At 47.3% G+C, this 144179-nt stretch overlaps 1 protein-coding gene across 7 annotated transcripts; it reads right to left on the reverse strand.

Moving 5' to 3' along the window:
* Positions 1-17192: 17192 nt before the first annotated feature.
* TLE3 (TLE family member 3, transcriptional corepressor) lies at positions 17193-69023 on the reverse strand. 7 transcript variants are annotated; one of them, XM_035130880.3, is made up of 20 exons: positions 67962-69023; positions 67336-67436; positions 65984-66047; positions 63485-63529; positions 49156-49218; positions 47478-47582; positions 36963-37164; positions 35804-35820; positions 33131-33250; positions 32776-32826; positions 32120-32272; positions 30600-30732; positions 29077-29276; positions 27652-27728; positions 25221-25470; positions 24254-24501; positions 22619-22766; positions 20938-21088; positions 19493-19569; positions 17193-18762 (listed from the first exon to the last, which is right to left on the reverse strand). In XM_035130880.3, the coding sequence occupies exons 1-20, from the start codon at positions 67983-67985 to the stop codon at positions 18655-18657; spliced, it is 2337 nt and encodes a 778-aa protein (XP_034986771.1). In that variant the 5' UTR covers positions 67986-69023; the 3' UTR covers positions 17193-18654. The 7 variants fall into 7 exon arrangements, with proteins under 7 accessions (XP_034986771.1, XP_034986772.1, XP_034986770.1 ...); XM_035130881.3 differs by having other exon boundaries at positions 29092-29276; positions 36963-37167; XM_035130879.3 differs by having other exon boundaries at positions 36963-37167.
* Between the last annotated feature and the right edge of the window lie 75156 nt (positions 69024-144179).

The following is a 144179-nucleotide window of genomic DNA, read 5'->3' on the forward strand; positions in this document are numbered from 1 at the left end:
ACGTAGTACCCGGATGGCTGCCGCCGTAGAAGTGGACGGTACCAGTGCGACCTCCAGCCATTTGGTGTAGGAATCCACCACTATGAAGAATGTTTTTCCCTGGAAGGGGCCAGCGAAGTCCACGTGCAAGCGTGACCATGGATGTCGGGCGGACTCCCAGGGCTGGACTGGGGCCCTTGGGGGATCCGGGCGGGATTCTTGGCAGGTCTGGCAGTGTTGGACCCAGGCCTCTATCTCTCTGTCAATCCCCGGCCACCACACATAACTCCTGGCAAGGGCCTTCATCCTCACTACCCCTGGGTGTGTCTCGTGTAGGGCTGTGAGGACCCTTTTGCGGAGGGGCTGGGGAACAACAACCCTGCTTCCCCATAACAGGCACCCCTTGTGGGCCGACAGTTCATGTTTGCGGTTTGTGTAGCCAGCGAATTCTGGCCCGGGGCTGCTGCTGGGCCATCCTCGCCACACCCAGTCCAGGACCCGGGAGATGACCCTATCTTTTGTGGAATGGTGCGCAACTTCTTGTGCCTGAATGGGTCGGTCGGGAAGCAGCTCCAGGGTCATAACCTCTTGCGCAGGCGCTGGGTCGGGGCCTGTTTCTGGTAGTGGTAGCCTGCTGAGGGCGTCTGCGTGGCCCATCGCCTTCCCAGGGCGGTGGATTAGTGCATACTGGTAGCCGGCAAGGAAAATTGACCACCTGAGGACACGTGGAGACAACACTTGGGGGGTCTGCTTCTCGGGGGCAAACAGGCCAAGCAACGGCTTGTGGTCAGTCACTATGGTAAAGGGCCGCCCGTACAAGAAATCATGGAATTTTTTTACGCCCTTCACGATTGCCAGACCCTCCTTGTCAATCTGTGAGTAGTTTCGTTCGGCTGCAGCAAGCGTCTGGGAGAAGTATGCCACCGGCACCTCTCTTCCATCCGGGAGTTGGTGTCCCAGGACAGCGCCGATGCCATAGGGAGAGGCGTCGCATGCCAGCACCACTGGCAGCCTCTCGTCGAAGTGTGCCAAGACCGAGTTCGAGACGAGCAAGTCCTTGACTGCCTGGAATGCGGCCCTTTGTCGCTGGCCCCACACCCAAGGGGCCCTTTTATCTAGGAGTCTGTGTAGGGGCTCCGCTACCGCTGCCTTATGGGGAAGGAAGGCATGGTAAAAGTTCAATAGTCCCAAGAATGACTGAAGTTCGGGCTTGCTCTTGGGCGCTGGGGCCTCACAAATGGCCCATACCTTGTCACCGGTTGGATGGACCCCTTCTGCGTCCACCTTAAATCCCAGAAAGTCCACCTGCGGCACTCCCAGTAAACACTTTTCCCGCTTCACCTTGAGGCCCGCCGTCTGGAAACGGTGCAGGACGGAGCGGAGGCGGTCCTCAAATTCCTCTGGTGTGGGCCCGGCGATCAGTACATCATCGAAGAAAGGGGTGACGCCAGGAATCCCTTTAAGGAGAGAGTCCATTAGATTCTGGAATATGCCTGGTGCCACGCTAACGCCAAATTGCAGCCGCTTTACTCTGAATGCCCCTCTGTGCGTCACAATCGTCTGAGCCTCTGCTGTGGCTTCGTCCACAGGCAACTGTTGATACGCTTGGGCCAAGTCCAGTTTGCCAAAGATTTTTGACCCAGCCAGGGTGGCGAGGACATGGCTGACCACTGGCACTGGGTATGCATGGGCCGTGAGAGCCTTGTTTATGGTGCATTTGTAGTCTGCACAGATGCGGACCGAACCGTTAGGCTTGACGGGTGTGACAATTGGAGTTTTCCAGGGGGCGTTGGGCACCGGCTCCAGTACTCCTTGCTCCACGAGCCGGTCCAATTCCTCGTCTATGCGGGGTTTCAGGGCGAACGGGACCCGGCGGGCCTTGTGCCTGATGGGTCGTACAGCGGGGTCTAGCTGTAGGGCAATGGGGGGTCCTGTATATCGTCCCAATGCCCCATCGAAAACCCCTGGAAACTCTTTGCATATAGCGTCCACGTTCACTTGTAAGCTAGTGCGGTTCACCCCGGTAACGGCTAGCCCCAGAGGTCCAAACCATGCCAGTCCCAGTAAGCTAACGTAGGGGCCCTTAACTACCAGCAAGTCCAATTGTTGCTTTCGCCCTCGATATTGCACCCTGAAGGTCCCCACCCCCATTGTAGGGACCTTACGTTTCTGGAAGTCCCGGAGGGTGAATGGGGCCGGCCTTAGTTTGGGACCCCCATTAGGGCACAGTTCCCTTAATGTTCGGGCCGAGATTATGGATAGAGTTGAACCCGTGTCCAGCTCCATGCGGCATGGGGCTCCCTCTATCTGTACCTCTATATAAATTTTCTCTGTGCTGGGATGGGGCAACTGGAATACCTGGTAGTCCGTGATCTCCGTCGAGTTGCCTTGGTGCATGGTGCCGTGTGACCTGGGGCTCCTGGGTCGGTCATCTGATGCTTGTCGACGGGTGAGTCGAGCCCGACACACCCGGGCGATGTGTCCCAATTTTCTGCACTGCCTGCACTCTGCGTTGCGGAAACGACAGGTCCTCCTCTCGTGGTTCTCCCCGCAGCTTGCACAGTTCCCTCCTTCTCGTCGAGGCTGCTGTGGTGTGTGTGCTGCTTGAGCGCGCCGCTGTACTCGGTGTACTTCCTCCCTGTCAGATTCGGATTCGTCGGTGAGGTCTTCGTGGTAGACCCTCGGTTGGGATGGCGGGGCCGGTCGTGCCTCTTGCGTTGACCTCTCGGCGGCTTCGGTTGCCAGGGCTTCCTCCAGAGCAATCTGGAACGTGAGGTCTTTTTTGGCGTAGAGGCGTCGTTGCAACATCTCGTCCCTCAGGCCACCGACGAGGCGGTCACGAAGCATGTTCTCCAACTCTGAGAAGTTGCATAACCGGGCGGCTTGGCGGAGGGAGGTCACAAACCCAGTTATGGTTTCCCCCGGGGCTTGCCGCTTTGCGTAGAAGGCATTTCGGCAAGCTACCACCGAGGGCTGTGGTGAGAAGTGCTCCTTCAGCCGTTCCATTATTGTTTTGTAAGAGACGGTAGCGACATCTCTAGGTGCAAGGAGAGCCCGGGCGATTTCAAACGTCTCCTCTCCACAGACGCTGAAGAATGTCGCCCTCTTCATGGCATCGTTGGTGACTTCTTTCGCTTGCAGGAGGAAGTTGAAACGGGCGGCGTACCCTTCCCAGTCTCCTGATGCTGGTTTGAATGGCGAGAAGCTGCTGTCGGTTGCCATTCTGGGTTCCTTGGGTCCTGGAGCTGAAGCCTGGATGCACAGTGCGATGCAGCGGTGCAGCAGGTGGCGGTGCTGCGGTGCAGTGCGTGGTGGCGGTCAGCTCAGCAGGATCCCATCCTCGTCGCCAGTGAAATGTACTCGGAGTCGAGAGTGAATTTCATGCTCTTTATTCAGCTCATAGTCATCAAGGAGAAGAGGAGAAGAAGAATGGCTCTTTTCCCAAAACCATCTGCTTATATACATTATTTACACAATGGGCCTTGCGTGATTGGCTACTTCAGGGCTACACCTGTGGGCCAATTATATTGTGGATTGACTTCTGCCTGCAGCCTGATTGGCTGCTCCTACAGGCCAATCAGGTAGCAGATTCGCTTCTGCCAGCCGCCTGATTGGCTGCTCCAGCAGGCCAATCAGGTTGCGGATTCACTTCCACCTGGAGTTGGATTGGGTAGCTCCCGCTGATTCTGAATCCTATTGTTCTAGGATTCAGCTCAGTACATAACACCAGCCATGCTCACCCACCTCTCTCCCTTCCCTTTACCAAAGCAGAAAGCAATGGCCTTAAATGTAAGGACTCTGCCCCACGCCCCATCCTTCCCTCTAACAAATCCTACCACCACCACCACCACCTCTTGGAAGCCCCTACTTCTCTGCTGTTTCATTGTTGATCCAGATCTGCCCAGAGCTTATAATTGACATTTAAATTACTCCGCAGAACAACAAATCAATATTTATGGATTGCTGGGCCAATGTGTTGGCCAAATGAGTTGTTGTGGGATTCCGTCTCCCAGCAAAAGGGCCGACTAGGGTCAAGGTCAAGGCTTTGGCTAATGAGGAACAGAGGCCCCGTCAACAAACCACCAGACGGCATTTAGCAGGGATGGAGTTCCCGTTAGTCGTTTGGCATAACATATTACACTCTTTGTTCGTTTTCTGACTTATCACTTTTTGCATTGACAGCTGCTCAGCAGAGATACAAAGGCAGCGGCTGCTTTCTCCTCCCACAACAGACCACAAAAACTACTCACCTCAGCTAAGACCAAGGAACTAAAATACTGCTTTTATTCCCCCTTTCCCTCTCTGTTCACAAGATAGCATGTCTACCCACGTTGACATCTGGAATAACTGCTACACTTGGGTGTATTGATTGAATGTCTTCCTGTGTGTTCTTCATGGAGCTTAGAACAGCATCTTACAACAACCTTGGGAGGTAGGCTGAAAGATGAGGAAGTGGCCGTAGACAGAGTCAGGCCATTGGTCCATCTGGCTCAGAACCAAAATGGCCAAATGGGGATGATGGAGTGGCTCCCCTGTATAGGAAACGTTGCTGCATTCGGGACATTTTCGTTTAGAGAAAAGAGTCACATGGTGGAAGTTTATAAAATGATGTATGGCACTGAGAAATTTTCTCCCGGATAGAGGAATGCTTTTCTTCATCTCTCCTAACACTAGAAGTTGTGGGCATCCAATGAAGCTGAATGTTGGGAGATTCAGGGCAGATAAAAACAAAGTCCTCCGTGGCTACCAACTGGGATGGCATTAAAAGAGGATGGGACGAATTCATGAATGAGAGGGCTATTGATGGCTGCTAGCCATGACGTCTATGCTCTGGTTCCGCTTCCCACAGGCGTCTTAACCCTAAATCAGCCTTTGCCAACCTGGTGCCCTCCAGAGTTTTTTGGAAATGTGAGCTGTGACAACCCTCAGCCCCCGCTAGCACAGGAAGGTCAGCCCTAGGAGACCTCAGGCCTCAGTGAGTATGGATGAGTTACATGAGAATTGGCCTCTGCCTGTGAAGGACGGGTTAGTCCTCCTCCTCCTCTTGAAGAAGCCTTTGTCCCTGGAGAGCTGACAAGAAACATCAAAATACAGGCAGGGTTTAGGCCCTCTTTAATTCCCCATCATTTTATAATCGCCCCCCTGGTGGCATTGTCTGCTTCCAATTAACCCCAGAGATGCCCTTGACTTCTCTAAAAGTTTTTTATCAGCTGGTGCAGCCCGCACCCCCAGCGGCCAACCTCCGAGGAAAGGCCTCCAGGCAGGGAGACCCCGCAAAAAACATTCCCTGGGAATCCAAAACATGCACCCGCACTCACACCCCAGTCAAGTCATGCGGTGGAAAATTTCTTGAGGGTATTAAAAGGCAGGGAGGAGCGCTGCGGCTGCTTTTGAAGTCCTCTCTTCTCCCCGTTCCACGTTTTAGGAGACCAAACGGAGGATGAAACTCCAATGACATGGAGGAATAATCCCCTATTCAGCCCTGAAAGGATTATTCTAATTACTTTGATTATTAAAAGATCAGACGGGTCCCTTTCTGCAATCCTGCTTCTGCTCCCCGCACCCACCCACCGCACAGCCCGGGAGCATCAGCCAAGCCAGCTTTTTTTTTTTTTTTAAAGGGCTCCGCAGTGGGAATTGGAGAACGTCTTAAGTAAACAGAGAGAACAAATGGAGGCCGCCAGAGGCCCTGGGCAGCTCCTGTCTGCTCCATGAGCTGTCCGCCCAAGCGCTGCTTTGCTGGGGCCTGGGTCTTTTGTGAGCACCTCAATAGGTACTAAACAGGCCCTGAAATCAGAACTCTTTGGGGCTTCTCAAGTGTGCAGAGCGTGGCTGGCTGCCTCCTTTATCTCCATGGCGAGGTGGCGGTGTCAAGCAGAGCCGCCATGAATGAACCAGAGAATGGCGGCTTTCATGGCCGTCTATTTTCCTCCCCTCTCTCTCTGCTAAGCCTCCTCCTCCCTCCTCCCTTGGGAGTGGAGGGGAGAAGAGAAGCACAGATGGTCTCTCCTGACCTGCTATTTATCATCCTGGCAAAAGCTCTCCTGCCTTCAATGCAGCAGAGCAGCCCATGGAAGGGAGCCTGTTTGTTTCTGCTGATGAGGACCCTCAATTTGCACAGCCGTCTCATTAGGCCTAAACCGCCAATTAATTTCTTTTGTTCTCATTAAACCGGCTGATTCCTAAACATTTCGGGCCTGGCAGCAATGAGGGGCCCGGCTAAGAGCTTCAGTCCAGGAGGCAATAGCAGACACAAACTCCATACACTTGGCCAACCCTCTGGGCAGCTGCACGGAGGAGCTGGGGGTCCCCACCGAAAAATGCCTCTGGGGGTGTTGAAAGGGGGGAAAAGCCAAGAAAGTGTTTGTGCATCTTGGCCCAGAGAGCTAAGCAGCCCTCCTGAGTTGTAAGTTTATGGTTTCTGATTCACCTCTTTCCTCCCTGCTTCTGCTTCTGCTGCAGCCAGTAATGGCTGAGGTTGGTGGGTTTTTTGGTGGTGGAGGGAGTTATGGTTGAGGTTGTTAAGTAAAGGATCCAGTTTACAGTTTATAGCTGTGTCTGTCTTCCATGTAGCAAGTTTAAAAAATAAAAAAACTACTCTGCAGCATGAGTTTGGGAGCTATGTGGGAAAGCTGCCAAATGTGGGGAGATACCATATTTGGGGGTTTGTAACAACTTGGAACCAGTTTACCTATGAGATTCCTTACCCAATTTGATTGGAGGAACTGGCCCTGTTACAGCTGCCACATAATCTCTGTTCCACATTTGTAAGAACCCAGCCTTTTAGAGCAGGGGTAGGCAACCTAAGGCCCGTGGGCCGGATGCAGCCCAATCGCCTTCTCAATCCAGCCCGTGGATGGTCTGGGAATCAATGTGTTTTTACATGAGTAGAATGTGTGCTTTTATTTAAAATGCATTTCTGAGTTATTTGTGGGGCATAGGAATTCGTTCATATTTTTTCTCTCCAAAGTATAGTCCAGCCCACCACATGGCCCATGGCTGAAAAAGGTTGCTGACCCGTTTTAGAGTGACAAGATATACACTTTGGAACTCCCTGCCTATTGACATCAGGCAGGCGCTTTCATTTTCTTCGGCACCTACTCAAAAACTTTCTTGTTTAAACATGCCTACTCAGATATTTAGAAATTTGTTGCGTGTTTTAATCCATTATTAGTGTGCGTATTTTAACTTTTCAAACGTTTTAAATTTTCGCTGCGAATTCTTCTTGATAACATTACCGGTTTATCCTTTTTGCAAACCACAATTGTATGAATTAAAAAATAGTCCAACCTGCTCTGTTCTGGCTGAAAATGTGGCATTTGTAAACACACACACACACACACACACACACACACACACACACACCAGAAAAATCTCCACTCTTTCTCCTCCAAAGACAACTCGACCTCTATTTAGGGTTTTTAAAAATAAACGCTGCCTTTCCATAAACTATCACCATAGCAGATTCAGAGAAAAGGGAGTCGGTGGGGTGTCTGTTCTGTAGATTTCCAAACAGTGCCTGCCCCCCTTCCCGCAAGGCCTTTCCACACCTCAGCAGAAGGGTTCGTGGGCTGCTGCATCATATACAAGGTGTGCCTGCCTTTGTGACATGCTTACATTCCCGCTCTGGAAAATGGCCAAGCTCTCTGGGGGGGAAGCTGGTAACGTTAAGTGTCAGTTGCTTATTGTTTCCCCCTGGGTGGGTGAGATGATTTATGGTGTCACCATGGCATGGAAACCTGGGAAGGAGCGTCCCCAAGCAAATTGTCCCAAGTGGCCAAATTGATGGGCTCGTGTGCGCTGGGACTGAGCAGAAATGGGGCTGTAGTGACGATAAGAACCACTTTCTGCAGGACCTGGCAGAGCATGAGATGGGCCAGGTTGTTGCAAACAATAGAGGAGGGGGTGACCAACTGGACTCTTTGCACACAGCTGTTGGACACTGGAACGAAAGTGTCCTACAAACCTAGGAAAGTAATGGACTCTCGGTCATGGGAGGTTTTTAAGCAGAGGTTAGGTGGGTGGCCATCTGCTGAGGAATCTTTAGCTGCAATTCCTACATTGCAGGCAGGTTGGACTAGATGACCCTTGGAATCCCTTCCACCTCCAACATTCTACAATTTCATGATTCATATATGCTGGCCTGCACACAGAACACAGCCGGGAGACTGGAGGGCTCTAGCCTTGCCCCCCCCCCATCTCCCAACATGCTAGTTTTCTACATGTAGGAATTTGTCTGGAACGATGTTCCGTTTTCGAGAAGCCTGTATATAAAATCCTGAACAGACAATTTCATTTCCAGTAATGCCCAATTTGCCCCTATTTTCCCATGAAAATTGATGTGAGTTTTAATCTATTACAGGGTTTCCCAAACTTGGGTCACCAGCTATTTCTGGACTAGTTCCCATAATCCCGGACCACTGGTCCTGCTAGCTAGGTTCTCCTTCTGGTTCTCCATCCTTTGCCGCCCTGACCCCCGCCTCATCCTCCCGCAATGTTGGAGCCTGGCCATTTGCCTGTTCCTTTATCTTCTGAAGACCATTTGAGGAGGAGATCTGCTCTGTCCCCCCGCTTTCATCTTGCTCAAGGTGCTCTATTTTTGGCATCGACCTTCTCTGCTTTGATCTTTCTTTCCCTTTGAAATCTGGTGTCTTCAGAAACATATTGACTTCCTAAATTCCTCATCCTACCAGGGACCGATTTGAAAGTCAGTTGGTGCCTTGTCCCCATATAAATAATCCAAGCACAGCCTAACAGATAATCTAACAATGGGGGAGAACACATCTTAGATGCCTGCTTTGCAATAGCCCATGATGAATTTCATGAAACTAAACATTGCTTGCAACCTGAACCCCCTAACCCTTTATCCCTAACCTGAGCCACTTCATCCAGTGGTCATCTAGTCCAGCCCTGGCAATGCAGGCATCTCAGCTAATGATTCCTTTAGTTCTGCCATTACGGCATGCCAGCAACCCTCAACCCAGGAAATAGAACTGGATGTGTTTGTTAGATGGAGTGTGGAATGCATAGAAATTCCCCCTGCCATTGCAGACAATGGCACTGCGCAATCGTTCATTATAATTTAATTACAGTAATAAAAACGGGTGGGATGCAGCAGTGGAACAGATGAAGTGATTTGGGGGGGGGGGAGAAGACCAACAAAATTTTGCACGCTGCCATGTCAACTCAAGAGAGCAGCAGCTGACAGCGTACACCAAGCTGCCTCCTGCCATCTGCTCCAGGAGCCACCATGGCTGCAAGAGCGGCAGGGAGGTGATGCTGCCATTGTGCACTCCGCTGGGTTAATTTTCTTTGGGGGGGGAGGGGACAGGTGACATTAAAAGGCACAGAGGACTACTCTGCATAGAGATGCCATCGGGAGAGGCCGCAAATATCCATGCAGGCTGTGGATGGAGCAGACATTTCACCCAAAACGAAATGTGGGCCGGCCCATCTGTTAGGCAAGCAGTGCCTCAAGGGTGGGTGTCAAATCCTTGTGTGCTCTCAGCCCACCTGCCTGCCTGCAGAGCTGCCTTCCACCCATTTTGCTGACTGCCAGCAGCACTAGCCAAACGCAGAAGCTCCTCCCTGGGACCCCAAGAACCAAAGAAAAGGCCTGCAGAGTCCAACATCCTGTTTTTACAGCAGCCACAGATGCCCCCATGGGAAACCTGCAAGCAGGACCTGAGAGCAACATCACCTTGCTCACCTGAGATTCCCCGCAAGTGGTACTCAGGAACATCCCGATAGTGGAGGCAGAACCCAGCCACTGTGGCTAGGAGCCATTGATGGCCTTCTGCTCCACCAATTTGCCCAGCCCTCATTTAATTTGCCCCATCCCGCACCTCCTTGTGGGAGCAACCATTGCTTAACTATGCACTGTGTGAACCTTCCAGCATTCAGCTGCACGGGGTGCTCTCAGTTCTGGCATTAACAAGACTCTTCCCCATCCGTTTCTCCACCTCTTGTTGCAGCGAAGCGGCCACCATGAATTGCTCCTTGAGGCCTAGGCCCTGTGAAGTATATTACGCAGGTCACCCAGTGAGTAAGGGGATTTGAACCTTGTTTGCTCCCAGGTCCGCTACCGCACACCGGCTCTATTGAAGTCTCTCCAGGCCCATCTCTACAAGCACTTTCTGAACAAGATGGGATGAATGTCCATATTCCTTTTGCCTCCCACGAGCCCTGGAGATCTTTAAATCCATCCTCACCAACATGGTTCATTAGCCATGGAATGTGGCTTGTCCGGTGCTTAGCCACCCACCTTCTTTTGGGGGTCCATGCCTGGTTTGGTGAAGGTTTCAGCCTACCCGCAACGCCATCTGTTGACCTGCCCTCAGAACCGTTTCCTGGAATCGCTTGAGCGTCACAGATCTATTCCCCCACTGTTGCCTGACATAACAGCTTGTATCAAATGAAGCCACTGTCAGACCTTTTCCGGAAATGAATGTGAGCATTTTCACCCCTCCCATTCTGAAAATCTGGTGATATCTGCTGTTGGGAGGGAACAGTTAGGAATTGTTACTTTGTTGTTTTTCATTCCTGACTCTGCTCTCTGCTGTGTGCTGTGTGCAGTTTAATATCTTCTGTAGACAAGATGGCTAAGTGAGAGGCTGTAACACTCACAAAGCCAGATCTGTAAATATTCAGTAGTTAATAGAAATAAATGAGGAATGTTTTGAAACCTCTACAAATGCTTCTGCTGTTCACTGCTGATTTGGTGCTCATAAAGCCCAGTTATGAGTCCATGATTCCCGGGTGTATGCTGAAGGTGTTCCAGACGTCCTGCCCAGGCATAGGGGCCTAAGAAGACCTGGACAGATCCTGGCATTTACCCACATATGGTAGCAGGCGGATGGTTGCTGGTAGCAGACTGGTGGTTGCAGATGGCTATTGATGGTTGGATAATTGGATGTTTCTGATCCATTTCCATCTGATGCTGCACATCGGAGTTGAGCTGTGAGCTGAAGCTGTTTTTCAAGCTGCTGTTTGATTTACAGAAAGGTATGTTGCTGGCTGCCAAGAAGACAGCAGAGACGCTTTTCCAGTTTGCCTGTTAATTGTGCTGAGTGGGGAGAGAAGTTGCTGAGAGAGTCAAGAGTATTTGGGGTGCATGAAGGGAAGTGTCTTGCTGTTAACTAAACACAGGCATGGCTTCTGCACATTCTGGCCAGATGTCTCTATCTTTTCCTCTCCTTACACCAGAGACCTATCCTACATGGCAGGTCAAAATGAAAGCACTTTTACAAAGGGAAAAGCTTTACCATATTATAGAAGATGACCCCCCTAATGAGGATGATGATGGATGGCCAGCGTGGCATGAGGCAGACATGAGAGCCAGGGGGACAATTATTCTGAGTGTCCAGGACCAGTTGTTGGTCAACTTGGAGAACCAGCAGACTGCACGGGCTGTTTGGAATAAACTTCGAGATATGCATCTAAGACAAAATGCAGGATCCAGTGTGCTTTTCTTTAAAAAGCTGTGTAGGCTGGAATTGCAGAAAGATGGTGATTTGCCCAGCCATCTAGCCCAATTAAAACGTCTCAGACAGGATCTTGTCCAGCGAGACTTAAATATTTCAGAAGCTGTTTTTGCAATGCTTATCATAAACAGTTTGGATGAATCTTATGATGCTGTAGCTGCTCAATTGTCGTCTTTGCCCAATGACCGTCTAACAGAAGATTATGTGTCTAGCGTGCTCTTGAATGAGTGGGATCGCAGACAGACTGCTAGAGAAAGCAGGGACAAGGCTGTTGGAAATGCCTACAAGCCTTCAACAGGGGAAAGTGAAAGTGTTGCAAAAGCTCTTAAAATGCGCCGCTGTTTTTCTTGCGGAGAGGTCGGCCATTTTAAAAATCAGTGTAAAAACTCTTCAAAGAAGAAGGGCAACTTCAAAGGCAAAGGGGGAGGAGGCCGAAAACCCCAAGGGCCAGCTGCATCAAAGGCTTTGATTTCACGCAGTTCTAATCAACTCACACGTTCTGTTTTTGTTGTCGACTCAGGAGCCACAAGGCACGTGGCCAATGATAAAAATCTCTTTCTTCATCTTGAGAAACAGGGAGGAGCAATTCATCAAGCGGATGGAACGACTATTAAAAGTTTGGCTCAGGGAACGGTTTCTTTGCAGAGCCTTAATGCAACAGTTAAAAATGTTATGTATGCTCCTCATTTGCAGGATAATCTCTTGAGTGTTTCTCAGCTAGACGCTCAAGGATTTAAAGTGGTGTTTGCAAACTCTCGGTGTGAAATTCTTCGAGACAACAAACTCATTCTTTATGCTAAGTGTGTTGATGGTTTATATGTATTGCCTTTTGTTACAGGTACAGCTGCTGGAGCAACTAAAGAAACTGAAAAGGCGTGCTGTAATATATCAGTAGATAAGAATGAGAAATTGCATAACCATTGTATTCATGATTATCATCGTTTGTTTGGTCATTTGCATTTCCAGGCAGTAGGTAAAATGCAAAATATGGTTGAGGGCATGAAAGTTCAAAAGTGTCCTTATCATATGAAATGTGTCTCATGTGCAGAGAACAAAATTAAGCAAGCTCCCAAAGGTACAAAATCTGGGAGGGAGGTTAAGAAACCTTATGAGATTGTGCATGCAGACTTGGTTGGACCTCTAGCGCTCTCTAGAGGAAACTCATGTTATTTTTTGGTTCTGATAGATGCCTATTCTAGATATGTTTGGGTCTATATGTTACAAAAGAAGTCTGAAGCCTTCTCTAAGTTTCAAAAATTTTGTGCATGGCTCAGGAATGTTCACGATGAGCATGTACGTTGTCTTTTCACTGACAGGGGTGGAGAATTTTGTTCAGAACAGTTTGAAAACTTTACTGCAGAACAGGGCATAGAGCACATGACTGCCACGCCCAGATCTCCATGGCAGAATGGTTTATGTGAAAGAGTAAACCAGACCTTGCAACAAGGAATTAAAACTCTGTTGCATGATTCAGGCCTACCCAACCCCTTTTGGGCTGAAGCTCTATCGTGTTTCACCTATATTTACAACCGCAGATATCAATCAGCCATTGATTGCACCCCATACGAAATGCTGTTCAAAAGGAAACCGTTTGTAAAACATTTAAAAATTTTCGGTTCTGAAGTTTGGGTGCACACTCTGCAAGGTGACAAACTGAGCAAATCTGGTCAACATGGCATTTTTCTAGGTTATGAAAAAGGTTCTTATCGTGTGCTGATGACAGACACAAACACAATTAGGCTGACCAGAAGCATGGATTGTAATCCAAAATGGGACAAAGTTGGCATTTTTCAATGTCATCCCATTTCAGATGATGAGGTGGTGAAACCAATTAACAAAGAGGCAAAACCTGTAATTGATGCTGATGGTAGCACAGATTCTGACACTGATACAGATGATCAGAATGAAAAGACCTCTTTTAAGAAATCAGATGGGTCTGACACTGATCTAGAGGTAGAATCTTTGCCAGATACAGGTCACCATTCTCCCAAGGAGGAGGAACCAGACCCAGAGGATCCCAGAGTATTGCGTAGATCTGAGAGAACTACCAAGGGACAAGCACCTAAACGATTTTCTAAAGAATTTGCTAAAGCTGCTATTTCAGATATGGCTGCCACTAGCAATCCAAACTCAGTTTTTGAACCAACTAACTACAAAGAGGTTCAAAATTTACCTGAAAAAGATGCCGAACCTTGGCTTAATGCCATGAAAGCTGAATTGAATTCCCTAAAGCAAAATGACACGTGGGAATTGGTTCCAGTAGAACCAGGCATGAAACTTGTAGACAGCAGGTGGATTTACAAAACCAAGACTGATCAGACTGGTAAAGTGGTCAGATATAAAGCCAGATTAGTTGCACGTGGTTTTTCTCAAGTTCCTGATCAGGACTATCATGAGACATATTCACCGACAGTCAAATTTGAGACAGTTAGGCTGTTGATGAAAATTGCTGCAGAAGAGGGCATGACCATATCTCATCACGACGTAAATACTGCGTTTTTGTACGGAATTCTCAATGAGAGTATTTACATGTCACCGCCAGACGGAGTGCAGATAAAAAAGGGAATGGTGTGTAAATTAAAAAAATCCCTGTATGGTCTAAAACAAAGTGCTCGATGCTGGCACACTAAGCTGACAGAAGTGCTGTTTTCCTTAGGTTTCCAGCAAGGAAAGGCTGATTCTTGTGTTTTTGTTAAAGAATCTAACCAGCACAAATTGTACTGCATTTGTTTTGTGGATGATATTTTGTTTTTCTGGAAGGATGCAAATATTTACAAAACCACTCTTGCAAAACTGCAAAAGCATTTTGATATGAAAGACCTAGGGGAAGTCAGCAATTATCTCTCACTGGAAGTAGAGAGAAATAAGCAAGGTGATGTTTTGCTGCATCAATCACGTAAGATCAATGATGTGATTGAAAAATTAAATCTGACAGATGCCAATTCTGTAGACACCCCCATGGTCACAGGGTACCAACATGATACTAATGCTAATGTTTTTCCTGACACTACATTGTTCAGAAGTGTTTTGGGTAAACTTAGTTTTATAGCAAGGTGCACAAGACCAGACATTGCTGTTAGCGTAAATTTGCTCAGCAGATATGTAAATCAACCTACAGTGCAAGACTGGAAGGCACTGAAACGCATAGTTAGGTATTTAAAAGGCACTATGCATTACAGGTTGAAGCTTACTAGCCAAAAATCTGGAGGTCTTGAGATCTATGCCGATGCCAGTTTTGGTAGTGATACAACTGATGGCAAGAGCACCTCAGGTGTGTGTTATTTGTACAATCAGTGCCTATTTGATTGGTCTTGTAAGAAACAGGCAACAATAAGCATGAGTTCATGTGAAGCAGAACTCAACGCTTTAAATTTTTCCCTCATGAATGTAGAGTGGTTGTTGCAACTATGTGAGGATATGAGAGTAAAAATTTGTTGTCCAGTTCAAGTTTATCAGGACAACAAAGCCTGCATAGAACTAATCCATTCAGAAGGGTGCAAGCAAAGAACAAAACATTTGCTAATCAAATTGCACCGTGCCAGAGAATGCATTCAGAAAGGAGTTGTAAAAGTCTCATATATGCCAGGGAAAGAAATACCTGCTGATGCTTTGACTAAAGCTGTTAATAAGGAACAACTTGGTATATATGTAAAGAAATTGCTTTTGTGCTAGATTTTCATAATGGTCAGAATGAAAAGGGGGAGGTTGTGAGCATTTTCACCCCTCCCATTCTGAAAATCTGGTGATATCTGCTGTTGGGAGGGAACAGTTAGGAATTGTTACTTTGTTGTTTTTCATTCCTGACTCTGCTCTCTGCTGTGTGCTGTGTGCAGTTTAATATCTTCTGTAGACAAGATGGCTAAGTGAGAGGCTGTAACACTCACAAAGCCAGATCTGTAAATATTCAGTAGTTAATAGAAATAAATGAGGAATGTTTTGAAACCTCTACAAATGCTTCTGCTGTTCACTGCTGATTTGGTGCTCATAAAGCCCAGTTATGAGTCCATGATTCCCGGGTGTATGCTGAAGGTGTTCCAGACGTCCTGCCCAGGCATAGGGGCCTAAGAAGACCTGGACAGATCCTGGCATTTACCCACAATGAAGCCTTAACAAGCCACACAATTGACTGGGATATTAATGACCTGTTATTTTAGAGCTTCGTGTCTATTGGGGGAGAGGCTGGCTATGATGCTCAGAGTGTGTCAACGACTGCCAGAAATGGGTAGGGATCCTGAAATTTGGACCAAGGCACTGTTCTCAGCTCTCCTCCTCCTCTTTCTGTCCCTCTGGCCACATTCCCGCCATACATTTTTAGCACTAGAACTCCCCCATAGAATTATGGGAACTGTAGTTTGGGCAACGGTTCCAGGTGTTGTTGGGAGGCCTCCATGCCCTTCACAGCGCTACAATTTCCAAAATTCCCTGGGAAGAGGGTTTGACTGTTCAACCACTCTGGGAATTGTAGCTCAGTTTTGGAATACAGTACAGTTGTTATTTGAACTCTCTTTGTGAATCCTGATGACACCTTTCCACTCGTAACCAATGTCCAAGGCAGCTTACCATAGATTAATAAAATTAAAAACCAGGACTCTATCCTTCCTGATTCAGTTCATTAAAAGAGATAGATTATCCTACAACTCGCCTTCCAAGTTAAGTGTTGAAACTCTCAAGAGCCACGTGTTTTGCTCCATCCCATGTTATTTTAGAGTTGTATCACCCCACACAGAGCATCTTGAAGAGCTAAAAACATCCTTAAAAAACAAAACAAAACATGATAAAGAGGAATTAGTGCTCAGAGTTCTCAAAAGCTGCAATAAGACCCCAAAGAGACATAGGCAGAAAGGGCCTTTGAAATAATGGAAAATGGAAAATGGATTTAGGTTATCCATAAATATAACCTTTCCAAAAGTGCTGACTGAGCAAAGTTTATAGCAGTGATGAATCTGCTCATAAAGGGCAGAAGACTGGAGGGAACTGGCAGATCCAAAACCCTCTGCACAGACCGTGCCACTCCCAGCCCACAAATCCATCTTCATTCCTTGCTAAGGCTATTGGGGGATTTCTGGGTAGGGGCTTCTCCCTGGACATAGTTCCAGCCCCCTTGCTCCTTTCTCACCTACAACTCAGACTTCACCTTTCACTGCGGTATATTTTATTGGAAATGTGGGTGGTTGCTCTGCTCTTTCCTCTTCTAGCCGGGGAAAGTTTGGGAACCACTGCCATAGACTATTGAGCTAAATGGATCAATGGACTGCATAAGGCACCTTCCTGCGTGATCTCTAAAGCAGAGCTGGCTCTATTAGTAAGCAGAGGGAGGCAATGGCCTCAAGTGACAGATGGAGGGGGCACAGCAGTGGGAGCTTCCTTTAAAAAAAAAACACCCAGGTTCACAAAGACTCGAGTATGGAACAGAAGAGAAGGCACACAATGGTAAAGGGCCCCCTAAGTTATTTGCTGTTGCTGTTGAACTGACCTGCATTGCAGGGGGTTGGAATAGATGACCCTTGGGGTCCTCTACAATTCTGCTGGGATACCAGTTGCAATTTAAAAGCACCACCACAATCAAAGCACACCCTAACAATTTCTGCACCACTGCCAATTCAGAGACTTCCCTTCCACTCCATCCAGGTTCCAACCTAGAGCTAAGGAACACCCCCACCCCCCACCCTGAAAGGCACAGTCCACCAAAGAAAAGAACAAGCAGGAAAAGAAGCTCTCTCCACTCCATCGTCCTTTATGCACCGGCATGGCCTTTAATAAAAACAGGTAGTTTTTTTCATCTTTTAAGCCATAGTGTTTTGTATTTTTTTTCTTAAACCAGATCAAAATCAAAAATTAAAAAATAATCCATAAAAATGTGGTATAAAAATTCTCTTCCATATGCTACATTACAGGGCAAGATCTTCTGCTACACAAATACGTAGATTTTTTCCCGTGTTTAAATTTTATTTTCTCCTTTAGTACAAAAAACCTCAGGAGGGCGAGTCTCCCTCCTCCTCCCCTCCCACTTTCACTTGATCCAAGAGGCTGGGAGAGGGAAGATTTGCCAAAGCCACACGAAACCCCCACTAGATGCCAACGCCACCCCCAGTCCCCGTCGCACAGAAATCGCTTCGTGTTAGTAAACTTTTTAAAAACAACAACAACCTGCATTTAAACGTTACCATCTCTATCACTTTTACTTTCATTGGAGTGTTTAAAATAAAATAAAAAAGCCCACACAAGTTGCTATTATCTTTTTTCTTTCTTTCTCTCTGGCTCCCTGAGCATATTGTTGAACGTTGCTTTCTTGAAACCCCTTCCTCAGCATCTAGGCCTGAAGGCCGCATGTGACAGGCATGGTGGGGTCCAAAACCTATCCGGACACGGACCTCTCATTGCTTCGCTCCAAAGACGGAAGTGCTTTTAAAAAATAAAAAGAAGAATCCCTATAGAAGACGGTGGGGATTGTTCCGTTGCTGCCGCCCGTCAGCGGCTGAAGGTTGCAATCCGGACAAGGGCTCGGGTCTTGGAAAAAGAGACAGCGGATGCTTCACAGGTACGGCAATAGAAGATGGGGTGTTGGAGGGCAATTTCGCTCCCGCTGGGGGCAAGTGGTGGGTCAGCAGAGTCTCTCTACCAAATGAGGGTTTGGAAGGGGGGGGCAGGAGAAAGATGGCCACCAAAACCAAAAAGCAAAACCCCAGTGGAATACAGTTACAGCAGACCAAAGTAAGGAGAGAAAAAAAAATACAGAGCTGGCCCCCGAGGCCAGGAGGAGTCCCCCACCGTATTAAAACTCGTCCGCTATTTACATTTCCCACAAGTCTTACGGAGAGACAAAGGAGGAAGAGTCTCTGCCGGGAAGCAAATCTGGTCCAGAGTTTGCTTCCCGAGATCACAGGCATGAGAACCAAGAAGTTAAAAACCAGGAAAAACCACAAGCCAGCTGAGGTCTCCGGAGAAGACGTTTGCAAAATCCCGCACAGCTGGACCAAGCGCCAAGGTCTCAATCGCCACCAGAGCAGCAGCAACCCCAAGAGGGTGACGGAAGATCTCCCCCAGCCCCACAGCCAGGTGGCGCAGCTTCCACAACAGAGAGCATCATGGGAACGTGCTCAGGCACTCTCCATCTGCCTGCTGGAGTCCCGACCACCGCCTGGTCGGATCGCAGTCTGCTTGGAGTGTGGTGGCCCTGCAGAATCCCCTGGGCTCAGTAGATCACCTCGTAGACCGTGGCCTTCTTGTCCCCCGAGCCCGTGACGATGTACTGGTTGTCCGCCGAAATGTCGCAGCTCAAGACAGAAGAAGATTCTTTCGACTGGAGGCAGGAAAAGAAAGGGAAAGGGAAACACAGCAGGGCTTTAATCAGCTTCAGCAAACGCTTAGGGGTGTCACATGTCAAGATCTATCAATACTAAGAGACAATAAGGGTATAAGTGACGTATCAGAAACGTGGTGGAAACGTTGAGGATGGGGCTCAATGGGACACAAGAGCTAGAACTGGGGTCCCCAATAAGGTTTGGGTTCCCTGGGTTAGACCGTACTGGTGGTGGCTGTGTCGTTCTTGACAGTGCTGGTGGATGCAGATGATAGAACTGAGCAACTACAGACACATCTGTCAGTGCTGCTGCAATGGATCAAACACTCCCTTCACCTGCAGGGCTTGCCAAGGGCCTCAAGGAGGAGGAGGAGGAGGAGGAAGGGAAGTATCCTGCACCCTCTGGCTCTGTTGACAACCCTACTCCTTTCCGTCAGTCCTTCATCAACCCAGCCAATTTGCTTCAGCTCCACTTTGCCTTCCAAGGTCTGTAACAACTCACGCCCCACTCCACCCCTGATCTTGTTACTCAAGTTAACAGGGGGGAAAGCACTCTGCTCGTGCTCAGAGGTGCTGTTTCCTGTCCCATCAAGTCACACTTCCCAGCTGGCGTCTTGGCACCAAGATGGAGTGGTAGAATCTGATCTGTGCAGACACAGACACACACCCCTTTCAATTCAGATGGCATCCAAGGCAGGACTTGGATCCTGGTAGCAGGAATGACCCTTACCTGGAATATGCTTGCTCCATAGGGAGTCCTCCAAGCATTGAGGAGGTTATCTTTCCCGGTGCTCACAAACCACTTCCCTAAAGGCACACAAAGCAGAGTTTCAATTCTTCCAGGTCAGAAAGGAGGTCAGAATAGTGACAGAATCCAGTGACGTGATCCCTAGAAACCCTAGAAAAATCTCAACCAGGAAATTCAGCTCTCAGTAGGATTTAACATAGGAGAGGGAAGACTTGTGGGGTCTCTTTTTTTTTTAACTAGAACCACCAAGAGTCAATGTGGTATAGTGGTTAAGTGTGTCAGAATAGGGCCTAGGAGACCTGGGTTCAAATCCCCACTTAAGCCATGAAGCTCACTTAATGACTTTGAGCCAGTCACTTAACCTCCCTCACAGGGTTGTTGTAAAACAGCAAGGAGGAGAATTATGTATGTCACCTTGAGCTCCTTGGAGGAAAGGTAGGATAATAATGATATAAAGAAATAAAAAAGGTCTACCAACCAGGGCAAGGTACAAAAGGTGTAACACTTGGAATTAAATAATTATGGGCCCAAGATTTTGCTTTTGGGGACTAGAACTGAACTGGACCCACAAAAACCTTCACTCCTGCTTACCCCAAAGCTTCCTTCACTTCAGCAGTAGAATTTACTTCCAGGGAATTTGGGGGGGGGGGTCATTTACTTGTTGCCATTGTAAAACCATGGGAAATCCTTGCAGATCTACCACAAATCACCCAGAGATGGACTGGTTGACTCCGATTTACCACTTTGTCCACCACCCCAATCTAACTTTTGTAAATGGCAGTAAGGGGTTCATACTCTCCTACAACATAGGTATTCTATGACACCCTTCCCCAACCTGGTGCCCTCTAGACATTTTGGACCACAACTTGCATAAGCCCCAGCATCCTAGGGCTGGCTGGATCTGGTGGGAGTTGACGTCCCAAACATCTAGAGGTCCCTAGGTGGGAAGAGGCTGCTCTAAGTCACAACAGCAGCCACATCTCAGGTTCCACCATGGAAGAAAAGGAGGCAAATAAACAAAAAGCAAGCAACTCCATCAGGTCAAGACCTGTTCTGATGTTGCTCTCCCATACCTCCTGCCTGCCACCCAACTAGGAACCTCCCCAGAAATTAAGGTAAGGAGCAGACTAGCATTCACCCGTCCCTATGGGGTTCCCTACAACACACCTCCCATCATGATTAAATCGTCTCTTAGCAAGCAAGCGTCATTTGGGCAGCTGCTTTGCACCGAGTCTGTGGTTTATCAAACCCAGTCCCCTCTATTTGGACAGGGCAGAGGGCTCTCCAGAGTCTCAGAGAGAGAGAGAGAGAAGGGAGACCTTTCTTGGTGCAGCTACGCTGAGGATTGAATCTGGGACACCTCAGACTCTGCAGGCCCTTCCCCAAGAAAGAGGCAACTAACTCCGTTGATATTCTGGGCCCCTTACCGCAGTAGGCAAACTTCAGCGACAGGACGCAGCTCTCGTGAAGGTGGAGCTGGTATTTGTCCGGCTTGGTGTGGTGGAGAACTTCCACGTTGCTGCTCTCCATGCCCACAGCCAGCCATTCCCCTGTGGGGCAGTAGCCCAGCGAGAAGATCTGTGGGGAAGAAAGGAGAGCAGGTCTGAAAGGGGCGTCTCCTCCAGGAAGCAACCACACTGAAGTCTGCTTGGGAGGACACACACATACACGCAAGCTTTAAAATTCAATCCGATTGTATATGGCAAGTGGAAGGAAGAGAAGTTGTACACTGGTAAGAGTTGGGGACCTGGAGGAAGAGGGTTCTCCACTCAGGGCCCTGAGGCCGCTGCACATTCAAGACCCACCTCCTTCAACACACCCCATTGATAAGCAGGCAGCTCCTCTGGCTTGCAGATCAAACCATCTCCTAACCCAGTGGGTCCCAAACTTTTTGGGGGCCTCCACCCCCTTGGTTCTATAAACTCATCCCCAGTGCCCCCTACTCTACCAAAAGCATTATTCAGAATAGCGCTTTGCCCGACCCACTAAGGAAGGTACGTAATAGCACAATAAAATCCAAAACAATAATTGCACATTTATTCAAAATCCAATTCAAACTACTGAGTTTAAATTCAGTCGACAAAATTGATGGACTTGGTCCAGGGATACCAGCTACACCTCCAGTGTCATCTTGCCACCCCCTTGACTCTTAGCCCCCTCAGGGGGTGGTGCAGCCCCACTTTAGAACCGTTGTCCTAGATAGATTTCCAGAAGTGTTCCCCAACTATTTAAGGGCTCCTTCTCAAGCACGGAGTGCCCTCTCACCTCCAGCACTTAACTGGGTTGAGATCCCTGCCGTGGATCAAGCTGCTCAAAACCTCAGCTGTCCTACAAATGCGCTCCAAGTCAATTCTCACCAGCAACTGGAGCTGGGTGTGTGGGGTTATGTCTGCAACTTCAGCAGGAGAAGCAAATGTAGGGGTGCAAAGGCTCCCCTTTCTTGGCCTTCAGAATTTGAGCACAGCCTAGCATGGAGAGACTCCCAGCAGCAGAGAATATCCTTGTCAGGGTTGCACAGAAACTCCCCTGGCCCATCTGCTGGGGCCTCCTTTAGACATCAGAAAGATGCCATCGTTTCCAGCTCAGCAGCAAGTTCCCAAAGTGCCCCATGAAGGCTCATGTGTGAGGTCCAGCTGAGAGATAGGGATAGGAACTCACTCAGGTTGCCTGGACTGTTCATCCTGAGGCTTGCAGGTCCAAGAGATACCACTATGAAAGTTGGTAAGGAGTAACACTGCCAAGCTTTGCTAGTGAGCACACCAGATGCTCTGAGCTTTCTGTCCCCCTTGTCCAGGCTTTTTCTCTGCTCAAAGCCTCCCCTTGTCGGGAGGCCGAACGCCTCTGCATGCCGGTTTCAGAGCATCCCAAGTGGAGAGAGACACTGTTGCACTCGGGTCCTGCTTGCGGGTTTCCCATTGGGGCATCTGGTGGGCCACTGAGAGGGCAGGATGCTGGACTAGATGGGCCCCCTTTGGCCTGGGTCCAGCAGGGATCTTGGTATGGTCTTCAGAGTTGCTTCTTAAGGAAGCCCTCCATCCTGAGCAGGGCAGTTCCTGGAGGGTTGCTGCCTCTAGGAGAAAAGGCTGAGGGAGTCCCACACCGGCTTACCTGGGAGGTGAAGTCGTGCTGCTGCAGCTGCCTGCCTTCCCGGAGGTCCCAGGACCGCACTGTGTTGTCCAGGCCTCCCGTCCAGAGCTTGGTGCCGTCGTGGGAGATGTCGATGCAGCTGGCACCGTCTGTGTGGCCTTGGAATTGCCTGAGAAAGAAAACCAACATTCAGACCAACCAACATTTAGGAGAAGGGCTGTAAGTTCACCGGTGCAGGATCTGCCTTGCAAGCAGCAAGTCCTAGATTCAACCCCCAGAATCTCTAGGTAGGGAAGGGAGAGAATCTTGACTGAAAACCCTGGAGACCCACTGGCAGTCAGTGCAGACCAGGCATCCCTAAACTGCGGCCCTCCAGATGCTTTGGCCTACAACTCCCATGATCCCTAGCTAACAGGACCAGTGGTCAGGGAGGATGGGAATTGTAGTCCAAAACATCTGGAGGGCCGAAGTTTGGGGGTGCCTGGTGTAGACAATACTGAGTTAGATGGACCAATGGTTGGACTCAGTGTAAGGCAGCTTCCCATTTTATTGTGAGAGGGGGGAACTTAAACCTCTACTGTCTGGGTCCCAAAGGTCCTTATCTCCAGCTTCCAGTTATTTGGGAATGGAAGGCTTGATAGACACAGCTGCTGAGGAATCCTGCATTCGGGTTGCAGGTAAGGACCTGAGCTGAGCATATTGGGGTGCCAGGAAGCTTACCCGTATATTCCGGAGTATAAGACAACTGGGCGTATAAGACGACCCCCAACTTTTCCAGTTATAATATAGAGTTTGGGATATACTCGCCGCATAAGCCAGTGTTTCTCAACCACTGTTCCGTGGCACACTAGTGTGCCGCGAGATGTTGCCTGGTGTGCCGTGGGAGAATTACTTTATATATAGTCAATATAGGCACAGAGTTAATTTTTTTAACATTTTCTAATGGTGGTGTGCCTCGTGCTTTTTTTCATGAAACAAGTGTGCCTTTGCCCAAAAAAGGTTGAGAAACACTGGCATAAGCAATACGACCCGGTGTATAAGACAACCCCCGACTTTTGAGAAGATTTTTCTGGGTTAAAAAGTAGTCTTATACACAGGAATATACAGTAATAGTGGTCCCAGAACACAGGAAGTTCAGTCAGAGCACTGGGCCCAGCTAGCTTAGTGCAGTCTACATGACCTGGCAGCAGCTCCCCAGGGTCTCAGATGGGGGACATTCCCTGTAGGAAGGGCCTGCAGGATCAGGCCAAAGGGGGCCCATCAAGTCCAGCATTCTGCTCCCACAGTGGCCAACCAGTTGCCTCAATGGGACAGCAACAGACCCAAGCACAAGAGCCCTCTCTCCTCCTGTGGTCTCCACAACTGATATTCAGAAGCATTGCTGCCTCCAGCTGTGGAGGCAGAGCACAGATGCTGGGGACCTTCTGCATGTGAAGCAGGTGCTCTACCCCTGAGCTGTGACCCTTCCCCCTTAACAACAGGCGTCTGCTCTTCCAGAGCAAAGGGTGAACAGAACGTGGTGCAAGAATGCAGCTCTTTGAATCCCTTGGTTTCATTTGGACAGGTGCTTCCTGCAGAATCTCCTTCCCCATCTACCCAAGACTTATTTGAAAGCCCTTCCTTACCACCAGGACCCTGAATTTTGGAGCAGCTCACCTGACCAGTGTTTGGTTATGGAGATCCCAAACAGCAATGTTGCCGTCGCTGCAACAGGAGAAGCAGACTTTGGCGTCCGGGCTGATGGCCAAGGCATAGCAGGCGGGGGCGGAGGAGGTCAGCTCTGCCTTGATCCTGGGGGTGGGGGAGGCCAGGTCCCAGATGGTGAGGGTGCTGGCCTCGCCCCCCACAATCAGTGTGCGCCCGTCTGGGAGGAGCTTGCAGGAGCGGATATAGTTGTCCCTGTTCTGGGGGCAGGAAAACATAACGTCAATGACAGCCCAGCTCCTTACTCCATGCAAACAGAGTCCACATTGTTCAACTAGGTAACTTTGGAACATTTGACCATTCCAGATACATATAGGGGGAGGTTCTCTTAGCAATTTTTTTTTAAAAAAATTCCCCAGAGCAAAATGGACTCTGGGTGCTGAGTTAGGCAGCTTGAGCAAAATATTAATTCTATTACCATAATCTGATTTTTTTAATCGAGACATGATTAATCAGATGTGAGAATATTATTACATTTTCACTTTTTGCCAAATAATATTGATCAGTTTTCCAAATTTTTAACAAATCAGTGCCAAATTACATCAAGTTTAATACAGTTTTTCCAAAAAGTTGACTTCCCGCTCTTCGACTTAGAAAATTATTACATTCTTGAGATAAATAAGGAAGAGGTTGCATTGAGTATGGTAAATGTCCTCTGAAATATATGCCATTTCCAAATATAGCGAGCTTATATGTGACCCATGCAAATATTGCTATTGTTCGTGTGCATTTATAATGTTTATATATAAATCAATTATAATACATGGAGAAACAAATGAAGGCGCAAAGAACCCAGACTGAGTTCCCTAAGGCCGGCTGCTGACATGGAAAATCCTCAGTCGGTGGCTTTTGAGTCATGGACCCAAAGAACAAAGGCTCCTTGGACTTGAGAGGAGGGCCATCCGTTCCCGCCGCTTACCAAGCAATCCAGCTGGGAGATGGGGCTCTTGGTGCCAGGCTGGCTGATATCCCAAATCTTCACACATCCTTTCCCACCGGTGTACACGTGCCGGGTTGGGTTGCTGATGGTCACAGCACATACCACCTCGCCATGGCTCAGTGTGTTGATCTGACGGGCGTGCCGGGGGATGCCGGGGCCAGCCAGGGCGTCGTGAGGAAATGGGACGGGTTGCATCTGCCCATCGGCACTCACGTGGAAGGAGTAGGCTCTAGGGAGGAGACAAGAGAAGGGGCGCTGAGACTGGCTGCTGGTGGTGGGGAATGAGGGCTCTGAAGACCAGTTGCTGGGAAAGACAAGTGCGGAGGGCACTGAGTTTGCATCCATGGCCTGATTGTAGGCTTCCCATTGAGGCATCTGGTTGGCCATGGTGAGAACAGGATACTGAACCCGATGCTGGACCCTTTGGCCTGGTCTCAGAACCTAGTTTAGATTCCTTCTTTTCCAGCCTAAAAAAGCTGATAGTGACCGCGGCTTCCATGAAAGCTTATGCCTCTATTTTAAAGGGAGTGTGTAGTACAGAGTTCAGAGGCATCCAAGGCAGGAGGAAGTGTAAGAGAATTATTTTAATCCTCAGGCTTCTTTGCAGCCCTTCATTAAAGGGTCTTGCACCGTAGCAGTCTAGTCTTGAGAGGTGATGATAAGTCTAAATTCAACACTTATCTGCTGTATCATGCTGGCTTTTCTACAATGGTACCTCTGGTTAAGAACTTAATTCGTTCCGGAGGTCCGTGATTAACCTGAAACTGTTCTTAACCTGAAGCACCACTTTAGCTAATGGGGCCTCATGCTCCTGCCGTGCCGCCGGAGCACGATTCCTGTTCTCATCCTGAAGCAAAGTTCTTAACCTGAGATACTATTTCTGGGTTAGCGGAGTTTGTAACCTGAAGCGTTTGTAACCCAAGGTACCACTGTATTGTATAAGATACTGTTTTTTATGTTTGATGTTTTATTATGTTTTCACATATGCTGTAAGCCCCCCAGCCGGATGGGTGGATATACCGTGTTTCTCATATTATAAGACACGTCTTATATTTATTTTTTCCTCAAAAAAACACACTATGGCTTATTTTCAAGGGATGTCTTATTTTTTTCCTCCTCCTCCTGCCGCGGCCGGCATTGCTGCTGCTCCTATCACTATGTCTTATTTTTGGGGTATGGCTTATATTCCTTGAATGCTTAAAAATCCTGCTATGGCTTATTTTATGGGGATGACTTAAAATATGAGAAACAGGGTAAATAATAAAATATCATCATCATCATCACCCAGCAGCCAGGTTCTTGTCTGCTACACCCCCAACCGTCCCCTAGGCTGGTGTAGTCTACCCTTCCTAGCAGTTGCCAACTGATTTCCGGACCCAACTCAAAGTGTTCTCACTGGTGTTTAAAGCTCTAAACCAGGCATCCCCAAACTGCGGCCCTCCGGATGTTTTGGCCTACAACACCCATGATCCCTAGCTAACAGGACCAGTGGTCGGGGAAGATGGGAATTGTAATACAAAAAATCTGGAGGGCCAAAGTTTGGGGATGCCTGCTCTAAACAACTCAGGCCCCAAATATATGAAAGACCCCCTCCTTCCCTACGGGCCCTATTGGGAACTGAGATTGGCAGAAGGGGCCCTTCTTAGTTGTCTCCAGGAGATGACCTTCTTAGTAGTGGCCCCTATGCTGTGAAACTCGCTCCCCACACAGGTGGCCCCTGGCACCTTCATTCTGCCGCTTTCAGTGCACATTTTTAGCACCCTGCCTTACTTTCATGCTTGGAAGTTGTTTTTAAATTGTTTTCAATATTGTGTTTTAATGCTGTAACTCACCATCGGGACCTTAGGGTGAAGGGCAGGTAATAAACAAAAATTAGCAGCAGTCCCAGGGATTAATTAAGACATCACATCGCCTAACTGTCGCAATGCTATGCAAGTGTGGATGGTGCCAAAACAACCACGAGGAACATCCCACGGGAACACCAACACTTCTGTTCCCTTTTCAAACTCTGCTTACCTCTTCATTTGAGGAGAATAGGATTTCTGCAACCGGAAACCTCGTCGCTGTGCTTGCAGAATTTCTTTTAGACCAAGACAGCGCCGAAAACTTCCACCGGTGCCTCTAGCTGGCTCCCTTTCCCCAGCATGCTTATTTTAGACTTGGAGTTGGGAAGGAGGTTTTCCTTTTTGGTTTTCAGACTTTTTTTTCTTTTCTTTTATTAATTTTAATTATGACTCAGGCAGACGTATTAAGCTACCTAGATGAGCTCCTCCCTGCAGCCATATTTACATGGGCAAGGAAAGGGTCAAGGTCTTCCTCAGAGTAGGCCCCCTGTCTGGAGGTGGCGGCAATTGGTTTTCAGACTTGTGGACTGAACGCTTTGGGGGAGAAGGTCGAGGGTTTAACTTACGGCTTCCCGCCAGGGATGGACGCCAGGCTGGTGGACAGGACGGGGGTCCTCATCGGCGGATGCGGGTCGAAACCAACCTGGGAACCAAACAAAAGTGAAGGCATCAGGAGCCTGGGAGAAACAAAGATGTACTCTCACAGGCTCCCACAGAAACCACCCAGCAAAGTGCTGCTGACTGGAGCGGAAATTCAGTTCTCACAGAATTGCGGTCAGTTGGGTTTTTTTCAGGGGACGAGAGGAGATAGTTAGGGAAAGACCCCTCCTCCAAGGCTAGGAAAATGAGCATCCAATTCTTAAGTCGGGCTTCCCCCTTGTTCCACAAGCTAATAATAATAATAATAATAATAATAATAATAATAATAATAATAATTTATTATTTATACCCCACCCATCTGGCTGGGTCTCCCCAGCCACACTGGGCTGCTTCCAACAGATGATGATGATAATAATAATAATAATAATAATAATAATAATTTTTTATTTATACCCCGCCCTCCCCAGTCAAAACCGGGCTCAGGGCGGCTAACACCAATAAAATTACAATAAGACATAAAAGAAAAGAAAACAATTAATTAAAATACAGATTAAAATACAATATTAAAATTTAAAATGCAGCCTCATTTTAAGTAGTCCATAAATCCAAACCATAAATCTATTAAACATTAAAAGATTCCCTAAATAGGGCTGCCTTCAGATGTCTCCTAAAAGCCTGGTAGTTGTTTTTCTCTTTCACATCTGGTGGGAGGGCGTTCCACAGGGCGGGTGCCACTACCGAAAAGGCCCTCTGCCTGGTTCCCTGTAACTTGGCTTCTCGCAGCAAGGGAACCGCCAGAAGGCCCTCAGCACTGGACCTCAGTGTCCGGGCAGAATGATGGGGGTGGAGACACTCCTTCAGGTATACTGGACCAACATAGCATGGACTGAGTGGGACACAGAAAGCTGCCTTGTACTGAATTGGACCATTGGTCCATCTCACTCAGTACTGTCTGCATTGACTGGCAGCGGCTCCCCAGGGTCCCTACCTGGAGATGTTAGGAATTGAACCTGGAACCTTCTGCACGCAAGGCAGATGCTCTGACCACTGAGCTACAGGGGCCAGAAAGGGAAGAACTAGCAAAAGATAAACTGGGAAGGTCCTGCTAGGCAACAGGCCCAGAGGGGCATCAGAAACTGCCTCAGACCATTGGCCCATCTAGGGCAACTTTCACACTCTACATTTAAAGCACTCAAATACCACTTTATATACAGTCATGCCTTTCCCCCAAAGAATTCTGGGAGCTGTAGTTTGTTAAGGGTGCCGAGAGCGATCTCCCTCACAAAGCTACAGCTCCCAGAGTTCCCTTTGGAGAAGGACTGGCAGTTAACCCACCCCTCACCCACCGCCCCCCCCCCCATTGAAAAAGGAGCTAAAAGGGTTTTACGTACAGCTCCAAAGCTCACCATTGGCGACCGGCCATAGGCAGCGGCAGCAGCGGCGGCGGCAGCCGTCATCTGAGGCGGGATGTTGTGAAGGCTAGCGTAGGCCCCAGGGCTGGTGAGGGAGCCGTTCATCTCATGGTGCCCCATCATGGCAAAGGGGGTGGCATAGGAACCGGCGATGGAGATGGGTGTCCTCAGGGCAGATGCTGGAGAAGGAGAAAAAGGGAAAGGGTGTGTGTGTGAGAGTGAGTGGATCAATTACTCGGAGGCAGAAACGCTGACTGTGGTCACCAACTTGGATGGCTTTGAAAGAGGATTGGACAAATTCATTGGGGAGAGTTGTCAGTGGCCAGTAGCCATAATAAGTAACAACAACAGTTATTGTTGTTGTTGTTATTTTATTTATATGTCACTTATCTGACTGGGTTACTCCAGCCACCCTGGGCGGCTCCCAAAATATTAAAAACACACACAAAAAAATCAAACATTAAAAACTTCCCTGAACTGGGCTGCCTTCAGATTATCTTCTAAAAGTCAATTATTCATCTGTTTGACATCTGATGGGAGGGCGTTCCACAGGGAGGGTGCCACTACCGAGAAGGCCCTCTGCTTGGTTCCCTGTAGGTTCACATCTTGCCGTGAGGGAACTGCTCAAAGGCCCTTGGAGCTGGACCTTAGTATCTGGGCTGGGCAATGGAAGTGGAGATGCTTCTTCAGGCCGTTTAGGGCTTTAAAGGCCATGCTCTGCTTCCACAGCTGGACGCAGCAATGCTTCTGAGTACCAGTTGCTGGAAACCAAAGGAGGGGGGAGTCCTCTTGTGCTCTGGTCCTACTTGGGGTCTCCCCTCTGGGGTCTCTGGTTGTCCACTTTGAGAATAGGATGCTGAACTAGATGGGCCACTGGCCTGATCTAGAAGGCTTGGCTCGTTTATATCGCTCACCTTTCCAAGGGTTATGTACAGACTTCTCCTCTCTCCTCTTTTATCCTCGCAACAGCCCTGTGAGGTAGGAGAGGCTGAGAGGCAGTGACTGGCCTTTGGTCACCCAATTACATTCATGGCCGGGCGGTGATTTGAATCCTGGTCTCCTAGATCAGAGCTTTCCAAAGTTTTCATGTTGGTGACACACTTTTTAGACATGCGCCATTTCACGACACGGCAATTCAGTTTTACTAACAAACCAGAGGTTAAACTAAACCCTTTCCAGCCCCTGGAGGAGCGTGAGGGGCGTTTGTGCAACGCAGATGACACACTCATGTGCCGCGACACACAGTTTAGAAAGCTCTGTCCTAGTCCTACATTCTGACCACTGGCCTACACATTCTCTTGTGCGACAGGCTGCTCAGATTCGTAGAGGGAGGGGTGGAAAGGTGGGTCAGACAAGCAGGAAGCTGGGAGTTCCCTGTCCATTCCACGCAAACATTAAAAACCTAAGCCCTCTCCTTTTAGCACCAAACATTGCTTTGCCTTGGCAGAAGTGGCGAACGCCTGAACCACATGCTCAACAACCCTGTAATGGGAGCAACATACCTAAGGGATCCATTCCAGATGGCTTGCCTGGCATCGGCCGAAGGCCCGGGGTGGTGCTTGTCCCAGGCGTTGGGGCATCGTTCCTTGGAGTAGGGGTGTTGGACTTCAGCCCTGGGGTGGAAGATTTGTCGTTCTGGTGCAAAACAAGATGGGGAAGATGGGTTGGCATCAGCAAGATCGATTCCACAAGTGCTTGTGGGGTCTCTTAGCAAACAAAGAATTTGGGAGGTTTTGGCTCAGCTGGAGTGCATCTGCTTTGCATGCAGAAGGTCCCAGATTCAACCCCCAGCAGCATCTCTTGGTAGGGTTGGGTGAGACCCCCTCCCTGAAAAGCTGGAGGGCTGCTGCCAGTCAGTGCAGACAAGACTAAGTGAGCTGGACCAATGGTCTACCTCAGGAACCCAATTCTCCATTTGACATTTTAGAAGAGTTCAAAAACTGTGGCAAGTTTGTCTTTCTGCTTTCTTCCTACGAAGGATCCTGAAACAAAGCCAGTCTTCTGCATTTGCTGAGATTCCCAAAATGAAGAAAGCTCTCTGAGCAGAGCCACCAAATCTGAAACCTCAAATAACTCAAATGTATCACCAACCCCCCCTCCTCAGTTTACTCCAAGATGGAGTTTTGAATTCCTCTAGTCAAATGTGGACTCCTGTATTTATTCTTAGCAAACATGGAAAATGTTGAAGATTCGTTCTGGCTCTTGCTTCAATGCAGCTCTTCTCAAATGCCAAAGAGTTACCAAACATTACACATCAAAGCATGTTCCAATCAGTAAAGCATCCCCCTTGGATCCTTTGGGTGGGGGTTCTGTGCCCAGCGCCCCCAACTATTGCCCCAAGGCAGGCATGTTCTTTGCTTTTCCAACACACAGATGGGGAACAAAGGCCCAGACTGTTGACTTTAAACTGGCTCGAAACGAAAGCTGCTTTCTGGACCAATGATCTGCACAGCAAAAATGGTCCCATCCATAGCAATTATTACCAGGCCCTCTTCTGTGTGATCAGGTCTATTGGATCACTCCTGATCTCCACAGTCTGATTCATGCATTTATATGCCACCTTTTCCTCCAAGGAGCTCAAGGTGGCAAACGTGTTTAACCCCCTGAACAACCCTGCGAGGTGGGCTAGGCTGAGAGGCAGGGAATGGCCCAAGGTCACCCAGTGAGCTGCATGGCTGAGTGGGGTTTTGAACCCTGGTCTCTCCCAGTTCCTAGTTTCATAGAATTGTAGAAATAAAACGGATCCTGAGGCTCATCTAGTCCTGCAATGCAGGAATCTCAACACGTGGTCTCCCATCCAATTTGAAACCATGCCAGACCCTGCTTGGCTTTGCAAATGGGCTAGCAGCTTTATTGCTGTGCCACTAGGTTAAAGACTCTAATCACTCCGCCAACACTGCCTTTCTCTACATTCACTCATAAGCCAGACTTCTGCTCCTCCACGGAGAACCAACCCCACAGGTCCACCTTCAACAAGCATTCCCAAGAGGGCCGAGGCATCTTCTGCAAGGCCTTCACTTACATGGCCCAGGTCTTTAGTCTTGGAGGAAGGGGTGCTGCTGGATGAGGCCACCGAGGCAGGGCTGTTGGGGGCATCCTTCTTCAAGCCACGGGCTTTGTCGATCCCGTTCTCCGGAGGTGAGTGGACAGGGCTCACCCGAGGCGTAGCAGGATCCTGGGGAGCGGGGCACACAAGGAGGCTGTTAGCAACAGGGGCACCCTTTGCCAAAGTAGGGAGGAGGGGGGCTGCAAAACACCCTAACATAACACATTTACTTGGTATACTAAAACATATTTATGTGTGTGTGTGTGACTTGCAAACTTATGAGACTTTACAGACTTATTCTGAGGCACATAGCAGCATAAAACAAATTGCTACTGCTCTCACAGAAAAATTCACTCTCTACAGTTGATAACAGACCTAACGGGGGTGGGGAATTGCCTACTGTGGTGATATCCTAGGATTCTATACTGCATTCACTCTTTCCAGAGCATTTTGGATGCAGCACCCCCACAGTAAAGCCACTGGACGCCCACAACTTCTGCATCAAGAGAAAAATCTCTTTATTCTTTTTCTACAGATTATGCACTTAAAAGAAGCCAGGCAAATCTGCTCCATCTCCATATAAGGTTAATGTGGACTTCTTGTTTCAGACTGAGAGGGACCCTCTGTCGTACCTCATTGGAGACGTCCACCACCAAGTCATCACTCTTGTCACCGTCGCTGTCCTGAAACAAGAAGCAGTGACTCCGTTGAAAGACAGAAAACACCTCCTCCTTAAAGCCTGCAAGGTCTGCCTAGGATGACACTCCCTCTGCCTACTGCAAAGTAGTGGATGAGTCATTATTAGCCTGCCCCTTGGCAAGATGACATGTTTGTGCTTGGAAAAAAATATTATGTGACTTATATGTCACAGTTTGAGGTTTGTGCCGTGATCATATGTGTTCTGATGTTGTGAACCGCCCTGAGATCTATGGTCCTTGGCCAAAACCAGGTCAGATGGAGAGCACAACAGGGGCCTGCAAGACTTACATATCGGCTCATGCTGTCCTTCTCCTCCGCTTTCCGCTTCTTGGAATCGATGCTGTAGTCAGTGGGATTCCTGTGCTTCTCGCTGGCTCTCAAACTCTCTGATGGGGAGATGGAGTTATTCTAGAACAGGAGGAGAAAAAGAAGAGGGGGTTATGCTGCCCGCTTGCCTCTTAGTGCACCTCCTGGTTATTACCCCCCCCCCCCGCGCCGCCTTGAGGTGGTACCACCCATGTTGGGAACCACTGCCCTAAACCCTCCCAAGTCCAGCCTCCAAGGCAAAAGACCACAATACCACATAGCCAACTTGTGTGCCTGTTTCAGACACATGACTTAGAACCTGTGTACCAATCTTAAAAGGGAGAAGCGAGTTTGTTTCCATTTGTGGTCCCTCATCCCCTTTCTAGATCTAGGACTTCCTATTGCAGTTTTCCCCAGCCCAGTGGCACCTCCAGGTGTTCTGTACTACGAAACCCAACATCCCCATTCACAGCATGGAATGATCCCCATTCACAGCAAGGGCTGATGGGAGTTGTAGTTCCAAACACCTGGAGGGTCCCAGTTTGGCGAAGGACCCTCGCAGCCAAATAAATGTGCTTTTAAAAAGGTTTTGCAAGTATGTGATGGCTTTATATGTTTTTATTGCTCTGAACTGCTTTGCTGTATATCTTTATATTTTTTGCATAAATAAAATATTTTTATTAATTAATAATTAGGGATTGGGGGGGGGAGCAGCTCAGGCTTAAACTTTACCGCCACTGCATGTCCGTGCACAGAACACAATTCTGGCCTCTTGGCATCTCCTGCCTCTGTAGCCAAAATTACGGGCATTTTGTTTCTGCACAGAACTCAACCCTCACCCCCACCCCCACCCCGCAAAAGCCTTTTGCTAAAGATAAAGTGACTCTAAGCCAGCCCCCATCCTCCTTCTTTCTTTCTCCTCTGAATGGGAGAAGCCTAGCAGTTCATGTTTCCCTCCTCGCATCCCCAATAAGCTGCTTTGGGGATCAACCGGCCGCCTTTTCTTCTCAGCCAGTCATGCTGAAAAGGCTCACGGTTCCCGAGGAAGAATCGCATTAGGGCCTCTGGAGCCACTGAGGCAGGCCGCCAAGAAACTCCCCTTCTCAGAATACATCTATCTCAATATTTTTGCTGCTGCAGCAACCCAGTTAGGAAATGTGAACAAAGCAACCTGGAGATGGATCTATGAGTGATAAGGCTGTGCCCCCCCCACCCTAATTTGGCAAAAATGCTCCCCCAGAAACTCCCCACCAGCCCCCACCCAGCCCCTTCATGGGAGCTTTCGGGGGAGGGGCTGCTGAGGACCATCTCCCCAAGATGGCTCTGCCCTGTCATGGCGTCTGACACTCTGAGGGGCCGTTGGGGTCCTACTGGACAGCCCTCGGATGGCAGGAAATCAATAAAAAGGGGGGAACTTTGCGGCTCAGGGGCATCCCCTCCTCCAGTTAGAGCTGAGAGGTGGAGAATAGCTGAGGCAGAGTCTACAAAGACCCCTCCCTCATCCTTCCTCATTTTCAAAGGATGATGATAATGAGGGTCTGGACCACTTTGTCCCCGCTCTCCTCACAGCCTCTCTTTTTGTGTTGAAAGTCAGCGGAGCCCTCATAACTGTAGCTGGAAGCTGAGCTCCATCAAGGACCATTAATGTCCAGATGGATGGCGACTGGGGAGCAGGGGGGGGCGCCATCCTCGAGAAGCTTAGTTAACTGCCTGACCTTCCACGTCCCTGCCTCACACAATGTAATAACCCAAGTCCTTCCCAAAAGATTAGATGACCCAAGATAATGGAACAGCTACCAGCAATGAAATTGCTTCCTAATTGCTGAGGGAGGCTTCTCGCTTCACTCCACCCACCCAATCCCCCAGGTCATCAGCTCAGACTGAACCACTCTTGTTGACAACGGTCAAATGGATAGAAAAAAGCAGTAGAGAAGTCACCCTAAATCAGTGGTTTCCCTCCAGGGAATCCCCACCACTACCCAGGGGGAAATATTGCCCGCTATGGGCAACCTTTGCCAAACTGGTGCCCTCCAAGTGTTTTGGACCACAGCTTCCTCCAGTAGGGATCTTGGGATATTGGGGGTGATGGGAGCTGGGGTCATAACACCTAGAGGAAACCAAGTTGGCAAAAGCAGATGCCAACCAAGCTGAATCTAAGGATCTCAAGACCATCCAAGTGGCAGGGAAGGTCTAAGCCAGGCACCCCCAAACTTGGCCCTCCAGTTGTTTTGGGACTACAATTCCCATCATCCCTGACCACTGGTCCTGTTAGCTAGGGATCATGGGAGTTGTAGTCCCAAAACACCTGGAGGGCAGAGTTTGGGGGTGCTTGGTCTAAGCAGAGTAGAATCCAGGAAAAACAGTGACAGAACCAAAGCTCAGGGCTAGAGCAGCTGCCTTGCAAGCAGAAGGCATGAGGTTCAATGTTCAACGGTGTCTCTGAATAAGGCTGAAAATGTCCCCTGCCTGAATCCCAGGACAGCCCAGCCCAGACATTCCTGGACTCTGGAATGGAGAAACGTTTTTCTGGGGAGTTGAAGTTTCTAAACGTGACTTTCGATGGAAGGAGAGCCAGAGCCCAAGGAATGGCAAAACTCATCAAGCGTTCAATACAAAGATGGTGTGATGTTCAGAGGGGAAGAAAAGGGGACTTACTGCACTGGCGTCCCGATCTTCCAGGAATGAAGGCCGAGTTGGCATGGAGGTCAGAGGCAGCCGAGTTGAAAGGGAGCACGAAAAGAAGTGGGTGGGGAAGGCAGGGGAAAAGAGAGAAAGTCTTAAAATAGAACATCAATCCAACTGTTCCTTTGCACGTAGCGATCTCTGGTCTGGCTTGATAAAAAGCCCCGCTGGCCTTTTCATCTTTGTTCTCTGGAAGGAATCTTGGCCCACACGGCAGCAACCCCCCTCGCTCCTTTTATTTTATTTTTTGGCAAACAATTACTGGGCCAAACAAGCAGCAGCACACAAGGGGGAAAATGGAACAGACACACGAAGAGGGAAAAGGGCAACTAAAAAAATATAACTGCAAAATGGTTTGTTGACAGGTTTCTTTCCAAATCTGGAGACGGAGCCCATTTCCTTCCCATGTTGGTCCTTAGACAGAGAGAGAGGTTTCTCCAGCAACTAACTAGATGGCTGTTTTCTGTCAAGGGAAGAAGGCTGGAAAAGCCCTTTGGCTGGTGGAAGAGATCCACAGATCTTTTGGGGGGGGGCAGGAATTTCACTAGTCTGGGAATGGATTGAGACATGGGTGGAGAACTTCAGTCCCAGAGCGACCCTCAATGCATTTCTATCTGGCCCCCAGCCACGCTTTTCCCAGGCCCTCTCCTGTCCCCTCCCTCAAGTGCATTTTCCTGCCTCAAGAGGATGGAGCTGTGGGCATGTAGAAACACCTGCCTTTTGTTTGGTTGGGCCAAGGGCACAAAAAGAGCCTCACGCATCACTCTGCCCTCTCTTGCCTCTGGTTGCCTGCGAGAAGATGCTGCCCCTGAACTGATACAAGAGTCCCTCCCCCTGGATTAAGGCAAAAACATTTCGGGGAAACCACGTGCCTACATTAATGCCACCCCCCTGCATTTCCCATATGCCCACACAATACATTTAGAGCACATCGCTCCCCCTAAAGAATTCTGGGAACTGTAGTTCTCCAAGGGTGCTGGGAACTGTAGCTCTGTGAGGGTTAAACTACAGTTCCCAGGATTCTTTGGGGGGGGGCAGCTTTGAATGGATGGTGCATCCTTCCTAAATGGAAATTACATCCACAACCCACTTGAGAAGCAGGGCTTCAGAGGCCCGCCTGCCCTTTCCTCACCTCGGTGGTCCAGGTCGTGGTGGTTCTTCTCATCTTTCACCGTCAAGTGGGCTTGGCTCCCCAGCGCCCCGAGAGCCAGTAGCCCTGAGCTGCTCCCCGTGACCGGTGGGATCCCAGGTGGCGGCAGGCCCGAGGGGTGAGGCGGGAGCTGCACAGGGGGGCCGTGGGCCGCATGGGAGAGGTGCTGGGCCTGGAGCTGCTGCTGCTGCAAGAAAACCAATGGTAAGAAGCGCTGCGACGAAACCCGGTGCATCGCTCTCACAAAAATCAAATCAAATCCAGATGTTCCAATTACATTGACAAAAAGGAAGGAAGGAAAACTTGAGCTTGAAAGGACGGTGGCTGCAAGGCAAGGTTTCAAGCCTTCATGCAGGAAAAAAATAAATACAGTGGTACCTCGGTTTAAGTACACAATTGGTTCTGGAAGTCTGTACTTAACCTGAAGCGAACTTTCCCATTGAAAGTAATGGAAAGTGGATTAATCCGTTCCAGACGGGTCCGCAGAGTACTTAAACTGAAAGTACTCAAACCGAAGCGTACTTAAATCGAGGTATGACTGTACAAAGTTGTAAAAAGTTGCTTATGTACTTTTTGGCACCACACCCATAATTCTAGATACAACTGAGTTTACATTGTGTGTTTTTCTAAAGGTGAAACAGTATAAAGGTTATGCACTTCGATACGCTAAGGATAAGCATTCATTGCCTTGAGTTTTACTGACAGCACTTAAAAGTTCTGAAATCTGGAATTCTGAGATTTGAATGGCAAACCTGGGCCAGGTTTATTTTTGGCTTTAGGCCTGGGGAATCAAACCTGAAATGAAACATTAAGCAAGTCAAAGTGTAGGCTGCAGAGAAGGGAGGGAGAGGAGAAAGAGAAAGAGAGACTTTTGACAAGAACTGCAAGCCAATCATAAAAAGAAGAAAAAGATGCAGGCAAGATTAGGAACATAAGAGAAGACTGCTGGATCACTCCAGTGGCTCATCCAGTCCAGCTTTCTCTTCTCATGGTGGCCAACCTGTGCGAAACCCTCAAGCAGATCCCTCTCCCCTCCTATCCCTTCTATCCCTCCTATCCCTTCCTGCAACTGGTATTCAGAAGCATAGCACAGCCACAGATTTTTGTTTTGTTGCCAGCAACCTAGAAAGGATTTAGCATCCTGAAAGGCAGGGTGGTGGTGATGGTGGCAATAACAAGGTATACAAACTTTCCCGATCCTAGCCAAGGCCAAAACAGCACCGATAGCATTTGCCTTCTTGCCAGAGCATTGGAAAACCTGAAGCTTGCGCCTGTCCTTAGTTAATTGCGCCTGTCCTTAGTTAATTATCCCCTCCTTTCCTCTAAGAGAGTCTTTGTCAACTTGCTGCCTACCTCCAGGTGTTTTTCCACTGCCACTCCCATCAAACCCAGCCAGGCACTGGGGGAACAGGCCATGCTCAATGCTAGGTATTTAACCATACTCACTTGGGACTCACAATCAGGGTGGCAAAAAGGGGGAGCACTTTGCAGTGCTTCAGTGCAAGTTAGCAAGAGTGTGGGGAGGGGAGCTACTTCCATTTTAAAAAAATGAAGGGGTGATAGCCCCCCCCCATTAGTTGCACATAACAGTGTGGTCTTGTATGGCATTATTTATCAGTATGCATTTAATATTAAAATAAAAAAATTCCTTCAGTAGCACCTTAAAGACCAACTAAGTTTATATTTTGGTATGAGCTTTCGTGTGCATGCACACTTCTTCAGATTTAATATTAATTTACTTATGGACAGGTTATTTTTTGCTGGGGGTTGGGTTTATTAACTGTAGTGATATTAAACTTTCTCTCTTTTTTAGGAATCTAATCTTACTTTTAGGAATCTAATCTTACTTATTTCACAAAATCTATACACTGCTGGATTGCAAAAAAAATAAAACCCTCAAAGTGGTTTGCAAAAAAAGATAAACAGTGTTATCAATAAAAAGAATTAGCAACCATGATTTAAGATTTGTTGTTAAAATAACAACAAACTGAAAACAGATTAAAACTCGCATCAACTTTCTCAACATCTGGGTAGGCTTGCCTTTAAAAAAATGTTTTTAGGAGGTGCCCAAAACAGTACAGTGAAGGTGTTTGCCTGATATCAATCTCTTGTGTGTTTGGCAAACCTGCACAAGTTGAAACAAACAACACGGGCAAAAGTGTGATATGCGCACATGCATTTTCACCGGAGGTTTTTAATCAGAGGTTGGCTGGCCATCTGCCAGGGATTCTTTAGGTGTGATTCCTGCACTGCAAGGGGTTGGACTAGATGACCCTCGGGGTGTCCCTTCCAACTCTTACGATTTTTCAAAAATTGAAACAAACCAAGGAATAAGTATGCAAGTGATCTCATGACGGCTGCCTGAAGCTAGGAACCTCTTGGTGCCCTGTCCCCTCTCCCTCCCAAGTTCATCTCAGCGGATTACACAAGATCACTTAACAGGGATCAGTTACCTCTATAGCACAACACAGGCTCACCGGCAGGGCAAAGGGGAGAAGGAGAGGGGTGTGTGTTAAAGAGCATGTGCCAGATCCCTTTCATTTGCTGTGTGTCAAGGTGGGGTTCCTGGGAGCAAAGAGATTAAATGATGCAGGGCAAGTTGAAAGCCTGGAAATTCTCCCTCCCTCTCAGTTTTTGCCCCCATCTGGGTGGAAGGCCAGCTTCACGCCCATGGCTTGCAAGTTCGTAAAGCCACATATGGGGCGTGTGGTGGGTGGGGAGTACTTATCTCAATATAACTGTGATACAAAAAGATGCCGTAAGTTCAGTGTGCAAGGAAGAATTACTGTTAGGATATGAGAGGTTACGGCCACCATATAAGGACGTCTGGGCAGATGAATATCTTGGTATGTAGAGTGGTTTTAATTGGATTATGTACATCCTGCTTCCTGGCTTTGTTAACCGATTTAATGGTTCACCACTTGCATTAAATTTAGTCAAGTCTTCTAATCATTTCCAGAGCTACAAAGTGAATCCAGGGCTCGGTTTCAGAGGCTTGAAGCAAGGCAGGGGTGGGGAGGGACAAAGTCAACCGCTTTGAGGTTTCTCTATAATCAAGTGGTGTATAAATTTTATGGAACACACAGCAAACAAACAAAATAAATGACTGTGCCCTGGGTGCACAAGGCGACTGGGCGAGGGGGAGGGAGGAGGAGAGCCAAGCATGTGGTCATGTTGCGCATTACTCTGATGCTTCTGCCTGATGTGTTCTTTCTTCCAAAAAGGTGCACCACTCGACACAGAACCTGCACTTTCGGTATACAGGTGAAACTCGGAAAATTAGAATATCGTCAAAAAATGCATTTATTTCATTAATGCAACTTAAAAGGTGAAACCAATATATGAGATAGATGCATGACATGCAAAGCAAGATACAGCGGTACCTCTACTTACGAATAACTCTACTTACGAATGTTTCTACTTACGAATGGAGCTCTGTCCGCCATCTTGGATGCGGTTTAGATAGGATTTTTTCTACTTGCGAATTTTTAGATACGGTTGCTTCGACTCACGATTTTTTTCTCCCAATGCATTCCTATGGGATTCGACTTACAATTTTTTTCGACTTACGAATGTGTGTTCGGAACACATTAAATTCATAAGTAGGGGTACCACTGTATGTCAAGCCTTTATTTGTTGTAATCGTAATTATTTGTCGTTAGGTGGGTCAATTATAAATGGAATGTAATTAATGAAATGTAATTGCGATGTTTATTTTTGTATTATTGTAACTATTTGTTTTATTACTGTGGAATTTCCAAAATAAAGCATTTGTAAAAATTAAAAGAAAAAACAATAATTTGCATTACTGAAATAAATGCACGTTTCGACGATATTCTAATTTTCCGAGTTTCACCTGTAGCTCTGAGTGCAGTGCAGGGCCTGGCAAGGAGACACAGCACCCGCCTCTATTGTTCTCCCTTGGCTTGTTCCTTCCAGAAACATGGAAGTTGGGAGGTGGTGGTGGGATACATCTTTTCTTGGGTGCTGCAAGAGGGACACTCTCAGACTGATGCACCAGACAGGCCTCCATAGGAGATGTACCGCAAGCTAAGTGGCAGAACATGTGCCTGGCATGCAGAAAGCCCAAGGTTCAATCCCCGATGGCATCGCCAAGAAGGACTGGGAGTCTCCCTGAGTCGTGGCCAGTCAGCGCAGACAACACTAGGCCACATGGACCAAGGACCTGACTCGTTACATGGTAGCTCCCAATGTCCTCAAGAGAGCGCTGCTTCAGTCTGCAACAAGGGATAGGAGATAATCCAGGAAGTCTCTCTTGAGACTCCAAAAAGGCTCAGGGCATTTCAACCCTTATAACACGCACCCCCAAACTTCGGCCCTCCAGATGTTTTGGACTACAATTCCCATCTTCCCCGACCCTGGATCATGGGAGTTGTAGGCCAAAACATCTGGAGGGCCGCAGTTTGGGGGTGCCATAAAAAGAGCCTACTGGATCAGGGCATATGACCCATCTAGTCCAGCATCATCTTCTCACAGTGGCCAACCTGTAGGAAACTAGCAAGCAGGATTCGAGCATAGAGACCTCTCCCCTCCTGTGTTTTCCAGAAACTGGTATTCAGAAGCATTGCTTCCTCCAACTATGGCAGCAGAGCAGAGCCATCATGGCTGGTAGTAGGTTTGTCTGAACAAAAATGTCTTTGGCAGGCATCAAAAAGAGCACAGTGAAGGCACCTGTCGGATATCAATAAACAGGGAATAAGCATAAATCACTCCATGTATGAGATAAGCCAACAGGTGCAAGGTCAGCCAAGCCAATTGCTATGTTAATGGCCCAGGCCTAACTATAGGTGATAAAGGCATGTTAGCTCATGTGTCTTGTGCTGTGTGTCAAAGTCAGTCTTGAGAAGCGAGTTCGAGTCTGTGCAATGTCTTGAATTGTTGCAGCAACATAAATATTTAATCCTCTATATCTGCAAAGCCTACAAGTTACAGTATATGTATATATCAACGTCCAGAACTGTTACTGAAGCCTTGTCTTCTGCAGCAATACACTATTTTGGACTTTAAGCTGCCTCTGTGAACAATTGCCGCTACGTAAGATTCCCAACAGTTAAGGGCTTTATAATATAATAATAACACCCTGAACTTGGACAGTAGCATATTGGCAACCAATACAGATCTCTGAGCAGAAGTATAATATGCTGACAAGGCCCCACTCCTGTCAGCCATACATATATTTGAAATTTTGCCTTCTCCTTTCTTTCATATTCTCACCACCACCTCAACCTCCTGGGTAAGAGTCATTTCTTGGTTGGTCCTCAGAAAATGTGAAAGCAAGCTACATTTCCGCCTAAGCCTTCTGAGTCAGAGAAAGAGATCACACAGGAGCACAATAATTCCTGCTTTGGAGAAATCTGTCAGGTGGGCCATTATCCGCTCTCAGAGCTGAGAGAGGCTTACACTCCATCTCATCCAGGAAGCCATTACCTGCTGGAGGCGGGTGGGGGGGTTCAGAGGCCTCAATTGTTTACCTAAATTGAATTCCAATATCTGCCTCTGGCTGCTGTGACCTGCCTTGCAGCCTTTGAAAAGAGGAGCCCATTCAGGCACAGAGCAGTCTCCCCCACCCACCCACCTACCCCCATTTCACACTCTTCCCTCACACCAAGCAGCAAAGCGCCCCAAAGCATCATTCACACCATCCATTTAAAGCACTATGGGTATGCCTTCAAACACTCATGGCTCCCCCCCCCAATAATTACGGGAAATGCAGTTCATTAAGGGTGCTCAGAGTTGTTGTTGTTTAGTCGTGTCCAACTCGTCATGACCCCATGGACCAGAGCATGCCAGGCACTCCTGTCTTCCACTACCTCCCGCAGTTTGGTCAAACTCATGTTCGTAGCTTCGAGAACACTATCCAACCATCTCATCCTCTGTCGTCCCCTTCTCCTAGTGCCCTCCATCTTTCCCAACATCAGGGGCTTTTCCAGGGAGTCTTCTCTTCTCATGATGTGGCCAAAGTATTGGAGCCTCGGCTTCAGGATCTGTCCTTCCAGTGAGCACTCAGGGCTGATTTCCTTAAGAATGGAGATGTTTGATCTTCTTGCAGTCCATGGGACTCTCAAGAGTCTCCTCCAGCACCATAATTCAAAAGCATCAATCTTCGGCGATCAGCCTTCTTTATGGTCCAGCTCTCACTTCCATACATAGCTGGGAAAACCATAGCTTTATCTATACGGACCTTTGTCGGCAAGGTGATGTCTCTGCTTTTTAAGATGCTGTCTAGGTTTGTCATTGCTTTTCTCCCAAGAAGCAGGCGTCTTTTAATTTCGTGACTGCTGTCACCATCTGCAGTGTTGTTAGGAGACCCCTATTCCCTCCACAGAGCTACAATACCCAGAGTTCCCTGGAAGGAGGGATTGATTGTCAAAGCACATGGTAGCCCTGCAAGGAGCATGTCTGTCTCCGAACAATACTCAGCACCCTTAATGAACTACAACTCCCAGGATTTTGGAGGCAGGAAATGTTCCACAAACATGGGGATACCACTGAGAAGGGCCGTTCCATTCTCTCATTGCCACCCTTCGGGTATCTCAAGTGTGGTACCTGGAGATAAATCTCAGATTAAGACGATGAGATCTGGGAAAGCTCATACAGTCAAAGATCTATAAAAGCAGAGCTATTTTTCTAGAAAAAGAGGTGCTGGAACTCACTATAAGTGCCTCCCTAGTTCGTTTATAGAATCATAGAATAATAGAGCTGGAAGAGACCACAAGGGCCATCCAGTCCAACCCCCTGCCAAGCAGGAAACACCATCAAAGCATTCTTGACATATGCCTGTCAAGCCTCTGCTTAAAGACCTCCAAAGAAGGAGACTCCACCACACTCCTTGGTAGCAAATTCCACTGCCAAACAGCTCTTACTGTCAGGAAGTTCTTCCTAATGTTTAGGTGGAATCTTCTTTCTTGTAGTTTGAATCCATTGCTCCGTGTCCGCTTCTCTGGAGCAGCAGAAAACAATCTTTCTCCCTCCTCCATATGACATCCTTTCATATATTTGAACATGGCTATCATATCACCCCTTAACCTTCTCTTCTCCAGGCTAAACATACCCAGCTCCCTAAGCCGTTCCTCATAAGGCATCGTTTCCAGGCCTTTGACCATTTTGGTTGCCCTCCTCTGGACACATTCCAGCTTGTCAGTATCCTTCTTGAACTGTGGTGCCCAGAACTGGACACAGTACTCCAGGTGAGGTCTGACCAGAGCAGAATACAGTGGTACTATTACTTCCCTTGATCTAGATGCTATACTCCTATTGATGCAGCCCAGAATTGCATTGGCTTTTTTAGCTGCTGCATCACACTGCTGACTCATGTCAAGTTTGTGGTCTACCAAGACTCTAGATCCTTTTCACATATATTGCTCTCAAGCCAGGTGTCACCCATCCTGGTGCCCACCTGAGAGGTGCCTGTTCCGACAAGTTCTGACTGAAAAACTCCCCAATGTGGCTAAGGTATGAGGGTCCTAGACCCTCTTAAGACTTCATAGGTGTAAGAACAATCTGGCAGCCAGTACAGTCAGGACATAACTGGCAATGTATGTTTGGACTTTCTGGCCACCGTTGAGGATCTGCCTGCCAACAAGCACAAGCAGCTGTTTCCAAACAGTCTTCAAGGGCAGCCCAGCCTTTAATACAGGCACCCCCAAACTTCGGCCCTCCAGATGTTCTGGACTACAGTTCCCATCTTCCCTGACCACTGGTCCTGTTAGCTAGGGAGTTGCAGGCCAAAACATCTGGAGGGCCGCAGTTTGGAGATGCCCGATTTAATACTTTGCAGTAACCTAACCTAGACCTGCCGGGCCTCTCCGCATGAAGAGGTCTCAAGGTATTTGGAGACTAGGGCAGTTGCGCCAACCGCAGGGCACCCGAAGGGGTAGCGAAGTGGGCCCCACCCACCACGAATGAACAAGGCACATTCAAAATGTTTCCATATGTCATCACATTCCTTTGTCTGCAATGAATGGGGAAAGCTTTGATCTGCACATTAAAGTTCCTCCGCTCCAAAATACAGCCTTCCCCCCCCCCCCCAAAAATGAGTTATTTGCAGAGCAAAACAGTCTTGCCACTGTTGCAAGCAGTCTATTTCCATGGGCCATTATAACCATGCAGGAAGTTGAGAGACAGAGAAAGGAAAACTATGCCTAGGAAACAAGGAATTTGTTAAGGGGCAGCGGGATTGGGGGGGGGAATCTGGTGTCATAGCAAGGCTGCTTTTTGACCCAAGGGTTCATCTACCTTCATTTTTACAAGCAAGCATGAGAGAAAATAAACATGTAGAATTCCAAATTCACAATCAGAAGAACCACAGCAGAAAAACAAACAGGAAAGAGTTCCAGGTCATGTCATGTTAGCAACATGAAGTTAAGTAACTAAAACATCCATTATTGAGGGAGGGACTCGGCTGAACAAAGGCAAGGCCCTGGTTTCCCTGTGATCTAAACCCAAGGAGATTCTTCCTGCCCTGAATCCGCATCATCGGCAGCCAACATGGGACTCTATTTTGAACCACAACTCTCAGCAGGTGAGGCTGATGGGAGCTGCAGTCCAGCAACACCTGGAGGGACAAAGTGTTAGCCACACCTGTGCTGCCTCAATGCATTTGGGAGGCTGTTTACCAAAGAACCAGGAATAAGCTCAGAAGCGGCAGGTGTTTTGAGTCAGCAAATTAAACCCAGTTAGAGCCTGTAAGATCTGCAGCACCTCCCGGAGCAAGGCAAGGCAGTGGAAACACCAAACCGCCCCAGTTCAACATCACACATTGCACTACAACGGCGAAACAGAGACAGAACAGACCTCAGCGAAGCCAGGAGAAGGGCTAGCAATTGACGGACATTTTTAAAATGTGTGTGTGTGTGTGTCTCACACAAAGGAGAACCAACTCCAAAATTCTTCAGGAGTGTTTTGAAGCAAAGCTTCCCATGTTGCATCCTGCAGGATCTTCTGAGGAGCAAATACTCTGGGCTTAATTTCATAGTCTAGTTCTAGATTTGCCAGGCATGCAAGGAAGGTCATCTTGCAAATAATGTATATTTTTTAAAAAAACAACAACTAAATTCGCAGAGGGATTTAAGTAAGGAAATAATGCATTATATATTAGTGAATGTTTTTCACATTCCATTAATGCCCACAGCTACTCCCTGAGGGGCAGGTCCCTGTTTTGCATTAAGCCAGCCATTTTGCATTAAGCCAGCCAGCCCATCTACGTCTCAGCAGGTTTTCCCAACTGGGCCATGTCAGGTTTGGCTGCAATTCCTGCACTGCAGTGGGTTGGGGGGGGGCGCGGTGTCAAATTTAGGCCTCGCTTCCCCCACCCCTTGTGGGACAAGGCAGTGTGCAGCCAACAGACTCCATGTCAAAGCACTCGAGTCCCATGTGGACCGCCCTGGTGTAGATGGTGTTTAGCTACATTGGCAAAATGGCCTGACTCTGTATAAGGCACCTGCCTCATGCAGGTGATCTGCACATTGGAGGTGAAGTAGCTCCGGGACCGGAGGGGAAGCTGAGCTTGCTCCATCAGGCCCCCTTAACTGTCATCTGGGGGCAGTCATTGCCTCAGACTTCCGCCATGGGAGAGCTTTGCTAGAGGCCCAGCTCTATTGGGCATATTCTGCCCTTGAACTGCACCAGTAGGTCATTCTAGGAACAAGTGTTCAGAAATTGGAGATTTAATTTTCCTCTGTTCCCATTCCCTTGAATGCCGTGTCTTTTCTGTGCAGGCAGGGGCTGCCTTGTTCAGGTCAATTGTATGAATGGCCCTCCGGGAGCCTTTTTAGCTGAAGAGTGGGGTACAAATGCTCTGAAAGCAGTGGTTCTCAAAGGGGGCAGTATTGCCCTCTCGGGGGCAGTGGAATTACTGGGGGGGCACTAGGAGGCAAGGGGGCAGCAGAAGTTCACTAGAGGCATAAACAACTATGGGACTTTGAAAAGCTGGCATCACTGGATCATGTTCATCAATTGCATTGAATTAATTCAACTAAATAGTTTTAACCAACTTTTGAATCAATGCACAATTGTCACTGTTTTAACCCGATTGCGTTATTGCCTTCCTTAGTGGGCTGTGCAAACTGCTATTCTGAATAATGCTTTTTATATAGCAGGGGATGAGTTTATGGAACCGATGGTGGCCCCCAAAAATGTTTTGGGAAATAAATAAAGCACAGGATCACTCTTCAGGCTGCTCAAGAGCCCAGCAGCCAACTAACTGGGGGGGGGGGGCACTATAATTAAAACCATGTGTGAGCAAGAAACAAGACAGAAGCTCTTTCTGCCCCGGCTGCTGGGAGAAATTTAAACCAGGCATTTGGTCTCCAGTCCTCTCGAGACACAGCAGCAACGTGGGCCTTGCAGAAAGGCTGCTTTTAGCTCAGGGCAGCGGCAGTGTTGTTTGCAAACGCAGCCCTTCTCTGAAGCCACGGCAGGGAGGGTAGGGCTGTCTCTGTTTACGGTAAATGATAGGAATAAAGGGGTAATACACACGGTGAGAGGCAGATTGGGAACTCCACGTACCCCGATGATGGCGTTCAGCTCCGTCATCGTGACCTGCTTGGCACGCTCAACAGCCTGAGCCACTTGCTGTTGGTGCTGCGGGGACAGAGAGAGAGAAAGTCTTGAGGCATCCTGCGTCCAAGGAAAATGCCGACAATCAAAAGGTACACCAGTTTGGCTTTACAGTGGTACCTCTACTTACGAGCTCAAGGTGGTGTACACGGGTCTCCCTTGGCTTATTTAACCCCCACAACAACCCTGCGAGGTAGGTTAGGCTCAGAGAGGCTGGGGCTGGCCCCCCAAGGTCACATCCAATGAGCTTCATAGCAGAGTGCAAGGGGTGGAGATTTACCTTGGACCCTCCCAGGTCCTAGTTTGACACTCCCCACCAAGGGAATTCTGGGAACTACAAGTCTGTGGGGCACCCCAGAGAATTCCGATAGCAAATTATCAGCATCACCCCAATGCCAAGAACCCCGTGTGCAAGGAAGGCATGATGATTAAAGCCAGATTTGTGGCGTGGATGTGTCCCGAGGGACTCACAAAAACAGAGGGGAAGCGATGTACTCAAGAGATCAGAAGCTGCTTCTTAAAAACTTGGTCGTATATCAATATTTCCTGTCTTCTGGTACGTTTCTCTAAGGAAAGGGCTAAAGGCCACATTCCCTCTTCGAAAACTCTCTGAGGGTCATATGCCAACACTGGGTGTGGCCAAGCAGCCAAACACCCTCCCAGCCATTAGATTTTTCGGGGGTTAGAAAAAAGTATTTCATCCATTCCAAGCCTAATTAGGGTTAGGGCAGGAGGCTGTGACTGCCCTCCAAAGGTCACACTCAGTGAGCTTCATGGCTGAGTAGGAAGTTCAAACCCTCATCTCCCCCAGGTTCTAGTCTTCATGTAATCCCCAAAACAACCCCAAGAGGTAGGTTAGGCTGAGAGAGGCTGTGATTGGTCCAAAGTCATCCAGTGAGTTTCACAGCCAACTGGGGGATTTGAACCCTGCTCTCTCCCAGATCTTAGGCCGACACTCTAACAGCTACACCAGTGTTTCCCAACCTTGGGTCTCCAGCTGTTTTCAGACTACAATTCCCATCATCCCTGACCACTGGTCTTGCTAACTAGGGATGATGGGAGTTGTAGTCCAAAAACAGTTGGAGACGCAAGGTTGGGAAACACTGAGCTACACCACACTGGATCTCAAAACTGGCTGCTAACACTGCTGTGTGGACAAGTCCCAGAGATGCAAGTCCAACCTCTGGGGAACATGCAGGAAGCATTTATTGGCTAAGAAAGAAGTAGCTCAGGATGGTATTGAAGCAAAACGGTGGGTCAACAATTATCCCACACTTGACCAAATTAAAGTGGTGATTCTTCTGCATATCCATCGACTCATCACTGCATTGGTCCAGCCCTCCTGTCTGCAACCAGGTCTTTAAAATGAGAGGAACATTTGGTCTAAAGCAGGCACCCCCAAACTTCGGCCCTCCAGATGTTTTGGCCTACAATTCCCATCCCCCCCGACCACTGGTCCTGTTAGCTAGGGATCATGGGAGTTGTAGGCCAAAACATCTGGAGGGCCGCAGTTTGGGGGTGTCTGGTCTAAAGCCTGCAGGGCTCCTCCGTAGATCTTGCTTACTTCTCCCCCAGCAAAACCCCTTGGCATCCTTACCTCTTGTGACAAAAAAGGCATGATCTGGGCTAGAATGGTGTTCAGCCTTTTAGCGATCTCCGTCTAGAAAGAAGATAAGAAAGAGAGAGAGTCCATTTACTGTCATTCAGATACCATATTACAGGTGTGCGTGGTTTTTTTAGGGGGGGGGGGGTAAATGGAGGAGACATGATCCAGGGTTTAGAAGCAGCTAAACCCCCGGAACAGCATGCCCACATCTTTAGCTGAGATTCCTGCACTGCAGGGGGTTGGACTAGATAACCCCTGGGGTCACTTCCAACTCGACATTTAAATTATCCTATAATTAGTCAAGTTTCCAGTAACCCAAGGCCAAATGAAAAAGTCTTTGGCTCAGCTGCCATGCAGCAACTACAGATTCCATATGCATGTTTGTAACAGCATCACTATGACCACATTTAAACCATACATTTAAAGCACTATGATACTATTTTAAACAGTCAAGGCTTCCCCTAGAGAATGCTGGGAGCTGTAGTTTTTTTAAGGGTGCCCCCTATTCCCCTTCCAGAGCTACAGTTCCCAGAGTTCCCTGTGAAGAGGGATTGATTGTTAGACCACTCTCCTAACACCTATCAGGACCCTTAACTACAGTTCCCATGATTCTTTTGGGGACGCCAAAATTGGTATCATAGTGCTTTATGTTCCAGGTCTATGTTCCAGGCCTATTGCAGTATCCTGCAATACAGTGGTACCTCAGGCTACAGACGCTTCAGGTTACAGACTCCGCTAACCCAGAAATACCATAGTACCTCAGGTTAAGAACTTTGCTTCAGGATGAGAACAGAAATCGTGCTCCGGCAGCGTGGCGGCAGCAGGAGCCCCCATTAGCTAAAGTGGTACCTCAGGTTAAGAACAGTTTCAGGTTAAGAATGGACCTCCAGAACGAATTAGGTTCTTAACCCGAGGTACCACTGTACTGTAGTTGGGTGGGGCAGGGGGAACAGGGCACAAGCACACATCAAGTTTCTAATCCTCATGAACCCATAGATGAGCTTTGAAGTACACAGAGAGCATCTGGCGAAACTTCAGGACTTGGACATCCTTCACTGCTATCAACGGCAAATATGTGCAAAATATACAAGAACACTTCTTTATTTCAGGGGGTATTTGAGGATACATAGTACCAGCACCTTTTTTGTTGTGAAAAAGTGGCACTTTCTGTAACCACTTCATGGTGCGTACCAACATCTATTTTTCGGGGGGGGGAGGGGAGCACTGTAAAAGCGTGTCCATTTCATCCAGGATGTAGAACCCAGGTTATCCTAACACAGAGGAAGCCTCCGTATAAGGAAGGGTTAATAACAGACAGGCACTCCTGGACCAGGGCAGCTGTTAAAACAGTTCTGGGTTCCAAGGCAAACAAAATCTGATCACTGGCCAAGGAATCCACAAACAAGGCTAACAATGGAGGCTGGTGAAAAGCACACATTGGAATGGGATCAAATGATCCAAAATTCCTTTTCATAAGTCAGAGCAGCTTGTTTTCAATAAAGCATTTAATTTTTAAAAATGATTTAACAACTCAAGACACATCTCTTGAAAGCCAAAAAGGTCCTCTGTTCTTACAAGCTGCTGATTTTCCAGTGAAGGCTATCCAAACAATATCTCTTCTCCTTTGGACAGGAAAAGCTACAGCGAGCATGATGCATGTAGCAGAAACTATTTCTCCTCTAATGGACTTTGAAAACTGTAGAGGAAACCTCTTATTCCTGCATTCTACTACCGGTATTCTTCCCCCTTCACAGAACATCAGCTGCAGGAAACATTTATATGCAATGTTTTAACACTAGTTAGTTAATAATTGCTGCTCCCAGGATCAAAGGAGTGGGCACTATTTCCCCCCCCCTCCTCCATAATATTTATATACCACTTGATTGTAGAAAACCTCTAAGTGGTTTACAAATTAGAATAAAACAACAATTTTGTTACTAAGAATAAAACACCCACCCACCCAAATTTACAAACCAGCAATTAACTAAAACCACATCAGCATTCTGCATAAAACAAGAATGTTTTTAGCAGGTGCTGAAAAGAGTACCCCTGCCTGATGTCAAGAGGCAGTGAGTTCCAAAGTGTACGGTGCTGCCTACACTTCCAAATGCGGAATGTGTGTTATGCAACACCCGTAACAACGCCAGTTCTGCAGACTGAGGAGGTCGAGAGAGAATATAGGGGGTAAGGGAGATTAGTAGGCCTGTTGGCAGGAGAATAATCCTCTCTCTTCCACTGTCATGGCAGCAAAGGGTTAACCAACAATGGACTGAGCAGCAGATATACAGAAGCATTCCACCGAAATTTGATCTGCCATCTCCTCCTGCCCCCAATTAAAAAGTTCAGCTAGGAAGCAGCTCTGCATCTATCTGCAATCTCCGGAAACCCCTTTTCAAAAGCTTTCCTACTCTTTATTTCTTTGTCTTGGAGGGGGGCTGAAATTTAAAGAGCTACGACCATATTGCTTTTAAAAGAGCATCCTGGAACGGATATCAGAAGCAACCCTTCCCCACTCCAAGAACAGGCAATCAAAAGGAACAGCATCCTGGTTTGCCCAGAAAGAGAAGCTTTTGCCCCAGTGGTACAAACCCCCATGCACACACCCCTCACCCTACAGAGAGGCTCACGGGCAAAAGAAACAGGGGCTGCTCACTCCAGAAACCACCGCCAGCAAGACACCAGAGTCCCGTGGCCTCTGAAGACAGCCTCTGCCAACCTGGTGCCTTCTAGATGTTTTCGACTAAAAGGTAAAAGTTAAAGGACCCCTGGACGGTTAAGTCCAGTCAAAGGCGACTCTGGGGTTGCAGCGCTCATCTCGCTTTCAGGCCGAGGGAGCCAGCCTTTGTCCACAGACAGCTTTCCAGGTCGTGTGGCCAGCATGACTAAACCACTTCTGGCACATGGAGGACTGTGATGAGTGCCAGAGCGCATGGAAACACTGTTTACCTTCCCACCGCAGTGGTACTTATTTATCTACTTGCACTGGCGTGCTTTCGAACTGCTAGGTTGGCAGGAGCTGGGACAGAGCAATGGGAACTCACCCCGTTGACCTTTTCAATGGGCAAGCCCAAGAGGCTCAGTGGTTTAGACCACAGCGCTACCCGCGCTATCAATGCCTCTTAGCCATGATAGCTATTTTCTCCCTCCACGCTTGGAGGATTCTGGGAATCTCAAGTGGGGAGAATTGCTCTTGCACTCAAGGTCTTGTTTTGGGACTTCCATTTGGGGCATCTTGCTGGCCACTGTGAGAACAGGATGCTGGACTAGATGGTCTGATCCAGCAGGTTCTTACATTCTTATGAACAACAGCACTAGGACTGCTGAGAGCTGAAGTCCAAAATGTCTGGGGGGCACCAGTTGGCAAAGGCAGCCTTAAATACAGGTGGTTTTTTTTTGTGTGTGTGTGTGTGTGTGTGGTGGTGGATTCCACAGGTTAGAGGACATCCAGCCAATCAGGGGTGAAGAAAATTCTAGGAGGATTAAGGCAAGACTTGCTACATCCTCTCAGCAGCCTTAGAGTCACAGAATTGTAGAATTGGAAGGGACCCTGAACGCAGCAACCACACCTTGGCCGCTACTCTGGCTGGAAATTCCTCCTGCTAAATCTTGCTACCAAATGCATTCCCTTCATTCTGCTCCTCCCTTCAAGTCCCTCAAGGCAGCCCACAAGGATACGGAAGCCCGTTTAAAATCAACAAGCAGGCCACAAAAACTCACAAAATTAAGAGTTATCATTAGAGGCAGCCTAAAAACTAAACACTGAGGTACTCTGGGGTCCCAGACAGGACGCAGATGGCCCTTTTGTCACAAAGCCTGAGTTGTAAATATTTCTGCCGTTGGCAAGGATTTCAGAAGCAAACTTTTGTTAGGTTTGTGTGTGTGGCATGGGGGTGTGGAAACCTCCAAGTTCTGCGTTCCGAAACACGGCCTCATATCAAAGCTACACCTTCCTGCTTAACATCCAATTCAATAGCCCGTTTAAAAATATTTGTTCACTTTAGTTAAGTTTGACAAATGAAAAATTGAAAACTCACTTGTCCCTGGTTAAGGCTGAATGAAGGCCTGCCAGGAGAGAGGCGGGGGTCTTGGAAAATGCACCTTCCTCATAAATTCACCCCATTCATCGCAGCATCGCAGCCCCCTCGCCCCTCCCCACCAACCAACCTTAATTCATCACCCTCCCGTTTCCACAGCAACCCTAACCCCTCATTCCCCACTAGGACATTATGCAAATAGCTCCTTTGCCTGACCACAGCTCTCTGCAAAAATCACAATGCCTGTGCCAAGGCAGGTCCATTCTGCTGAGTGCAGGAGCCGCCAATCACGTTGGCTCCACAAATTAACACTGGATAAAAGCCACACTTGTGAGAGGAGCGGGCAGCTGCGGGTGCAGGCAGAGACACTGTCAAGTGAGTGATGGTGAACAAAGGCAACTTCAGCCCACTTAGGAAAAACAGATTCCATCAAGTGCAGTAAGTCCAGGACCAGAATTCTTACCATATGCACAGAATGCTTGCGAATGTAATTTTTGGCCAGGTCTGTGACATATCCCAAGAGATGGCAAGGTGGTGGCAGCAATCACTGGGCGTGATTTAGATAAAGTCAGCGCCAAGCAGGAAGGGTCATGACCCACTGAAAGGCAATTGAAAGCCTGTGTGGTGTTGGTGGTTATAGTGTTAGACTAGGACCCAAGAGACCAGGGTTCGAATCCCCACTTAGCCATTATGTAGTTCAGTGGGTAATCATGGGCCAGTCACTGCCTCTCAGCCTAACCTACCTCACAGGGTTGTTGCGGGGGACTAGGACCTGAGGAGACCAGGGTTTGAATCCCCACTTGGCCATGAAGCTCACCCTCTTTGTGCTGGGAGATGACACCCACAGGAAAAGTCAATTTTTAAAGAAGGAACCTCTCAAAGATTTAGCACAGGCATCCCCAAACTTCGGCCCTCCAGATGTTTTGGACTACAATTCCCATCTTCCCCGACCACTGGTCCCGTTAGCTAGGGATCATGGGAGTTGTAGGCCAAAACATCTGGAGGGCTGCAGTTTGGGGATGCCTGATTTAGCAGTTTTCTCGACTGAAGAACAAACTCGCTTTCTCTTCTGCCAAACATGAGGCCAAACTCACCAGGGAAGAACATTTTGGGGGGACAATCACATCACTCAAAAGCAAGTCTAGCTGACTGCTGACTTAAGTCCATCTTGAAGGAACACGACCCTGAAAATCTCCCAAAGAAATGGATTCTCCAGCCTCCCTGAGTTGCTGCCAACTGACCAGATGCCCACCAACTCCACCCCATGTCCGAATCTTCAACTCAACATCCCTGCCACCCAAGCCTGTTGCCCCTTCTCCTACCTGTGTGATCTACACAGACTTGCCACCCACCATATCAGGGGGTAGACAAATGTGGTGCCCGTGAAGGGCGATGGGAGCAGGAGGGCAAGACAGGCAGAGGGCACCCACTTGGCTGGCCCACAGTCCAGCAAGCTGTGAAAAGGGAAACCCAAACGATCGAGGGGAGGAAGCAACTATGAAGAAGAGGTTGCACTGTTTGGGGCTTTTTAGAGGAAAGGAGAGCAAGAAGTGACATGCTGGAATATTCAGGACAGATAAAAGGAAAGTCCTTCTTCACCCAGCACATAGCTAAACTATGGAACTGGGGTGGCTTTAAGAGAGTCCATGGAGAAAGGCTATCATTGGCTACTAGGTACGATGGCTGTGCTCTGCCTTCAGAGTTGGAGAAAGCAATGCTTCTGAATAGCAGGTGCTGGAAGCCAGAGAAGGGGATGTTCTTGTGCTCGAATCCTGCTTGCAGTTCTCCCAGAAGAGGCATCTGGTTGGCCACAGTAAGAACAGGATGCTGGACTAGATGGACCATTGGCCTGATCCAACAGGCTCTCCTTATGTTCCTATTTCTGCCCAGCCAAGAGGATAAACGGCTTGAATTCCTCCCTTCCCCTTTGGGAAAAAAACAACAACACAACCACCTATCTGCTTCTGCATACCACCCTCCAGTTTCCCAAGGAGTCTTTAAGGGCAGAGGCGGGCAGGGGAAAGGGATGGGGATGAGGCCATCCGCCCAAGTGCCTCCAGCATTTGTTGAAAGCAGAATATTGTCTCTCTAAGCAGATGAAAATAAGGTCCTTGAGCCTCCAAGCGGTTCTCACTCGGGGAGACAATTAGGGGCACTTCCAGCTGTCTAGCACTCGCTCAAGTGCACTCTTCAACCAGGCTCTCAATGGCGTGTTGAAAGCTATTTGCGGCAGCAAAGCGTTATTAGCCAGGATGGAGAGCGCCGCTGATGAGAATTAAATTCAGGGAGGAGTGTGGGCGCGCGTGGGCGCAAACGGTTATTACGGATTTGCCAATCGCACGAGGCAAACGAGGCCGATTCAGGAGATAAAAATAAGGACGCCCAGCCAGGAGATTGAACAGATATTTGGGGCGGCAGCAGGGTGGGTGGGGGTTGTAATGTGAATCCAGGCATCCCTGCCATTAACTAAAGGAGCCAGCTAAATGGGAGGGGGCTCCTGCAACTGGGGGGGGGGTCTTAAGCACTTGGCAGATTCCTAGAATTATCTCTTGAGGATATCACTAGCTGGAGCTGATGCAATGTTCATGGAACCTCAAAACAGAGAGGGCTGGGCTGGGCTGGGCCGGGGGGGGGGGGGTTGTGTGTCTCACCAGCAGGTTCCACCAGGCTGAAAAGGCACTCTGGTTTGGACAAACAGGTCAAACCCTACGCCAAAGGATAAATGGACATAAATCTGACATCAGGAATCACAAGACAGAGAAACCAGTAGGAGAACAGTTCACTCTCCCAGGACATTCTATACAAGATCTCAACGTAGCTGTCATGTTACAAAAGAATTTCAGAAATACACTGCAATGAGAAGTTGGGGAATTACAACTTATTACCAAACTTAAAACCATGGAGAGACCTGGTCTGAATAGAGACATTGGATTCTTATCTCATTATACATGATAAAGCTATTATTGGCCATCTCATCCCTGGCTTTTTCCTGTAAGACCAAGTGCAGTCGTCGTCAACAGGTTTACCACACGTCTCCCACCACCCTTCTGAGTAATACCCCTCCCCACCCTCTCACTATAAATAAAAAGGTCTGGTGACTTCTGTTTCAGTGTATCTGAAGAAGTGTATATGCACATGAAAGCTCATACCAAGGACAAACTTAGTTGGGTCTCTAAGGTGCTACCGGACAATTTTTAAAAATTTTGTATATATTTCTACTGTGTCAGACCAACACGGCTACCTACCTGGCTTCCCTCTGCTCACCCAACTAGGAAGATACTATCTTTTGGCGTTATTTTACCTATTTTAAAGCAAGAAGCTTGAACAGCCATTTGAACTGCTACAATGCAGCACAGTTAAAACTATGAAACTCACTCCCGCAAGGAAGCAGGGATGGCCACCCATCTAGACAGCTTTAAAGGATTACCAAAGAGTATCAATGGCGGCTAGCTATTATGGCTATGCTGCCCGCAGCTGGAAGCAGCAATGCTGCGGAAAACAGTTGCTGGAAACTGCAAGAGAGGAGAGGACTCTCATGCTCATTGGTTTGCCAGAGGCAGGAGTTCTTGTACCACACAAAGCACCACTCACAGGCAGCTTAAACCTGCTTTGAAATTTTGCTTTAAGAGCATCCTTCAATCTGTCTGGATGTATCCTAAGTGGCGACAAGTTGTACTTGATGCATTTTTAGGCCTTTTGGAGAAAGGCTCAGTGGCAGCACCTGCTCTGCAGGCAGAAGATCCCATGTTCAAACCCCAGCAGCATCTCCTGGTAGGGTTGAGAGAGTCTCTCTGCCGGAAACCCCCAAGAGTTTCCACTGCTACCGCCAGTGTTTCCCAACCTTGTGCCTCCAGATGTTTTGGGACTACAACTCCCATCATCCCCAGCTAGCAAGACCAGTGGTCAAGAATGATGGGAATTGTAGTCCGAAAACAGCTGGAGGCACAAGGTTGGGAAACACTGGTGTAGACAATGCTGAGCTCGATGGACCAATGTTATGTCAGCTTCCCGTTTTCCCAACTTCTCCTACCGTAGTTATCCACTACTCCTAGTTATCCACTGCTCATCAAAGCCTCCAGACAGCCGCTCCCGCTGCAATTTCCCCAAAAGAAATCTCCTCCCTTTTTTTATATACTCAAAGACAAACATCTACCAAGGAACCCTGCGCTTTGCTCTGCCATGCCAGTCTAGAGGGCACAAAGCAGCATGAATCATTCAAGCGTCTACCCGATGGTGTGCAGATAAAGCTAATGCAGGTCACCTGAGAAGTCTGTTAGCTCAGAACCTCCTTGCTCAGCATCCACACACACCACTCTTAGTGGCTGGGATTTACTTGCAGGAGTATCTAGGCCAGAGGAGCAGCAACAGGGGTCTTTTCATTCAGGCCTTCTATTTAACACCTCCTGGCTGGGTTTCTTCAGTGTGTGTGTGTGTGTGTGTACACACGCACACAAACACATAAGGCAGCTTGTGTGAACAGCTGTTCTCATCCAGCTGCTCAATATATTTTTTTATGAGATAGACCCCTTCTCTCTCCCCACTCAGGATTCACAAGTAGTAAAAGCCAATCAATGACTAATCCTTAAACAGAGGCCATTCAAAGGCAGCCTGCACAAACCCCGCCAATGTTTTCTCATTTGATAAAATTTATACACTGCTTGGTTGTTGTTTTTAAAAAGCTCAAATTAAGAGAAATTAACAATTTAATACATTCAAAAAGTTAGCATAACAATAGACTAAAAACAGGTAAGACTTGCATCCAATTTCTAAACATCTAGGTAGGCTCAGCTGAACAAAACTGTTCATAGCAGGTGCTGAAAAGAGTACAGCACCGCACCTGCCCGATATCAATAGGCAGGGAGTTCCAAAGCGCAGGTGCTGCTACACTAAAATATCAAGTTCTTCCTCGTCCTGGTGTCTGAACAGTTCCACACTGGATGGATTGTGATGAAACACTACAAATCCTTCAATGTCGGCTGTGTGATGATAGCCTTACATTTTTATGTATATAGGAAGATTACCCTAGAATTCCTTGACTGTTCCCCCAGGATATCATCCCAGAATTCATGACTTGCCAGATGGAATCCTTTGGGGATGGATTGAGCAAGTACTTGTATTACCAACAGACTAAAGCACACACCCTGAATCACCATGACTCTAGGAGCAGCTGAAACAAAGGAGATAGCAGTGTCCCTTCTAGGGCTTGAATGGGATGTCTGAAAGCTTTCCGTTTCTTATATGAATTGGGGATTGGTGACGGACTTTCCCCAGGCAAAAAGGAGCCAACAGGTGGTTTCCAAACAACCCTAAACCCTTTCAAAGCGCCATGGAAACACAGAGGAAGCAGAATTAAAAAAAAGTTCCCAGAGGCCACTTGAAGCAAGTAACTGCTTTTGAAAGAGTCATCCCACAGATTTCAAGGGGTTGTTTTTTTGTTTGGTTTTTTTTACAATCAAACAGTGTATAAAATTCATGAAATAAATAAATAAACAAATAAATCCTGCTCCAACTAAAAAGAGGGCAATCTCTAAAGCTTAAGGATGAAAAGAAAAAAAGTATTTCCCTGTTGCCTAAAGACAAATAAGATTGACAGCAAGGATGCTTCCCTGGGGACAGTCATCCCCAAACAGGGAGGGCCACCACCAAAAAGGCCGTGCTCATGAACCTCCCATGGAGGAGCAGGGGCACACGAATTCTAACACACCTTAGAATTAAACAGTTCTGACATGTTCAGCAACTATACAGAATGTCTTACATTCAAGGGGAAAATACATTTTTAACGAAGACTGGGTGAGGTTTTGTTCCCAGCCATCTCTAGACTTCTCAAGACACCCCAAATTGTCTTTCCCCTGCCCCACCACACCCATTGCAGGGAACCTCACCCAACTATGAACGTTGTTCCATGGGGTCCCAGATCAGGCCAGGTGAGCACATAATGGACAGCCCCACACTTCTCTCTGCCGTCATCAGGCAGACATTTGCCTTCAAATCAAACCCCACAAAAGCCATAGTCGCCCCAAACAAGTCCCATTAGACCAGCTTTCTTCACCCTGGCCACTTTGCCCTCCAGATGTTCTGGATGAGGACTGGGGAGTTGCCGTCCAAAACTGCTGGAGGACCCCAGGTTGGCAAAAGCAGCATCAATGTGAGTGGATGGGTGCGAAGGCAAGGTGAGAGGAGAGCAAAGCAAACTCCCTGCTACCAGCTGAGCCCGGCAAATCCTCTCCCAACCTGCTGGAAGAGGCAAGGCGAAGGAGGCAGATTAAAGGATTGGTTTTCCCTCCCCTCACAATCAAGGCAGCTCATTTCATTTTGTTCAATAATCCTTAAAATGCCATCTCCAACCAAAAACATCACACAGACACATCGACTACAAAGCTGCCCGCCCACCCCCTCGCAGAGATATAAATCTGACATAATTACCAGCCAGGGAACCCGGCATCAAAAGGAGCCGTCCCCCAAAGCAAGACATAGGTTGGGAGGGGTTTGCTTGCGGAGAGTGAATGCCCCCCCCAAAAGAAGAAAAACAACAACCACCCAGCCAAATTGCCAAGTCTGAAGAGTCCCTCTCTGGCACTTTCTTCGCCTCCACAGGCCTTTTCAAAGCTCGAAATCTACAGCCGCTAATTTACGACTCTCTTAGAGGGGCGAAGATATAAGGCAGCAAATGGAAACAGGCATTAAAATCAGGTTTGAGAGCAGAGTTCTGCGGGGGGGGGGGAGCAGCCACACAATAAGGGGAGGGGGGGAGACCGTCTCTCTCCACTGGGCCAGAAAGCTTTGTTAGGAAAAATATCAAAGTGTCTCTCAGTACCCCGGGTTCAGTTGCCTGGGACAGCCAACCGAGGTATCAATAGACTTTTTGGTATTTTCCCCAACAGCTTCTAAACTCTCCTTATTTCTTTATTGCATTGATTAGTTGCTCTTTGGGCTGTAAGTGACTTGTAGAGAGCGAGGCACACGCTGGAGCCCAGTTTAAAAAGCAGAAGAGTACAAAAACCTAAAAAGCGCGAGATCTCTTACACCTTGGTCAAAAAGCCCACCTGGAGTCCTGTCTCCAGTTCCGGGCATCACAGCTTTACGAAAGATGCTGATAAGTTAGGACATGTGCAGAGAGGAGGGTTTGTTTAGCAGAGATATGATAGCCATTCTCAAATAACTGGAGGGAAGATGGAGCGAGCTTGTTTTCTGCTGCTCCAGAGGGTAAGACCAGAACCAATGGGTTCAACTGACAAGAAAGGAGATTCTGGCTAATCCGTAGGAAGAATTTTCTGAGGGCAAGAGCAGAGGAATTGACTCCGCTGGAATGGTGTGGGCTCCTGTTGTTGGAGGTTTTTAAGCAGAGCTTGGATGGCCATCTGGCAGGGATTCCTTAGCTATGATTCCATCACAGCATGAGAAGAGCCACTGGATCAGGCCAGCATCCTCTCCTCACAGCAGCCAACAAGATAAGATGGCTGAGGGAAATCAGCAAGCAGGTTTCATGCACAAGAGCAATCTCCCCCTCCTGTGGTTTGCAGAAAGTGGTGTTCAGAAGCATTGTCTGCCTCAAACTATGAGCGTAGTCATCATGGCTGGTAGCCATCAATAAATAGCCTTTCCCTCCAAGAATTGGTCCAATTCTGTTTTGAAACCATCCAAGTTGCCTCCTGAGACTGTTTAACCATGTGGTGCACGAGGAAGCTATGGTTCGCTTTTAAGCTCTTCCCCTCTAAGGCATCGCAACTAATCAGGCCTGATCTCAATAACTTCATTCCTTGAAGTTTTGCTATCATGCGCCCAGGCCCTAGGCTCCTTAAGGTTTTAAGCTTATCAAGGAAGCAAATCGCATTCCCAAACAGCTCAGCTTGTTCTGCCCTGGGGGGGGGGGAGAGAAGGGGGCGGGAGCCATTAGAGTAAGACAGAAGTTGCCTCTTTGGCAGACAAACAGGTGGGGCTGCAATAGTCATTAGATGCTATCACCTGGAAGAGGAGTTTAACTCTTTGCAAGCCAGTCACTCTTGGGAAATGGTGGCAGTTCAATCTAATTTGACTATGGGGTCTGAACTTAGTCACAGAAAGCATTTCCAGGTCAACTATACAGAGAAAAGGGGAAGGGGATCTGCCAGAGATGGGAGATCTTTGACACTCTCAGCCAGGGGTCAGCAAACTTTTTCAGCAGGGGGCCGGTCCACGGTCCACTGTCCCTCAGACCTTGTGGGGGGCCAGACTATATTTTGAAAAATATATATATGAACGAATTCCTGTGCCCCACAAATAAACCAGAGATGCATTTTAAATAAAAGGACACATTCTACTCATGTAAAAACATCAGGCAGGCCCCACAAATAACCCAGAGATGCATTTTAAATAAATGGACACATTCTGCTCATGTAAAAACATGCTGATTCCCGGACCGTCCGCGGACCGGATTGAGAAGGCGATTGGGCCGCATATGGCCCCCGGGCCTTAGTTTGGGGGGACCCCTGCTCTCAGCTGTAGGGGGTTGGGAAAGGATTTCAAATTCCTAGTGGTCCAAGTTTTTGGGGGGGAGGGGGGATCTTTTACAGCACCCTTTGCCAACCCAGTGCCCTCCACTTGTTTTGGCCAACAACTCCATGCTGGCTGGGGCTAAGAATTGTTGTCCTAAAACATCTGGATGGCACCAAATTGGAAAAGGTCATCTTAAAAGCACTGAGCAGATTACTAGTTTTCTGCTGTTCCAGAGGGTAGGACCCGAACCAATGGATTCAAATAACAAGAAAGGAGATTCCAACTCAACATTAGGAACAGTGGGACTCCCTCAGAAGGAGGTGGACTCTCAGTCATTTGAGGTTTTAAAACAGGGGTTGGGTGATCATCTGTTAGAGAACCTTGCATTGCAGGGGGTGAGACTAGGTGAGCCGCAGGGTCCCTTCCAATTCTAGGATTCCATGACCACTTTCTCAGTCTCATCTGCCTTCTATCCATCCCTATGTATGTACCACAATCTACCCCCTTTTAGCTCTGCCCCTTCTTTAAAGAAGCAGGCATTCGGTGAGATTATGTAACAAAAAAGTGCGCCCTTGAACACATACAAAGCACATTTCTATCAACACTCATTTATTTAGAGGAATACTAATACACTGCCCTTCACAACATCATAACAGGGCTGTGTACACATATGAAACAAGGACAAACCTATACCAAATTAAACTTACAACAATAGAAAATCAACTTCCATAAGCCAATCTTTCTGAGGGCAGCAACCAAACACCCCCTGGACAATGTTGTGAGACAATTACAACTTTCGCTAAGACCTGGGTGCTTGACAACTTCATTAAGCATAAACTTCATTAAAACAACAAAAGTGACTTTAAACACAAAATGCTCCAGGTTTCTGCTAATTACTTTGCTGCTTTAAAAAATAAACACAACCTGGGCTATCCTAGAATTAAATAAAATTTAAGCAACACACAGTGAGGTTTCCAAAAAGAGAGAGGAGCAGGTAGGTTATTGAACTCTTCTTCTGTTTGGTTTCTACCCACCCAGGTACACCTATAGCCAGGCTACAGTTTTTATATATTTTAAATGAATTTTTAAAAAGAAATAAATCAAAACTACAGTAGCTATAAAAGTCAGTTGTGTTAAACAGGCCAATGCTTCCAATTTTTGACCACAGCCCAGTCACTCGCAGTCAACTGATGGACTTGCTGTGCTCTCCAACCCCACAGATCTCCTTATGCCAGGACCCCAGGTGAGCAGCACCCTATTGCCATGGTGCATTCCAAGGGGCCAGCAGACAAACTACCTGTGTGATCCTGGGATCTCCACAGCAGTGAGGTCACCAATGCATGCATTGCAACACATCATGTGACAGAGACAGGTGTTGCAAAAGAGGAAAGTGCAACTTTGCTGGAGAAGGGGCAGGATGCGGAGGTGCTGAGAGATGGGGGTGGATGGAGTAAGACTGCTCTGGTGCAACACAGCAACCGCAAAAACACAAGTATTTGCTCAAAACCACAATTGCGAAAGGGTCAGAGTTCCACAACCCCAAAGCCCAACGAAAACAAAGGAATTTGAAACGCCAAATAAACGCCACCTCCGTGCACACCTCTTCACCTCCACAAGTCATTCTGAATCGAGTCCAAAGGGGCAACATTTGCAGTGCCCTGATTTTCGCACAAATCTCCCTGGCAACAGCTTAATGCTCTCTATCCCCCCCCCCCCCAGCCTTGTTCCTGAAGTAGCCGAGGAGAGGGAGGGGAGAGGCAACAGACCACTGAACAGGGACACAGACTGAACATGCTGTTAGCAAAGACACTTACCTGCTTGTGCATTTCAATGTTCAAGCCATAAGACATTTCATAGTACTGAAAAAGAGAGAAAATGGGGGGGGAGGGGAGAGAGATCTTCATTAATCATGCAATAAATGCTTGGAAGCATCCTGAATATGGTAGCCAGTATCTCAAAGCGAAGGAGGGGGAGAAAAGAAAGGTTGGCTATCGCTTTGCAGGAGCCCAAGAAACTGCTGCAGCTGCAGAGTGTCCGCCCTGCTTGACATATCTTTAACAAGATGACAATGCTTTGACACGCCTGCCTCTTCTCCGAAAGCTGCTTAGGAGAGCTCTAGTCGTGAACTGCGTGCTCCTTGTCTCCTGGATGCAAGACAACCCACACAGGCTCTGGGGAGACATCTTGAGCTATTTCTGCGCTGCGCTCAACATCACAGCTCAAGGGTGTAACACACCACACATGCAGAAAGGCGCTTATTTGATAAGCAGCACCTGTCATTAAGGGATTTCAAAAAGCGGGATTGAGAAAACCCGCTACCTTTGACCAGGAAGGCCTACGTCCAAAAGTGCTCTGCCGGGATCAAAGTGTCCTACATTGATGAACGTGCTATTTTTCATTGTTAATTAAAGGTTGTGCTGCACAGCGGTGGGGATGGGGCAACACACCAGGAATTCACTGCATTGCTTTAGACATGCTCTCTCACCCACACCATGACACACACAGACAGTTTGACATAATGCCACTCAACTCCCTTCTCAGGTTGTCGTGAGGTTTGCAATTTATTGAGCTCCTTGCATTTATACCCCTTTTCCTCCAAAGAGCTCAAGGTTCTCCCTCTCAACAACAACAACCCTGCAAGGTAGGTTACCCTGAGGCCCATGACTGGCTTCAGAGCTGAGTGAGGAGTTGAACCCAGTCTCCCAGGTCTTATTCCAACACTCTAATCACTACACCACAGTGGCTCTCAAGCCCTTTCAATACTGCAGGGACTGGCTGCATGCATGCAAAGCCAGTGGCATGTATATCTGCATGTTATACACACAAAGGAGATAAGACCAATTGCACTCTGTGCTATGTGTAACTGATGAGAGCACAGCCAATCTTCAGATGTGTTGGTCCACAGCACAGCCAGTGAGTGGAGAGGGGTGATGGGAGTTGCTGCCCACATGGCAGACCTCCCCTGGAGCAAACTCCAGTGGACATTGTGGGTCTTATTTCTGAGTATAACCACCTGCATTTGTTACAGGGTGGCCACAATCTATCATTTGACGTGCGCCAGCCACAGGAGGAAAGGGGGAGATTTTGGAGGCTGCAGACACACCAGAAGTGGTCAACCTGTTTCAGGACTGTATCACTTTCCTCGGTGTGTGTGTGTGTGTGTGTCTCACAGGCTTAAAGGTGCAGCAAACAACCTCCTCCAAATAGGAAACCAGCAAGTCAAAGAGAAACTGAATCTAGACCCCTTTACCCTGGTGCTCTACATACGAGAACGTCTGCTGCTCTTTTAAAATGTGCAGGCCAGACCACCTCAGTGAGAACCCAGCTGAGAAAAGGAGATGCCCTTGATCCTAATCCCCTGCAGCCTTGCATTACAAACCCAATGGGTTTTGGGGGGGGGAGGCAGAAGGGGGGCAAAACCTCAATTGGGCGTTCAGTATCCTAATGAGGCTCCCAATGAGGTCAGACCCAACCATCGCTGGAAGGAGTAACATGGCGAATAGTCAGACTCAACTAAACTATTCTGCCATATAGCCAGCAAGAGCCAATCCATCACATTTACTGCAAAAAAGGACCCTTTAAATGCCTTTGAGCTGCGTACAGCCGATCAGTTTCTGACAGCCATTCCCCAATACCTGGTTCTGCCAGGGCTATTAACCTCTGGCATTCCCCAAACTGCCACAACCACAGGGATTATTAGCAACTGCAAAGACCACTTCCTAGGAAAGGCTTCCCTGTAGCAAAAGCAACAACTGACCACACACCGCAGCGATTAGGCATTTATACAGCTACAGGGACACTTGGGCCAGGAGGGACTTGCAAGGAGCTGAATCAAGGCACTTCCTGGGGTTGTGGGTTTTTTTTTCCTGGGAGTTTCCTGCGGCAAAGAAGCGAAAGCCCAGGTCAGGCACCCACCACACCACCAAGGGCTTATAAACACTGCGGTTGTTCACATATGCCCACAGGGAGCCAACAGCTATTATTTTTCAGATATGGAAAAACCTGTCATATTAGCGGCATATTCCATAGAAGAGCAGAAAGTGCTCAGGACTGCCTAAGAAAATCCTATTGACATGAGCCATTTAGCCAGGTGTGTTAAAGTGCTTCCCTGAAAGCACAAGGGCACACAAAGTTGGACAGGTAGAAAAGGGTTTGTGGAGCGGGATGGGACGGGAACCTCATACGAGACCCTGTGAGTTCCAAAAGAAGCCTTCTACCCAATGTTTTGGGTTACAACTCCAAGTGACTCAGCTTGGGTCAGAGAAGTCCGGTTTTCCCCAGACAAACAGTCACCATCAAAGAGTCTCTCTTACCATCACATAGTGGCGCTGCATCTCTGTCTTTTCATTCGCAAGCTTGTCGTACTCTACTTTAAGACTAGAAAAGAAAAAAAAGAGAGGGCACCCGTCACAACTCAGAAATCCCAGAAAAACTCAAGTTGCTAACAAGACGGGCAGGGTGGGATGTGGGCAGAGTCAAGGAAAGAGTACCTGAAAGTCACACCTTTTCACCCCAAAACCCTTCCTTCCCCATTAACTCTGCAGGCATGCAAACTATGAAAAAGGATGCACTCTGCATATGCTCCAAGGCACTTGATCCTTCACAGAGAAGATTCAAAACAGGGTCACAAGGCTACAGGTGAGTGAAACACAGCTCTTGTGAGGCAAGAGACTTACCAGATTTTTTTAAAAAATAAACAATGTGTCACTGGAAATTCAGCAGAGCCTGAATTATATACACTGCCAATGAGCAGCATTTTTTCATTGATTTACTGGAGATTGTGATAAAAAGTATTTTAAATCGGAGATACCCTCAGTGAAAAGGCAGCCTTTTTCTGACAGATGAGTTGCAAAAATGATCTGAAGAAATAGGCTTGAGGTTTTTTGCCTAACCCTCGGAGCTTCAATTACAGAAACTGAAAAAGGACCTGTCTTGAACCTCTTAATGATGTCAGCAAATTAAAAGCCAGAGAGTTGATATTGGGGTGGAAAGGTAGGGGGGGAATTACCATGAAAATTTCGGATCTTCTTAGCAAATCCTCCCAAAAATGCCTAGAAGCTGTGCAGATTAAAACTCTCAGCTCTGAAATAGCATGCCCAATTTACTTTTGGTATTAAACACACAGCCTCTGAATGTGTGCCAGCAGGCTTTCTATGGAAGCCTGCTTGGGACTGCCTCTTATCTGAGAGTAAATCCCCCTAAAATAAATGGGACTGACTCCCAAGAAAACCTAGAATGGGATTGGGCTGCAAGTAAGGAAACTTAAGAGTGCTTGATGGTACCACTTGGGGTGTTCGTTGCAATCAAAACAGCTTAGCAAGCAATGGGGAAGAGGAACACATTTGAAGGAATGGGGGGTTGTTTTCTTCAGCTAAACAGCTACTAACTAGCAAAGACAATGTGCAGGAAATAAATGGATGTTCCTAGCAGACAGGGCTGCAAAACTCCTTTATGGAAACTCCCCCAAATGTTCTTAAAGAAAGTGAAAGGGGGGTGAGCCCCAAGTTGACAGAGAGTGGAGAACAATAAGCAGTCTGGAAGTCAGCCAGCTCTGTGGTTTCTAAGGCACTCCAGACCGCCTGCTCTTTTAACCCTTCAGCGTCTGTCAGGATTAATAAGCCTTTCACCTTCGCAAGGTGGGAGGAAGGAGCCAGAGAAAGGTTACCTGTGGTACTGAGCCTGCAGGAACTGGAACTCGTCCTTAATCCTGTCGCAGGATTCGGCAACGGTGAATTTGAAGCCTGGCTGGCCAGGCTGGTGGGGTGCCTGGAAAGGGAAGAAGACAGCCCCCCACCAGGTTTATCAGTAAGTCCTCTGGGGCAGCCAGCCCATCCAAGCCCATCATCAACACCCCCCCAACTGTAGGCACCCAAAATGCCTCCCACAGGACTGGGAGAGAAGTGCAAGTTACATAGTAATCTCACCCAATTAAAAGGGGGTGCTGCACAATTATCCAAAAATATAAACAAGCCCCCCCCGCATTTTTAAAGCAGTAAGTCCTCTGTGACACCACTGGCAGAGGGCTCGGTGCTCCCATTCCCTCCCCACCCCCAGCCCCACATATGCACGCGGGCTTGCTGGAGGGAAAAGTGAAGAGGGGGAGGGGGGAAAAGAGCACCACGACAAACCTCACCCCACAAAAGGGCGAGTTCCCAAGCGGGCCCCAAGGGGCGCTGCTCAGTTTACACGCGGCTCAAGCCCCCAGGGCCGCGATCCGGATCAAAGGCCGCGGAAAGCCGAGCAGGGCGCCTCCCTCCCTCCTTCCCTCCCTCGACTCAGCCACCTACTCACCGGGTGCCTCCCTTGAGGATACATGGCCGGCCCCGCGATCGGAGCGACGGTCCCTCCGGAGCCTGGACAAAGGAGGCGAGCGCGGGCGCCTCAGCAGCCTCCGCCGCCACGGCCGAGAGCCTGACGCGCCTCCTCGTCGTCCGAGCTCAGCAGCAGCAGAGACGACGACGGCCGGGCTTCCCCCGGGTGGGCAGCGGCGATGGCGGGCGAGGGGGAGCCGCCGCCCCTTCCGGGCATCCTACCCCCCTCCCCGGGCTCGGAAAGGCTCCCCGCCGCCGCTCGAGGACGAAGGCAAGAGACGAACGCCTCCCTCTAACAACGGCGCCCCTCCGTTTGTGTACACCCAAGCGCGCGCGTTCACACGCACAATCCGCAGCTACTCCGAAGCCGGTGGACGGCTGGGCTTTTCTTTTTGTTAGCAGATCCACCAGAAAAGCTCCCTCGGGCAGAGCAGGAGACGAGACAAATGCCGCGGAGTGTTGGGGGGGGTACTTCCTTGCAAATCCACCCGGTTGCTCTTTCCCTGGCCGGGGCTGCAACGATTTCCTTCTCCTCGCTCGCAGGGAGACAAGAAAACCACACGAAGAAGAAAAACAAAGCCCGGATTGTTGTTTTTTTTCGGGGAGGAGGTCTTTCTCTCCTCCGCAGTAACTCCACCGAGATCCGATCCGCGCGCGCGGAGCCGAGTCAGGCGGGCTCCGTTCCTTGTTCTCCTTCCCACGGTCCTCCCCGTCGCAAGAAAGCGCAGCCGGATCCAGACGGGGTCGCCGCGGTCATGGAGGCGAAGAGAGCCGGGGGGGAGGGGAGGGGAGGGGTGATCGCTTCTTCAAAGGAGGCAAATCCTCAAAGGCTGTGGCCCCCACCCCGAACAAGCCGCGAGCAAACGTCGTTCGGCACCCCCCCTTCTCCAATCCGGCCTTGCAATGCCACCCACAGAAGGCGAGGCTCCTGCTGCTGCCGCCGCCGCTGCAACACGAGAACTCCGCGTCGCGCTCCAAATAGGGGGAGGACCGAGAAAGGCGAAGCAGCAGCAGCAGCAGCAAACACCGAGCAGAGAAGAAAGGAAGAAATGAATTGAAGGGCTGAGCGAGCTCTGCGCCAATCACAGAGCGGGGATCCCACGTGGGGGCCGTAGCCACTCGCCGCGTGATTGGTCGGCTCCCGGATCGAGTGCGGGAGGGGCCGGGGAGAGGAGGAGGTGGGAGGGAGGGAGGGAGGAAACCTCGGTGCCACCTGGCGTCCGAACGGGGGAAAGGGAGGCGAAGCGGAGCAGCGGACCCTCCCCCACCCTGCACCCCTATATACCCCCACCCCCAACGCTGGGCCGCTTCCTTCCTTCCTCGCTGCAGGCCCCCCCCTCCCAGCAAGTCTGCCCCCTCCCTTTTCCTTTTTTTCCCACGGCTCCTGCCCAGGCGGGGAAGGGGGGGGGCTTCTCCTTCTCTGTCCGGGGATCATTTGGTTGCGGTTTGGGCTGATGATATAATCCGACGTGAAATGCCACTGCGCCCGGTGGGGGGGGCGCTTCTGATGATGAGTTAGGAAGTTGTGTATGTTTGTCTGTACACTTCCGGGGGCGGGGGGGGGGTGAGGAGGCAATAGCAACTAGAGAAGCACCCCGCCCCGCTCATCCAGGCTTTGGAGTGGGGGCACAACGTGTTAGGCGAAGGAGAGACCATCGGATGCGAGAGCCAATGTGTTATAGTGATATAAGCGTATCGGACTACGAACCGGGAGAGACCAGGATTCGTATCCCCTCCGCTGGGCCATGAAGCTCACTGGGGGATCCTTGGGCCCAGTCATAGGCTCTTCTCAGCCTAACCTACCTCACAGGGTTGTTGTGAGAATTGAATGAGGATGGGGGGAAAGAACGTCATGCGCCACCTTGGAGGGATATAAATGCAGTACAAAGTATAAATGCAGTACACAAGAACTGCTGCTGCCGCCGTCCTCATCCGTTCCTTAAGACTTTGTAGCGCTGCCAGCTCTTGTTGCTGTTTTAGTAACAATGCTTTAGGACAGGAGTCCAGTTCTTCCTCCCGCCCCAGCAGTACAGGCAGCAGAATTGTCTCCCCACTTGTTGGGTGCAGATAGTATTGCAGCGGGATGGTCAGTTCTCACCGAAAGGCCTTGGCAACCTGGGTGTTGTTTTTAATTTATCAGATTTTCCTAGGAAGGGGACAATCCGGATTATAGTGGGGGAGGAGGGGAATAGATACCAGCTCATCCCACAATAGCCACCTGTCTGGTAACACCCTTTGATCTCTGAATCAGCAAACATAACCTTCTGAATGGCGGACGGCCTGGCTGTAGGCCCGTTTTCCTCCCGAATCAAAAAAGACCTTTGGAACTCCCTGTGGGTGCATCTAAACACCGACCGCGCTTCAGAAGCTTCAAATCAGCTTAGCCTTGAATCCCTCCTGGTTGGGATGGAAAAGTGTTTTGATGCAGCTGGCCAAGGATGTTTTATCACCTTTAACTTGGGAAGGATTTGAAGGTTTTAGCTTTCCTCTTCTTGATTTTTCTATCCTGTTTTATTATTGTTAACTGTCTTGGACGGGCAGGCGGCCTAGAAATATTTCAACTAAACATTTTCAGCAGAATAACTCCAAGGTTGAGCAATATTGTTTGGTTGTGTGCAGTCCAGTGGCCACTTTTCTAGGGAAATTGAAGGCATTTCAAATAAAATAAAAATTGAAGAAAAAAGACTGGAAGATGACCTCATGATACAATTTTACAGAATCATAAAATTGTAGAGTTGGAAGGGGATCCCCAAGGGTAAAGGTAAAGGGCCCCTGACCATCAGGTCCAGTCGTGTCCGACTCTGGGGTTGCAGCGCTCATCTCGCTCTATAGGCCGAGGGAGCCGGCATTTGTCCGCAGACAGCTTCCGGGTCATGTGGCCAGCATGACAAAGCTGCTTCTGGCGAACCAGAGCAGCGCACGGAAACGCCGTTTACCTTCCCGCCAGAGCGGTACCTATTTATCTACTTGCATTTTGATGTGCTTTCGAACTGCTAGGTTGGCAGGAGCTGGGACCGAGCAACGGGAGCTCACCCTGTTGCAGGGATTCGAACCCTAGACTGTGGTTTAACCCACAGCGCCACCTGATACAATTTTTGTAGAATGTACGTAATTCAAAGCGTTTGGACAGAACGGAAACCGAGGCTAGGTGGCCGGGCCCTCCACGAGGCTGAGGGGCGAGCAAGGTCTTGCACCGACTCGCTGTCTCCCAGGCCCGAGGCGACCCTTCCGTTGAGGCGAGGGGGAAGCGCCCCTCCCCCAGGCAAGCGCGGTCCGGACAACAATCGCGGTGCTTGTTTCCGCAGCCCGTGTGAACGCGAGAGCTCTTTTCCCTCCTAATCTCATTAGATCTGCAAAGCAGCCCCAATTAGAAGCTATAAAACAAACAAAATCGCTTTTGTCATTTTAATGTTTTCACTTCGGAAGATTTAGGGCCGATAAAACGGTTGGCAGGGCTGCAAAGGGAGAGGGGAAGCAGTCAGGCGGTGGGAGAATTCCTGGGGGGCGCTGGGCCCACCCATCCCCCTGCCTTTGATGTGCCCACCAGCAGGACGGGGGGGGAGGGGGATGCCTTGTGCTTTATGCAAACACGACCCACCCACCCCCACTGCGCTACCTGTTATTCGCTCCCATTTCTTCTGAAAGTATGAGAGACGAGGGCCCCCCATGGGCGGGGGGAGGAAAGTAATTTCATTAAAGTCACACACTCGGCTGCACCGATTTGCAACAAAGCACCCCTCAGGCAGGCCCCGGAAGGGCCAGAAAGAAGCGTCGGCCTGTTGCTTGCGCCGGGCCGCCCCCTTTCCGGATCCGTCGCAGCAGCTGCGCGTGATCCCCAGAAAGCGGGGGAGCCGATAGCGGCGGTAGCTCACAACGCTGGGCTCACAACGCTCTTTACGTGCCCCAGGATACCAATGAGGCGGAGGACTTGAAACGTGGACCTTTCAGGGGATTCTAAGTCACTTTTCCTCCGCGGTAGAGCAAGTATGGGCCAAATGACAGGTTGCAATCCTAAAGTTGCGCGCGCAAAATTTAATTGCTGGTGTTGTGTGCCTAGATGCGTCTTGATACAATGACGATGATTCAAAGGCAGCACTAAGCCTCCCTTAAGCCTCCCAAAGAGGGACGAGGGTGGCATTGTGGGTTCAACCACTGAGCCTAGGGATTGCCGATCAGAAGGTCGCGGTTCGAATCCCCGTGACGGGGTGAGCTCCTGTTGTTCGGTCCCAGCTCTTGCCCACCTAGCAGTTCGAAAGCACGTCAAAGTGCAAGTAGATAGATACCGCTCCAAGCGGGAAGGTAAACGGCATTTCCGTGTGCTGCTCTGGTTCGCCACATGCCCGGCAGCTGTCTACGGACAAACGCCGGCTCTCTCGGTCAATAATGCGAGATGAGCGCGGCAACCCCATAGTCGGTCAGACTAGACCTTTGGTCAGGGGTCCCTTAACCTTTAGCTTTTTGAGCCTCCCAAACCACGAACCTGCCTTGCAGAGCTTTCTTACACAGCGTCTAACACAAGAGTGCCTCTGGGGGTGCGCAGAGTGCATTTTCCAAAGCCAGGAAGCCAGGCTCTCTTGGGGGCTGAGCCCAACTCTTCCTGGACCCCGAGGGTTGCCAACGCAGGGCACAGAGTACAGTCCAGTGGGCCTCCGGGAAGCGGGGCCGGGGGCCGTTCCCACGCCGCGGAGTTCAGCTGGAGCTCCGACAGCGAGACAAAGGGGAGCATTTGCATGCTAACGAAGCGGGTGCGGGGCATTTGTAAATTGCTGCTGCTTTTGTCGAGCATTTGCAAATGGCAATTGCTGCTGGTGCTGAAGGGCCTTGCCTTTGCCGTCCCCTCCTCAAGCCCAGGCCCGGCCCAGACGGCTCCCAGCTGCGGAGGAACAGAGGCAGTAATTAATTGAAGGAGAAACCCAGGCCAAGCTCCCGCCCGCCCCTCCCGGGCAGCGCCCATTAAGCACAAAATGGCTCCCCTCGCATGACGTCACGGGGAATGAGAGAGAGTGGCGGGAGCCCCGCCCCTCCCCGTCTTCCTGTCCCACGTGGGGCGCGGCCGTGTAAAGAAATGGGGCGGGGAAAGCAAACCACACGCGCGGGAGGGAGACGGGGAAGCGGCGCCCGGCCAATGGGAGAAGAGCGAGCCCTCCGCCGGCTCCTCATTGGTCTGGGCGTCTCGCCGCTGCCACTCCAAGCCGGGAGACCTGTCCGTCAAAGGCACGTGGGGCGGCCGGAGCCCGAGCGCTGACAAATAGGTTGCCTTCCCGAGACTGGCGCTCGCGGATCCTGCTTGGAAAGGGCCGCTTAATTAGCTCTGAATGGCTTCTCCTTCCAGCTCAAACAATCTGTCACTACCATGTGGTAAAAAGGGAGCCGTGCATTTAAAAAAAGAGAGAGAAAGAGAAAAGAAAAAGGGGAGGAGGAGGGGCTAAATATCAATTTGATTTTATGCATCAAAGGGAGAAGCTTATATTTAAATAATAATAATGAAGGGGCCGGTTCTCTCGTTTGCCGCGAGGAAGTGAAATGTGTGTGTGTGTGCATTTAAAGGAATTTGAGGAAAGGGGAAATTAATAGGCCACGTCCCCCCTCCCCTTTTCTAAATTGACCCCCCCTCCTTTTAAAACGGGGACTCAAATCAGAATTTCAGGAAGGGGGATCTCTGCTTGCTTTGAACCAGGGGGGAGAGGAGATGAGAATATGGAGGGACTCCCCTCCCCCATTTGTTCTCTCCCTCCCCGGGCAAAACAAAAGGCTCCGATGCCCCCTCCCCCCTGCAGCTCATTAGTCGCCCGCGTCTTCAGGGCCCCCCACCCGACCCGGGGACGTTGCCTTCTCCTCCGCGCCTCTAATTGGATCCGTTCCTGTTGCAGCCGAGTGGGCGCTTCAGGGTCGCAGGCCGCCTCCCCCCTCCCCGCCTAAGCAGCCGGGCAGCCGCCTCGCGATTGGAGGCCTGCTGGAGCGCCGGGGAGCCGTCCCCACGTGGGACACATGGCAGGCGAGGCTGGCACCGCATCGCGCAACAACCGCCCTCCACCCCTAGCGCGGTGGCGGCCAGGGAACTCCGGAATGGAATACAGGAGGGAGGCGAGGAGCTGGATCAAGTGGGGGCAAGTCCCCTGAAGCTGGCCTCGTTTTCTGCCTTGTTATCGTTGCGATTAATTTATTGATTAGGGCGATTTTCCCAGGAGATAATTTTAAAAGCTTTAAAGCACAAAAACAGTAAATACATTTAAAAGAAGACAGTGTGGTGGGAGTGGGTAGAGACTCAGGGCCGTGAAGCTCACTGGGTGACCTTGGGGACCAATCACTGCCTTTCTCAGCCTGTCCTGCCTCACAGGGTTGCTGTGAATATAATACAGAGGATGATGTATGTCACCATGAGCTCCTTGGAGGAAAGATGGGGTGTGAAATGTAGCAAAAAGGGAAACACCAAAGAGTTATCCAGAGCGGCTCAGAGAGTTAACAACTGTGGTCGAAAAAAAGGTTACAGGTAGGTAGCCGTGTTGGTCTGGATCGAAGTAAAATAAAAAAATTCCTTCAGTAGCACCTTAAAGACCAACTAAGTTTTTATTTTGGTATGAGCTTTCGTGTGCATGCACACTTCCTCTGAAGAAGTGTGCATGCACACGAAAGCTCATACCGAAAAAAAGGTGTTAGTCCTCAAGGTTCCACAAGACTCCTTGTTGGTTTCTCTGTAAAAGGCTAACAGGGCTACTGCCCAGGGCCTGACCCACTTCATCTCCTTTCTCCCCCACCTCCTAAAGACACAGTGCCCTCAAGATGTCGCTGGGCTGCAACACTCTTCAGCACCCCAACGTTGGGAGTTGGGGGTTTAGCTTCAGGTTCTCCATCTATGAGCTGCAGGAATATGGGGAAAGGAAGAAATATGGTTCGTGAGAACAGAACATCAGAAAAGCCTGCTGGCCGAGCCAATGGTGGGAAACCAGATCTGAGCACAAGAGCACTCTGCCCTCCTGTGGTTTCCAGGACCATTTACTGCCTCAGACTATGGAGGGAGAGGATAGCCATGATGGTTGGTAGCCATCCGTAGCCCTCTGTCTAGGTGAGTGGCCATCTCTGCCTCCCATGGGAGCAAGTTCCACAGTTTAAATATGGGGTGTGTGGAAAAGTACTTTCTTCATGTCCATGTAATGCACCACACACACCCTGGAAGTTTTTTTTTCCAATAAGGAAGAGGAAGCATTCCGCCCAACATGAGTTATTGCTATTCTCTGTAACATTCAGAAGGTCATCCATCCACCATCGCCCAGTATTATCATTCCTGGATTCCTAAACGTTTTGGTCACGGACTGGAAAAGCAGTCAAAGGAATTCCGGAGTCAGCAGAGTGGCTGGGGCAACCCAGTCAAAGGGTACAAATAATAAAATTATTTTAAAAGTTATTGTTGTGGGAGATGAATGTAGCTCAGCGGCAGAGCATCTGCTTTGCATGCAGAAGGTCTCGAGTTCAGGAAGGGTTGGGAGGGGCCCCTCCTGCAGCCCAGAGGACCTGCTGCCAATCAGTGCAGGCAATACTGAGCTTTGCATGCATGCATCTCAAGTGCAACTGCCAGGATCTCCAGACAGGGCTAGGAATGGCCCTTGGAGAGTGGCTGCTGGTCACTGTCAACACCACTGAGCTCAATGGATTGTTGGTCTGGAAGGGTAAAATGCAGCTTCCTATGTTGTGGCATCTTACAAAGGCCTTAGTAGTTTTATTATCTGCCCAGTTTCATCAGGTGCACGATGTGATGATGTGTAACCCTAAACTGGCAAGCACAACATGTAGAACAGATTTCCTCACAAGTTGGTGCACTCTACTTCCTTGGAGGTTTCTAAACAAAGGTTGGCTGGGATTCTTTAGCTGGGATTCCTGCATTGCAGGAGGTGGATCAGATGAACCTCAGAGTCCCGTCCAACCCTACAATTCTATGTGCGTGTGTGCAAAATGTAAATTGCAGAGGGTTGATTTCAGAGATAACCAAAATTCAAAAAAGAAAGAAAAATAACACACCGGTGACAATTATCTTGAAAGCAAAATAGTGACAGTGACCATTTGAGGCAGTGCAGTGGCAGTCGGTGCTATTGGCACCAAGATTGGCCAGCTAATTAACATAGGTATGCAGTGTGGTAACACAGACACACAAGGACATTCTCAGTTCAAGCTCCAGGTCTTCCCTTTGGGGTTTCATTCATTGGTTTGTTTTTAAAATCCAAGAGGTTCTTGCAAGTGGCAGCCGTCCATGTTTACTGACTTAGCCGGCGGGAACCACTTCCTGCTATTGCAAAGCAAACTGGTCGCTTGGGCTGGCCCCTGCCTTGCAAAACCCTCCTGGAGGTCCTCCTGCCTTCCTGCCCTGGGCTAATTTGCTGGCCAAATGTACTAAGCATGAGGGCCACTTTGCCAGCATTTCCTTCCGAATGCCGTTGGTGCTGCATGTTGACATCCCTCTGGAAGGGGCACGGCCTTGCGGCTCTCAAGCATCTCTGCATGGGAAAAGCTGCAGGAACATGTCGATGGCATGGCGGTGGATGGGCCTGAGCAGATCCCAGACAGCTGCTGAGGCAAGCCAAGGCACTGCCAAGATCCTTCTTGCCTGCCAGGGGGCATTGCTTATATTTCCAGTGAGGGCAGGGCCGTAGCTCATTGGCAGAACACCTGTGATGCGCTCAGAAGGCTCCAGGTTCAGTCCCTGACATCTCCAGGTAGGGGTGTGGGAAGGTGCCTGCCAGAGTCACTCTCAGTCTGAGTGGACGATACTGAGCTAGATGGAGCAATGGTGCGATTTGCTTCCTGCTGAAATCAGCCCTCTGTTCAGAACCATAAGGACTTGAACCTTGATTCATTTTTAGCGGAAGGACTTGTAGCCCAGAAGCAGAACCCAAGCTTTGCAATCAAAAAGTCCCAGATTCAGTTCCCAGCATAGGGCTGGGAGACATTCCCTGCCTGAAACCCTGGGGAACAGCTGCCAATCCATGTAGACCAGGGGTCAACAACCTTTTACAGCCATGGGCCGGTCCACCATCCCTCAGACCATGTGGTGGGCCGGACTATATTTTGAAAAGAAAAGAAAAGAAAAGAAAATGAATTCATATGCCCCAGAAATAACCCAGAGATGCATTTTAAATAAAAGGACACATTCTACTCTCATAAAAACACGCTGATTCCCAGACCATCCGTGGGCTGGATTCAGAAGGTGATTGGGCCGCATCTGGCCCACGGGCCTTAGGTTGCCTACCCCTGGTGTAGACAGTACTGAGATGGATGATCCAGTGGTACAAGGCAGCACCTGATGTTCCTACAAGTGGCGCCTGAATTTGGGAAACGGCACAACCCACCCAAAACCTGACCACAACATCTAAACTGCTATATCAGTCTCTGCCTCCTCCCAAGACCTTCCCTCTTCCATCTCCTCAGGAGGGGCCGCACTGCCTCTTCCTTCCCATCTGGGTCTGGCTATGGGGTCAGCTGTTTCCCACTTATCTCCAAAGGCTGGCCGAGCAGGGTCTGAAGCCATGACTAAAGTGGAAAGCGACTTCTATGATCGGCATCCACAGTAAATGCCACCCCCCAGCGCTCTCTCTCTCTCTCTGTGTGTGTGTGCTCAGTTATTTTTCAAAGGATTCCCCGCTTTTCCCTAAAAAAATTAATCTCGTTTGGCTCAAGGCTCCCAGAGGAGGCTGGGTGTTGAAGCAGTGGCCCTTACTAGTTGGGCACAATCCAACAGAGCAGTGTCAAAAGTGTCTATATGCGAGATCACAAGAGGCCAAGCCCACGAGGACCCTGGACAGATCACATTACCGTGGGACTCATCTAAGAAGAGCTGTTGTCTCAGCAGCAGTGCAGAGGCACCCTGAGGCCCTCTGGAGGCTGGCTGGATCTCCTCTTAACCCCACTCCCTCTGAAAAGCTCTCTCTCTCTCTCTCTCTCTCTCTCTCTCTCTCTCTCTCTCTCTCTCAACACTAAAACTCATAGGCATCCAAGGAAGCTGACTGTTGGAAGATTCAGGACAGATAAAAGAAAGTCCTTCTTCACTCAGCGCATAGCTAAGTGCAAGGTTGATGGCCACCAAACTCTCGCAGGTCTTAGTCCGACAATTTAACCACTACACCACACTACCAGCCCTCCTGAAGCCAGGACCTTTTGCAGGCAAAGCATTTGCTCTGCCAGAGGTACCCAGCCCTTCCGTTCCCTCTAGCCTTACGTCATGAGACGTGAGGTCATGGAGTTGTCCTTGCAAGGACAAAATAGAGAGGGTCTGTCAAAAACAGAGGAGCATCCAGACTCTTACATATAAAGCTGAGGATTCTCAAGAATGCTGTACAAATCTGCTCACTTCTTTACAGCCAGGAAGGCTAAATGTTATACCAAGGGATGTTTAAGAGTAGGAAGTCTACAGAAGGGAACGGGGAGTGAGCTGAGCCCCTTAGGTCAAAAGAGCCAAACTTCCAATTGGGGAAGGGTCAATAGGAACTCAGTAGCAGAGTATCTACGTTGCACGTAGCCGATCCCAGGTCCGATCCCCAGTGGCATCTCCAGGTAAGACTAGAAAGGACCCAGGGTCATGTGTCACCCAATGTGCCGCCATTCAGGTGTTGCTTTCAGGTTAAGTCTACTGTGGAATCTTGCAGGTGCCAGAAAGTTTGCTGAGGAGTAAAACATAAAGAAGGGGGTTGCAGGACCGTACCAGCTGCAACTCTTACCTTCTGGGGCTCATTCTCTCGCCTTCTGTTTCCCAGATAATGCCAACAGCCCCCTGCGGATTGTGCAATCATCTCCCCCAGGCTGTAATATCCTTACTTATTTTGAGAGCAGCAATGGCAATTTTTAAGACACATAATCCTGAAACACAGGCAGCATTATTCACTCTTAAACCAAGAAATAGAAACATTCATCATCCCACCAGTCGTTTATCCTACTTTGCCATTCATGTGTCGGCCTGTCATTTTCTGTTTGGCTCAGCAGCTGGGGAGGTTCCCTTCCCTTCCAAACAGGCACGTACAACTCTTGACCGGCCAAGCCAAACACCAGAAACCAATGATGCCTTGTGACTTGACAGGTGTTCAACAACCCCGCGGGACTCTGCAGTCCCAGGTGGGCAGCAGAGCCAGGAAGTTTATGAATCCCTGGGTGCACAGGATTGTAAGGCACAAATTGTGTAGGCTCTTAATTCACATCCAGCTAATGACACTGAGATATTCTGAGGGATGGTTCTTCCTGGAGTGACACTGACTTAGCAACAGAAAGGAACATTGATGATGTCGTTGCAAAGCCTGCCTCTCTCTGTCAGAGTGCTTCTCGTGAGGAGGTGCCCCTAGCCTCAAGTTCAAGTGGAATTCTGAAACAGGAACAGAACGGTGATCAAAAGCCCCCTTGCAGTCTTGCAAGGATTCTCTGGCAAAGAGCTCTTCTCAACTACTCTGATTATGGCAGGATTAATGACCTGACATAAGTGTGCCCGCTTTTGGTCGTATCATTACTCTCTGCAAAAAAAGAAAGAAAAAGAGCTCAATTTCTTTGGAAGAAATTAGTCGTTCAAACCAATAATTCATTGGATTGGCTTTTTTGACATCTGAGAGAGAGCTTGTCTCCACGGCGCTCCATTAAATCATTAAACAGCTTCTCCTCTTTAATAGTTTCGGTGGATGAGCCCATTAAAAGGACTCGGTTGCGCCGTCTCCACCTTCAGGTTGTGCAAATTCTCCTCCAGGTTCAAAACAGGCGAGGCAGGGCCCAGATGGCAGAGATAATTGCCTGCCTGAGTACCTGTGTGTGTTCAAAGGAGAGCAAACATGCGCTGCTTGCAGCTCTCACACTCCCACAAAGTGTGCCAAGCCGGAGAGCAAAGACAAGGCCTGAAAACTGTCGCTCCAGTCCAGAGGGACCTCTCACGTCTCTCGACAAACAAGTCTCTCCCCTTTCCACAAAGAGGAAATATGTAAATACAAATGTACCTGGAGCTTGTTAAAATAGTTTAAGGTCACACGACATGTTTGCTTATGATTAAAGCTACAAAGGGAAGGAGAACGCGCTCTCCGTGCTGAGGGCTGCCTGCTGCACAACCTCCCTGGACTCACTGGGTCTGGGCTGCTTCTTCCTTGGCTCGGAAGGGGCCCCTTGGCCACAGAATAAGATGGTGGGTTCCTTTGCTGCTGCTGCCACGTAGAGAAATACAGGGCTCACTTGAGGATGCTGTCAATCAGGAAGCCAGGCTTTGCAGCCTTAAGAAACATCATCGGACCTCCCCATTCTTGAGGAATGACAAGTCGGGTGGTGTTTAATTTTCAAAGCAAAGAGGGGCAGGCCTCTGAAGGAAGATCCTAAACCTTCAAACCAGCCTGACCAATTGTGGTTTGTTTGGGTTTGGTTTTTTTAAACCAAAAACATATATTCCGTAAAAGCCAATGGAATGATTTTATACTGCAGATCTTAAATTAGTATAAGCAAACAGTGCATAGCGTAACCTTTTGGAAACATTTTCTATGTGGCAGTGGGTGGACGAGGGACTTCCCAAATGTATGACAGGAAAATTAACTGTATTCCGATTCACCAAGATAAAGAGCACCCCCAGAATGTCACTTTGTGTGTGTGTGTGTGAACACGTATACCGGAACTTTAGGTTCATGCAATTAAAGAGGATTTTTTAAAACCACCTGGTGTTTTGTGGTTTAGAAAGTGATGGGGAAATGCATTGAAAGGTGTGGGATTAACGAATGACTAACAGGAAGGTGTATAAACACCCACAAGCAAATCAGCGTGACTATAGGATGGCTGCTCATTGCCTTGAAAAACTGCATCAACAAAGAAGAGTTAATACTCAGTAAATACATGATCTAATCTTGCCATCGCCTAAGCTTTCTGCAAGCCTGTCAGGATGAATGTTCAATAAATAGTTCCTCTGGAGGAGCCCAGAGTTCATTAAAGGTAAAGGGACCCCTGACCATTAGATCCAGTTGCGGACGACTCTGGGGTTGCGGCGCTCATCTCGCTTTACTGGCCAAGGGAGCCGGCATACAGCTTCCAGGTCATGTGGCCAGCATGACTAAGCCACTTTTTTAAAAAAATAATTTTTATTAACTTTTTCCAAATAAACAAAAACAATTTATTTATACAGTTCATCTTATATTCACCCATCTCAATTCATTTCGCTCTGCCGAGCTGTGACTTCCCTCCTTCCCGTCATTCGGCTTTATTTCTCACTCTTATCTCGCAGTTCCTTTTTACCCACATTTTAAATCAGTTCGTAGGATTTATTTCAGTCCTGCAAGTGTCTTTAAACTTCTACAGTTCTTCTCTATATAGTCAATGAATTTACTCCATTCCCTTTGGAACTTTGTCTCTCCCTGGTTGCGGATCCCGCAGGTCAACTTTGCTAACTCTGCATAGTCGATCATTTTCGTCTGCCACTCCTAAATCGTCAGTATCTCTTGTAGTTTCCATTTTTGGGCTAGTAGAGTCCTTGCCGCAGTTGTGGCATACATAAATAATCTCTGGTCTCCTTTTGCTATCCCCTTTCCCATTAGTCCCAATAGAAAAGCTTCAGGTTTTTTGGGAAAGGTATACCTAAACATCTTTTTCAATTCATTATATATCATTTCCCAAAATATTTTTACTTTTTCGCATGTCCACCACATATGATAAAATTCACCATCTTTATCTTGACATTTCCAGCATGATTTACTACTCATTCTATACATTTTAGCTAATTTTACTGGTGTTAAATACCATCTATACATCATTTTCATAACATTTTCTTTCAGAGCGGTACATGCAGTAAATTTCAATGTTTGATTCCACAATTTCAACCACGCATCATATTCAATTTTATACTCAAAATCTCTTGCCCATTTTATCATCACATCTTTTGTCATTTCATCTTTCGTAAACCACTCTAACAAAAGATTATAGATTTTCGATAACAATTTCACTCTGCCTTCCAACAATTCTATTTGAAATTTGGACCTTTTATCTTCAAAACCTATTTTCCTGTCATTTAACAATACATCATTTACTTGGTGGTACTGCAACCATCCGGTCAATACCTCTTTTATTTCTTCATATGGTTTTAATTCCCAACCTCTATCTGATTTCATCAGGATCTCCTTGTATGGAGCCCTCCTCCCCTCCATATTTATCTTTTTAACAGTTAACACCTCTACAAGCGAAATCCACCATGGGGTCTTTGTCTCATGACTAAGCTGCTTCTGGTGAACCAGAGCAGCACACAGAAATGTCGTTTACCTTCCCACCAGAGCGGTACCTATTTTTCTACTTGCACGTCATGCTTTCGAACTGCTAGGTTGGCCGAAGCTGGGACTGAGCAATGGGAGCTCACCCTGTCATGGGGATTCGAGCCGCCAACCTTCTGATCGGCAAGCCCTAGGCTCTGTGAAAACAGAGAGGATGAAATGTTGGCCCTGCTAGCAAAAATGGAAACAAACAAATCCTCTGGATTCCTAAAAGCAGAAGGCCGGTTATTTCCCCCCCAAGAAGCAAAGGACTTTTCTGAATCTCGTCTTTTGCCTTTGACCTTCCCATCCTCCCAAAAAATGTCCTGGGCTCCCCAGCCCCGTACTTGCCATTCTATCTCCCTTGTACAATTCTGCAAGCCTTAACATTAATATATGTGGGACTTAACTTGGTTCTTAGTAGCTGTCCATTCTGGGACCCTGCAGACATTTGGACTACAACTTCCATGAGCCCCAGCATCACACATCCCTGATGGGAGTTGTAAGCCAAAACATCTGGAGGGCACCAGGTTGGGAAGTCTGACATATACTGGTACTTTTGTCAGCCTACTAACTGCAAAGTCAAAAACTGTGAAGGCGCTTTAACCTCTTGAACAAATCTACTGGTAGTTACTATCCAAGAACCAAAGACAAGGATCTGGTTGGCCACTGGGAGAACCTTGGGCTTCTGGCCTGATCCAGCAGGGTCCTCTCATGTTCTTAAAAGGAGGATGATCATTAGAAATCTGCTGCAGAGCATCGCTCAGAAATTTGCTGGCCTCTGTTTCCAACTGCAGATCCAAAACCTGGAAGGGGGGGGGGCTGTTTTTAGTTAATCCAAGACTTCCTGAAATTAGACCTAGGGAATTTTCTAGTACATTTCAAGTTGCCTACTCTGTAACATCATCTGCCAAACTGCTCCTCCCATCTTGCTAGGCATTACACAGCAGTGAAGTTAATCCTTGCAATTTGCATGGTTCTTTTAAAATAGTTTTCAGGACATTTCAGTAGTTAATAAAACTCAAAGGCTACTTTGCTTAATAACTAATAGATTACAACCTGCTAGGTTTTACCCAAGCTGGGTGCATCAATCCAACACCTCATATGTTAGGAGCTGAAACCCATGAAAAGCACTTTGTGGTGATTGAAAGCAGATTTGCTCCAGATCAGCAAGTTTCAATGAATTGGGTCACCTTTGGCAAGCACCACACCTTGAACAGCTTTCCCCAGTCTTGTGCCCTCCAGAGGTTGTGGGAACAACCACACTTATTACCCACAGCTGGCATGGCCATATGATGGGAGCTGTAGTCTAAAACATCTGGAGAAGCCACCAGGTTGGAGAAGGCTTCTCTAGAACAAAGACACTGATGGCTTTTGGAAGGAGACTCACAGAGGACCTGGTGCTTCAATACAGCTGCCCAGATGCAGGAAGTCAGATTTCATTCAATCAAAGGTGTTGTGCAAAGTGGAATTGACCCAACTGGACACCTGGGTCTCAGCTGCCTCTGTCAGCAAGCAGAAAACAGCAGTGCTCCTTGAGCACTGTTCTCTGCAAATGCTGGGCTATTGTCTCTGTTCTCAATAGACAATAGGCAACCCTTTCCTTTTTCTCCTTTATTATTTGCTCTCTATTTTTTAAGAGGCCACCAGCTTTGCGAGTAGATAAAATGAGGAGTGTCGGTTCTTTTAGATGGGGAAGCTATTGCTTTGGCCCAGTGGGTCCCAAAGTGGGCAGTGGGATTACTTAGGGGGGTGATAAGAGGGAAGCCTCCGCTTAAAGACCTCCAAAGAAGGAGACTCCACCACACTCCTTGGCAGCAAATTCCACTGTCAAACAGCTCTTACTGTCAGGAAGTTCTTCCTAATGTTTAGGTGGAATCTTCTTTCTTGTAGCTTGAATCCATTGCTCCGTGTCCGCTTCTCTGGAGCAGCAGAAAACAACCTTTCACCATCTTCTATATGACATCCTTTTATATATTTGAACATGGCTATCATATCACCCCTTAACCTTCTCTTCTATGAAACATATGAAGAAACATGATCATATGAAGAAATATGAAACATGATCATATAAACATTTCATGCAAGATAGGAAACAAAGAAAAGCTAAGGAAATGAATATGAAATATTCTCATGCAACATGTCACATATACTTCTAAGCAGAGCTGACCTGTGAACTAGTTCAGAACAACACTTTCAAGTCTTAATTAGAATGATACTAATAATGCAGTAGTGCCACGAGTGTTTGATAGGAGATATAAAGTAGATCTTAATAAATTGAAATGGATTGGCTTTAAGAGGTGTGATTATCTTATTAACCACTTAACCAGCCTGAGTTGTCCGTTCCACCTCTTCTGACATCACAGTGACTTTGAGATCACAACTTCCTCCAGGGGATTAGGAAAGGAGAGGCAGGTGTTATTCAAGCACCGATAGATATTAATGATCCAAGATGTTGTGCTCTTACATGGATTTGTAATATTACATGGCAGGAAACAGCAACTCTCTTCCATCAACACCCACACACAAGTAAGAGCTCCTACTCTGCCAGGTTAGTCTAGAGAACGGAGTGTCTGTCTTTTGTTTCCTTTATCCGGCTGTCACACAATCTTACACCAGTCTACTTGGAAGGAAGTCCCACGGAGTTCACCAGGGTTAAGAAGCAGCCATTTGTGGGCTTGCCATAGGCATCTCGCCACTGTGGTTGTGCAATACAATACAATACAATACAGTGGTGCCTCGCAAGATGAATTTACAGTGGTGCCTCGCTTAACGAATGCCCTGCTTAACGAAATTTCCGCTTAACGAAAGGATTTTTTCGAGTGGAGGTTGCATCGCTAGATGAATTCATTTTATAAAAAATTCGTCTAGCGAATCGCGGTTTCCCATAGGAATGCATTGAAATTCAATTAATGCGTTCCTATGGGCAAAAAAATAAATAAATAAAATTCACTGCATTCCTATGGGATTTGCTAGACGAATTTTTCGTTATAAGAAAAGACCCGTGGAACGAATTAAATTCATCTAGCGAGGCACCACTGTAATTCGTTCCGCAAGTCAATTCGTTCCGCGAAAAATTCATCTTGCAAATTGCGGTTTCCCATAGGAATGCACTGAAATTTCGTTTTATGCCCATAGGAACGCATTAATTCTATTTCAATGCATTCCTATGGGAAACCGCGATTCACAAGACAAATTTTTCGCAAAACAAATTCGTCTTGTGAGTCACCATCAGATCGCAAGACGCATTCGTCTTGAGAAAAATTCATCTTGCAGGGCATTCGTCTTGTGAGGTACCACTGTATATATTTAAATCACATTCTTTCCCTCAAAGAATTATGGGCACTGTTAATGCATAAGAGAAAGTACTTCTCCACCCAGTGTATAAACAGTGGAACTCACTTCCACAGGAGGCAGTGATGACCACCAACCTAGATGGCTACTAGCCATGAGGGCTATGCTCTGCTTTCACAGCTGGCGGCAACAATGCTTCTGAACACCAGTTTGTGGAAACCACAGGAGGGGAGAGGTCTTGAGCTCAAATCCTGCCAGAGGGTTTCCCATTAAGAGCATCTGGTTGGGCACTGTGAGAACAGGATACTGCTTTAGATGGGCCACTGACCTGATCCAGTGGCCTCCTTCTTATGTTCTTATGTTAAGTGCTGATTGGAATTGGAACTCTGTGAGGGGTAAACTACAGTGGCCAGAACTCTTTGAAGAAAGACATGTGCTCCAGATATGTTTTAAAGCTGCAGAGTGTATACAGTCTGTGAGAACAGGATGCTGGACTAAATGGACCACTGGCCTGATCCAGCAGGCTCTTCTGATGTTATCATGTTTCTAAGTGTGCAGAGGACTGTTGCCTTCATGTAGTCCTGGGTAGTTTTGGTGTGTTCCATCTGCAGATATATTAATTTGTCTCCATTATTGTGAGCCACTTTGAAAGCAAGCCAGAAAAGCGGGACCCAGGCAACCCCCCCCCCAATTTACATGCATGCAATATGTGTGCAACCGCACGTGCACACACGCAACACGCCAAACCCAGAAGTGACCCAGAAACATCACAAAATGGGGCAGAAGGGGCAGGGTCGGAATGGGGGTGTTTGCAGGCTTTTTCAATGGTGTTTCAAATACATGCAATTTCACTTGGAACATAACCCTCACATAAATGGGGTGTGTGCCTGCATTAATATTTTTTAACAGAAAAAAACACACACTTCCTTGTGCATTCACACTTGCAAATTGCTTTAAGAGTCACCATTTGCTCAAGTGTCAATCGGGCCACTTCCAGTGGAGGAAGTCACAGAATTGCAGCTTCAAGTCTCATTCACCCTCCTGGGATTTCCTCCAGGGCTGTGCTGGCTGGGGCTGATGGGAATTGGAGTTCACCTGGGGGTGGCACATGGTTGGCAAAGGCTGCCTCATACCATGATTGATCTTTAAAAAACACAACAACAACAACCCACACATTGCATCACATTTTATTCTGTTTAAAAAAATAACAACACTTGAAGCATCTCAGAATCTCTGCTGCTTGCAGAAGATTCTGGATTAGGATGATTCAGGCAACATGTCAAAGTCATAGAATGATAGAACTGTAGGGTTGGAAGGGATCCAAAGGGTCATCTAGTCCAACCCCCGCAATGCTGGAATCGGAGCTAAAGAATCCCTGACAGATGGCCACCAACCGTCCATTTAAAAGTCAACTCACGCTGATGCTTACTGTCATCCTGGCATGTGATTGTAACCTTGGGGATTATTTGACACACATCCCGAAATCATCTTGGATGTCCTGTTTTCTTTACCCAAGAATCTGGCAGAATCTGAACGTCTGTTGGCCTCACTGCAGTTTCATGGCAGCGCTGCTAATTTGTTATCTGCTCAACATGTTTTAAAGGATTCCGCAAGTTTTGTTTATCATTGTCTTGTTTCTGTATCTTTTTATTCATTACTTTAGTTTGTTGCTCCCCACTCTGGGATTGAGAGTCTTCCAGTGGAGATCATTTTTATAAATGCTTCGACATAAATAAAACTAAATACAATGTCGTCCTGCTGAGCCGAAATCTGCTTACGCCCTGAGAAAGCCACAGAACCAATTGAGCACCCAAAATCCCCTGGAAAAAAAAGCAACTTGATATTGGTAGCAGGGGATTGAGAGCAGGGGATTGTGCTAACCAGCTCACAAGCCAGACACAAATAGATGGGCAGGGTATAAATAATAAAATTACAGTGGAACCTCGGTTTATGAACACCTCGGTTTATGAATTTTCGGTTTATGAACGCCGCGGACCCATCTGGAACGGATTAATTCATTTTCCATTACTTTCAATGGGAAAGTTCGCTTCAGTTTATGAACGCTTCAGTTTATGAACAGACTTCCGGAACCAATTACACCCATGCTTCAGTTTATGAACGCTTCAGTTTAAGTACTCCGCGGACCCATCTGGAACGGATTAATCCACTTTCCATTACTTTCAATGGGAAAGTTCGCTTCAGTTTATGAACGCTTCAGTTTATGAACAGACTTCCGGAACCAATTGTGTTCATAAACCAAGGTACCACTGTATAGTTATTAAGTGTGCTGTGCCCTTTTAACTGTTGCGTCTCCAGTGTGGTGTTGGTTGTATCGGCCAGCGATGAGGAACCTGCCCCTGGCCTACAACTCCCATAATCCCTGGCCACTGGCCATGCTGGCTGGGGCTGATGGGTGTTGGAGTCCAACAGCACCAGAAAGGCAACAGGTACAGCCAGGAAAGGACGATCCATCTTGATAAGAAATCTTGATTATGCATCTTCCACGGAATCACTTAAGCAAGGCACTTAACCCTCATTTTCAATTTGCGGCACCCATGAAACACGCACACAGTCTATTTGCACACCTGCTTCAGAAGGGTGTAGATTAAAGGATTAATTAATTGATGTTTGCAAAGTGCCAGCTCAGTGCCAAGTATTGTTTTGAAATTATATGGCTCAGCTCTGCCAACGTTGGGTAATGCAGCTGTCTTAACTTGTGCTTAATTTATTCCTGCGCCGTTGTTGTTGTTTATTAGGTGGAATTCAAGGCAAGGCTGGGAACCACGGTGAATGCTTTGCATAGGAGGTCTCTAAATTATTGCTTCGGGCCCATTCAAAGGCAGGAAGAGGAAGGCTAGTGGGTGGATCGGGGGAGGGGAGTTTGGAAGCAAGAGAGCAAGGGTTTCCCTCAGTGCCTGGAGGGAATGTTGCAATGGGGAGGGTGTGTTGTTGAGTGAGAGAAAGAGTCTTTCTGTCTCCCAACTAATTTAAATCTCCCAAACTATAACCTTGTAAGCTGTTGAGTTAGAAAATAAGAACCTGCTGGATCAGGCCAATGGCCCATTGTTATGTACTGAGCTGAAACCTAGAACAATAGGATCCAGAATGCAGCAGTCTGATTGGTCTGCAGGAGCCACCCAATCCAGCTCCAGGTGGAAGTGAATCCGCGACCTGATTGGCCTGCAGAAGCAGCCAATCAGGCTCCTGGGTGAAGTGAATCAGCAACCTGATTGGCCTGCAGGAGCAGCCCGGAATTAGCCAATCATGCGGGGCCAATTGTGTAAATAATGTGTATATATTGCAGACGTTTCGGGGAAAGTTTCATTCACTGTTTTACAAGCTGCAATAAAGAACATGAAATCACTACAAGACTCTGAGTATATTTCACCCATTTAGTCCAGTTCTTACTGCGGTCAACCAGATCACACCCTCACATTTCTCCAATGAAAACTGGGATGTCAATAATAATAATAATAATAATAATAATAATAATAATAATAATAATAATAAATTGATACCCTGCCCATCTGACCGGGTTGCACCAGCCGCTCTGAACGGGTTCCAACATTTATAAAATCATAATGAAACATTAAACATTAAATGAAACTTCCCTCTACGGGGCTGCTTTCAGATATCTTCTAAAGGTTGTTTAGTTCCTTATCTCCTTGGCTCGGGGGTTGCATAGCTCTAAACCAGGAGCCAGCAAACTTTTGCAGCAGGGGGCTGGTCCCCTGTCCCTCAGACCTTGTGGGGAACCGGACTATGAAGGGGAAAAAATGAACCAATTCCTATGCCCCGCAAATAACCCAGAAATGCATTTTAAATAAAAGGACACATTCTATTCATGTAAAAACATGCTGATTCCCAGACCGTGTGAGGGCCGGATTTAGAAGGCGATTGGGCCAGATCCGGCCCTCGGGCCGTAGTTTGCCTTCCCATGCTCTAACAGGACCAGTGGTTGGGGAAGATGGGAGTTGTAGTCTAAAACATCTGGAGGGCCGGAGTTTGGGGATGCCTGCTCTAAACCCTCCAATGAAAATCGGGACGTCCTAAGGAAAAGCAGGACATCCGGGATCAAATCAGAAACTGGGACGGCTTCTGTAAATCTGGGGCTGTCCCTGGAAAATAGGGATGCTTTGAGGGTCTGCCAGAAGCCTGTGGGAAACCCACAAGCAGGACCTGAGCATGAGAGCACTCTCCCCTTCTGTGGTTTCCAGCAATTGGCATTCAGAAGCATCTGACGATGGAGGCAGAGCCGAACCATCATGGCTAGTTGCCATGGATAGCTTCCTTTAAAGCTGTCTAGGTTGGTAGCCATCATTCCCCTTGTGAGGGAACGTGCTGCATGAAGAACCTCTGCTGAAACCGTGTATAAACCTGACAGGCTAACAACAGGCCCACCCCAAGCACTCCCCACACAACCACTGTATGGTGGATTCCCCGCCCCCTTCTTTAAATGTTGCATGTTGTCCCTCAGGCATCCTTACCTCTGCAATGCTGCCATGCAGCTGATCGATCCCCCGCTCCCCATTTGCCATGAGAAAGGCAGGTATTGCATCAAGGAAGATTAGTTCTCTTACATTATCCCCAGAAGGTGTGAAAAATATCTTTTACGAATATTAGGCAGTAATTGGAATGACTTTAAACTGCATCATATCACGCTCAGTTGGCTTGAAAGTGCTCAGGTGCATGTCAGTGCGCAAGAAGGTGGCGAAGAAGCTAGAGCAGTTATTCCCTGCACCTCTGTTAAGAGAGCAAGTGGCGGAATGGTTAGAGTGTCAGACTAGGAGACCAGGGAGACCAGGGTTCAAATCCCCACTTGGCCCTGAAGCTCACTGGGTGACCTTGGGGCATTCCCTGCCTCTCAGCCTAACCTACCTCACAGGGTTGTTGTGGGGATTAAAGGAGGAGGAGGACCATGTAAGCCCCCTTGAGCACCTTGGAGGAAAAGGTGGCATACAAATGTCATATGTAAACGACCAATAAATAAACATAGCTCTAGCCAGGCAGGGAATCCTCATGCCCCCTGGTCCTATCATTGCAAATTCTTGATCCTGCTTGCTGGTCAGCCATTGTGAGAACAAGATATTGGCAACTGGCCTGATCCTGCAGACTCTTCTAATATTCTTATATTAAAACAGCACCAGAAAGACCCTGAGCATATTCCCAAACTGTCATTTAAAAAAATAAATAAATTGTTAAAGATTTCTTATTTTACAAAAATAAGTGCATTGTCTCTTTTTTCAAATTGCATTTTCTACAGATCAGTTTCATTTGTTGTGAGACATTAGCATTACAAACAGTGTTAGGTTAGGAAGAAAAGGAGGAAGGGGGGCAGGGGCATCGCAATGGGGGGGCGATGGGGCGGTCCACCCCAGGTTCCACTCTGGGGGTGGGTGCCACTTGGCGCCTCCACCTCCGCGACTCCCAAGCCGAGCCTCCAGCCTCCTGGTAAAAAGTCCGTTCGGCGCACCGGGGGGTGGGTGGTACCCCGCTACATAACACGCATGCACAGCGGGATGCTGCACATGCGTCATTACATGGTGGGGTATCGTCGCCCCCCCGCGCCTCCAAAGCCGCGCGCCTCCAGCTACAAACTCCAGGTAGAAAGCCCGCTCAGCGTGAGCTGCTGCTGTTTTACCTGGAGTTTGTAGCTGGAGGCGTGCGGCTTTGGAGGGGCGGGGGGGGGGCGATACCCCGCCACATAATGACGCATGATTGATTTGTATGTTATTGGTGGATTCTTGTTGTCTTGTTGGACTGTGTATATTTGTCCCTGTGTCAATTTAGTTTATTGGTTAAAAAACGTAAAGGACCCCTGACAGTTAAGTCCAGTTCCAGACGACTCTGGGGTTTACAGGCTGCGGGAGCTGGCGTTTGTCCGCAGACAGTTTCTCCAGGTCATGTGGCCAGGATGACTAAGCCGCTTCTGGTGCAATGGAACACCGAAACCAGAGCAGCGCACGGAAATGCCGTTTACCTTCCCACCTATTTATCTACTTGCACTTTGACGTGCTTTCGTACTGCTGGGTTAACAGGAGCTGGGACTGAGCAACAGGAGCTCACCCCATGGGGGGCGGAGAGGATTCGAACCGCCAATCTTCTGATCAGCAAGCCCAAGAGGCTCAGTGGTTTAGACCACAGTGTCACCCGCGTCCCTTTATTGGTTAGTTTTTCCTAACAGGGCTGTTTCCCATACTATTTGATACCATTGGTCCATGTTTATTCCTGACAGGTCTCTCCAGTGTCTGGCTATAATGCTTCTGGCTGCTGAGAGTAGGTGGGTTGGGGTTGGCACAGATGCAGACCTGACTCCAGCACCACCCACCCAATTATTGACTGCTACTTTCACAGCTAAGCAGATTTGCCTTCTCCCCAAAATAAAGAAGAGTGGAAGTAGTATGTTAATGTGTGTGTTTGACAGATCATTTCCCAAGGCAGGACTGTTCCAGGGAGGCCTCCAAGCCATCCAAGATCTGCATAACATCAAGGGAAGTCATTTCTGGGCTGTTTTGCATAAGGCACACCAGGCACTCAGAGCAAAGAACACCCACAGGAGCAAAAACAGGATGAAATAAAAACCAAAGAAATCTCGCAGCACAGCTCATTCCCCCCCCCCCGCCTTGCCGAAATGCCCAGTCTGGCTGCCCAACAGCAGTTGCCAGGGAGGGTCCCTGCTCCTAGGTGGGGTGATGGGGGTGCCTTCCCAATGCACCAACCCCCCTAGCTGTAATTCGAGGGGAAATCTCCAATCAGCCAGGTTCAAAGGATGCCAAGGGGTGTGTTTGCAAAGATGTCACTGGGGGAGACAGGCAGCCCGAAGGGAGTTGGGTTGCTTCCAGCAAAACACACATCCAGGAGAGAAGCACAGCACCACTCCAGCTTGGTTGCGACTGACGAAGCTGCCTTGGACTTTGGGGGCAAGTTATAATGATTCTGTGGCACTGCAGAGGTGGAAACTGCTTTGAGATGGAGTGTCCCAGCGGGAAGGCTCTCTAGGGAAATATTGGTGGAAGATCTGCCTCTTCCCTTTAATGAAGTCCCCTGGTCTTCCTCCTTTTTTCCATTCGGCCATCCTGTGCAAGTCAGCTGGAAGGATGTGGGGCTCTGTTTCCTCTCGCGGTCCCAAGCTGCATCTTGTTTTCTAGGGTTGCTGCCTTTTCCCCTTGGCAGGGCTGCGGTGCCAGTGGGAATACGGTCGCATACAGATCTGCCGGCTGTTTGGAAGGTGCAGCGATGGGGAAAACATCGACGCTGGAGGCGGCGTTGACCTCCCTGCTCAACAGCTCCATAATCCTAACTCAAGTGGGCTCTAGACTAGCTCATTATCCTCCTCATTATACCGTGTTTTTATTTCATACGCTGCAAACCAGATGTTAATTATTGTGCTCATTTGTGGAGCATAAAATAAGAACACAAAGCAAGTCGTGCAGCGAACAAGCGAGGCGGAGGAAAGGCAAGATGTCGTACAGCCGAGGAGCCAAAGAGCGGAGAAAGCTTCCTAGTTTCTCCTCCTTTTTTTACATTTAATTTTTGCTCAGCTGGAAAGCAATGCTCTCTCAATAGTACAGTGTGGTCTCACCATGTTTATAAACCTCAGAGGAAAGGAGAGTAAGAGGTGACAGGATATAAAATTATGCATGGCAGGGAGAAAGTGGATAGAGAAAAAGGGTGTTCTCCCTCTCTCAAATCACTAGGACTCATCATCTGAAGAAGTTGAATTCCGGAAGCTCCAGGATGGAGAAAGGAAAGGACTTCTTTGCTTAGTGCACCAGTGTCAGGGGGCTGTCAGGGGAGCAGGTTCACAACAGGTCAGAAGGGAGACTCGGAGACTCAAAGTAAGGTCAGCTGTTTCGTTCAGGAGAGTAGTGCACAACAGAGAACACACAGGCACCTCCACCTCAGTGAAGACGTTGCCAAGACTGCCTTTGGTCACCTCCTCCTCCTTTTAGCCCTCCTCTTCCTTTCCAAGCAGATGCAAAGTCCAGTGGGGAGGATGCCCACCTTAGGCTTTTCTTGGTTTTTGTCATAGGTATGAGCTTTCGTGTGCATGCACACTTCTTCAGATATGCACACGAAAGCTCATACCTATGACAAACTTAGTTGGTCTCTAAGGTGCTACTGGAAGGAATTTTTTTATTCATTTTAGAAGCACTGTGTCAACTGGATGCAGCTTCTGTGTTGTTGCTGGCCTCTGCCTGTCTCGCAAGGCAATGGAAGAGTGCCCATTCCAGGGTAAACCGGGGGCAACAAATGCAGAGATGTCCATGGGGAGGGATAGGGACATTCTGGGGTCATAAAGATGGCAGTGGCAGCTACTTTTCCAGTGCTTCTCTGATAACTGCCAAGCCTGGATAAAGTTACATTTTTAAAAATGAAATTAAAAGGGGGGACAGCCCCAGCCTCTGGGTCTCATACCCCACATTGCAAGAGGTGCTGATAGCCTGCCTGCACACACCAAGACGCACCTGCCAAACAAGATTGACAGATGAACTTGGAGAAATCAGAGAAGCCCACTGACAGTTTTGCTTCTGACATCCACCCCCACCCTACCCCCGCTCCCGTTTCCTGGTCGTTACAGTTCAACTCTTCAGAGACATTTGCAAACAGGAAAACAGAAGGGTTTGTTCGCAGACAGCCCGACAGCCATCACTTACATCAGTGGTATATGCCAACTTCAGAGATGCGTGTCAGGCACTGTTGCTGTATTCCTTTCACAGGTGCCAGGGGAGAATCTCAAGAACACAGAGTCTGTAAGAAGCACCTTCAAAGTTCGCAAATTCCACGGGCGATGCTGCTTGCCAAAAGACTCAGTGCCAAAGAAGCCCAGCTTCCCTTTGCCAGCCCCAAATGTGCGTCACGACAGCTCACAGTGGGGGAAGCATGAGTGTTGATGTGCAGATGGGCGGCTGTCAGGAGCAATGTTCTTCTGCAATGCCTATTTATAGAGGGCGGGAGGAATAATAGAATTGTAGGATTGTAGAAGTGGAAGGGATCTCAAGGGTCATCTAGTCCAACTGCCTGCAACGCAAGAATCACAGCTAAAACATCCCTGACAGATGGTCATCCAACCATCACAAGGCTCTAGTGAGAGTACAGCAAGGGGAGCTCTTGACATCTCAGTGACAATGAGGTAAAGGTAAAGGTACCCCTGACCGTTAGGTCCAGTTGCGAACGACTCTAGGGTTGCATGCTCATCTCGCTCTATAGGCCGACAGCTTCTGGGTCATGTGGCCAGCATGACTAAGCCACTTCTGGCGAACCAGAGCAGCGCACAGAAATGCCGTTTACCTTCCTGCTGGAGGTAACCTATTTATCTACTTGCACTTCGTGCTTTCGAACTGCTAGGTTGGCAGGAGCAGGGACCGAGCAACTGGAGCTCACCCCATCGCGGGGATTACCAAACCTCGGGTGCCCTTCTGGTTGTTTCGAAAGTCTGTTTACATCACTAAGTGCAATTGGTGAGACACCAACAATGGTTTTTCTTCTTCACCTTAGCCTGTGAAATCTAGCAGGATATTGTTTGGAGTTGGATTAAATTGGTTTTAGGGATAAGGAAAAGACTGGTCAAGTTGGGTGAGCAGGCAAGCCTTTTAATTTCAAGAATGGGCCTGGCATAACTAAAGAGATAGGCAAGTGCAGGTGATTTTCTGCCACAAAACGTAAAGAGCTGGAGAGAGCTGGAGAGCATTTTAGAAGGAGGAGAGCTGGAGAGCATTTTAGAAGGAGGCAAATCTCCCTTCCTTCTTCCTTCCCCAGATTGGAAATTATATCATGGTGTCTGTGTGCAAAAAAATAAATAAAACAACCTCCAATCATGGTTGGAATGATGCTGAGATGATCAGCAAGCGATCTCTGCTTTCTCCCTCCCCACCCCCAAATTGACTAACTCAATCTCCCGCCCCCTTGCTCTTTGTTCACTTGTACATTAATCACCCCCTCCAAACAATGCAAGGGTTTCACCCCACCTGTCAAAGGAAAGGCCATCAAGAGCCCATTAAGAAATGTGTGCCTGGTTATAAAATGGATGGGCTGCCCCAGAATCAGCCTCGTCCCTAACCATTAAGACTAAGTGCTTCCATCTCCAGGCGAAAGGCTCCTCCGATGAGGAGAGGGGGCTCCTGTAATTGAGGTCATAATTATCCGTCAGTTCTCTAATCATATTTATTGAGCAGCCCACCTTGACTGAACTGCGCTGGGGTGCCTAGTCATTTTCATGGATCGGACGACAGACAGCGTGATCAATACGGTCTTTCAGAGTGTTCAGACCAGGAAACAAAGAAGGAGGAGGAGGAGGAAGGAGGGGCATCAAGGGCAACCTTGACCAGGGCAACAGGAAAGAGAGAAGGGGGAAGGGGAGCAATGTGCTTTTTGGAAAATCTTTGCTTCCCAGGCACATATCCAGGGCCAGGCCTCTAGGGTTGCCAGACTCAATAGTGGACAGGACTTCTGTGCCTTTAATTGCCCTGCTCTCTTTTGAGTCTGGAAACCTTAAAGAGAAAGCAGCAGACCATTTGTTTAATTTCCAAGCAAAGGGTCTGCTGGTTTCTCTTTAAGGTTTCCAGACTCAAAAGAGAGCAGGGCAATTAAAGGCACAGAAGTCCTGTCCTCTATTGAGTCTGGCAAACCTACAGGCCAGGGAAGACTCTGAGCACAGGCACCGACTCTGGGAGGCCCTGGGTGCCTTGGCACCCACAAAATTTCCACTGTGGGTGCCCCAACACATTCATGGGCAATGGGTTCCAACAGAGGCCCTGCGGAGGAGGAGGAGGCCCTGGCCTAGTAGCTGCCGTGGTGGTGCAAGAGGCACCAGAGAGCCAGTGGAGGCAAGGCGACAGTGGCAGGCAGAGACTGAACGGCACTCGCATGCACGAGATGGTGCGAGTGATATGTGTCACGTCACACACACACGCACCACTGAGCACCCACAATCTGGGGCCAAAGTCAGCGCCACTAACTCTGAGGCAGGCTGTGCCAAACTAGTGCCTGCTGGATATTTCAAATTACATCTCCCATTAGCCCCTGCAGGGCCAGCCCAAGTTGGCATTTTGGCACCTGAGGCAACCCACAAAACGGTGCCCCCTCCCCACAAGGCAAGATCTGCATCAGGAACAAGGGTGGTGGGTAATAAAGAACGACATTGGGAACTGCTGCCCCTGTGGATCCTGCTGTCTGAGGTGGTCTCTTCACCTTGCCTCACAGGTGGGCCACCCCTGAGCCCCAGCATCGTATGGCTAGGTTGGCAGGGGGTGCTGATGAGACATCTGGAGGGCCACAGATTGGGAAAGGCTGGCTCAAGGAAAACTCTGAGGTGATTTTTGTTTTGTTATTGTTTTTATTTTGTATTTTTATGCTGTGAACCACCACAAGATCTATGGATGAAGGGTGGTGTGCAAATGTAATAAATAAATAAGAAGAAATAAGGGGTTAAGACATGGAGGGACCCAACTTGATGAAGGACAATAATTGCTAATACCTTCATCCTACCTCCCCCACCATTATATTTTATTTTTTTTAAAATCCTTCCAGTAGCACCTTAGAGTCAACTATGGTTTTTCATTGGTATGAGCTTTCGTGTGCATGCACACTTCTTCAGATACGATTTTATTTGCAAATTTCATTTACAGTATTTCATAAAATGTATAGATCTCTTGACTGCAGAAAACCTCATTTGGGGGGGGGGGTTCTCGAGGGCTACTAGCCACAGGGGCCTTGCTCTGCCTCCCCAGTTTGAGGGAGCAGTGCTTCTGAATAGCAGTTGCTGGAAGCCACAGGAGGGGTGAGGGCTCTTGGGTTCGAATCCTGCTTGCGGGTTTCCCACAAGCATCTGACTGGCCACTGTGAGAAGAGGATGCTGGATTAGATGAGCCCCTATTGGCCTGATCCAAGCGGGCTCTTCCTTTGTTTTTATGTTAAAGCAGGAGGCTTTAAAGGGTCCTGCCTGCCTGCCTACCTTCCCAGTTCCATCTTTTGCTCCCTTTCCTTGTCACTTTCCTGATGGAAGCGGCCCTGGTTCTCCATCTCTGAAGCAGACTTGGATTCCTCATGCCAACAAGAGTGCTTTCCTCTGTGAGCGAGGAAGGAACATGTTGAAAACAGCCCTCTAATGAAGGCTTTTTGGGAAAGCACTCCCAGCACTTGCCCCCCACGTGACCACGAGCACAAACCCAGCACTCTTGCTCAGCTCCTGGAAATGAAAGGGGAAAAGGTCTAAGTGGTGTATAATTACGGGACCGGAGTCACTAATTATCATCCCACAACCAAATGGGTGCTTTGCGACAAAAGCCACAGGCTCCCAAAGGGTTGGAGCTGCCTCTTGCTTCACACCACAAAATTCCCGGCGAGAGGTGGTGGTTGTTTTTAAAACATCTGCTGTCCAATTTTAGGAGGCCAATGAAAGGGAGGGAGCTCTCCCTCTCCTAACCAACTCAAAAAGCTTCGCTCTTGCCAAAATCCACAAGGATTTCTCCTCTGAGCTGGGGTTCCTTACTCCAGAGGTCAGAAATGGAACAGGGAAAGTAAAAAGAGGAGAGTGACTCTGAGAACATGCAGAGGGCCTTTCGCTCAGCAATAAAATTATTATTATTTAGAAGACATCTGAAGGCAGCCCTGTTTGATGTTTTACTGCTGTCGTAAGATTTTGTTGGGAGCTGCCCAGAGTGGCTGGGGCAGATGGGTGGCATATAAATAATAAAATTGCTGTTGTTAACACCCAGACCAACTGCCACACTTTTGCAATAAGCAGGGGAGGTCTTCCTAGGCAGCAGACAAGTCTAGGAGGCACCATTCCATTTTACAAAGGATGCATCTGCTCAACTCCAGATATTGGCATTGAATAAATAAGTTTCTACGTAGGGCTGCCTCTGAAGACAGTTCAGAAGCTTCAGGTGGTACAGAATTCGGCAGCCAGGTTGGTCACTGGGACATGATGGTTTGAGCATATCACACTGATCCTGGCTTGACTGCACTGGCTACCAATTAGCTTCTGGGCCCAATTCAAAGTGCTGGTTTTGACCTATAAAGCCTTAAATGGCTCAGGACCACAATATCAGAAGGACAGAGAGGTTTCAGAGAGGTTGTAGAAATATAAAATGTAGAGGAGTAAATATATTTAGATGTAGTTATAAGTTTGGAAAAGGATTTGAAATATATGTTACAATACTGTAATGTAATATAAAAAAGGTTTAGTTAAAATGGAAAATAAGTTTAAGGTCAAGATGTAGAAATTACTAAAGATGATTTACAATGTAACGCAGTTGGAGGAGGAATGAGGAAGTCAACAGTGTCAGATTTGTGGGTTATCTGTAGGAGGTTTAGTAGCGCGGTCATACCCCATTTATATATCCCTCTGATGCCTTCAGTTTTATATGTTTATCTTTGTATTGAGAAAGTTTTTTTGTTTGTTTGTTGTTGTTTCTAACTATCGGTCGAATAAAGTATATTGATTGATTGAACAGTGTCAGATTTGAAGTAAGATATAAAAAGTTGGAATTTTATTTTTTGTGGTTTTTGTATTTTTGTATTTTGTATTTCTGTATTTTGTATTCTGTATGTTTTTGTTTTGGTTTGCTATAAAATCAATAAATATTATATATATATATATATATATATATGTATGTATGTATGTATGTATAATTTCAGAAGGACAGCCTCTCCCCATATAAACCACCCCAGACCCTGAGATAATCTTCTGAGGCCCTTCTTCATGTGCCTCCTCTACATGAGGTCCAGAGGGTGACAACATGGGAACAGGCCTTCTCTGTAGTGGCTCCCCGTTTGTGGAATGCCCTCTCCAGGGAGGATCGCTTAGCACCTTTGCTTGCCATTTCCACTCTGTGCTGGGCAGCAAAATACCTTGGGCTGGCACTGGGCATTGGGGAGAAAAGATCTCCACTTCCAGATCTCCAGAAGGCATCCATGAAATGGTGATAGCTACTGGCTCAAGGAGTTGATTTGACATTTCTTTCTTTCCTTTTTATTTGTGAAACACCTTTCAGATAAGTCTCAATGAGATTTACAATCATACAATAAATGCAACTGGAATAGGTTTTAGAACAATGCAGAAAACAACTAAAGATGAGTTTAAACACAAGAGAAATGAACACCCAAAGCAGAGACCTAAAAGAAAGAAAGAAAGAAAGAAAGAAAGAAAGAAAGAAAGAAAGAAAGAAAGATGGTTTTTGTCCACCTAGAAATAATAATAATAATAATAATAATAATAATAATAATAATAATTTATTATTTGTACCCCCGCCCATCCAGCTGGGTTTCCCCAGCCACTCTGGGCGGCTTTCAACAAAGATTAAAATACATTAGAAAGGCTTGTTGAAACAAAAACTTCAGTTTTTCCCCCAGTAAGTACAAATAGTACTTTTAAAAAGGGACCGACAATGTCACAGAGCACTGCTATTTATATGGAGCTTCCATGTTTAAAGACAGTCAATCTCTGAATGCAAGTTTGATGGGGATACAAAGGTAAAGAAAAAGCCAGAGTTTTGTCGCCTGCCTGGCTTGCAATTTTTTCCTGGATATATTTGGCAATCTTTGATGTGATCCAAGTGGACCTTAGGTTGTTCAGCATGATGCTCTCCCCATATGTTGCCTGTTCCTTCACTCTGCCATTTACCCCAAATAAAAACACCCACCCACTTTCATTGTCACTGTTGGGTTTACAGCAGCTTGCCAAATATGAGAGGGGAAAATCAGTTCGGCTCAGATTATTGTGGAAGAAATCGCCTGGTGATGATTCACTCCCGCTCTCCAATTTAGCTCAGATCCAGAGCCTCCATATTACCATCCTCATCTCTCCAGGAATCTAATAACATTCGTCCACTTCATCTCTCAGGTGCCTGATTTATTAGGTAATTTCTTTCCCCTCCATGAGGCTGTCCTTGTTGTCATCCATATAATAGGATGATGGAAGGCCAAGCCAGAGACAGGAGGCATTATAAAAAAAGAGACAGATACAAGCCACCTGAACTTGATGGCCCCCAAATCGATGGAGCGCAAATGGCCCTGCTTTGGGGGGTTGATCTAGGATGGCTGGGGAGGGGTGGGGAGGGCGGTCAGAAGAGAGATCATACAGCTTGGCTGCAGGCAAGAAATTTTTTGGAGAGTTCATGGTGGTTGAAAGAGGACCCATGACTGCCTGGGGTGGCCCATGTGGTGTAATAGTTAAGTGTGTTGGATTTAGACCTGAGAGACCAGGGTTCAAATCCCTGCTTAGCCATGAAGCTCACCGGTAACTGGCCCAAGGTCATGCAGTGAGCTTCTTCAGGGCTGAGTGGAGATTTGAACCCTGGTCTCGCAGGTCTCTTGTCTGACACACTAACCCAGGCATAGGCAACCTTGGCTCTCCAGATATTTTGGAACTACAACTCCCATGATCCCTAGCTAACAGGGCCAGTGGTCAGGGATGATGGAAGTTGTAGTTCCAAAACATATGGAGAGCCAAGGTTGCCTATGCCTGCACTAACCACTACACAACACAGGCTCTCTCTACTACACACCAGGCACTGAGAATTTCCTTCTCTTCCCTTCTTTTAACCAGCTCTGCTCACATCCACACATGGCAGCAAGAAGGCAAGGGAGGCTCCTTGGTGCATTTGAGCTGCAGATGCAAAACAGCACCCAAAAGTATCATTTTGCCATTCAGTTCAGCTTGTGCTGAACCAGCGGCAGAGATATTCCAGGTAAACAATGTGCCTGGGCTCCACTGTGTGGAGCTCAGGTGCATGGTCTCAGCTGGCCGTTGCTGACATCTGCACTGCTGCTGCTGCTACCTTTGCGATGATTGCAGCCTATGGAAAAGCCCTGGAGAATCAGCCAGACCAGGAATGTGGCTCCTCCCACCCGCCATTAATTGCTGTTTTCACACATGCCCCACAGTAGGAAGGGGCAGATTGCAGAGCCTGAGTTTTGATGTGCCTGCCTGGAGCACATTTGCAGGTTCTGCTTGAGACCAGCTTTCCAGGGGTCTTTAAAAGCCACTGGGGAGAGGTGTGTTGAGCAGGCAGCAGCTGGCGTGGATGTGTGAGACGATGAAGTTGAGGGGAAGTGATGATCGCTTCCTCTTCCCTTTCTGTTTTTCTCTGAAGGCTTCCTAAGCTTAAGCAGGGGCCTGGTGGAATCATTCCCCAACCAGGCAGCCAAACAGGCTCATTTTTTCCTGGTGGCCGCCTAGGCCAAACTCCCAGCTATAGGAAAGTGAAACTCAGTTCCCAAGACAATTAGAAGAGTCTGTTAGAATCACGCCAATGGCCCATCCTGCCTAGCATCCTGTTCCCCCAGGGGCTGACCAGATGCCTCTGGGAAACCCTCATGAAGGATCTGAGCACAAGAACCCTCTCCCCTCCTGGGGTTCCCAGCAACTGACATCCAGAAGCATTACAGTGGTACCTCCGTTTATGACCTCAATTTGTTCCGGGGAGCCAGTCACTCCCCGAGCAGGTCGTAAATGGAGCACCTCTTCTGCGCATGTGTGAAGCGCTGGTAGAGCACTTCTGTGCATTAGCGTGCTGTGCAGATCGCTTCTGCGCATCCGCACACTGCGGAACCCAGATGTAAGCACTTCCGGGTCCGCAGCGGTTGCAAACTGATTGATCGCAAACCGCAGCGATCGTAAACCGAGATATGACTGTATTGCCTCAGGCTTTGACCATGGAGGAGCCATCATGGCTAGTAGTCATGGATAGCCCTCCCCTCCATGAATTTGTCCAATCCTCTTTTAAAGAGATCCAAGTTGGTGGCCATCGCTGCCTCTTGTGGGAGGGAGTTCCACAGTTTAACTAAGGGCTGCATGAAGAAGCACTTGCTTTTATCTGTCCTGAATCTTCCAGCATTCAGCTTCATTGGAGGTCCATGGGTTCTGGCATTAGGTGAGAAGGAAACTAACTTTGCATCTAAGAGCCAAAGCCATTTGTTTAGAGAATGTTTCCAAAGGAAATAAATGCCATGAAGGACTGGGCCTTTTCTTCAGTCCCTTGCTCGTGACACAGAATTGTCATCCTAGCCTCCAAGTGAAGGCATCCACTGAAGTGACCAGCGGGTAGCGCTGGCTCCTGGTCTTTGGGTCCTGCCTTTGATGGCTCCATGTGGCCACATGTGGCCTGTTGTGGTCACGGTTGCACAGCTCCTGTTCATTTCAACAGAGTCTCCAAATGCAGGGAAATTCCTGGTAGATAATAAAAGCCCTCTGGCTTAGTTTAGTTTATTAAATTTGCAGATTGCTTCACACCCCCAACGGCAAGCCGGAAGTGATTTACCGTAAGGCATAGTGAATAATAGAATGTTAATTAAAACAATGCAGCAGGCTTCCAGGCCATTGCTTTTTTGGAGCAGGAGTCAATCACATATCAACACTTGGGATTGTGTGATTATAGTCAATTGTGAGGCCTTGCAAAACTAACCCTTTCCCCCAAAATGTTCGGCTTTTTGTAATAAGGGAAGTGGTCAGAGAATATATCGGTCAACTGTTCCACTTTAAGCGGAACATCCCATGCATTTTCAAGCTCTGTGATCTTGTACAAGCTCACGATCTGGCACATTTTGCCCCAAAACATGCATTTCCCGGCTCCGTGATATTGTGTGGTTCACATAACTTGTGCAGGAGTGGGGTTGGGAAGACATGAGTCCAAGTTTCTGGCATCAGCATGTTGGAGTGTATGAGAGAACTCACTAGAAAGTGTGGGCTGACACTTTGATTCCAAACTTCATGGACTCCAACGAGTTACCTCATGTCATTGGGATGCTAGGTGATTGACAGATGGGCATCCCCATCAACATGACAAATTGGTCTAATGGGGAGTGGGGGAAGGTATGGATTTAGCCCACCCTCTCAATCCACTTGAAGAAGGATATTGACAAGCTGGAATGTGTGCAGGAGAGGGTGGCCAAGATGACTGAGGGTCTGGAAACCAAGCCTTATGAGGAACGGTTGAAGGAGTTGGGTATGTTTAGCCTGGAGAAGAGAAGACGGAGAGGTGATACGATAGCCATCTTCAAATATCAGAAGCGCTGTCATGTGGAAGATGGAGCAAGCTCGTTTTCTGCTGCTCCACAGGGTAGGACCCAAATCAGTAGATTCAAATGGCAAGAAAGGAGATTCTGACTAAACAACAGGAATAAACACTTTTGGACAGTAAGAGTCATTTGACAGTGGAACTTTGCTTCACTGGAGGTTTTTGAACAGGGGTTGGATGGCCACTTGCCAGGGATTCTTGAGTTGTGTTTCTTGCACTGAAGGGGTTCAATCAGATGACCCTGTTGGGGTTCTCTTCCATCTCTAAAATTCTATTATTCTATTACTCCTGGCCTTGTTCACCCACCCACCCAGCAGAGATGCTCCAAAGGGTCACTCTCTTTCTCCGGAAGGAAACTCATCTATCTTTCTGCTGTGTTATGAAGAGGTTTTTCAATTAATAATAATAATGGTGATGATAATAATTCACTGGAGTGGTCACAGGAGGGTAAATATTTCAGGAGAGGGCAGGATTTAAAACTGATGTGCCGGCTCACAGAGACTGTCCCCATCATGTCTCACACGCTTGCTGTAAACACCCTCCCTCATGGTTATTAACAGGACAGACGGGAAATGCCACAAAGGGTAATTAAGCACTGGGGTTTTGTTTAGGCGTCTTCTCAGTGGGTGGTCTGAGCAGTCATCTTGAGGGACCCCTTGTGAAGACCACACCAAACAATGGAGAGGCGGGGCCACAACAGAAATGTGGAGAGTTTCGGGGCAGGGGGTCCCTGAAGGGTTTGCATACATGCTCAGAGGCCAATGGAACCATTAAAAATAGTCATTATTCCCCACTCCTTCAACCAATCTGTATTATTTTACGCAGCATGCCAGAAAAGATTGTCTTTTTTTGTATGGGAGGGGTGTGTGAGAGAGAATCTACAGTGGCAGAATCACGAAATCTTAAGCTCTTGCCAGTTCACACAGGCAATGAGGAAGGTGGGTGGGTGAGCCTCAGGCTTTTAAATCCTTGAGGCGGGGGGGGGGGCAGTGGCTTTTTGCCTCACTGGGAGGGGAAAAGATTTATTCATTTATTTCTTACCAGCCCTTCACCCTAAGGTTCCACGACAAGATACAGCAGTGAAACACAATATAAAAACAATTTAAAAGAGCTTGCAACCATAAAAATAACGTGGGTCTGAAAAACCTCCACCTCAAGTGTTAAAAGTCAGGGTAAAGAGGTGCATTGCCAGCATTCTCCGAAAGATGTATAATGAAGGTTCCAGGCACACCTCTGTGGGGAGGGAGTTCCAAAACATAGGGGCCACCACAGAGAAGGCCCGGTCCCAGGTCGTCACCTCCCCTCTGAGCCTTGGAGGGTGGAGGAACTACTAAAGAAGGGCCCCTCTGGATATTTCAGCACCCAAGAGAAAGAGGGTGCTCTTTCAGATATTTGGGCCCGGGCTTGCTTAGGGTTTTAAACACCAGTGGGAACACCTTGAATTAGGCCCAGAATAAACTGGCAACCAGCACCTCTGTTTTAAGATAGAGGTGACATGAGATCAAAATGAAACCCCGGCCAGTAATCTGGCTGCTGCAGAAACTGAAGTTCCTGAGTCGTCTTGGCAGCCCCGCATAAGCACATTGCTGTGATCCAATCTGGAAGTTACCAGAGCATGACTTGCAGTGGCCAAGTCATCTCTGTCCTCATAGCTGGCGAATCATCCAGAGCTGGAAAAAAAGCACTGATCCCAATGGGAGGCGAAATTAGTACAACAATTCCAGGCCAGCTGTGGAGGTGCTCCCAAAGGAATGGGAGGCCTTTGGACCCAGCGGATCTCCTGGTCCACCCCTGCTATGCCCCTTCTTCTTTGCCATTCCAGCCACTGGAGAATGATTGGTGGAGCAGCAAGGGTGGCAGAGTTCTCAGCACCCACAACAGCGAAGGTTGTCAGGGCAGACCCATGTCTCTGACAAGCCTCTGGACCCTGAAATACGCTCCCAGGGACCATCAGGTTGCTGTCTTGAGCCAGCTGTTTCAGGGGTACCAGCTGTGGGGAGAGGGGTCATAGGAACCAAGGATTGGGGTTGAAAACATCACAGGATGGTTTTGGGGATGGGGGTTGACCACCCGCATGAACACCACGAGACATCACTGGAAAAAGAGCCCCCAGATCACCCACATGAAAAATGACTTCAGAGCACAGAAGCTTTGTATTGCAGTTGCTTGAGCCCAGGGGTGCGAGGAGGCAGCCATTTCTAACCTGTGCTGCGTTTACTGCAATCAGCACTGTTTCCTATCTGCTGCAGTTCAGCTTCTGCTAAAACTTGGATAATTCCCCTCACTCTCTGCTCCGGCTCATGAAATTAATTGTGTAATTAATTAAGTAAATAACTTTCAGCAGGTGCATTTCAGCAGAAGTGAGAGGTAAAAAAAATGAGGCAGAAAATAAAGTAATTATTGATGTAACATTTGTAGCCAAAAAACAAAAACAAAAAAACAATTATAAAGCCTGCCACTCATATTTGCTGGCACGATTTCTGTTCCTGACCTCGGGCAAACATGCAGAATGTGGCAATTTCCACTCCCATTTCTGTTTCCAAGTAAATTCTCTGACATCCCTACATGGGCTCCAGCCAGCATGGAGGGCACCCGATTGGGGAAGGCAGTGTTAGAGGAGTTATCCTGGTCACAAAGAATGGCAAGGCCACAAAAGGCCTATTTTATAAGAACCTAAGAAGAGGCTGCTGCATCAGGCTAATAGCCCACCTTGTCCTGAATCCTGTTCTCATTGTGGCCAGCCAGATGCCTTTGGGAAACCAGCAAGTAGGATTTGAGTACAAGAGCCCTTTCCCCTCCTGTGGTTTCCAGCAACTGATATTCAGAAGCATTGCTGCCTCTGACTATGGAAGCAGAGCAGAGCCATCCTGGCTAGTAGCCATCAGTAGCCCTCTCCTCCTCCACGAATTTGTCTAATCCTCTTTTGATGCCATCCAAGTTGGTGGCCATCACTGCCTCCTGAGGGAGGGAGTTCCACTGGTTAACTGTGCCCTCTGTGAAGTAGTCCTTTTCCAAGCACCTCCAAAAAAGTTCAAAAAATGTGCATTCCAGACAGGTGGCCACATTAGACTTTTGGCACAAAGCCAGCCAAGAGATTTTTGCATCGCTGGAAGGAACTGGCAACAGATTTATTAGGGCAGAAGCCTAGCTGATGCATTTCAGGATTATATATATATGGTGACAACATAAATCTGTGCAATTTGTTTTTCAGTTTGTTAATGTATATGCATGAGTGTGTGTGTGTGAGAGAGAGAATCATCTATTTATTTCTATTTCTGTTTTAAAAAGGAGTCTGTTGAGTGGAAGTAAGGGATTAAACATTATAAACAAGGTTCAAAGTCACCTAACGTGAGGCTGCCCTCGGACGCATCATGAATTGTGCAGGAAGAGGGATGTGTGAGGAAATGGCCTGAAACCCACCCAGGATTCAGTCCTGAAACCTATTATGTAAATTGCTATTTGCAAAGGAGCCTGAACAGCTATATTAAGCCTCCTGTCGGTTGACTCTCCAGCTGACGTAACAATAACAAGGGACCCAAAGTCCCAAGAAGACCTTATGTGCAGAGGATAGGTTCCAGGGAGATTACGGCTGTTTCTTTCAAAGAGAGATAATTAATAGGGAAGGAACATGACTTGTTTTTCCCTCCCGCAGGCAACCAGGGGGTGGGCTGATTCGTAATGGCTCCATGAGCCACCTGCTGGAGCTCAGCACCGCTACAGGGAGGGGCACTCAAGCAAAATGGCTCCATGGACTGGGAGGGAGAGTTCCTTGTAGCTTTGCCCTAAAATGATTAAAATCCTGCACCAATGCAACTGTTCCGGTTACAAGCGACGGGTGCAGGGTATTCTTTTGGTGCAAAGCACCCGAGGAAACAAACAAATAACAAAAAAAGTTATTGAATCCTTGACGGTCACTTCTAGGTGGTCTGTCTAGTTTCTACTAGAAATGGGGAAGAAAACCATTTGGTTTATATTTTCCTGCAAACACACCCAAATCACAGTTTCTGAACTGGGATATGAACCGAATCTCCACTCTCTTTTGAAATGAAATTCTCTAATTAAAAAGCTGCCAAGAAAGGTCTATTTTTAGGAAGAAATGTAGACAAAAACACATATATCAGTACAAAAATGCTTTATATTCATGAAAATTGCTTGCAAAGAACTATATATAAGGTAAAAATGTGCGTACAAAAATGCATATATTTGGAGAAATGAAACTGCCGATGAGTGTCCTTGTGGATCTCTTTTTAAAAAAATAAGTTCACAATCTGATGCCACAATGGGCTATCTGAATTTAAGATTTTGAAGATGAGAATTCTTCCGCCCCTTCTGTCTACACTAGAAATGTATACTATTTTCATACCACTTTCACAAACACCTCAAATAATCTTTAGTGTTGTAGTTTGATGAAGATACTCAGAATTCTCTGTTAGGACACCCTGTTCCCTAAGACATGCACACAAACCAAGGGTGATGGATAAGAGCTAAACCCGCTTAAGCCTGTAGTGCAGACTACAAGGAGCTGCATCTATAACAGCAGTGCAGCAGGGGCAAAGCCTAGACATTTAATTTCACAGCAAGGGCAAGAATACAGTCCCCAGAGGTCCTATTTGCCAATCCTCCACACGCTAAATAAATATGCTCTTTCTCTGAGAGAAAACCACCAAGTAGCCCAAGCGGAGGAGGAGCTAGCATACACGAGCATTTGTGACCAAACGTTCAGACTGCTGCTTTTAGTTCGAAAATCCCCAAGTCCCTTTATGATGACTGACCAAAATGTCACAAATGAATCAGCAAACTTCTGACTCCAGCAAAGCTCTACATCAGGCTGGGTTTTCAGCAAAGCTGGAGGTAGGCAGGTGGTTGAGAAAGCAAAGCTGGCTTGAATGGCCATCTGTCATGGATACTTTTAGTTGAGGTTCCCGCATTGCAGGGGGTTAGACTAGATGACCCATGGGGTCCCTGCCAACTCTACAGAGCCGCCCCCCCCCCCCGGATGATGAAGCAGTTTGAAAGTGAGAGGCAAAGAAAGCCGGTGGGGATTTCTCAGCAACTTAGCATCTGAGCACACAGGAAATGTGCTGGACAAGCAGTTGTGGCAATTGTGAAAAAGGAAGAGGAAGCCTCTTTCAACACGGACTTCCTTATTCTGCAGGATGAGAGCAGGTCACTGGAAGTGCAAAGGAGGGTTAGGGGTGTAATGCCTGTGGAAGAACTCTGGGGACTCTGGGGCAGTTGAGGCAACATCAGGGCCTGCAGGAAAGGGCTGTGTGTGGCCCAGGCAGAAACCCCAGTCACAGGTAGTCATCACACCTGAGTGGCAAACAATGGCAAGTGTCCAAGTCATTGGGGGAAAGGATGGGCAGGGTGTCCCACTGCACAACTGTGCCTAGTGCACCCGCTCACACTATACCGCTGAGTGGGAGGACCCCGTGAGTCATGACTGCCTTTGGGCTTCTGGGATCTTAAACAAGAGCCATTGAGCAAGACAGCTGCTACAGGCACTTTCTCATTCCAGTGCTTCTCTCTGACCAGAGAATCATAGAATTGCAGAATATCCCCAAGGGTGACCTGGTCCAACTCACTGCAGTGCAGGAATCACAACTAAAGAATCCTTGACAGGTGGCCACACAACCTCTGTTTAAAACCCTCCAGGGAAGGAGAGGCTTCTGAGTAGTCCATTCCACTGTTGAACAGCTCTTACTGTCAGAAAGTTCTTCCTGATGTTTAGTTGGAATCTCCTTTCTTGCAATTTGAATCCATTGGTTTGGGTCCTACCCTCTGGAGCAGCAGAATACAAGCTTGCTCCATCTTTGAAAACAGCCATCCTATCACCTGTCACTCTCCTCTTCTACAAAAGAAAAGCCTGTCCATCTCCTCTTCTGAGGCAGCTTCCTAATACCAGGAGAGGAGAGGGATGCTCAGCAGAGCTCTTATTGCTCTTGCCAGGTGCTGTGAAGCACAGAGATAACCATGGGAAGCAGAGTGAGGAAAGCCGGAGATAAAGAAGGCGAAGAGGGAAAAACAAAACACAAAGCAAAACCAAACCACCACCATCACACACACACCCCGGTGCGCCAGCCTGAGAAACACCCACAGACAAACAGCGGAGTGGAAACTCACCACAGCCAGCCTTCTGCTTCCTGTGTGTTAGTGCTGATCACGCAGGCAGCTCACAGAAGACCCTCTGGGGTTTCATTTCCTGCTCTCTCACAGCTGTGACACACTTTTGCAACCCGCCTTTGGAGACCGGGTCACCCTTGCAAGAAATACTTGGTCCTAGGAGCTCTTAGCTTCTTACTAAGGCTCTCCCAGGTGGCCTGCCACACCGCGGACAACAATTATTGAATTTATTTATTGCATCAATATCCCACATTTTCCTCCAAGGCGCCCAGGGTGGCATGTGTGGTTCTCCCCCTCCTCATTTGATCCCCACATAATCAGCACATACTTAAACTGTGGAACTTGCTCCTGCAGGAGCTAGTGATGGCCACCAACCTAGATGTCTTTAAAAATGAAGTGTGCAAGTTCATGGAGGAGAGGGCTATTGAAGGCTGCTAGCCTGGATGGCTGCTGTACTCTGTGCCTCTACAGTTGGAGGTAGCAATGCTTCTGAATACCAGTTGCCGAAAGCCACAGAAGAGGAGAGGGCTCTTGTGCTCGGATCCTGCTTATGGGTTTCCCACAGGCATCTGGTTGGCCACTGTGAGAACAGGATGCTGGACTTAGATGGGCCATTGACCTGATCCACCAGCAGGCGCCTCTTATGTTCTTTTGTGGTGAGACTCGGCAAAGTGATAGACACTGCTCCGACCGTCCCCCCTCTTCCCTTCTGCCTCTGTCTGAAAGTTGGTGCGGTTCTTGTGGGAAGGAAGGAGAGTGCAAGAAAACCCCAAAATGTGCTCAGTTTGATGTGACTGAGTCATAAGGTGGTGAACTGGGGCAGGGAGGGGGGGAAGCGGGGTGTGGTTTCGCTTAGCTGGGCCTCCTGTGCTCATCCTCCAAGAAAGGTTAGAGCTTCACATGACGGCTGCCCTGTTTCCGTGCTGAGAATGGCTTTCAAGCAAGGCATCGAGATTTTCCTCTGTGGCGAGATCTCACACCACAATGCACATTCGTCATCTGGGGCCTCGACAGTCTGTTTTTATGCGAGGGTTTTTGCACGTTTGCCTTTTGATCAAATCGCCATGCAAAACGTACCCATTCTGGGGTGGGTGTTTTTTTGGTTTTTTTGTGTTTTGGTTTTTGCAAAACAATGCAGGGGGAAATATCCAGGCTTGAAGTCCAAAAATGCACCCAAGATCCTGGATTATTTCAGAAGTATAATCAGGAGTGTCTTGCGGCCCCTCCTTCTAAGCTCACCACTTTATTTCAAGGTTTGGAGTTGGTGATCCGTTCTTTGACTTTTGCACTTGAGCCTCGGGTATAAATTACACACTGCAGCTGGCCTCCTTCTAAATTGAAGGTGTCTGTCAAGGAGGGGTGCTTTTCCATTAGAAGAAGGCTGCAATTTTCGCAATGCTCCAAAACGACAACTAACTATTTGCACAGGAGGATGGTGGATTTTGCGGGGAGTGTGGGAGGTGGCATCATTAATAAAACCAGAGAGGAGGAAACATTCCCCAAAGCACCACAGCCCACAGCCCCTCTCCCCCACATCTGTGCAAAAGCGGTTTTCTTATGCCCATTGTGAGCATGAACATGAGAGGGGGGGGAGAAATTGGGTCTGCTTTGCAGTTTAATGAAAATCTCCCTGATTCACAGGCCCCAAAACAATACACAAAATGAAACACAGCTCTTCTTTGAAATCTACACTTCTCTGAATTCTACAAGGCCCAAAATGTGCGTGGAAATGCATGTATTATGGGGAAAGTGCACACAAGAAAGGAAATTAATTGAAGCATCCCTTGGGATGTAGGGAGGCATCAGTCCTCGTCCTGACCTGTATTTCTCACATGCAGAGCTGTTGCTGTTCTGCTGCGATTCATTTTCCAATGAAAACTATGTTATTCATCTCATTGTCTGCTGTGGTGGAATTTTGCATAATTCTTTATGTTATTACTATGTTACTCTACACCATTTGTTTCAATGTAAAGGAAATACAGTGCAAATTGGGATAGAGGAGATGCCACGTATCATTTGTGGATGCAAAAAACAAGACTGAATACTGGTTAGTTGCTTTACTAATGAAAATGATATCAAGTCCCAGTTCAATATTCCCCAAGTGAAATAGAATCCCAACTTCTTCAGACTTTAATTTCATATTATTCCTCACATATCAAATCCTGGCTTGATCTGCCTCCATTTATAGACATTTTCTAGACTTTTTGATTGCAGTCAGAAATAAAATGTTGCTTGAATGTATGACAGCAGTACATTAAAATAAAAATTTAAAAACGCAGAAAAGTTAGCGATTTTCCAAGCCAAATCCAGTCTTTTTGACACTTGATTTTGAGAACATTTGGTCTTGGTTTCCCAAACAAGTTTTAGCAGCTCAAGAGTGTGATGTTCTCAAACACTTCATCATCCCCCGAAATATTTAGCACCATTTTGCAAAAATTTTCACCAGGCAGTTGCTTCCTGTTCAAAATCTGCACAGCACCAACCGGTGTGTCTCTTCTCTAGCAAGGCACAAATAGCTCCCAACACACAGTTCCTTCCAAAGTGTTGTTCGTATCAGCTGCCGGTGTACGATGGACTCCGCGCCGCTCCAAGAATCATATTTTAGCAACAAGGACATGATGGAGTGCTATATTCAGTGCTCAGCACAGAGATTAGAAAAAAAGCAATTTTGTTTGGCAGATTTCAGTGCATTAGTTTGGCAGGGGGGAAATGGGCAAAAATAACACCGTTCTGAAATTGCTAAGTTTAAGAACTGCCTTGCAGGCAACATGGAAATTTCCTGAAGACGGAACACTAAGTAAACTTCTTCAAGAACTTCTACTGCATCAAATCCTTATTGAAACAATGGGGAGATGCAGAAGAGATGCATAGTTAAACCATGGAACTTACTCCCACAGGAGGCATAGATGACCACCAACTTAGATGGCTATAAAAGAGGACCAGGCATATTCACGGAGGAGAGGGCTATCAATGGCAACTAGCCACGATGAGCATATTCAACCTCCATTGTCAGAGGCATCAAAGGCCTCTGAATACCAGTCGCTGGGAATCACAAGTGGCAGGTCCGTCTCAAGCTGGTCGGGTGCCCTGGCGCAGAGATTGCTCCGGCGCCCCCGCCCTGGTGGGCGGGCGCAGCGCCCTCCTGCTGGCCCGGTGCCCTGGCGCCCCGCGCCACTGAGACTACCCCTAGAGCTGGGCCTGACAAGTGGGAAGCGTCCTGATGTGCTCCTGTTCTGCTTGTGGGCTTCCCATAATAGGCATCTGGCTGGCCATTGTGAGAATGGGATTCTGGACTAGATGAGCCACTAGCTTGATCCAGGAGGCTTGCTTTAGGCTCCTATGTGCGAAAAATCCCAAGAGCTCGGGCCAAAAAGATGATTAGCTATTCTGTCTTTAAACGATTTTATTTCTTTATGTTAGGGATAAGTTCCAATTGAGATAAACTCCAGGACATTAAGAGACCCTACGTTAGACATATATTGCACAACAATTACTAGTATACTAAAAAAATGTATAGATATACTAGTAGTTGTTGTGCAATATATGTCTAACGTAGGGTCTCTTAATATTCCAGCTGATGAAGAATCACGAAACAGGACCTTGTCCTGGAGTTTATTTCAACTGGAACTTATCCCCATAGCTGTCAAGTCTCCCTTTTTCATGGGAAACCCCCGTATTTAAACCCGTTTCCCGCTGTTATCCCGAATTGAAAAAAATCCCATAAATCCCCCGGATTTAGAAAGCAGTTCCTACCAGCCAGGGAGGCTCCTTCTGCGCATGTCTGGACATGCGCAGAACAGATTTCGGGTGCCGCTCTGTCCATGTCTGGGCACTGGAAATCGTGCAGCGCCAGCACCGGAAGTCGCTTCTACGCATGTCTAGACATGCATAGAAGCGACTTCCGGTGCCACGCCGCTGCTGATTCCTTATTTTTCAATCCGGGAGTTGACCGCTATGCTTATCCCTAACATAAAGAAATAAAATCATTTTCGCATTTTGTTTCTCTTACCTACCAAGAACTCCAATTTAGGCTCCTATGTGGCAAGGGAAATTGAGATTAAGCAGTCAGCCTGGTCAAGGCTGGATTTAGGTTTGATGAGGCCCTAAGCCAGTGGTCCTCAACCTTGGGCCTCCAGATGTTTTTGGCCTACAACTCCCATGATCCCTAGCTAGCAGGACCAGTGGTCAGGGATGATGGGAACTGTAGTCTCAAAACATCTGGAGGCCCAAGGTTGAGGACCACTGCCCTAAGCTACTGAAGGTAATGGGGCCCTTTATATGTCCAGCTGTCCTTTGTCAACAACAAATTGTCACTGTTTTTTTTGTGTTGACTATATGCTATATGGTAATTTATGGACCTAATAGATACCTAAAGCCATTTGCACATAACAAAATAAGTATTTTATCAAAGTAATTGTCGAAAAGTCCATCAGAATGCAAAGTCCATGCAGAATGTAGGCACCCTATATATAGAAACGAGCAAACCAGTGATATTTCAGGGAGCAGGCTAGCAGACGGGCCCCATTACTTACATCATAGGAACCTGCACAACACAAAACACTGTTGCTGTATGTAGGTTTTATTTTATTTGTTTTTTATCTTATATTTTGGAAATGTACACCCAGCTTTTTCCTTTAAGTTTTTTTGGGGGGCCCAAGAGAGTGGGGCCCTAAGCTATAGCTTGTTTAGCTTATACTACGTAAATCCGGCACTGAGTCTGGTTTGTTTTCATAAAAATTTGCACAAAAGTTACACACTGGCAGGTGGCTGTTTCCTTGCACTTCCTGCTGTACTTTTCCAACACTTTTCATACAGTGAAAAATCCTGTTATGAAAGAAACAAAGAGCAGATTTGTTGCACAGGAGTGCTGCTGCTATCTATCACAGCGTGCCTGTTTTCTTTGCAATGGGTTGTTATATTATCTTCATATCAAGGAAGGTTTGTGGGAGGGGAAAGCAGGTAGTCCTTTGAGGTACATCAGTTTGAAGCCATCTTGGGAGTTCGAGGGAAGCACCAGCACTTTGGATTGTGCTTATACAGTAAATGGATCAGGAGTAGTGATTTAAGGACTAGTTAGATAACGAATGCACTAAGGCTGCCAGCCATAGCAGCTACATTGGGGATTAACTTGAGTTTCCAAGTAGTCTTCAATGGCAGCCCCATGTACAACTCACTGCAGTAGTCTAGTCCTTGAAGTCCATGATCTATCATATACCTTTACTACTGCCATTACAACAATAAAAGTTATGGCAGGTACAAAAACTGTGCTCGATGCTCTTGGATTACTAAGTTTGGAGCACTTCCCACTTGTGATTCTGAATCCGACCCAACAAGAGGTCTGCTGAAATTGCACATAGAAAACGAATCAACACAGAAAGGGGTTTTCCGAGGCATCTCAAGAATTTGGCAACCCAAAGGAACAATGGGGCAAGTGGATCTCTTAGAATATTACGGAACAACTCAATTGTCAGGGTTTGTTAGGGGAACAAACCGAGGAGTTATGCAGACAAACTGTGTGGTTTGGCTTTGTGGCTTTCCGGAGAGACCTCGGCTTTCTGTTGCTTCAGCAGTCTCTCTCTGCCTTCTGTTTAGCCACAACTGTCAGTTCTGAGATAATAGTTGGTAACTTAAGCCTAAACATATTTCAAATGCAGATGGATTTACAAAGCTCCTTGTGCCACTGCCTCTTTCTGGCATTTCCAGATTCCCGATTTTAAAATTTCCCATTTTCCACTGGGGTCTTGCCTAAATGGCTCAATTGGTCCTAAGTCAAGACATGCCCATATCTGTCAATTTCAGTTTCTCCTTTTTCCTGCTTTAAGTTCAGTTCTCCACATTTCCACATCAATTTGCAATTCCACCCCATCCTCCCTCCCTCCCTCCCTCTCTCTCTCTCTCTCTCTCTCTCTCTCTCTCTCTCTCTCTCTCTCTCTCTCTCTCTCTCTTTATTTGCAGTAGGCATCAGTCATAAACATTGATTCGTACACAGCAGGGTTTTGTTTTGTTTTTTTGTTTTAAAAAAACTTTTTACAATCCTAGCCCCCATGAAAGCACCAAATATCTATTTAATTACATTTAACTTTTAAGCAGTGCTTCTTTTTCTAAAACAATGTTTAGGTGTACTCTCATTTTGACTCAAGAAAATCACCATTTTATAGTTCAAATCGGGGGAAATAAATACAGTAAATGGACAAAAGTATGTAGATTCACAAAATGTTTAGGGGTATGCATCCCCCTGCATCCCCCCTCCCAGAAAAAAGCACTGCTTTTAAGTCATTTCAGTTCCCAAATAGGTCTGCATTTAGGGTCTCCCAATACTTTGCAGTAGTAAGCCATGCAGCAGTTATCAAGTAAGTAATGAGATCCTTGTGTGGGAACGTTAGCAATTACAAAAAACAACAACAACAACCCCACAACCCTTCTCCTGAAATTTCATCAGCACTTTAATACAAATTTCTCCTATCTACACATTTTTGTATGCAATCTTCTACCCCCTCAGAGTGTACATTTCTGTACAATTTACTTGTCTGGAAAACTGCATTGCAAAATTCTGAGAAGAGCAAGTCTCAAAGAGTAGCTGTGTTTGGAGTCTTGTATTGTTTTGGAAAGTCCAAACTGGATCAAATTGCACCCATATTGGTAGTTGTGTTTGCAAGACGTTGCTTGGAGCTCACTGGTATTTAATCCCAGAACCAGAAGGAAAAACTTCAGTGATGCTTATGGGGTAGGGAGAGGGGAGTCCACCCCATGACACCTCGGCTCTTGCCCACGACCAGGGTTGGCCCTAAGACAAGGCTGGGTGGCCCAGGGCACCGGGCCGCCAGGGGGGGGGGTGCCGCGCTGCAGTGTCCGCGGCTGCCGCACGGCGGGCACTGGTAAACAGGGCGGGGGGGCGCCGGAGGGATCTTCGCACCACGGCACCAGGGTGCCAGATATGCTTAAGATGGCCCTGCCCACGACTGCTCAGGCCACAATAAATGAGATAATCTTTAAGTTACCCCACTGAATTCTTTCTCTGTGTGTGTGTGTTTTGTAGATGTCCAATCGTCTCCTCTATCCTCTTTGTTTTCCCTTTGATTTGAGCACAGTCTCTTGGGAGATACAGTACAGACTTATCACAAATGGCTTCTTGGGGACAGGAGCAAATGAAATGTAACAAATCTCCATCTGCAATTTTTGTAGCATGTGGTCAGAATGCAGAGCAGAGGAACCAGCGCCAATTGCTTCCCTTAATGTGTTACGAAACAACCTAGAGCGTCATCACAAAACTCGCTTTTCTTTCTCTCTGTCTTCAGATGAAGAATGGAGAGAAGAGAGCAGTAAAACATCTCATTTATTTTTGTGTGTATAAAAAGCAGGGGGAGACATTATTTGTTTTTGCATTGCTCCTTCACACCTGATATTCTTCTCCCTCTGTCTGCAAGATCTTTGGCCCAAATGCACTTTGCTTCTGTTGCAAACAAAATCTGTCCTTATTCCCTTATGGGGTACACAAAAGCCCTTATAGAGTCCTTTGGAGGTTCTCCATCAGTAGGAGAAAATAACAAAGGCCAACCAGAGAATATTGAGAAGCAAAGCAGCTAGTAAGCCTGATCTTCATTAAACTGTTGCAACAGGGTGCTCCCCCCCCCCAAACGCAGGAGAGAGGAGGAGGAGGACCACAAACCATGTGTGCTTGCCCTTATATAGCCATTTTGAAATTCCCTGCCCTAGAGCTCAAGACCACCCCCACAAACACCATACCTATCATCACAGAAAAGGCGGTCTACAACAGAAATTTGAATTTCTGTCTGCCAGGTTATCTGATAATCCTGTCTGCCAGGTTATCTGATAATGCCTTATCTGATTGCCTTTCCTGGTAGTCTGGCCATTCCTTTGAGATGGTAATTAAAGGTAAAGGTAAAGGGACCCCTGACCATTAGGTCCAGTCATGACCGACTCTGGGGTTGCGCGCTCATCTCGCATTATTGGCCGAGGGAGCCGGCGTATAGCTTCCAGGTCATGTGGCCAGCATGACAAAGCCGCTTCTGGCAAACCAGAGCAGCACATGGAAACGCCGTTTACCTTCCCGCTGTAGCGGTTCCTATTTATCTACTTGCACTTTGACATGCTTTCTAACTGCTAGGTTGGCAGGAGCTGGGACCAAGCAACGGGAGCTCACCCTGTCACAGGGATTCAAACCGCCGACCTTCTGATCAGCAAGCCCTAGGCTCAGTGGTTTAACCACAGCGCCACCTGGGTCCCACGGTAATTCCTGAGAAAATGGGAAGGTTCCCTCATTTCCTCTCTCCTTGCAGAGAAACATTTGGTCACTTTGGGAGTTAAAATGGTTTCAGGACTGTCTTCCTGTGCTGCTTCAGACATGTGGTTTATATATTTATGTACATGTTTGCTTGGTACATTTATGAACATTTTTTAATATATATATAAAGACCTGAATTTTTTTATTACACTGTGTTAGGCTGCAAGCAAAGAGCCAATAAGACGTTTGAGCAGTGCTGCTACTTTGTCAGACTTATGCCTGCACCTTGCATCCCAGCAACTTCATGTTTTTGAAACAGGTCTAATTATTCCAAATCTGGAATGGAGAAGATAAAACCTTACATCAGGCATGTCCAAAGTCCGTTTCGGGGGCCTAATCCAGCCTGCCGGTTGGTTTAATCTGGCCCCTGTGGCAGTTTATTTCCTGGGGTAAAATCCTAAAAAAACCTCAATCCTAAAAAAAGTTCAACAACTTCTTCTTCTTTTTAATAAAGATTTTTATTAAAGTACGAGAATTTTTACATACATTATATTCTATCCTTCCAATTTTTAATTTCCCGTACCATTTTTCCTTTCCCTTCCCACCCCCTCCCCGACCCATAATCCATTGGAAGGGTTTAAACAGTTGTCCTCAGCCACGGGCACAATGTCTTTAATTTCCACTGAATGTCTTCTGGTCCAGTTGTTGTTATCCATTGAAGATAGGGGTTCCATCTGGTCCTTATAATAGTTCAACAACTTCGATCCTAAAACAAGCTCAACAACTTTGGGGTAAAATCATGCCCCCATGGCCCTTCACTTCTTCAAATCTGGCCCTCTTTGAAAAAAAGTTTGGACACCACTGCCTTATTCTCCTGGGTGATTTTAATGCAAGAGTTGGGCGAGATTTTAATCTGTGGCCTGGGACTTTTGGGAAAGAAGGAGTTGGCAACAGCAACCAGAATGGAATCTTACTTTTGACGATGTGGGCAGCGCACAACCTTGTTATTACCAACACACTCTTCCGACAGAAAAATAAATTTAAAACTTCATGGAGGCATCCTCAGTCAAACCACTGGCACCTCTTAGACCAGTGTTTCTCAACCACTGTTCCGCGACACACACGCTGGCTGGTGTGCCGCGATGTGTGGCGACGAGAAGGGCGATTTGCATTGTCACGTGCCTGGCAGCCGCCAATATACGGCACTGACCCGCCGGAAAGCAATATTTCTCTTCCTCTTTCCCAAAGCTCAGTGCAAACGAGCCTGGCGGCCGCCAATACACGACACTGACCCGCCGGAAAGCAATATTTGGCAAGTGTTTCTTACAGTCATAATTATAATATAGGGCGGCACAGAGTTAAATTTTTTAACCTTTTTAATGGTGGTGTGCCTCGTGATTTTTTTCACGAAACAAGTGTGCCGTGGCCCAAAAAAGGTTGAGAAACACTGTCTTAGACTATGTTATTGTCCAACGTGCTAAAGATTGCTGTGATGTGCTCTTTACCAGAGCGCCAATGACTGCTGGACAGATTACTGACTAATACGCTCCACGATGGCTATCAAGATTATACCTCAACGCAGGATTCAAGAAAGGAAACCAAGGCGCAAAATGAACACTCAGGCCCTTCAAGATCCCATTAAGCAGGATTGCTTTTGTTTAACACTTCCAAACGACTCGTAAGGAACATCTGCTTTCAGAATTCCCTGATAAAATCAACCAAGCTAAAAACATCCATTATTGCAGCCTGTGAACAAACTATTGGATACCAAACCAAGAAACACCATCTCCAACTCCTCAAGAGATTCCATCAACGGTGTCTCCGAAAAAATTTACACATCAAATGGGAAGACAGGCGAACTAATATCAGTGTACTGGAAGAAGCAAAGATCACCAGTGTTGAAGCAATGATTCTTCAACATCAACATCAACTTCTTTGGTCTGGTCATGTTGTGCAGATGTGATGATCGTCTTCCAAAGCTCTATTCCAACTACTCTATTCCAAACTTTAAAATGGAAAGCGTAATGCTGGTGGTCAACAAAAGAGGTTTAAAGACTGTCTCAAGGCAAATCTAAAAAAATGTAGTATAAACACTGACAACTGGGGAACACTGGCCTGCGAGTGCTCCAGTTGGTGAACAGCCTTTACCAAAGGTGCCAAGGGGTTAGAAGACACTCGAACTCAGGACACAAGGGAGAAATGTGCTAGGAGGAAGGCACGCTTGGCAAATCCACATCATGACCAACTCCCGCCTGGAAACCAATGTCCCCACTGTGGAAGGACGTGTGGATCCAGAATTGACCTCCCCAGTCACTTACGGACTCATTGTTAAAACCGTGTTTATGGAAGACAATCTTACTCTGCTACGAGTGATTGCCAAAGAAGATGACATGATTCAATGTGCTTTGAATATCTGTCAATCTATTTAATGATTTTTTTAAATATATTTTTTATTAATCGTTTTATCAACAAACATACAAATACTAAATACAAAAAACATCAAAATACAAAATACAAAAACACAAAAATCAAACAACATACAACAGAAAAATATATCATTTCTCTTCCATTTTGATATTCATTGTCTTCAGGCTTCCCCAATTCCCTACTATCTGATTTTCATTTTTATAAACTTCTATAGCAGTTTCTAAATCATCTTCCTTACCCATCATGTAATCTCTTTAACACTTCAAAGTTAATTCATCTTCATATCATCTACCCTTATTTCTGACTTTTAATCTTCTATTATCTCCCTAATGCCTTAACTTCTTTATTTTCCTGGATATTCTAGCTCTGATCATCAAATACATTCCCTATATACTTTTTAAATTTCTTCCAATCCTTTAAAACTTTGTCATTTGTCTGGTCCCGGAGTCTTCCTGTCAGTTCTGCCAATTCCATATAGTCCATCATTTTCATTTGCCATTCCTGCATCGAAGGCAATTCCTCTTTTTTCCAGTATTTTGCTATTAATATCCTAGCAGCTGTGGTGGCATACATAAACAAATTAACATCGTCTTTGGGAATTTCTTCCCCAATTATTCCAAGCAAAAAGGCTTCCGGTTTTTTCAAAAATGTGTTTTTAAACATCTTTTTCAATTCATTATAAATCATTTCCCAGAAGCCTTTTATCTTAGGGCATGTCCACCACATATGGTAGAATGAGCCAACATCCTGCTTACATTTCCAACATTTGTTGTCGCTTTTGTGGTACATTTTAGCTAACTTGACCGGCGTCAGATACCATCTATACATCATTTTCATCAAATTTTCCTTCAACACCGTACAAGCCGTAAATTTCTTACCCTTCTTCCACAATTTTTCCCACTCCGACATCATCACATTATGACCCAGATCCTTGGCCCATTCAATCATAACTGATTTTGTTTGCTCATCCTTCAAATGCCATTCTAACAACAAATTGTACATTCTGGACAAATTCTTATGGTCTGTCTCTAATAATTCCGTTTCTAATTTCGATTTTTCTGGTTGAAATCCTATTTTTTTATCTAACTTGAATGCTTCATTTATCTGCACATACTGAAACCAATCGCTCAACCTATCTTTCAATTGTTCATATGGTCTTAACTTGAAGTGGTTTCCCACCTCCATCAAAATATCTTTGTATTTCAACCTATTCTCATCCATATTTGTCCTTTTAGGTTTCTTTGCCTCAAGTGGTGAAATCCACCTAGGAGTTTTCCTTTCCAACAGATCTTTATATCTCATCCAGACATTAAACAATGATTTCCTAATTATATGACTTTTAAAACCTTTATGCAATTTCACTTTATCATACCATAAATATGCATGCCAACCAAATGCATTATCATGGCCCTCTAAATCCAACAAATCATCATTGTCTAACAAGAACCATTCCTTCAGCCAACAAAAAGCCGCGGCTTCAAAATATATCTTTAAGTCCGGCAAGGAGAATCCTCCTCTTTCTTTTACATCAGTCAAAAGTTTATATTTAATTCTTGGCTTCTTCCCCTGCCAGACAAATTTAGACAATGTCTTCTGCCACTCTTGAAAGCATTTCATTTTGTCAACTATCGGTAGGGCCTGAAATAAAAACAACATTCTCGGCAATACATTCATTTTAACAGTTGCTATTCTACCCATTAAAGATAAATTCAACCTCGTCCATACTTCCAAGTCTCTTTGGATTTCTTTCCATAATTTTTCATAATTGTCTTTATACAAAATCAAATTTTTTGACGTCATATTAACTCCTAGATACTTAACCTTTTTTGCACACTTCAGTCCTGTGCAATCCTCTATATTCTGTCTCTCTTGCAATGTCAAGTTCTTTTCTAGTACCTTAGTTTTCCCTTTATTTAACTTAAAGCCTGCCACACTGCCAAAATCTTGAATTATCTGCAGTGCTCTCACCGCACTCTGCTCAGGGTTCTGCAAAGTCAGTACTAAATCATCTGCAAAGGCTTTTAACATATTGTTTTGTTCCCACTGTAATTCCTTTGACACCTTCATCGCTCCTTATCATATTCAGCAAAACCTCCAGGACAGAAATAAATAACAGGGGGGAGAGTGGGCACCCTTGTCTTGTTCCTTTCTCAATTCTGATCTCTTCTGAGACCACATTATTTACAATGATCTTAGCTCTTTGCTCAGAGTAAATACCATTAATCCCATTAACAAAATTTTGACCAACCTCCATTTTTGCAAAATTTCTTTTCATAAAAGTCCAAGAAATATTATCAAAAGCTTTTTCGGCATCCACAAAAATTAACATTGCTTTGGTGTTTATTTTCACTTCCAATCTCTCCAGGATGTCTATTATAATTCTTACATTGTCCTTCATATGTCTACCAGGCAGAAATCCTGCCTGATCTTTATGGATTAAGTCTTTCAACACCCTTTTCAATCTTGACGCCAAAATACTAGCAAATATCTTATAGTCCACATTTAATAAGGAGATTGGTCTATAATTCTTAACCTGAGTCTTGTCCACATCCGGTTTTGGTATCAGAGAGATAAAAGCTTCTTTCCAAGTCTCTGGTGCTTTGCCCCCCCCCCCTAAAATCTCATTTGCTACCTCCATTAATGGTTGTATCAACCAGTTTTTTAATGTTTTGTAGTACTTGGAGGTAAGTCCATCAGGTCCTGGGGCTTTGTCATTTTTCAATTCTTGAATTGCCGTTTCAACCTCTTGTCTTGTAATCAATCCATTCAGTAGGTTCTTTTGTTGTACTGGAATTTTCTGCAGTCCATTTTCTTTTATAAACTTCTCTATTCCATCTAAATCTTCTTTTTCCCTTTTATACAACTGTTTGTAATATTTTGTAAAACATTTCCTTATCTCTGTAGGGTTCTCAATAGATTTTCCTTCATCCATAATCCTTATAATTGTGTTCTCTTTTTGTCTTTTCTTCAATTGCCAGGCCAACAATTTCCCACATTTATTAGCCGATTCGAACGATCTTTGCTTCATTCTTCTAATTTTCCATTCAATTTCTTCATTTATTATTTGGGAATACTGCACCTGCAAAGCTTTTATCTCTTTTTGAACTTCCTGGCTTTTCGGATTATCTCTCAATTTTTTTCCTTTTCTTTCAATTTGTCCAAAATATTTTCCTTCTTTTCATTTCTCCTCTTCTTCCAAATTGTATTCTGCTGAATCAAAAATCCTCTCATTACTGCTTTGCTGGCATCCCAAACCACTGTAATATTCTGTCCTTTCAACATCTTCTGGGCCTTATTATTTATCTGCTCATTTCTCAATAAAGAGTCATTCATTCTCCATCTAAAAGAACCCTGCAGATACTGTTTCAACTCCATTAAGACTGCGTTGTGGTCTGAGTAAGTTCTGGGGCATATCTCGCTTTTTGTCACTTTTGGACATAAGTCCTTTGTAATCCAAATGTATCCAATCTACTTCCTGACTTTTGCGAGTCCGAGAAAAAAGTGAACTCTTTTTCCAATGGATTTCTTAGCCTCCAAACATCTACTAAGTCTAAATTCTCCACCAAGTCAAAAAATGTTTTTGGAAGTTTGCCATCATTAGATATTTTTTGTCTTTGAGTTCTGTCCATCATAGTCGATACAGCCCCATTAAAATCTCCCATCATTATAATCTTGTAATCCAAATAATCCAACAACGCAGTATGTATATTTTTGAAAAAGTCTGATTTAGCTTCATTTGGTGCATAAATTCCGAGTATCAAACATTTTTCGCCTTGCAAAGATATTTCCACTGCAATATATCTCCCTACTTCATCCTTAAACAACAATTTAGGATTATATTTTTCCTTTACATAAATGACTACCCCTCTTTTCTTAACTTTATCAGCAGATATAAATTCTTGGCCCAATAACTTGTTTTGTAAAATTTTTCTATGAGTCCTAATTACATGAGTCTCTTGTAGACAAATAATATCCAAATTCTGTTTTTTAACTACATGGTAAATCTTCCTTCTTTTAACGCTTGAATTTAGCCCATTCACATTCCACGAAAGTACTCTTAACGCCATCTTGTCTTGCTTTGTAAATTAAATATCTTCCCCTGGCCCAGCACCAGTCCCAGCTCCTACACCTGCCAGCAGTTCAAAATCAAATGCTCCTGGTCCAGCTCCTGCTCCCAAACCTTAATCTCCTCCAATTGATGATTTAAAATCCTCTGCGTGGCTTTCCAGAAATCTTCTTTTATCCTCAACCGATCGGATCTTATACTCTTTTTGTTTATATTTAAATGCCAGGCCTTCTGGAAATTTCCACTTAAAGAAAATATTTTTCCTTGTCAGAATCGTTGTCAGGTCTGTGTATTTATTTCTTTTAGCCAAAAAGAATTTAGGCGTTTCTTTAAACAAAATTATTGTGTGCTGGAGAACTTCCAATTTTTTCTGATAGTGATGTATTTAATGATTTTTAATCCTTATTTCAGGCCTTGGCCCAAGTTGCACCTGCCTTTGCTGCCCCACCCAGTTTAAGCCCTGGCACAGTGCACCCCCAGCCTAACCAAGTCTGGAACACTTTTAGACAATCTGTCTCTTGAACATTCCTCCTGGTATGTTTGCACAAAAACTGTGTGGAACCATATCTCTACTCTGTGAGATGGCTTAACGTGAGTCTCTTAATCTCAGAGTTGTGGGTTCGAGCTCCACGCTGGGCAAAAGATTCCTGCGTTGCAGGAGATTCAACTATATGATCCTCGGGCTCCCTTCCAATTTTAAAGTTCAATGATTCTATGAATATATGAACTAACCTGGACTCCACAACCATCATCTGAAGCCCTCCTTCATGTACCTCCTCTGCCAAAGTTCCAGACAGCTGCAACATGAGAACAGGCCTTTTCTGCAGTGGCTCGCCACTTGTGGAATGCTCTCCTCAGGGAGGCCGTTAGATATCTTTAGACACCAGGAAAAAACATCTCTTTCCTCCCTGGCCTTTGGCTAACTAAAAATTTAGTGGCTTTTAAAATTGTGGGGCAGGGGGAATTGTTTATGTTTGTTACTGTGTTATGCATTTGTGTGTTTTTATATTGTAAACTGCCCTGTGATCCTCGGGTGAAGGGCAGTATAGAATTGAATGAATAAATGAATGAATAATAATACTTGTTGTATCCACCTGGACCAATGGAGTCAAATGACAAGAAAGGAGATTCCGACTATACATCAGGAATAATTTTCTGAGGGTAAGAGCTGTCCAACAGTGGAACAGACCACCTCAGAAGGTGATGGGCTCTCCTTCATTTGAGGTTTTTCAACAGAGGTTGGATGGCCATCTGCCAGGGATTCATGTGCTGTGATTCCTGCATTGCAGGGGGTTGGACTAGATGGCCCTTGGGGGTACCTTCTAACTCTACAACTCTACAATTCTATTGCCTATTCATTTTGAGTGGTTAGCATGGAGGTTGCATGATGCCGCTATTATCCCACATTTATCCCAGTGCATCTCCCCATCACTTTTCTCACCCCCCAAAATTCTGTGGTTGTGTGTTTTCTTAACTGGTTTGCTATCCAAGAGAACTAAGCCCACTCTGATTGTACCACCTGAATTTGCCAGCCTGCAGCCTGAAAAAAGGCCTGGCCCAGCCGCAGGTCAGAGGTGCCATATCTTTCACCCTTTGTGGCCTCTTGGTGCATCTCAGAGCCACACCAGCCAGCTCCGCTGCATTGCGCTGTTATTTTCCCATAAACTGAAGCTGTAAAGGCCCCGACATATATCAGCGTGGCAGCCACAGGCCGGCCTGCTAATGCACCAGCCTAATGAATATGAATGGCATCTTCGTAAATGTAGCGTTGTGTCATTAAATTCTTTCACACCTCAGCAACCCTGGAAAGGTTACTTGGAATTAAATGTAAATTACATATTTACTGGAATGAAACAGATCGGCATGTCATTCCTTTGAAAAACATCATCTAATTTAATAATGGCACAAACTTGCCTCACAATAAGCTGGGTCCCTTCCTCCCACCATGTCACTTTGGGTGCTCAGGTCTTTCAGTTGAAGGCTATCACTGTCTCTCCATCAACTGCCAGCCAGCTGCCTTTTTTGCTCATTGTGAATCTGTTCTATTTTTTCCTGCTGGAGCACAAAGGGAGAAATGAACACACCCAGAATTCTGCCCATGCCCTTCTCTGAAGATGTGTGCAGAGGAGGAGGACCAAGAGTCTGAAAACCAAGCCTTATGAGGAACAGTTGAGGGGACTGGCTATGTTTCACATGGAAAAGAGAAGACTGAGAAGCACAGCTAAAATCCTGTCAGATGGTCATCCAACCTCTGTTTAAAAGCCCCCAATGAAGGAGACCCCGCCACCTTCTGAGGGAGTATCTTCCACTGTCAAACAGCTCTTACCATCAGAAAGTTCTCCCTAATTGTCAAGGCTCTGCCAAGGCTTCGGGAAAACTCTTCTTCCCCCGGTTGCAGCAAGAGCATAGAAAACAAGGATAGTTCCTTTTTAATTAGTTTTTATTCAGTCCTAATAGCACGAGACAAAAAAACGCAACAAGCCTTAACATGGCGTTGCTCCAAAGGTATGAGTGTAATTGGTTCCGGAAGTCCATACTTAACCTGAAGCGTACTTAACCTGAAGCGAACTTTCCCACTGAAAGTAATGGAAAGTGGATTAATCCGTTCCAGACTGGTCTGCGGAGTACTTAAACTGAAAGTACTCAAACCGAAGTGTACTTCAATCGAGGTATGACTGTAATAATAACAACAACAACTATTATTATTATTATTTATTATCTGTACCCCACCTATCTGGCTGGGCCTCCCCAGCCACTCTAGGCGGCTTCCAACAAAGATTTAAAATACATTAACATGTCACACATTAAAAACCTCCCTGAACAGGGCTGCCTTCAGATGTCTTCTAAATGTCAGGTAGTTATTTATCTCTTTGACATCTGATGGGAGGGCATTCCATAGGGCGGGTGCCACTACTGAGAAGGCCCTCTGCCTGGTTCCCTGTAGCTTTGCTTCTCGCAGTGAGGGAACTGCCAGAAGGCCCTCGGCGCTGGACCTCAGTGTCCGGGCAGAACGATGGGGGTGAAGATGCTCCTTCAGGTATACTGGGCCAAGTTAGAATTTCCTTGCCATTTGAATCCATCCGCTGCTGCTCTGGAGCAGCAGAAAACAAGCTTGCTCCCCTCTAAGTCTGGGGATGGGTGGTGCTGAAACAACATTTAAGTTCTGTTCTTACGGAGCCTCCAGCCTAAGCCATACAGGGAACTGTCCAGGGTGCTGCTGAAGTCTTGCTCCATCTCACCTCCATTCTGCCCAGGCCAAAGCTAGCTTCCCAGCAGGTATGTTGAACTGCAAGGGTTCAAGACAGGTAGCAGCTTCCAGGTCAGATGATGGACTGACTGTCAAGTGATTTGAGCGCCACAAAGCTGTTGATTTATTCCTACTATTTATTAAATTTGTATACTGCCCTTCATCTGAAGAGCTCAGGGAGGTTCACAACATAAAAATACAAGATAAAAACACAAAATACATAATAATAATAATAATAATAATAATAATAATAATAATAATACCACAAACCAATACTGCCCCCACCTATTTACAATGTTTTTATACTGCCCAATAAGAAAGGATCTCTGAGTGGTTTGTCGTTTTTTAAAAATGCAAATAATTAAGACACACATGGAATTTGAACCAAACAAAACCAGCAACCGCATCCAGGGTCCTTTATGTCCCATGAAGACACCCTCTAGCCCTGGACAAGTGGCTCCTTCTGAACCTCAGCTGCAAAACAGGTGTTCCAATGGCCCACCTACGAGGCTGGCATATGAGCAAACCACCCCCGAGAATTGCAAAGTGCTTTGCTGATTAAAATTAGGAATAGTGGCATCCATAGTCAGCGAGTTGGTATCTGGACAGACGTGGTCCTCATAGTAGTCAACTATCCATGTTCCAAGTGGGCTTGTGGTGGCTGCTCCACAAATCTTTCTAGGATCTGTCAGTGTCATTTCCCCTACAAAATTTTGTGTAAACCAGTTCCATTGGTTGAGGGAGCCAGGGCTTTCTTGATGGCATTGTTTGTTCTTACAAAAACAAGCAAGGCCAGACGGGCTTTATCTATGCCATCCCAGGGGCCTCCTCAGCTCCTAAAGACTGAAATTATGTCTCTCTACAGCAGGATATTGCTGCTTGCTTATTTATGACTCTGCATTTCATGAATATGTCTTCTGGTTGGGGAGCCTAATGACATTTCTCCAATATAGTTCTCATCTCTTCAAGTAAAGCAAGAAGAAAAAGAGGGCAGAATGTAAAGGCTAGAGCAGCCCAGTAGACTTTAAGCACTTTTCCTAGAGATTCGGATGTTCAGAACACTTTGGCCACAGAAGGGAAAGATGGTAGGATAGTTGCTGGAAATATCTCTCTCTCTCTCTCTCTCTCTCTCTCTCTCTCTCTCTCTCTCTCTCACACACACACACACACACACACACACACACACACACACACACGAGGGGGCAGGGTTCATAATTGTGTATAATGTAGTAACAGTAGTAATAATCATAACACAACTTGGAACCAGTTTACCTGCAAAATCGCCTTACTCCACATATGCCTCTTTGACTGCTTCTGTTGGCTGAGCCAGCCCACTTTCAGGAGCCACATAATACCTGTTCCACATTTGTAAAAAATATTTTTAAAAAAATCGATATTTTAGTATGGCAGCACCTGCGCTCTGGAACTCCCTGCCGATAGACATCCGAAAAAGCCCCTTCACCATAGTCTTTTGGGTGCCTGCTAAAAAACATTTCTGCTTAAACAAGCCTACCCAGACATGTGGAATGCTGTTTTAATCTGTGTTTAGCTTACTGCTGATTTTATCATTTTTCAAATCTTTTCAAGAGTTGTTTTCCCCATTTCCCCTGATAGTTATATTGCTTCATCATTTTGTAAACCGTGCCGAGGTCTTTTTACAATCAAGCGGCGTACAAATGGTATGAAATAAATACATTTATATCAGGCACACTATATAAAACTAGAAAATATTACAGAATGGCAAATTCAGCACTAGTGAAACAGAAGATGCATTTAAATGTACAAGCAGAGAAGGCACACAGGTTCTTGTATAAGTAAAGGGCTATAATCAAGCAGTGGGATAAACTTGTTCCTACAAGTAGCCGTACATTTAGAGAGGCGTCAGAGGGAGGCCATTTCAACCCACCACCTCTCATCAGGGTGACCCTGGCCTGGCTTGGAGTATATATAATTCCTCAGCCATTTCAAAAGGCCCTCTGAGCTCTTGTTCACCTGCTCCCTCACTCTGCCAACATGTCTAAGGATCCTGGCATGCTACCCAGCACATTTCTCCCGCCTCTCTGCCCACATGATCAGCACACCTGGGCACCACACTCTCATCAAAGCCAGGCCAGATTAAGCTTGCAGACATTCACAGTCTCTTTTCCCAGCTGGTTCTCCTCCAGGTGAGTCATCAGAGCGATCTGATGATGAAAGGCAGCCAGGAGCGGCTGGTCCCACCACGAGGCTTGCCTCCTGGCCCAATCAATCCTGGCAATCAAACAGAGGCCAAGCTGTGATTCAGGGCTCGATCTGCCAGCTCTCATGCTCAGCTACAAGGCAATGCTGCGCCTGCACATAATGAGCCACTTAGGTGTACCTTAGATGCTTACACCTGCAAATGATAAAGGCATCGGTGTGCATCAATGGCTGTTAATCCCACTTCCTACAGTAGAGAAAGCATATGAGCCAACCTCCCTCCCTACAGTGTTATATCAGATGTTCTCTGCTAGTGGGCCATGAATCTGAGTCCTGTTTTCTAGGCCCAGAATCTTAAAGTGCTTCGTGTATCCTGGCAGACTGTACGGCCACCCTAGGGGCTTCTGTGGCAAGGTCGAGGAACATATGGCTCTCTAGAAAATTGCTGGACTCAAACTCATAAAATCATAAAACTGCAGATTTGAAAGGGACTTCAAGGGTCATCTAGTCCAACCCCCTCCAATGCAAGAATCTTTCATCCAAAGTGAGGCTCAAACCCATGACTCTGAGATTAAGAGTCTTATGCTCTACCAACTGAGCTATTGCTTGGTAAATTATAAGATGGTTTCCTTACAGAACACTTCAAAGTTCAGATTCATGTGTTTTTCAAAGTTCAGATTCATGTGTTTTTCCATACAGCAATCAGAAAAAGAAGTGCAGGCAGTAACTATTGGTATGTTTTTCTTTTGTTATTTTCAGACTCCATTCTTGTCTGAAACAAAAGAGGCTGGTTAAAGCCATGCGGCTAAGCAGAAGCAACCAGCTCAGAATTCCTCATACACTGAATTCACATGTTGACTGAGTATAACAAAAAGGCTTGGTTGCCCATTCCTCCCAAGATGAGGTGCAGCGATATAGGTTAAGCCTGGTAGGACAGCTTACTCTACGGCATTAACCCCTTCATGCATTAATTAGACTCAAGTGGGTCTGGTTACCCTACACTAGCTTGTCAAAATCCTTCTTAAACTGTGGTGCCCAGAACTGAACACAGAACTCCAGGTGGGCTCTTACTCCCATCCTCCTCCTTGATCACATTGGCTGCTGGGAGTTTGAGTCCGACAGTCCCTGAAGGACACCATGCTCCCCTGCCCTAGAAAATGTTTCCAGTCTGTTACCACACACACTGTTTATTGCACCAAGAAGCCAGTGGGAGTATCAAGCATTTTCTACTTAGACTTGACATTTGTTTCCTCTGTCTTTCAAACACAAGCTTTGGCTTCAGCAGAAGATGATGGTTTACATTTTAAGCACCCTGTAAGTGCTGCAGGGTGTCTGTTGTCAGGACAGAGCCTGGAATCTGTTTGCAGCCAACCTCTCCCTCTAATTCCTTAAGAGTTGACTTCTTATGCAACCAGACATGCCCTTTCGAAACCTCTTCTGTGTGTTCCGTGACATGTCACGGAAGTGGCTGCACATCACAGAAGCAAATATGTTATCATTATTTCAATCAATGATATCATTATTATGGTGCAATTATTCTTATCTCCATTATCTGGGGTTTCTTCCCATGGGGGAGGTGGAAGGGAAATCTAGCAGTGTGCAGTTATGCATGGGATAAACAGAGACACTCAAAGCCAAGACAAATGGGAGAGAAGGTCAGGTCGCCCTGTCCATTCAGTGTCTCTTGCTAAACATTAACCAGAATCGGCAAACGGGTGGAGGTTTTTTTCATTCAGTGGGGAACGCCAAGTGGTTTGAGCAGGACACAAGGAACGCTAGTCTTAAGAAGCATCGACCTGGGGTGAATTCTTCACTAGGGCAAAGATAAACCTTTCAAGCCGTCTCCTGACAGTGACTTACTTGGAGCTTTGTGTTTTTCAGGAGCTGTGGAGGCAGAGGATAGCCGCTGAGGCTAGTGGCCATTGATAGCTCTCTCCTCCAGAAATACTGTATGTCCAATGCTCTTCAAAACCTACAACGATAGGTTCAAGCAATTCTCCAGCAGCAGAGCCCAACAGGAGGAGCAAGAAAGTTACGGTGCTCAGGTCTCGCTCGTAGGTTTCCCATAATGGTCACTGAGAGAACAGGATGCCGGACTAGATGGGTCCTCTTTGGCCTAATCCAGCAGGCTCCTCTTATGTAACCCAGGTCCATGACTTTCAATGGGTCTACTCTGAGTACAGGCGACTCCCCACTTACGTGGGGGTTATGTTCCTGCTGTTGAGTGGGGTGGCGCAGCAGTGAGAATGCATGCCATTTTGGAACCCTTAGAGTCTCTTTTCTGGACTCTGGGCTCTGGGGAGCCATCTCCTCATGAGCCATGAGGACTTCTTAGCTCTCTCCTGCAATTTCAGGTTGGTGTCAAATTATTTAATTATTCCCATCGCCATGCATATATGCCCTTAAGTGCGAGTCAATCCTGTGCAGGGGGGGAGGGGCGCCCCTGTATATTAGTTGGATGCCACCCTATGGCTCTTTTTATAAGAAGCAACCTTAGTCCATGTCTAATTTCGTAATCCATTTTGATACGTTTTGTGATTTAGCGGCATAGAAATATGAATAAATAATCATGAATCCATCTGACCATTGGCCCAGCTTTCTCAGTATTGCCAGCACCAACTGGCAGCGCCTCTCCAGGCTTCCAGACAGGGGATCTTTCCTCAGCCATTCCTGGAGATGCCACTGGGGATCGAACCTGCAATCTTCTGCATGCCAAGCAGATGCTCTACCGCTGAGCTGCTGCTCTTTACTTCCATGCCCCCCCTTGTCTGTCCCCTAACACCCAGCAATCAGAGGCGGCACGCAGCTGCCCTTGCAAGTGATTTGCCCATGGATGTGTCTGTTCCCTGTGCAAAACCATGTTTCGTTCACCCAGAGGGAACTAGTGTGAGTGGCTGGATCCGAGGACAGAAAACCCAGGGGGGTGGGAGTGCCTTGCTCAAACATGGATTTGAGATGCCTCTTATTTAGGTCACAACTGTCCGCTAGACAACAGTCTCGGTTTGGAGGGCTGATAAATCGGGTTTATTAGGGATTAAGGGAAGGCACGCTGGATTTGAGCTGGTGAGTCGAGGGAGAGAGAGTTTCTCCCCATTTTGGACATCTGCAGGGTTCTACATAACCAGCTTTTTCATTTTATTTCTTTAAAGAGGAATCTGACGCGATCAAGCTTAAGAAGGTGAATTAATGTAGTGGGGCTTTGTACTCCAATCCAGCAATGAAAATCCTTTCTAAAAGTCTAATTTCCTTCGTTGTTATTCATGATTACAAAATAATAAGATTGCTGGAGAGAGGGAGAAAAATCCAATAGAGTAGATGTCAATATTGGGCAGGCGGCTCAGCAGGAAATTTAATTGCAAACTGCGTGCCAGTTAAATAGTCTCCGCACTCATCTTGGCTTTTCTTAAATTTTAATTAGGATAAAATTTACTAATCTTTTCAGCATACAAAGGGAAGTTTGCCAAGAGAAGCCCGCAATTGATCTGAGAGAGATTGCTTTCCTCCAAGAGCCTTTTGCCCTGACCACAAAATGCTGCACAGAAAAGACCAGGCAGGCCCATAACTGACCCCCCCCCCCGCAGCCATCTTTGGCTCGTCTCCCACTCTCTCTCCACCCCCACCCCTCTTTGGCACATGTGAAGTCCAGATGTTTTTTGTTGCCGAGCAAATTGACATGTTAAAATTACATTGTGCAAAGGAGCGAGGGCAAGCCTCGCTCGGCAAACAGGCCAGAACGCGTCCCTGGGTTTTTATGGGTCACCCTAACATTTATGGAATTTAACAAATTTGCACCAGACAACAAAAGTCAGGGTGAATTCCAAGGGGAGGCATGATTGACGGAATCGGTCCCCTGAGGTCAAACACCACCTACATGGGCTGAACAGGAGGACGGGCCTTGTTCCAACTTGTGTCCAGAATGCAGAAAAGGGACAGGCATCCATTCCCCAGGAGTGACCGGGGCTCCCTCACTAGGAGAAACAAAGATACCATACCCTCCAACATTCTGCCAATTAAAATCAGGGTGTGCATCATTCGGTACTGCGCTTCCACGTGAGCCAGCTGGGGCTTCTCCACCCCAGCCCCCTGTCTCCGTTACCAGCAGCCGCGCCCTCAGAACATGCTCTTCTTGTGTTTTAGAAAAACATTATGGTTTGTGCAATGGATGGATTTAGTTCACCTACATCACCACCCCTGCCCACTCCATTCCCAGTCCCCAGCTAATTGGTGACCTCTGTATTCCACCAATGAGCAAAGATCCCAATTAGTGCCATGGTTTTTGAGGTGTGGACACCTGTCTGCAAGGAAGTGGGCTGAGACTAATTTGGCTATGCAAATAGTATTCCACACAGTCCCAGAGGGGGGCTCTGCTCGAGATGTAAATAGGAGGCGAGGTTCGTTGCTGCCGATATAATTATTTTCTAGCTGATTTGAGCAGCTGAATAAATTTAGCATTACCATAAAAAATGAACAGCTATTTTAAAATTGGACGGCTGCTCATAAAGTAGATACCAGGGGCCAAGGAAACGTGGCGTAATTAAAGACTTGCAGATGGAAAGGCTGGAGTTGAAGTGCTAGACAGGATCTGCAAAGGAATAACAGGGCCAATGGGTGGGGGGGCTGGGGGGGGTGGGATCTGGCCAAACTGGGCTCCCTCTACTGTCATGGACAGGTTGGACACAGAGGGATAAAAGGAGGCACCAGCTGGGGAACCCCCAAGAGAGCCCAGGGAGTAGGACAACTATCAGTGGTCAGTGAGAAAAGACTGGGGAAAGGGGGATGTTGGAAGCTGAAGACATAAGAGGGTTTAGTGGGCAGGGAGATTCTGTGGCAGAGAGCAGTCCAGAATCAGATGCAAAAGCTGAGGCTGGAGAGGAGAGGGCCCAACAGGCAGTGATGAAGCAGGCTGCTGGAGAAGCCAGGGGGTCTCCCCCTCCTGCTGTGACCAGCTCTCTTCCTGACTAGTCTCCCGGGACCAGGAGAGGTATGAAGTGGGAGGAACAAAGGAAACCCCTTCACCTAGATTCCAGGTAGGAGAACAATAGCCAGTGGGTGTGGGTGTGAACTGAACTGAACTGAAAGCAGGCTGGAGGCTGGAGACACAGAGACCTGCTTGCTTTGTGCTGGATCCAAAGCTGTGATTAATGGAGAAGCAAGATCTGTTGCGTTGTTAATGCTGTAAGCTCCCTCCATCTTATGCTCAGGTTGTATGTATGTGCAAATAAAGCCATATATCCTAAAGGCACCACAGTTTCCACTAACCTTCATTCCAAGGAAACGAAACATGGGTAAGGACCTAGAACAGGGGTGTCAAACTCAAATTCATCGGGGGCCGCATCAGCAGTTTGGTCACCCTCAAAGGGCCGGTTGTGTCTGTAGGACTATGTGTCCATTCTTTATTATCATAAATTATTGTCACTGCATTCAATTATTACTGTTTTTTGTAATAATGTAAGCTCATTCCCGCCCCCGCGCGGATCACATTCCTGCGTCGTGGCGCGTGTGTGGGAGGGGATGTAAACGAGGGAAATTTGAACAAAAGGTGGGGATCAACGGCTTCCGGGGGGGGGGCTCAACTAAACCTTCGGCAGGAAGGAGAAAGCCACTGCTGGGATTAAAAACCTGCAGATGGAAAGAGGGCTTCCCTCTCCCGCCCTGCGCACACCCAAACCCCGCTAGGCAGGATGCCACACACTGCAACCCACCCCATGCTTTGGAGAGGGGCAGGAACATGCGGTGCAGCGCCAACTCCCTGCTTTGCTTTTGCATCCTCCCTCCTCAATGCCAGAGTACCTTCCCTTCACGCTGAGGGAGGGCAGCGGATTTCCCGAGAAGGAAGGCGGCGGCAGCCCCAGCGGACGTGCATCTTCGCCTCAGAGCTGCTCTTCCCCCTACCCGCGCTGTTGTCTTCACCGCCGCCTCTCCCTACCGGGACTGCAGGCAGAGGAAGCTTGAAAACCTCCCCCCCCCAAAAAAAATTCCCCTCCCACCTACTCAAACCACGAGGCGACTCCATCTGGAGCCCTACATCACGAGGGGCTGAGAGGAGGCGGCGGCAGAGCGGGAAGAGCAGGAACCCGTGCCGTCGTCACCGCCTCCCTCCCTGCCGCCCCCCGGGGAGCAGCTCCGCTGGAACTGAGAAGCCAAAGGGCGGCTCGGGGGTGGGGGGCAGAGCAAAAGCCAGGCACCCTCCCGAGTATCTATGAGGAGAAAACGGGGGAAGAGGGAAGAGAAACCCGGCTCCATCAAGAGAGCGACTGTTGCGCTTCATCTACTTCCCCCTCAGGCTCACTCCGCGTCCCTTTCGCCCGCTCGCTCGCCCACCTCCCAGATGCAGCCAAGGAGAGGAAGGGAAGCGGCGGGCGGCGGCTCCCCAGTGCCGCCTCACTCGCTCTCGGAGACAACAGCAAAGTCTGCCAAAAAAATTCCAGCGCTGCTCCGTCCCGGCACCAACTTTGCCGGCGGCGCCTGTAGGGCTTTCCTACCTCCTCGGCGGGCTTCCTCCTCCTCCTCCTGCATCTCACTTCCTCGTCTGGCCGCTGTGCCACCGCCTCCCTCAGCCTCATTCGAAATTGAAATTCCCTGGCCAAGGCCGTCAGCGCGGCTCCAGCGCCCCAGCCTCCGCCTGCAGCCCCGCCCCCGGTTTTGACCCTCGGCCAATCGCAGGCTCCAGAACTACTGTCAGTGGTTATTGTTGGCAGTGGCTACGCGGGCCACATGACGAGGTCTGGCGGGCCGGATTAGGCCCCCGGGCCTTGTGTTTGACACCCATGACCTAGAACCTCTCACGGCTCAGAGATTGGGGTAGCATGTAACAAGGTAATGTTTCAGAACAATTGAAAAGGAAATATTTTATCTGATTGTATCAAGCTGTAATAAAGGAGGAAAGAGAAAGGATGCAGCCCCCTCACCCACACCATCACTGCTGAGAAGTCAGGCTTCTTCTTCCATCAACTACCACCTCTCAGCTGTCATTCCAGTAGACTGCAGAAGAAGAAGAAGAGGGGAGAAGCAGAACCACTCCAACCCCCAAGTGGGGAGACCGGCTGCTTTTGGTGCCTTCTCTACTTTTTCACCTCTGCTGGTCAAGAGAAGAACTGTTAACTTAGAACTCATAGTTGAGTTTGCTGCTTTCCTCCTCCCTCCCCAAACCATTTTCCTTTTATGCCATGTCTTTTTTAATACCGCAAGCCTGAGCTATACAGCTGTCTTTCTTTAGCGATTTGTAAGCATCTTTGGCTGAAGGGTGGGACGAGTTTTTAAAGAATAAAATAGAATGGAGATTATCCACTAACTTGAGTGCACAGAAATGGGGTAGCTTATAGTTCCTTCAACTGGTCTGTGAGTGATTCGAGATGGCGTGTTGGGAAGGCCCCTGGCAGGCATTCCCTGCTTGTGTAAAGATGGTTTGTGGGTTCAAGTGGACGACATGGCTTGGTTTTCACATTCTTCCTCTACCGCATTCGTGGGTACATGATCAGCCTCATTCTGGCAACTAGGACCCTCCAGCGGGAATCTCCCATTGACTTTGCCACAGCTGATGGAGGCAATGTCACCTTCTGGTTGGCGATGCACATCTCCAAAGCAGGATCATTATTCACTCTGAAAGGCAGGGGAGCTTTCAGAATGTACAAGCCCTGAAGTAACACTGATCAGATCTCACAGACTTCGGATTCTATTTGTTAACAACCATTTTAAGCAGAAATAACTGGCTGGCAGCAGGAAAGGACAATCCTTTGTTATATAGGGAGGTTCTGCTGCCAGGCTCCATGGGGCCAAAAGGCACAAGGATAGGGGGGGCCTCTTAAAATCATAGAATTGTAGGGTTGGAAGGGAACCCCGATGGTTATCTAGTCCAACCTCTTGCAATGCAGGAATCTCAATGGAAGAATCCCTGACAGGTGCCCATCTGACCTCTGCTCAAAGACCTCCAGTGTGAGACCCAGTGTAGTGTAGTGGTTTAGAGCGGTGGACTCGTAATCTGGTGAACCGGGTTTGCATGCCCACTCTTCCACATGCAGCTGCTGCGTGACCTTGGGCTAGTCACACTTCTCTGAAGTCTCTCAGCCCCACTTACCTCACAGAGTGTTTGTTGTGGGAGAGGAAGGGAAAGGAGATTGTTAGCCACTTTGAGACTCCTTAGGGTAGTGATAAAGTGGGGTATCAAATCCAAACTCCTCCTCTTCCTCCTCCTCCTCCTCTTCCTCCTCCTCCAATGGTTGTCCATTCCACTGTTGAACAGCTCAGAAAGTTCTTCCTAATGTTTAGTCGGAATTTCCTTTCTTGTAATCTGAATCCAGTGATTTGCGCCCCCCCCCCCCCCCGGAGCAGCAGAAAACAATCTTGCTCCATCTTCCAATATCTGAAGGTGGCTACTATGTCACCTCTCAGTCATTCTTCCGGGCTACGTAGCCACTTTTCACCAATGCTTTCTCCTGCTGCTAAGAGGATCAACATCCTCACCTTGGAGAAAGGGCTGCCATGGGACAGAAGCTTTGTGCACCAAAGCAAGCCTTGATCCCAACCACCACCATCCTACTAGCCCAGACGTACCCAACCTATGGTCCTCCGGATGTTGTTGGACTCCAACTCCCATCAGCCCCACAATCGGAGATCAAGGGAGTTGTAGTCTGGAGGGCAATGGACTGGGGAAGGCCAAAGGTTCTCCTAATGCCCCTACACAGGTTCCCTCCATCTACTGCATATCGACCATGATCATGTGATGCTCTCCAGGTTCCTGCTTGAAACTGCACTGGGACTGGGGAGGTTAATTTGCTAGGTCAGGTGTTGTTCTCATGAGAATATAAGAAGAGCTTGCTGGATCAGCCAATGGCCCAGCTAGTCCAGCATTCTGTTCTCACAGTGGTTGACCAGATGCCCCAATGGGAAACGCATGAGCAGGATTTGAGGACAAGAGCAGCACCCTCCTCTCCTCTGGTTTCCAGCAGCTGGGATTCTGAAACACTGCTGCCTCCAGCTATGGAAGCAGAACATAGTCATCATGCCTAGTGGCAATCAATAGCCCTCTCCTCCATAAATTTGTCCATCCATCTAGGTTAGTGGCCATCACTGCTTCCTGTGGCAGTGAGTTCCATGGTTTAACTATGCACAGCACAAAGAAGTACTCCAAATGTTGGAGACCACAACTCCCACCAGCCGCAAACCAGCATGGCCAACAGTCAGCAAGGATGATGGGAGTTGTAGTCCAGCAACATCTGGAGGGCATCTCCTTGACTATCCTGTGGCCAGACAGTAGCATTTCTGCCTCTTTTTAAACTTTGCATTCATAAAGTAGGAATTTTAAAACAGGCTGACAGAGGGCAGAGAGATTAAGGTAACACAAGCCTGAAACATATCCAGTTCATCACCTATAGGAATACTGCAGCTAAGTCACAATTAATCTTGTTTGTCATCCAGTAATCATTTAATTAAATTCTAACATCTCCTTCCTTATCTGCTTTTGGACCATTCTCTCCTTCCAAAGACATACACATTTTATACCAACATTCTAACATATCTTTTTTTTTTTAGTTAATCCCCCTCCTTGCCATAGAAAAACTTACCTGCTGAAATTCCTTCCCAGATGTTTCCAGTCTCCTAGAAATGGGGGTGGGGGTGGGGGTTTGTTGGTGTCCTCCAGTTCTTAGCCAGTGAAACAAATAATGTAATGAACGGATTTTGTTGTTTTACTACATTGATATTCTGCCTTTCCTTCTAGGAGCTCAAGGCAACCCATGTGATTAAACTGTGGAACTCACTCCTACAGGAGGTAGCGATGGTCACCACCTTGGAGGGGTTTAAAAGAGGATTAGGCAAAGTCACAGAGGAAAAGGCTATTGATGGCTACCAGCCATATTAGAGGCTCGGCTCTGACTCCACTGTCAGAGGCAGTAAATGCTTGTGGGTACCAGTTGCTGGAAACCACAGGAAGGGAGAGGGCTTTTGTGCTCAAATCCTGCTTGCTGGTTTCCCACAGGCATCGGGTTGGCCACTGTGAGAGCAGGATGCTGGACTAAGATGGGCCATTGGCCTGATCCAGCAGGCTCTTCTTATGTTCTTATATGGTTCCTTCTCAATACCCACCCCGATTTTACTTACCATTTTATTAAACTTACTTGGTTGTACCTTCCCAAGCCCCACCAATAGCAACCCAGTACCATTGTGTTGCAGCAGATGTCACAAGGTTACATTTATTAATTTAAATATCCATTAATCCAGAACTTCTTTATTTTCTTACACTCAAAGATGTCTAAATTATTGTCCATATTACCAACGACGTGCATTAGATTATTTACACATCTTTTGCAACTTACATGGTATGTCATACCATAAATACAAGACCTTATAAAACTTTCTTTTGTAGCCACATCAGCGGAGTGATTAGGGCCACCTTGACGTAATCAGAGATAATAATCCTAAAACATTTCCCCATCTATTTTTAACCCCGCTCTCGACATCATGTAATTCTGATAATTGCTGCCCAATACTTCCTTGATAATAAGCCCTTTTGCAATCTATGATCAATCAGTATAGTTTCAAATCTTATGAGAGGTCTATATGGATATCATTTTCCTTGGCAAAGTGCTAAGGCAATTTCTACTTTGCATAAATTCAAGTGGAGGAACCTGAATCCCTTGTCGAACCAATTCTATATATGGCATCAGTAGTTAAGGACAGCATCTTACCTGGAGGTCACCAACCTGGAGAGACAAGAGGAGGAGGAGGAGGAGGAGGAGGAGGAGGAGGAGGAGGAGGAGGAGGAGGAGGAGGAGTTTGGATTTGATATCCCGCTTTATCACTACCCTAAGGCGTCTCAAAGCGGCTAACATTCTCCTTTTCCTTCCTCTCCCACAACAAACACTCTGTGAGGTGAGTGGGGCTGAGAGACTTCAGAGAAGTGTGACTAGCCCAAGGTCACCCAGCAGCTGCATGTGGAGGAGCTAAGACACGAACCCGGTTCACCAGATTACGAGTCTACCTCTCTTAACCACTACACCACACTGGATACATTAAAAGAAAAAACAACTCCTATATGCTAGGGGTAGCCAACAATTCTCAACTCTGAGCTTTGTCTGGGGCTGGTGGGAGTTGCAGTCAAAAATATCTCAAGGGCACCAAGTCGGAGAGGTCTGATCTAAATAATAATGATAATAGTAAACCTTTAACTCATAAGAACCTTCTAGATCAGGAAAATGGCCCATCTATTCTGGCATCCCATCTCGCAGTGCCCAGCCAGATACTTCTTACAGGAAACTCACAAGCAGGACTTGAGCACAAGAACCCCCCCCCTCCTGTGGTTTTCCAGCAACTGGTATTCAGAAGCATTTCTGCCTCCTGGAGCGGAGGCAGAGCTCAGTCATCATGACCAGGAGCCATTGATGGCCCTTCTCCTCCCTGAAGTCGTCTAATCCTTTTTCAAAGCCAGCCAAGTTGCAGGCTGTCACTTCCTCCTGTCGCCAAGAGCTCCACAGTTTAACTACGCTCTGCACCTAGAAGTCATTTCTTTTTTCTGTGTGGACTCTTCCAACATTCAGCTTCCTTGGATGTCCACGAGTTCTAGTTTTATGAGAGAGGGAGAGAGGCTTTTCTAGATCTACTTTCTCCATGCCAGGCATCCTTTTATAAACTTCCAGCACGTTGCCTCTCACTTTGCCTTTTTCCAAATTAAAAAGTCCCAAATGCTGCAACCTTTCCTCATACGGGAGTCGCCCCTTCCCCTTGATCATTTTGGTTGACCCTTTCTAAACCTTTTCCAACTCTACAACATCCTACATCATTCTTTTCCAACTCTACAACATTTCTGAGCTCAATTCAAAGTGTTGGTGCTGAACTTTAAAGCCCTAAACTGCCTCGGCTCAATATACCTGAAGGAGCGTCTCCACCCCCACCGTCCAGCCCAGACACTGAGGTCCAGCTCCGAAGGCCTTCTGGTGGTTCCCTCCCTGCGAGAAGTGAGGCTACAGGGAACCAGGCAGAGGGCCTTCTCGGCAGTGGTACCTGTCCCGTGGAACACCCTCCTGTCAGATCTCAAGGAAATAAACAACTACCTGACTTTTAGAAGACATCTGAAGGCAGCCCTGTTTAGGGAGGTTTTTAATGTTTGATGTTTTATCACTTTTTATTGTTATTATTAATATTCTGCTGGGAGCCGCCCAGAGTGGTTGGGGAAACCCAGCCAGATTGGTGGGGTATAAATTATCATCATCATCATCATCACATTCATCCAGTGCTTTACCAGCTGCACTGGCTCCTGGTGGAGTACAGGATCAGGTTTAAGGTGCTGGTTTTGACTTTAAAAGCCCTATGCGGCTTGGGACCCTCGTACCTACGGGACCGCCTCTCCTGGTATGTCCCGCGGAGGACCTTAAAGTCCACAAACAACAATATTCTGGAGATCCAGAGCCATAAGGTGGCTAGATTGGCCTCAACTAAGGCCAGGGCCTTTTCAGTATTGGCCCCAACTTGGTGGAATGCTCTTTCACAGAAGACCAGGGCCCTGCAGGATTTGTCATCTTTCCGCAGGGCCTGCAAGACAGAGCTGTTCTGCCTGGCCTTTGGGTTGGATTCAATCTGACCCCTGTGTTTCCCTCCCTCATGGTTTGGATTTATGGACTACTTAAAATGAGGCTGCATTTTAAATTTTCATATTGTATTTTAATCTGTATTTTAATTAATTGTTTTCTTTTCTTTTATGTCTTATTGTAATTTTATTGGTTTTGACTGGGGAGGGCGGGGTATAAATAAAAATTTATTATTATTATTATTATTATTATTATTATTATTATTATTATCATCATTCTTTTTTAGGTAAGGCAACCAGAAGTGCACACAATATTCCAAAAGTGGTATTACTTTGTCCATCAGTATTATGATACTGGCAGTTTTATTTTCAGTGCCTTCCTGCTGATGGCCTGTTCCTTCATGATCGACTGTAAAGGTAAAGGTAAAGGGACCCCTGACCATTAGGTCCAGTTGTGACCGACTCTGGGGTTGCACGCTCATCTCGCATTATTGGCCGAGGGAGCCGGCGTACAGCTTCCAGGTCATGTGGCCAGCATGACAAAGCCACTTCTGGCGAACCAGAGCAGCACATGGAAATGCCGTTTACCTTCCCGCTGTACCTATTTATCTACTTGCACTTTGATGTGCTTTTGAACTGCTAGGTTGGCAGGAGCTGGGACTGAGCAACGGGAGCTCACCCCGCCACAGGGATTCGAACCGCTGACCTTCTGATCAGCAAGCCCTAGGCTCAGTGGTTTAACCCACAGAGCCTGACTTTACCCTAAAGCCACACGTCAGGTGGCTGTTTAAGATTTGCTCTACACGTCTGCACTCAACCAGCCCCTTCCAAAAATTTATCCTCTTTAAAGCAACGACGACGCATCAATGCTGAAGTCTAACTGCAGGCTATTTCCTTCGATTGATTTGTATCGTTGCATCCTATTCCTCAAAGGTTTGTCAACATTAATTTTCATACGCCTAACACTTTGCAAACACCAGCCAACTTTTTAAAATTAATGAGTTCTGATGGAGATTGAACGCCTCTCCTTTCTCTGTCGCAGCAGGGAGCCAGGACTGCCAGGATAATAATAATAATAATAAAAATGCTATCAGTATAACATTTGTGAAAGTAGAGTTATTAACAACAACAAAAACCCCACAAACCACAAAAAAGAGCCTTCGCTGGCAGCAAGACTGATTCTCAAATGCCTGATTATTCCTAATATCTGTGTTCCTGTTCTTGTTCCTTAGGACAAGCCACATTCCCCATAATAACACCGAATTCTTTGAACTTGAGTCAGAGATTTCTTTGGTTGACCTGAACTTTTTGGAACCAGATCAGCCACAGCCACTCAGCCATTCCTAATAAATTCCAGCCTGTGGAATTTGTTTTCCAAAGGCCGCAGACTCCAAACGGACCCCCTTCTTCTCGACTCGCACTCAACGTGTTGGCCAGCGATAAAGTGAGGAGGGGCACTCCGAGGGCCTGAACGGGTGCCAAAGCCTGACTCCTGAGGGCTCAGGCACAAAGAAGGAGGCAGCCGTTGATGGCCTGTTTATAAGACCCCCTCTGGAAAGTGTTTGGTTTCAGATGGGCTGCATTATAGTGCAATTGTAGGTTAAGTAACTCCCTGGCAAGGGCCCTGATGTGGAAAAACACACTGCGACAATCAGATAATTCCGGGATTAAGCGAGGCAAGAGCAACAGCTACCGAAAGAGGAAATCTGAGCAAGCGACAGGAGGGCTGACTGGCCAGTGTGGCCTCATCCCAGCTGCCTTGTCTAGGCAGGAAGTCTTGAAGGGCAAAGGCCAAGAGGCAGAGAAGGAGCTGGCTTGCCAATGTGGACGTCTCAAGGCCAGGGGAGAAATGTAAA

This window comes from Zootoca vivipara, chromosome 13, assembly GCF_965207765.1.
Source record: "Zootoca vivipara chromosome 13, rZooViv2.hap1.1, whole genome shotgun sequence".
Taxonomy (NCBI): domain Eukaryota; kingdom Metazoa; phylum Chordata; class Lepidosauria; order Squamata; family Lacertidae; genus Zootoca; species Zootoca vivipara.

Bases quoted from the DNA above. Each gene is read 5' to 3' on its own strand.
- TLE3 (XM_035130879.3), bottom strand. From the start codon at position 67,985: ATGTATCCTCAAGGGAGGCACCCG. The intron at 63,530-65,983 runs GTAAGAGAGACT...TCTCTTTTTCAG, and splicing joins TGCAGCGCCACTATGTGATG to TACTATGAAATGTCTTATGG. The intron at 27,729-29,076 runs GTACGTAAAACC...TTTGGTTCCCAG, and splicing joins CAATGGTGAGCTTTGGAGCT to GTTGGTTTCGACCCGCATCC.